The sequence below is a fragment of the Eleutherodactylus coqui genome, chromosome 1 (genome assembly GCF_035609145.1).
Source record: "Eleutherodactylus coqui strain aEleCoq1 chromosome 1, aEleCoq1.hap1, whole genome shotgun sequence".
Lineage (NCBI taxonomy): Eukaryota > Metazoa > Chordata > Amphibia > Anura > Eleutherodactylidae > Eleutherodactylus > Eleutherodactylus coqui.
Window position 1 is genome coordinate 119,224,698 of NC_089837.1, and position 134,837 is coordinate 119,359,534.

The window sequence follows — 134,837 nt, forward strand, 5'->3', positions numbered from 1 at the left end:
CATATTGCGCAAATTAAAGATGGCATGTTCTGTCTTGGCACGCGCCAACATCGTGTCTGGCATTGCTGTACGCACCATATACACAATGGCACTGCCTACTTGCTGTGCGCCGTGTATCACGCAGGCGCCACGCAGCGAATCACACGCGTGAAGCCGCTGTAAATCAATGGGGTTTTAGCATTACGCATTTAGCAGCGGTGTGAGTCTGAGAGAGAGAGAGGGGCTGGGAAAGCGCTGCACATCCCACACAGAGCCCGCACACCGCCCCCTGCAGGAGACCCGCCGCCTCTCCGCTCAGTTTCTATTCCTGGCCGCAGACTGAGTCACGTGGCCGTGTAGCCCAATCAGATTTCTGCTGTCATTTTCTGATGACGTAATAATAATGTGCCGTTACCGGCGCGCATATTACCAATTTCTTCAACAGCTCTGCCCTATTCCGCAATTCAATCAACCTGATTGGTTGTTTGGATTGGCTGATTCAACCTGATTGGTTGTTAAGGCAGCGCTGTAGCAGAAGTGGCGCCTCATAGCTCCGCCCACCGAAGTGTGACGTGCGGCAGAAGCGCCGGAAGTGACGCTTGTTTTTCGGCTGCTCTGTGTCTGGAGTGTAACCGCTCGGTAACGTACAGTATCAGGATGGGCGTCCCCAAGTTTTACCGCTGGATCTCGGAGCGCTACCCCTGCCTCAGCGAGGTGGTGAAGGAGCACCAGGTAACGGCGGGGGACGTGTCACGTGACGTCACCCTCCTTGTATGGGCAGCCCAGTCCTCCACGACATGTCCCGACTAGTCACTACATCCAGCCTCGCGATAAGCATCTCGTGTAGGCCAGTATCCTGCTCTGCTGTCATAAGCGTATAGCCATCAGGGGGCGCACTACCAGCCCTGCACACGTAGCTCTGTGTGAGCCTCCATGGTGGTAACACTGTGCAGCCGGGAGATATGTGCATGCACTAATCAAGTACAAGGCAGCCATCATTAGAGGGGGTTGTACCAAGATAACCAGTAATCCCTGAGACCCCCACTGATCCTGAGAATGGGGGTCCCTCTCTGTCAATACGAGTCGCTTCTCCCCCGCAGTGACATCAGGACAAACATGCAGCTGAGGGAAATGGCCATGCGGGTGCTGCTCGGGGGTCTCCAGAGGGCCATTCAGTCTCCCTAGGGGGGTGGGTCTGTACCAAGATACGTCTGATCGGGGGTCTCGCCTCCCTCCTATCCCAAGAACAAGAGCTCCATGTCCCCTTTTCTCATCACTACGGGGTCACTCCTCCGCAGCGGGGTCAGAATGAGTGCGTGGCCACCGCTCCATTCGTTTCTGTGGGGTGGACGGGAACAACCAAGCACTTGTACGCTTGCAGGGCCACCGCTTTAGTCTGCAGTGAGGGGGCCATGCTGGCGGGGGTGTCAGCGGTGAGGCTTCACCACCCATCCAGTCTGATCTCCTTCCACCCTCTCTATATAATGGAGTAGTACGGGTTACGTGTAAACATGGTGTCACCTGCTTGTATAGTACTGCATCCCATTATGTGGGGGGCTCCACACAATACCGCCGCCCCAAACTGTCCCAGCATCGCTCGGGTTGGCTGCTTTGCTTCCTACTGAAATAAACGAGCTGTTCGCTGACGATTCGCCCACAATGCACAAACTGCGACACGATTTTTCCCTTCACTCCCGTTGCTCAAAATGACTGCAAGGGAAGCCGTTGCCATATTTATGCTGGACTGTCTTAGGGCGGCATAAACCAGGGAGCGGTCCGTGGGAGCGGCGCGGTCAGTACTTTCTGTAATATCAGTCTCTGAGCTGCAGACTGTAGTCTGATGTTAGGATGCTGCAGACTTTCCTAGCTTCATAGCGGGATGACGCCTAAAGTGCCGCCCACACGCTATGTATTTGTATGGGCAGCGCGGCATACACTGTCTACAGAAATGTATAGCGCTGATGCTGCGTGGTACGCTGAGAAGTGGAGCACGCTGCAATCTATTTCTCGTGTGTATGGACAGTGGTGAAAGTCCATTGACTCCATTCACTGCATATTACACACGCGTAGTACACGGCTAACCGCTCGTGGATATCAGCCATTAAACACCCAAGGCTAAAGCACCCCCGCTGCCGATGGCTTGGATTCTGGCATGTCTTGCCGAATAGAGCAAAGGCACCTTTACACGGGATGACTATTGTCCAAATAATCACTTGACAGATCGAATGAAAGCAGTATTTGTTCAGTGTAAACATGGCCACCGGCGGGGCGAGTGATGAGGCGCTAGTTTCATTCCAGTGCACCAAAAAAATAGTTGCTGATTCATCAAAGGTTGTCTGCTGTAAAGTCAGTTGATTATATCATAGTATGGAAGGACGAAAAGACACATGTCCATCCAGTTCAGTCTTAACCCCTCCCAATGTTGATCCAGAGGAAGGCAAAAAATCCCAATGAGGTAGAAGACCATTTTCCCCATTTAAGGGGGGAAAAAAATCCTTCCCGACGCCAATCTGGTAATCAGAATAATCCTTGGCCTAACTTGGATCACCGACCCTTCTGAAGTGATCAGTGATTGACATGTAATATTGTAAGGCGGGCTGCACATGAACAGATCTGAATTGTGTAATCTGCGTTCATCTCCTGTGAGGACGATCTGCGCTATTCCGCACCTATTGAAAAAATAGAACAGTCACGAGTCCATTTAAAATCGCAGCATGATTCTATTTTTGTGCGGACTCCACATGGACAGCTTCCTTTGAAGTGCGTGAAAGCTATCCAACCCACAGCCTATTCACAACTAACATTGTAGATAGACTGCGGATACCCTCGTCATCGTCTAGCAACGCCACGGGAAGAACAGATATTTAAAACAAGCCAAAAAAAACCCCAAACCTCTACTGCGCATGACCGCCGGCGAGCGTCATCTGCAGTACAGGAATAGAAAGTACGCGGGATCGCTGACCGCGGTCAGAGCCGGATTCCACTGCAGGCTCCTGCATGCAGAATCCAACTTATTCATGTGCAGTCGGCCTTAGACTCAAGAAGGTGTCCAGGCCCCTCTGAAATTCTTTTAACAAGTGCTCTATCACCACTTCCTCAGGCAGAGAGTTCCATAGTCTCACTGCTTTTACAGTAAAGAACCCCCTTCTATGTCGGTGTAGAAACCTTATTTCCTCTAGATGTACAGGATGCACCCTCGTTAGCGTCACAGTCCTGGGTATAAACAGATGATGGAAGAGATCCTTGTATTGTCCCCTCATGTATTTATACATAGTTATTAGGTTTTTTCTAAACTAACCCCAGTTTCGCTAACACCTCTGGGTATTGTAGTCCGCCCATTCCATTTATTACTTTAGTTGCCCGTCTTTGAATCAGTTCAAGCTCTGATATTTCCTTCTCGAGTACTGGTGCCCAAAACTGTACACAATACTCCATGTGTGGTCTGACCAGTGACTTGTAAGGAGGAAGAGCAATGTTCTTGTCATGTGCCGCTACACCTGTTTTGATGCACCCCCTATCTGCCTTGGCAGCAGCTGCCTGACACTGGTTGCTCCAGTTAAGCTTACAGTTAACTAAAATCCCCAAGTCCTTTTCCATATCGATGTTACCCAGTGGTTTCCCATTTAGCATCTAATGGTGACATGTATTTCCCTGCCCATGTGCAGAACCTTAAATTTATCAGTGTTAATCTCATTTGCCACTCTTCTGCCCAAGCCCACCGCTTATCCAGATCCTCTTGCAACCACATTCTGTCCTCCTTTGTGTTAATTGCTTTACATAGTTTTGTGTCATTTGCAAACATTGATCTTTTACTGCACAATCCTTCTACCGGGTCATTATTAAATATATTAAAAAAGAATACGTCCCAAAACCGACTCTTGTGGCACCCCACTAGTAATGGTGACCCAATCAGAGTTGGTACCATTTATAACTACCCTCTGCTTCCAATCACTGACCAAATACCCACTTAGACCTCATGTCCACGAGCGGGTCGGATTCTATATGCGGGAGCCGGCAGTAAAATCCGACCCTCACCTGCGGCTGAGGACAGTGCTTACCTGTCTGGGTCTTCATTGTGGATGTATGTGGAAGCGCCACCGGACATGCACATTTTTTAAAAATCTCCTGCTTTTCCGCTGAATCCATGGCCCGGCCGCGGATCAGACGGCTTCCATTGACTTCAATGGAAGCCGTCCGTGTGGGAATCGCAGCAAAATAGAGCAGGATGAGATTTGTTTCCCAGCTTGAAATGTGGATTGTCTGCGCGAGTGACCCGTGCAGATTTTGCCTGTGGACATTGGGCCTTACACACATTCTCGCCCAGACCAAGCATTCTCATTTTATAGACCAACCTTTTATGCGGCGCAGTATCAAACACTTTGGAAAAGTCCAGATACACAAGATCCAGTGACTCTCCCCGCTCCAGTCTAGACACCACATTGGTTATGTGCCACTCCAATGGAACAGAACCCGTCACGATAGAGTCCTTAAATTTAAGAAACAAGGGGCTGTGCATTACATTACTTAATTCCCTTGAACCCATGGGTGTATGCCATTGGGACTCGGTGATTTGTCTATTTTAATCTTTTTAAGACGGCTCTGCACTTCTTCCTAGGTTAAGGCCCGTTTACACCGGCCGACAGTCGGGTAACCGACTGCATGAGCTCTGACATCACCACTAAGGTCATTCGCACTCGTACAGAGCATTTAGACAGGCAGAGTTTACCGCTGGATCGCTGGCCTCTCGCTCAGCACTTCACCTTCCATGTGAGATTCATCCACACATGCTATCCTACATTGACTAAAACCTATTCTGTAGTTGAAAAGTAGCATTTTTTGATATGGAGGAATAAAGTTTTGAAGATTTTCTCCACCAATATATGCCGCCACAAGCCTTCTTTGTATGATGATTCTTGCCTGGGAATAGCGTACCTCTTTTTGTGGCTGTTGCATTTTTAAGTCCCACCCTGGTTGGGTTGAATAGGTAACCCTGCTCATCACCTTCTATGTGCAGTGCTGAGCAGGGGACATTTACACTTGTCGAGAATCCCGTGATCTAGCAATAGGTTTTATTGCTGAAAGTCAGCGATAACAAAAACTGAACAAATGGTAAACTTTTTTTCTATTTACATTTGACGATTTCGCTGTGCAACACAGCCAGGTCATTCGCACTCGTGCAGATGTTTTCTGCACAGAGCGCACGGCTGTTATACAGCTGAGCGCTCCATGTGGAGTATGAAGAACACAGCTGGACCGCTCTGTTCTTCATACTCGGCCTGTTATCAGGGAGCGGGATACAGCTGAAACAATAGTATCAGCTGTATCCTGCTGTGAATTCCAGATAAGGCTCATTGTTGTCTTTCAGCACGTTAAAAGACGATGATGAGCGACGGCTTAACGAAAACTGCACGATGTCAGTGCAATTACGCACAACGATTATCGCTCAAAAGACGGCTTTTGAGCGATAATCGTTGTCTAAATGGGCCCTTAACCTGCTTAATAAAAAGAATAACAAAAGTGATTGTGCAACTATTTCACAATCGCTGTTACACACTGTGTGCTGACTGAACACTATAAGGGTAGGTTTATGTAACATATAGGGTATGTTTCCACATGGCGTAAACACTGCGGATCATCCACCAGTAAGTTGTAATTAATGAACTGGGTTTTTACAGGTCATTGGTTGGACTTAACAATGACAAAAATGCATGTTTGCTATCGCTCTGTCAGTAATAGTCTGTTCTATCAAAATAACACATTATTTACCCCGCATGGTGACCGTCGTCCGAAGAAAGAAAAAATTAAGAATGCCAGAACTGCGCTTTTTTAGGTCATTCTGTCTCCAAGAAAAAATGCAATAAAAAGTGATAAAAATGGTACTAACGCAGACTTCAGGACGTCCCGCAAGAAATTAGCCCTCATACAACTGTGTGGACGTAAAAATAAAAAAAATTGTGCGCAGAAGATGGTGGCAGAAAATAGTAATAAAAAATAAATAAAAGTAGTACAGCAAAAAAAAACAACTAAGTTTGGTATCGTAGTAATCGTAGAATAAAGTTATTATGTCATTTGTGTTGCGGTTTGTGGGCCATGCAAGATGGCGGCATTTTTTTTTTTAAATTTTACTCCACTTAAATGGTTTTAAAAGTTTTTCAGTACATTATATGGTACATTAAATAGCACCATTGAAAAATACAACTCGCCCTGCAAAAAACAAGCCCTCATACAGCGACGTCGATGGATAAATAAAGGAGTTACTATTTTTTTTAAAAAGGAAAAAAAAAGCTTGGTCACTAAAGGGTTGAATTTCCTGAAAACGAGACGTGCCGCTGCTATTCCGTTTTACCCGTGTAATCAGCAGGTTTTAATTTTATAGAAACACATCAATTACTTTCTGTTATGAAATGTCCATTAACCCTGTAGGTTCACCGCCCAGTCACAGCTTTTCATCCAACCAGGTCTCCGTTATTCCCACTATGTCGTAGTTTGCCTCAGACATTACTACTTCCAGTTAGTAAACCTTATCGCTCAGACCTCCAACATTAGCCACCATACGACTTTCCAATGAGTTTGCATGTAGGACTTTTTCGTCTGGTAAAATGCTGGGCAGCTGAATGGAAACCAAAGAGACCTTATTTGTCAGTGAGGGCTGTTTTATGATGGATTGCCCTTTCCTGCTCCAATAACTGAGGAAAGCGCCCCCCTCCCCCGCAGATGTGAAAGCAGCCTAACGATTGACCAGTGTGCACAGGACAGATCAGCACTAACACTAATCGTAATGCTTTATGCTGCATTTACTGCAGCCGGGAAATCTTCATTATCTGCTGGCCTGTGTACTTATACTTTATTTATTTTTTTTCCCCCATAGATTCCAGAATTTGACAATCTCTACTTGGACATGAACGGGATCATCCACCAGTGCTCGCACCCCAATGATGATGATGTGCACTTTCGAATCACAGAAGATAAGATTTTTGCCGATATATTCCATTACTTAGAGGTGCTGTTTCGTATCATCAAGCCGAGAAAAGTCTTTTTCATGGCCGTTGATGGTGTCGCTCCAAGGGCCAAAATGAACCAGCAGCGAGGCAGACGTTTCAGGTAATTACTAGTTTTCTCAAGCTGCGAGTTACTCTTGGAGCTGCCTGTAACTTACAACCACTTTCCCACATTTTATGATTCCCCAAACCCGTTTAACAAAGCTCCAGGAGTCATTGGGACAGTCCTGGAAGGGTCCAGGGATGCAGCACATCGGTTATCCTTGACTTTTCTTCTCCCATGCTGAGATCTAACTGTGAAGACTGGCACTGGAAGCAACCTGGTTGTTTGCTCGTATTTAAAGGGGTTTTACAGGAGGAGCCCCAAAACAGCAAGGGCAGCAGAGGGGGAACAGCGCTTGGGTGAGCACTGCAAACCACTCGTTCTAGCAATTAGCAGGGGTCTCGGCAGCAGGACACCCCCGTTGATCTAAACGTTTGACATGTCAAAAGTTTCTGAAAAGTGCAATTGCTATCAAAGGAGTAGTGGGCAGTGTGGCACATGTGTGTGGCACTGCTGTAGCAGCAACGACTCTCTGGGCACTGTTATGTAGTTATCATAAGATTAAAGGGCCTTTTACACTGACAGATCATTGTGAATGAACCTTCTTTTGCCTGATCGTCTGCCCGTGTGATAGTACTGCCAGTCAGCCGACACAGGCAAACACTAGTTTCTTGGGTGATGGCATCTTTTATGCGGCACCAAAAATCTGTTGCCAACAGCACGTCGCCCCATTTCAACCACGATGTTCTGTCAACGGCATCGGAACCGTGTGTGCCGGAACAAACGCAACAACTATCGTTTGGGCACATACAGTAGTGCTCAGCGCTCCATATAAGTGGCGCTGCTTAGTTACAGCCTGTCCCCGGCTGGGTTTACTATGTAAGTAATACTGTAGGCCCTTTTACACGGGGGAGTTATGACGACGATTTGTTCTTTCCCATATGACTGTAACAATAATTGCCCAGTGCAAATGTTCAAAAACATTAGTATCTGGGTTTAAGCACAATGTCTAACCTGACGGCATCTTTACATTGATGTCATTATTTGCAGAAATTGCATGAAAATGTCCAAAACTTTAACTCCGGACATTGACTTTGATGTCCTAGAGGTCCGTGATGTACGATTGTCAGTATGCCTTTCCATGATAGACTCTCTATAAAGCAGTCGGCCTTGTGAAATGTTTCAGGGCCGACCCTGCTGTAAACATTGATCAGTATGTACAGAGCTCATTCTTACAGCCACAAGATAATCAAACACCGCCACTCCCTCGCCCACGTCTCCGAGGACTGCTCTGGGGAATGTGTTCACAGGACTGGAGTACTCGGGTGTCCAGTGCTTCCTTAGAAGGATGTTCTAGGGTTGGAAGATGTGGCTGCTTTCTTCCCCAACCAGCGCCACGCCTGTCCAGAGGTTGTTCATGGTATTGCAGCTCAGACTCGTTCATTTAATTTAATGTGAGCTGAGCTGCAACCCATTGTAGCATGGGGATTTTGTTGAGTATTTTCACTGTGGAGTTGACACTTTGCAAGGCATAGGGGGAAATCTGTGACACAATCTGCATGTTGATTTGCACAGGGGAATTTAAAAAGGGCTGTCTGAGAACTCAGGAAGCCACTTCCTCATGCATTAAAATAACAAATGGGGATCCTCTCCTCTTCCCACTGTGTCCTGCGACAGTGCTCAGTCCTCATTCCGATCCATGTTGACAAATGCAGTCCCCGATGTATGGGACTTCTCAGAGGCTGCAGTCAATAATCAAGCTCAGTGATAGATCGAGCATGGTACATTTTTACATATATTCTGGTCCTGCTCCCATTTTGGGCTACAGTTTACTGTATCGTTGCTGGTATCACAGGCTGATATTTGCAGGTCAACGCTGGGCTCTTCCTTATCCATCACACCAGTAATACCCTTCGGAAATACAAGCGTTCTCTTCTGAGACCCTTCCTTAACACGTATTTTGGCCGCCATTTTATGTAGGGAATACAGAAGTGTGTTTCGGCAGCAGCCAAAATACAGCAGTTTGTCACCGTCCTAAGAGAAAACGATCCTGTAGATATGATATGTTTAATGACTAAGGCCACTCGCGCAGGCGATGGTAAAACTGCTGCTTCTGTAAATGCAGTGTTTTTACTAGAGCCGGGCTGCCTTATACAGCGTTCAGTGGGAGTGTTTGCCGGTGTTTTACTTTCAGGTAAAGCCAATGATGTCACCACTTTCACTTTCCTTCCCCGGTGGCATAGGACGCTGCGTTCAAAAGCGCGGTAAAACGTACCTGACAGCATTGAAAATGTCCCAATTGACTTCAGTGGGTGACGCATCGTGCTTAAAACCCTTAAAAATCCAAAAATGGAACACGTTACTTGTTAAACTAACACCGCGTTCCAGCGCTAGTCTGAGAAGCCTCATTGACTTCAATGGAGGGGTTTTACAGAGTTGAGAGCAGTGTTTCAAATGCCATGCTAAACACTGTAAAAGTGGGCTGTGTGAGAGCGGCCTAACATGATGATGATGCTAGTGCGAGCTCCCAAGACTACTTGAGCCTCTTCCTCAGGCACGGTAAGCCATTGTTCGAAAATAATCTTACAGATATGATATCTTTTTAAATTGACGTAACTGTTTCTCTTACAGAGAACAATAAATGTTTGCTTTACTGACTAAAGGCCTTTTTACACTCAACGATTATCCCTAAAACTTCCAAAAGACTGAACGACTTGACAACGTTTTTTCATAAAATTACAAGTGCAGGTGATGGCTTGAATCTTCTCTATTTCCCTCATTAGCTAAAGTAAACTCAGTACTTGCTCAGCTGGGTGTGTGTTTATGTGAGGATTATCCGGCCAGCAGGATTCCGTTGTCTTCTCCCAGCATGAGTTAACAATGTACTCATTGTGTATGCAGGGAAAACAAACACTCGTCCCCCCCCCCCCCCACACACACACACACCCTCCCCGCCCTCAAGTCAGCAAGCAGCTCAAGACTGGACGAGTTTCATTCGCATGGAACCAATTGTGAGCGGCTTGAGTATGGTTGTTTGTTTTTTTTTTGTTTTTTTTTAATGTGGGCTAAAAAAAAAAGGCGACCGAATAGTGCACGACTGCCCATGTTTACACATAATGATTATCGCTTACTTTCTGCCATTTGACCGAATTTTGAGCAGTAAATGTTTAGTGTAAAAGGGCCTTTACACGTACTAAACTCTTCTCCTCAACTATTGTAAGTGGTGGATCCAGGGATAACTACAAATAGGTGTTATATTTCAAGGTAATCCTTCCTGTCATGATAATGAGATGACTGCTGAAAAGTTTTCTTTTCTTCAGAATCGGAAATGTCAGACATGCATGAGGCTTAGTGGTCAGTGTGAAAACTACAGATTTCAGTTTTTGTTTTTTTTAATATAGTAACCTTGAAAAAAAAAAAGACAATAAATTCTTAAATATGTCTAACAATATAATTTATGCAATAAATTTTCTTATGACCCATTCCTGTTAGTGATTGTCTAGTCCTTGGACTAGAAAGGCGATCTGGTTACTAATAATATTGTTTCAACATAGGTGCTATGTCATGGGTGTAAGGCCTCATGCACATGGGGCAAACTGAGCAGCGGATTCCGTGCTTGTCAGCGGGTGCGGGCGATCCGCTTCTCAATGTGCCCATTGATGTGTGTGGCGATTTCCCTCCCCAGGCGCACAATCGGGTTTTATTTGCAGCCGCTACGTGTCAAAATAAAATCGCAGCATGCTCTATTTTCAGAGCGGATATGCAGGGACGGCTTCCGTTGAAGTTAGTGGAAGCCCTCCCTCCGGCATCACTTCTGCAAAGAGCATTGCAGAAATCGTCGTGGATCTGCTTCATCGCCTAGGTGTCTGGGATCTTCAGTGGAAAAGTCAGTAGACGAAGGCACTTCCTCAACATACACTTTTAGTAACATCCCGGCTAAATAATACCTTTTGGATGACTGCATAAGAACATTATGTGCAGCTTTGGGTATACAGAGGTTGGGTAATGCCAGGTGAATGTTACCGCCCATGGAAGGTTTAGTATAAGAACTCTTCTGAAGCCACATCATAATGTGAAGGAGTAGTTGTAAGGTGCCTTTACCCTTGACTTTTTTAGGATTGGTTTTTGTTACTTCCGTTGTGAGCTCTTACATGACGAGGTATCTGCACAAATCCCCCTAATTTTCCTGTTTAGGGCTGCAACTCCAACCTCTGCTTGGCTTGTCTTTGGGTCGTATCGTCCCATGTGTTGGTGTAATATTACATTGTGTTCCTTTCTTGGAATCGGCCTTCTTATCTAGGGACGATAAAGACGTGAGTTCTATTATGTGGATGGCAGTGATGGAGAAACTACTACAGGAAGGGCCAGTTGGGCGCAGGGGCTACCCAGCTGGCATGTATTAGGGATAGTGCCCATACGGCTGTGTGGCACCGTAGAAGAAGATACCAATATTTCCATTTATCTAATCTGTAAGACGGCTTCTTGGAGTTCTGCTAGTACTCTACTGGTGGGTCCTCCAATCCAAGGGGCTATTAGCCATCAGTAGACTATTACATAAGGCTAGCAACTGCCCTAATCATCTAGTTTAATCTTTCATAGGATTAGTTCCCAGTAGCCAGTTATCCTTGAATTCATGATGGCACCGCTAATACCCACTAGTGATGTTGAAGTGTAAAAGTGTTAAAGCAATACATAAAGCTTAGTTATAACATAAAATAGAAAGGGGCTTCAAGCAGTCCATGGATCTTGCTACAGGACCGAGGAGGTGAAGGGTGTTTCTGCTTTTAGAGAGATCTGTGAGGTTCGGTCCGGAGGGAGGCAGGCCCTCTTATAGGTGCAGTCATGGGCTCATAGAAAACAGCTTGGCACACGACCTCAGCACAGTCCGACGGTGGGTCTACCCAGCACAAGTATAGCTTTAGCAGTTTCTCTAAATCAGCGTTTCTCAACTCCAGTCCTCAGGACCCCAACAGGTCATGTTTTCAGGATTTCCTCAGTATTGCACAGGTGATGTAATCCTCATCAGTGCCTCAGGTGTTCTTACCTGAGGACTCGAGTTGAGAAACGGTGTACTAAATAGTCCCTACAGTGAGTGGTTAGTATATGAACTACTGTTATTTATATGCTTCTCCACAGTGCGATTGTCCATGATCGCAGTCACTAGAGCGCACATCCTTCCGACTATTTCTAGGTGATCTGAAACAGTCGTCAGTGAAGGAAGTATCCCCATCCTGTTAGCGGCCATGTTTTCATGGAACAATCATCACTTACATTCGCTCAAATGAATGACTGTTTGGCTGATGGTTGTTCTGTATAAAGCCATTTTTAAACCATCACCTACCCCCCACCCCAAGTTTTGATTGGAAAGGAGCAGTAGTCACAGTGAAATTGGGTAAGATCACAATTTTACAATCTCGGACAACAAGTTCTACATTTCGTCCCTGGCACTAAGTATATGACTCCTAGGGATCTGTAATGTAGCCATGTGCATAGAGCCTAAGCTATGATTGTACCTGCGTGTCGCTTTCCATCTGTAACATGACAGGACTGCCGAGAGGCTCCGAGCAGCGAGTGTGTCAACACAGCCATGTAATGACATTTGTGACTGAACCCAAGATCACCGCTGAATATTAACTACGCGAGATAACTAATGCAAGCCGCAATCTGATGGGCTGCTTTGAGTCGTGCGAAAAACCGTTTTATGCATAATGAGGATATATCGCCCACCCCAGGCTCGTGCCAAGTTCCTACTGAATTGTAATATTTTTCTTCTGCAGATGATGAAAATCTATTTTAATGTAGCGCTTTGCCTTGTGAACATCCAGAAAACATCCGTGCTGCAGTTAGAAGTCCCATACATAATGTATATCCCGCCAGCGCTGGGAGAGTTACCGGCATGTGAAGGCCCTTCCCTGCCCGCTGATCTGCCCTAGCCACAAAGCTGCAGCAATTTCTCATCTTCTGGCTTTACTTCTACATTCAGATGAGATTGCCATTTAGTTGCTCATAGTAGGGAGTAATATTTTTATTGCAACATTGTATCAAGTTTTAAATATGCTGGGGATAAATGAAATTCTTGGCATCCATCATCCCAAACCTATCCACACAGCTGTATATACCTGTATGAGGCCAAACGATGTCCTTTTTAGCCTCTTTGGGGCAGGTATACATCCCTAAACTATGTCTATGCAGAGACATCCCACAAAAAATAGGTTTCTACAATAAGAGCCTATCGATGATTTATCCCTTTGTATCCCTGTATAGTGTATACGTCGCAGGCTTCCTCCAGAGGTATATGCCAAGAGCTTTTCCAAATGTACATGTCAAATGGAGACTGCAAACCTGGCGTGAACAGCCCCGACCTTAAATGGTTTTCCTCCTCTCCACACTCTGATCTACTGTGTACTACTTCCTCCCCTCCCTGCTATCTCTTAAGCTGGTTTAACATGGCCGAGCGCGATATTGGGCGGTGAAAGTGCAAAGTACTCGCAGATGCAAAACTTCTCTGTGCTAAAACCACCTCCCATCACTTCAATACAGTTGCGATTCTCCAGCGCAGCTTTCAGCCAGATCGCCGAGTGTTTCCCATTGTTTGCAATGGGAAATCGCACGCCATGCAATGTTTTTTCCGGCCCCATTGAAAACAATGAAAATAAAAGTAAGGGGTTTATATTTGTGCGTCTCGCATGGTTTTCTCAGCTGTGTGAAAATGGCCATAGCTGTTGGTTAAACACTTGTCTGGCTGACGGCTATTCTCCCCACCATCACACATACAGATATACCTGGATGGATGCCTGCATACTGAATGTACAGAGGGGAGAAAACTGCTGCTAGGCTCTTCTGGCCGCAACCGGCTTCCCCAGTACAAAATCAGGATCAGGGAGTTAAAAATCACCTGTGCACTCCTTATGTCCTTTCACATTTTCCATCTGGGTCTCCAAAGACAACTCACACATGCACTTTTTACCGCGATTACAGTGGTGTTTTGAATGCTCCCATTGATTTCAATGGGACCTCGCAGATCTGCCACAATTTCTCTAGCGCTGTTTTATTTTGCTGCGTTTTCACGCTGCTTAACGCACCTCATCGCCCATCACAATAATGTGGTGTTAAAAACCGCTGTTGGACGCAGTAAGCTGCGCCTGAAAATGGTGGCAAAACGCTGCAATAAAAATTGCATCGTTTTGCCGACTCTGCGTGAGAGAGTTGGCCATACTCTCTTATTCCACCGTCTGTTTCTGCCAATGCACATCTAATGTGTAGAGCCAGCTTGGTACAGTGAGAAGTGAGCAGAGAGCCTACACAGCCAGTACTGCTTTGCCAGATATGTCATGATCAGCAGACCATGTATAAGGAAAATAGACTCCCAGCATCAAAATAGTAGGATATTTTTAAAGAGCGTCCAAGAAGTTGCTTAATTTTTCATTTAGGAAGCAGATGAGCAATAGAAAAAAGATTATGTAACAGTATCCATAGCATTTAACATTTTCCCTACCAAGTATGTCTCCACTATGAGCTATGTTCTTGCTAGTAATGGCTCGATCCTAAGCTGTATGGTAGCTTTTGATCTTTGTCTTATTTTCGGCTTTAAAACTAGGTCAGGATTAAGGCACTGGTGCAATAAAAATAAAGCCTGAGATGGAGCAGTTTGACGTGGGAGCTGCATATGCCTGCAGATCACACTGTTCATTGTGACTCTACAGGCTGCACTACATCTTGGCTTAAAAAAACTAAAACCTGGGATTAAACAAATTGAAGCTCCTCACGTTTCAGTTGTCACTCTCTTCAGCCAAAGTGTAGGAAGATCGGTTGGTGCAGCAGAGAACATGCTGACAGGTTGCAGTGAAAACAGCAGCATAGATCCTTCTCTTCTGTCCCTGTAGAATTACAGCTCACCCCAGGGGAGGGGTACATGGACTTTTATTCACCACACACGCTGTCCCTATCCTGTCCATACCTGATCTGTAGTGTAAAATATGCTGATCGCTTATCTAGCGATGCCTGTTACATGCTACAGGCCTAGCGATGGCAATTATCACTGCACAGAAATGTATTAGACTTTGCTAACAGATGATCAAAAATTACATATATAATCTCCGATTTACAGTGCAAGCAAAAATTGTTTGCTATATTCTGGCAGTCTTGGCATTTCTTTAACGCACAAACCTGTGCATGTAGAAGTGTAGATGGACACATCTCTTATCTTATAAGACACCATCACCCCCTCCCCCTGCTGTTTCATTCTGTGCTGTCAGTCCAAAAATGCATCAGTACAGCATCACATGACCAACTAGAGCCAGTACCATCTCTGCCTGCAAGGAGAACACTGTCATTACCATCTGTATTCTACATTCACCTAAGGGTGAATGCACACGGGCGGAGATTCCCCAGCAAGACTTCCTATGAATTTCCGCCGTTGCACTCTGCCATAGGACTGCATTGGTTTATGCAATCCTATGCAGACAGCTGCGATTTGACAGCGGTAAACTAATCATGGCATGTCCTATCTCTGTGCGAACCTCTTAGAGGCCTGCACAGAAGTGTCACCGCTGACACACCGGCTCGGCTCTGCGCATGTGCGGCTGTGCGCCAGCCAGCACGTTGTAGAGCAGAGAGATGATGCTGGAGGAGGTGAGCCGCGGGTCACTGCAGGGGCACAGGTCGCATCCTGCTGCCGGAAGTCTCGATGCAGAATCCAACCCGGCCATCTGCATTCACCCTTAATCAGCTACAAAACCATAAGAATGTAGTCAGGAGGAGGAGGAGCTGTCATCTCCTTCATTATAACTGTCAAAGGAGTTTCTAATCGTCCACCATACGAGCGGCTTCACACAAGCGTACGCAATTCTGTGAATTTTACTGATCTACTTTGCACCCTTATTTAAAAGGCTATTTAGACTAATGAGGTTCAGGTGTATTATTTCCCCTTTTTTTTTTGCGCATCCCACTGTATGTGAATTTGTGCGCCCCTCATAGACTTCCATGGGAATGCATGCAAAATAGAGCCGGTTCTCTATCTATCTATAAATTTTTATTTTTTTTTGGGTGTGAGAAATGCACCTGCAAAAAAAGAGAAATAAGAATGAACCCCTTGATGTCAATGGGTGCTATTCACTGCATATTCTTCATGCATATACGTCTGTATGAAGCCACCCTAACTGATAGGAGTGTGGGAGGGTCCATAACACAGGAGTTGTGCTAAAACTGACTAGTTTGAGAGGAACATAAACCCAAGTAGTCAGTGGTCATGTGATTTCATTCTGACAAATGGTGATTCCAGGAGTGTCCGAAAGGAACGAATAACCATAATTCTAGCTGAGGGAAAAAACATTAATTGTAGTGGCCCTTTAAGTGCCTTTCTAACACGAGCTGGTCACACTTCTTCCAGCTCATCATTTCAGTGTTTATTGAATCTTTGAATGGATACATACTGAATAAAGGTTGTTTTTATATCTAGATCTGCAAAGGAGGCCGAAGAAAAAATAAAGAAAGCCGTAGAAAAGGGGGAAGTCTTGCCAACAGAAGCCAGGTTCGACTCCAACTGTATCACTCCGGGTAAGTACCCCTTTCATAAGGGTCTATTGATAGACTTTCCCAGTGAAGCCTTTAACAGACTGAATATAGCTGCATGACCTGTCTCTAATCATCCCAAGAAAATGTTTGTACTGATTTAATCCGAAGTAATTAAATGAGTTTAATACCTCATTTTGACATACGTCGTTCTCAGAAGCTCCCCTACCTAACGGTGTATCCCCACCTAGTTTAGGACACGGGCCAACGGAGTAGACTTTGGTTTATGCTCTGTATCAGAGACAATATTGCGTGTCTTAAAGCAACCGGTCACCACCCATGTTTTATTTGTGCACACTGCTGTGGGTAGGAAGGGATCTTTTTACAGATCTAGATCATATACATACGGCCTTTGCAATAACTTGGGTATATTCATGTCTTACTGGATACTGGGACAGACCTCCTCCCCTTAATGCATTGTCAGCAAATGACCTGTTTAAATCAAGTTTTTTGTAAAATATTTTTCCTAAGCATGTAAGATGGAGAAAAAAAAAAGATATATGTCCATCTAGTTCAGCCTGTTACCCACCCCCCAATGTTGATCCAGAAAAAAGCAAAAGACCTTATGAGGTAGAAGCCAATTTTCCTTATTTTAGAGGGGGAAAAAATCCTTCCCAATTTCTGGCAATCATACAAAATCTGAGTGTCTTTTTTTCCTAAATGTAGTGTAGCTAGGGCTTATTTTTGGGGGGTAGGGCTTATTATTATTGGGTAGGTCTTATTTTCAGGGGAGGGCACGGTACTAGAAATGGGCTTCGTTTTACTGCAGACAGTGGACTGCAAATTAGAAGGAATGCAAACCACTAGTGACCAGCGCCAAGATGTCATTTAAGATAGTCACTTGCACTTTTGCTCATTACCACCCTGGCTATCATTAACACAGAGTCTTGGGCCGGGCTCACACAGGTGGAGGCCCGCAGCGAATTCCGTCTGAGCCTGGCCAGTGACCCTGCAACAGGATTTTGCTGTATTGCGCATGACCGTGGAGGCTCGCAGGCGGTCATGATCAGTACAGGGTTTTTTCTTTTGTATTTCCCGCACCTCCACTTAGCAATGATGTGGGTACCCGCCGCTCATACACAATTGCATATGGGCTGTGGGTTCGGACACCAACATTGACCACAATAACCCTTTGTTAAAGAATGTACCTGGAATCCAGAATGGTAGAAGCCTTGATGAGCGGTGAGCTGCACACACTGGCATTTAGCATGCCACCCTTACACCATTGCTTTCTGAACAGGCTGCATCTAGAGGAGGAAGTTGAGATGTCCAGCACATACAAAGTTGTAAATCCATGGTCTGCTGTGCAAAAGCAGGAAAACTTCACAATACAGGAATTTCTTCCCCCTACATTTGTCTTCATTTGTCAATGAACTGACAGCAACCTTCCCTGCAAAAAAGTGCAGATGTGTGCATAACCTTAGTAATAGTCGTCACCTCTGCGTTTGATAACTTTTGAGGAAAATCTATTTTGCTTGTCTTGAAAGATAGTTTTCAAAACCTCGATTGTCCAGTTTTGTCTTGTTTTTTTTAATATTTTCTTTCTTTTAAGGTACGGAATTCATGGCTCGCCTACATGAGCATCTGAAGTATTTTGTAAATATGAAGATATCCACAGACAAGTCCTGGCACGGAGTAGACATCTACTTGTCTGGTCATGAGGTCAGTATATGCTGCCCAAACTCCATTTGTTGTATGTATGTATGTATGTCATACTAAGCTTGCCATATCTCGTTCCTTCCCTGTTGTCAGTCAGTTCACTCACTTGGTCTCCGATTCCGACTGCAGTGAGCCAGCATTGAGGTCACCAACAACATACAGATGCAACCAATCACCAGGTCACTTCGACCAGTGATTAGCTGTAGCAGGCGCATGTCCCTTTCTTGGGTTTATGCAAATTGGATGGAAAAATACCTCTACACGCTATCTGTATGGCGTTGTAGTATTTTTCCATCTTTCTTATTTGCATAACTTTCCCAGAGGAGCTAACATCGCCTTATAAGTTTCTCTACTTTTAGGTGTCCCCATACCCCTTCTGGGTGCTCTCCTTGAGGAGAGACTATACCATCCCCTGACCCACTCACCCCCTAGGTGTCTCCACACTCTTTTTGGGTGCTCTCCTTAAGGAGACACGACACCACTTCTGACCCTTTCTTGGGCTGTCGCTGCTGCGTGCCGGTAGTAAAGAGCATCAGAGGACCAGCTGCTGTATGTACTGTTTCACAGCTACTGAAATCACATTTGCTCCTCTCTGTTACTGCTGTATATTGTCATCCATGATACTAGTAAGATGAAAAGAAAAGTTGCCCGCGCTCTCGGGACCCGAACCCCCGGATCAGGCTGCAAACATCACTCGCTTCAACGTTTTATTAATGCAATCTCTGCATACTCAGTGCTGTTGTAGTGCAACGCGTTTCGTCGTAACATACGACTTTATCAAGCACAGACAGCATAAAATTACATGTTATCACTTAAAACAACTCACATTTAAGTAGTGGTCATCCTATACGTCCCGGTGTGATGAGTAGGATCAGTCTCGGCGTCCCCACCGAGCGGAGCGCAGCGGGAGGGGCGGGCCGTCCGCCCGGCGTCTCCATGCGTGATGACGTCATGACGTCAGACGTCCTAGGGGTGGAGCTATGTCCTCCATTCCCTATTCGTTACATAGTCTGTCGATCATAGCGCATGTATCTCGGTAGTACTGGCTGTGCATTAGCGCTAGGCGCCGTATCTGGCTCCTCCTCATGTGACGTTGACATAGAAGTCACGTGTGGGGCTCCCATGTTTACGCCGTCTCCTGGGTGACTACAAGCGACCTGATGTCCCCTAGTTTAACAGGGTTTCCTGGTTATTTGTGCTGTAATTCTTGCACATTTGTTGCGCTATTATGGACATGCTGATCCAAACAGTTATTTCATACGGTGTTTGATGGATTACTATTACACATATTATGGTCCTTAATGGGCTGTAACCCTTTGCGAACCACATAGCGGGTTGTTTTTAACCCTTTCTCTACCAATAAAGGATATATAGTTATAGAAAAAGGTGAAAGTGTGTTCCTTTCTTTGGGTGTTAGATTTAAATTGGAATGTTAAGATTGGAACCGGAATATGGATGCCACCACTTAGTACAGTATATGCGTGTATATAAAATACATATCCATAAAATACATATCGCATGCGTTTAAAACTTACACTTTTATATACGGGTATATCTATAATACTATTTCCTATTATGTTTTTATACTAACAGTCTATGTTACTCACATCTCGTTTTATATAATCGCAGCTGCTGTATTTACTGTTTCACAGCTACTGAAATCACATTTGCTCCTCTCTGTTACTGCTGTATATTGTCATCCATGATACTAGCACTTCTGAGTGTGTGCTACAGAGATGCAGAAGAAGACATGGTGTCCCATATGCTGCACACACAGGAGAGCAGAATAATAGCTAGTCTGCACCGACCAGCTCAGGGAAGATTGAGCGTTAGAGCCTGTGAAGAGTAAACTAGTAATAAATGCAGGATACAAGTCCTACAATGGCAGGAAAGTGTTTTTCTCATCCATGTCATTGGGGGACACAGCAGGACCTTGGGGGTAGCTACTGCCACTAGGAGGCAGATACTAAGAAAAAAAAGTGTTAGCTTCTCCCACCAGCCTTTCTCTTTCCTGCTGGTGCTGAACGTAATGTGTTTTAGCTTGGTGTCTGTAGGAGGCAGACTGCCTTCTCTGCAGGTCTTCCATCTTTTCTTACTTTAGTATATTTAGTTTATTTGCTTGCTTCTCCTCTAGCAGGGAATTGGGGCTGATCTAGCTTCCCTGATTATCCCCAAGTGGGGAGGGTAAACAGTGCTGCATAGACAATTACTCCATCCTCCAAGCAGACAAAGTGGACCAGAGTAGCACTAACTAATCTGCTTCCTACCATTTACCTGAGATTGTTACCTGCTCTCACTCCTCCACAACCCCGCACCACTTTTCAATGATTTTTCATCATTAAGTGACCCTGCTGGTGCTCTGGGGGCACCAAAGTGAAGAGGATCAAGACGAGATGAATAAACGGGACTAGGTAAGTATGGCACCACTCCCCCTGACCCACATTCTGTCAATGCCTGAACCTTATCACCTCGACTGTCTGTCACCGTCCCCCCATTTCAGGTGTCTCTAGGGATCAACTCTTTCCCTGCTGCCAGGGGCCATGTGCCTCTACCATTCTCCACTTCTCCAGGGCCTTCTCCATTACTCTATGCGGCGGTTGGTGGTGAGGACCCAGGCTTGGTGCTAGGCCATATTCTACTATAGGGGCTGGTAACTGGCTCTCTTCAGTCACTTTCTGTCCTTTCCCTAGGCCCCAATATCTCTTCTATACTTTTGGGCCTTAGCCATAGTTTCGGTGGACCCACCTCTCCTTCCTCCTCCCAGAGGCATTCTCGTCCATAAGCACTAGCCACTAGTGGCAGGGCTCAAATTAGCCACCTGCGCCTTTCTGGGAGCCAGCCAGTATCCCCTTGCTCTACCCCTGGCATGTATCCACAACTACAAGAGTCCTGGTACCTGCGTTTCCTCCTCTGGGCGACGGTGAAAATCTAGCCCCCCCCCCCCCCACCCCCTCTACCTGAAAATCGACAATAAGGCCATAGAATTCATGCTAGACTTCTCCTTCCTTAGCTCAAAAATTGACCAGGCTGCAGAATCTATGCCAGAGATAAAACGTAGGATAGCATTGGGGCGAAGCGCGATGCTAAACATGGACAACCTCTGGAAAAGTAGGGATATCAGTATAGCATCTTACGGCAGGATAGTGCAAGCCACCGTTATCCTCATAGCCATGTATGGATGTGAAAGCTGGATTGTGAGAGAAAGCTGATAGGAGGATTGATGCGTTGGAGCTGTGGTGCTGGCGAAAACTGCTATGTATGCCCTGGATGGTAAGAGTAACAAACAGAGAAGTCCTGAATCGTATAAGACCTTATATATCACTGAAGGGGAAGATGAATGGACCCAGACTCACGTATTTTGGCCATGTAATGCGAGCAGAGTCACTAGAAAAATCTATAATGCTTGGACAGATCAGTGGCAAAAGAAGACCCAGACGCAAAAGGACACGATAGCTGATACTGTCAGAGCGGATACTGGTATGGATATCACACAACTGAAAGAAGCAGTGCAAAACCAAAAAACATGGTGGGAGGGGAGGGTCGCTGAGGATTGTTAAAGACTAAACTGCTAACCAAAAATTGGGGTGGGGGTCAAATGACGGGGTTCAGAGCAGCATACCTTAAACTATCAGTTGGTATTGATGACTTCTTAAAACCCCTGATGTGGTAAAGGAAGTAGAAAAAAAATCTATATATCTAAACAAATGTAGCTTCTGCTTGACGTTATTTAAATGGAAATCATCGAAACTTTATTTTTTTTTAATCTTTTATATTTATCAATGAAAAAATGTCCTTTTTTTTCTGTTTCCAGACTCCAGGTGAAGGAGAACATAAAATAATGGAGTTTATACGATCTGAGAAAGCAAAACCAGATCATGATCCAAATACACGGCACTGCCTTTATGGGTTAGATGCTGATTTGGTAAGTACTTGTGAATTAAGGGTTAGTTATTCAGAACATTATTCTTTTAAATGGGGTCTCACATCAGCGATTGTTACTTGCATGGCGATGCTATGAGAGAAACAAATCGTGGCATGTTCTAACTTGTGCGTGCTCTCGCATCGCAGCGCCCATGCAATTTGACTGGCAGCAGCGTCCTGAGTTCCATTCAAAGCAAAGGGAGTACTCTGTGATCCTCCTGCCATGGCTGAAGGTTTGCTTTTTGTCTTAACGTGAAGACCCCTCGCATCCTGGGGGATTTCGCATGGTGGGGAGTACTCTGAGGTACTGTGTAAATCCACCCCAGAATCTGTTACCAAGATTTTACTATTTCCATTGCAATGAATGAAACCGGCAATGAAAATACATGGTGTTCCCAACATAGTTACAGTAGGGAATTCTGCAAATTTGAAAATCCCCAGCATGCCTCCTATACAACTTTTTTATTTATTTTCTCCTGCTGGGAGTTTAATGGGGTTGCTTAAAACACCATTCGCTTAGTGTTCTCGACGTTCTGTCTATATTTTGGTGCAGATTCCTCAGCAAATGAACATAGCCTAATGACCTTGCCCATTACAACCAGTTGGACCACGTGTCACATTTTCCTGGGTCCATGTTACAAAAGGTGTGCAAGCTCTAAAGCTACAAATGACAAACTTTCTTACCTTCCTTTTTTCCCCCACTAATTGTTTATTTTACATTTACAAATAATTTTCCTAAGGCCTCATGTCCACGGGCAAAAGAAGAATTAAAATCCGCAGCGGATTTTAACTCTTCTCCCGCGCGCGGATCCGCGTCCCATAGGGATGCATTGACCACCCGCGGGTAGATAAATACCCGCGGATGGTCAATAAAAGTGATTTAAAAAAAAAAAAGGGGGGCATGGGGCGGCTCAGAGCTGGGCCCTGCCGCCTTAAACAGTGTTCAAATTGACGCCAAAGATTCATGGGTCATAACGCCCCCAACCCTACCCTCTCTCCTACCCCCCCCCCCCCGAATCCCCTTGTCTGTCAGTTATGTTTGTGTTGTAGTACAAGTTTAGTTAGATATAGACAGTATATATCTGCCCCAAAAAAGGAAAAAGGCGCATAGCAGAATTCTCAAAAGTGAAAATTTATTTACATATGGCACTATGGAAGCCGCGGGAGACCTAAAATAGGAATTTAAAAGAATTTACCCATCCGGAGCGGACCGGGAAGGTCTTCTCTTCCTCACGGCCGCATCTTTCTTGCTTCGGCTCGGCGGATGTGCCCGGCACATGCGCGCGGCACGTCGGCGACGTGCCGCAGCCGTGACGAGTTCATCCGCCGGCCGAAAAAGAAGATCCGGCCGTGAGGAAGAGAAGACTTTTCCGAACCGCTCCGGATGGGTAAATTCTTTTAAATTCCTATTTTCAGCGCTCATGTCCGCGGGGCAGGAGGGACCCGCTGCAGATTCTCCATGTAGAATCCGTAGCGGGCCTGATTTTCCCCGTGGACATGAGGCCTAATACATGTGTTATCTTGTTTTCTGAACCTGACATACTGTTCAGTGTATATAGAGGCAAGGTAATGTATCAGGACGTACTGAAAGACGGACTTCACCAGATAAGTCCAGTTCCATATGTCTTAGGGCCCTTTTTACATGAGACAATCTGTCGGGCACACAGGTCAACCTAGCGATGATTGTTCCTGTACTTTTACGCGTGAATGATCATCGCCACTGAATGGAGGCGGAGCCACCGAGGATAGTTTCAGCCCGCCTCCATTCACAGTGAACAGTCGTTCATGGATGAACTGCCTGATTACATGGGCCAACCTGTTCAGTTTTATACACGTAGAAACAGAACGACGAACAAATCCTCATTCATCATTCAGTCGGGGCATGCACTTACTCTGAAAGAGCCCTTAAATGTAAGGCAGAAACACATATACTCCTCACCATGAGTCCAGCTACTGATTATACAGCAGCCACATAAACTACACACAGCACACATTTCACTGATACGTCTTTCATAGGTTGCTTCTGTATTATGCCATTTAATACGGTACGTCCAAAAAATATACAAGCACTTTTTAGTGAAAGCCTTTAGATAGATGTGGTAGTTGGTAAGTTCTGAAGAATGTATCGCTAACCTTTAATTTGATGACTCTTTGTACAGATTATGCTTGGTTTAACAAGCCATGAAGTTCACTTCTCTCTTTTAAGAGAAGAGGTTCGCTTTGGTGGGAAGAAGAATCAAAAAAGGTAGGTGATTGTTCCAATCATTACATCTACATGCCTGCTTCACTGCTTTCTGAACTTGGTGAAGGTGAGACGCTTTGTAATCTTGTTACAGAAAGTTCTTCCTTCTCCACTTATTGGATACCTCTCTTACCCCTGCCTCCTGTATTAATCGCCCAGTTCACTGATAAAATCCATACATAAGAGGTGGTGATCAAAGTAGATTACTAGCTCTGATGGATTAGACTACAGCTTCTACCAGCAGACGTTTATGGAGAAGTAAGGAGGAGGAGGAAGCATTTGAATAATAGAGATGCACAGAAGAAAAGGGGCTGCTTATCTCACCACAGTGTTGATTTACATCTACACTGCTCAGTACTGCTGTAGCTGCATCTGGGGGTTACTACAGAGAGATAAAGGAGCAGGACCTATGGGGAGCTCTAAGATGAGCCCTCAGTGAAACTAAATCTGTACAGCACAGGATTTTCAATAGGTGAATTCAGAGTCCTTGAGTGCAGGGGACAGGGATGAAAGAAGAGGAGTCCGATAATCAGAGGAAGGGGCATGTTTTGTAATAAGATACTACAAAGTTTCTTAACTTTTGCTTTATAGAAGCTGTGTATTAGAGGTTCGTTTTAAATGCTTTATATTCTGTGTTTAAAATGTGAAGCATCGTGTAGGATAGGACTTTTGTTACGTTTTTTGCACTTGTTAGTAAGCGCTCTATTTAGAGTGGTTATGTGCATTACAAGGAATTTACTAGTAATTATTAGGAAATTATAGTACCAATGTTTCTGGTGGTGCAGTGTGCCACACAGCTCTGCTACATGGTACATGCATTATGATCCCCACACATCACACACACAGCAGCTTGATTCTCACACAAGACAAACACAGGCTCCTCCCACAGCACTGACACCACAAGTCCTTCAGCCCACCGGATCTCTGTGGTGGAGGTAGGTCAGTGTCTTCTGTCAGGACTGCTGAGTTGTGTCTGACATATTAGCGGTTTAGTTGTATTCTCATTTTGTTATTTTTGTCCTCCCCTTTTCAAGAGCCCTAACTGTGTTGCTCTTCTGTCAGCCTGACTCTGTTTTATATATGTTGTTGGACCTTCAATGATGTCACCAGGGGGTGGAGCGGTGACATCACCAGGGGTGGCGCATAAGAAACACATACATACATACTCAGACAAGTGGTCGTTAGTAGTTTGAATGTATTTAACTCTCAATGGATTCTTTTATAAAAAAAAAAATTGTAGGTTGAGATTGGCCTCAAAGGAGCCATCTCATTAGGACAACCATTATTCATATGGATGTCATAGAGAAGAATTGCAGCTTGAGATCCCCTCTGTGAGCCAGAATTGAGAGCTACACTATATGAGGCTCTTGTTCTGGTGGACTTGAGCCATTCTTGCATGACATGAATAGACATCCATTTGAATAACCACCATGTAATTCTGCATTCCCATTGCAGTGGCTTGTCTTGGCAAAACCAGTTTGTTGAGGGTGATAGGAATGGAGCCGCTTTAAGGTTTTAGATTTGACTGGAATGGTGCTAAGATGAAGATACTACTCCCCTAAAAGTTATATTGTACTAACAGGTACAGGAGTTGGAGGGTTGTGCTGCTGTATGCAACGTCTATGAGAAGACTACTACTGAAAGACTACTTCTGAATTTCTTCATCGGTCTAAGTAAATGCTCTAAGAATGCAGCAGAGAGAGTAGGGACTCTGAAGAGTCCCTACTTGGCTGGGCATGGATACTCATTGCCACTACTTGCTGCTCAGTATAGGTTCTACATCTTGCATTGTGTAGTATGCCCGGTTGGAGGAGTTGTTTCTGGTTGCTCAGGCCTAAAATCACAGGTGGAGGGAGGCTGGTTTTAATGTCCCACTTTCTCCTAATAGGTGCTACAACATCCGTATTTTTAGTTTATGCATGGATTTGTGTCTCTGATAACCCTCCTGTGTCCCTCTAAGGTTGGATTGGCTGATCATGTCATTATAAAATACTATAGTTTCAGTTGGAAGAACTAAGATGCCTCTTCAGGAGAAAAAAAAAACACGTATTCTTTTTCATCTGTTTTCAGAGTTTCTGCACCAGAAGAAACCACATTTCATCTGCTGCACTTGTCATTAATGAGAGAATATATTGACTATGAATTTTCATCTTTAAGAGTAAGTTTCATCTATTAAATGTGCTTCACTTTTAATGCCCTTTAAAAAAAAAGAATGAAATTCATGGAAATGTTCTTCCTTCCAGGACAAGATCTCATTTGAATATGATATAGACAGAATAATTGATGACTGGATTTTAATGGGATTTCTTGTGGGCAATGATTTTATTCCTCATCTACCTCATTTGCACATTAACCATGATGCACTGCCTCTGTTGTATAGAACGTACATGAGTGTCTTACCAGAACTTGGAGGTACGTACTCTTAACTATATTGGGGGATGCATTGTTTAAAGGGGTTTTACGAAAAAAGGGGTAAAAAAAAAGGGGTGGGTGGGGTTCTGAGACTATATACCATTAATTACCTATCCTCAGGCTAGGTGATCAGTGTGTGAACTCTGTTTACAGGAGTGCTGTGAATCGGGCTGAGCTAATGTACAGGGCTGTCCATGCTATGTACTGAGCAATGGCAGCAGTACACATGCGAGCCCCGTTCTTGAACACCCACTTTTTTTTTTTTTTTTTTATTGCTGCCATGGTGTTCCAGTACAATTTTTACACTTCTGACATGTACAAATAAAAGCTGTATAATGATAATAATCACACACTCCCACCACCCATATATTTTCTGAAACTATGTATCTGGCATACTGAGAACATACCACCCAACACTTTCAACGCACAAATGCCTCCATGCAATGTACTGCACAAGATCAAGCTGGAATTTTTAGTGTTGATTCAACCATGATCAGAGTTTCCATTTTTTTTTGGCAATAGCACACCGGGCAATACACAGTAACTTCCTCTCGGGACTGTCTCGCCTGTTCTTCGCTCTTTTGAGTATCGAGTCCGTTTCTTCCCTCAACTCCTACAAACATCAAATGTACTCGCCAAGCAGGAGTTTGATTGTACATACCACCAATTAGTCTGTCCAAATCTGCTTTCAGAACAGCTTAACTGCTAAAGTACAAAGGCATCAGCCTCCCTACTTGATACCACCCTAATAAGTTTGCATGCGCCTTTTGCGGATTGGCAACGTAAGGCCCATTTACGTGCAAAGACAATCTTTCAAATGATTGAAAAATTGATAGTTCTAGCGATCATTTTGTATAAAGTACTAATGGGCACTAATGCACATTAGCACTTTATCAGCTTCATTTGCATGTAAATAAGCCTCCAGCAGCTATTTGCAAATCCTGGCATGTGGTCTGAACTTTGCATGGGCTGCCAGCTGAATACCATATAATCAGCTGCTCCCATGGAGAACACAGCTTGCGGTCCCTGCTATCTCTCTCCAGGCTGAACAATGGATTTTATGCTCACCTAAAAATCATCATTCAGCTGAAGAATAAAAGATGGAAGCATTTGCATGCAACAATGATCGCTCAAGAACCATTGTTTAAACTAACTTTGAGCGAAAATGGTTGCATGTAAATGGGGCTTTATTTAGCCTCCCTCCTGATGGGAACACTTTCCAGTCTTCATTGTCTTTGCGTTGCTATGGAGAGCGCCGCCCCCCCCCCCCCCCCTGTCTACCAGCAGAAAATCATAGCAATTATCCGCTCACGGGCGGCAAATCGCAGCATAGGCTGACCGTGGAGAGCCATCTGCAGTCTCCTGCTTCCACGGTGGAGATCCGCCGCGGGATATCGCAACGCCCGGGGACAGGGAGCCTAACTGTGTTCCCAATGAACATTTGACGAATAATGAATTTTACCATAAGTAACAAACCTGTTCTATTGCTCCCCCTGTGGTTAATGAAGGCTGCACAGTAGGAGAGATGACAGTAAAAGATAGTGATCTTTCTGTTGTGACTTGCAGCTTTTCCTCTTCCACCCCTCCAACACACAACCAGGAAGTAAAACTTTTTATCTTGCTCTCCAACCTCACATGAGAGCTGCACCTCAAATATGCAAGTAGCTTTTATCCTGGTATCATTTTAGCAGCTAAGATTTGAGCTTAAATATGATACCAAGATCTCACTTGAAGCCCTTACATGTGTCGCAGCAGTGTTATTAAAGTTATGACTTACTACATATCTCATAGGAAGTGAAAGGGTTGACCATTAATTTTAAAGGGCTTTTTCTATTACTACTTTTTCTTCATTCATTATGTAACAATGCACTAATATATTAGTTAGTGTGTATGTATGTGTGTGTATATGTATATGTGTGTATGTATATAGTGTGTGTATGTATAAAGTGTGTGTGTGTGTGTATGTATGTATGTATGTATGTATGTATGTATGTATGCTTGTATGTATTACCTTGGTTAGGTATTCCTTTCTATCTGAGTCATGGGATCTCCATTCTGAGCAGCGCAGATTGACTAGCCTTAGAGCATAAATCAAAGTTAGTTTTTCAATCTGGATAATTCCTGTGTGATAGGAGTTTCTGTGGTAAGGTCTATCAGTTACTGCTGATGATCAGAGGCTCCCGTCACACAGTTATAATGAAGGAGATCACCGCTCCTCCTCCTGACTGTATACTTATGGTCTGTCGTTCAGCTCTAGGAGCACAGAATATAATGGTCATATTTTCCCCCTAAGCAGAGATGGTGCAGTCTCTAACTGCTCATGTAATACTGCGCTGGTACAGCATGGGGTTGACCGCACAAAATAGTGAAAGCAGAAATCTCAGCATCGAGATGGCATCTGATCCCCCTCAGACAGGAGGTTGCACTGCTTTGAAGTGACAGCAGTACACAGAGGAGACCTCCAGAGTGTGACAGAGGGGGGAGAGGGATGGAAAAACCTGTTTTCACTAGAGTGGCCCTTTAATATCATTACACTTTATTTATAGACGGCCGTGTCCATGCAGTTTTCTTTGCTTTGTATACAGGGTAAAAACTGTTGCACTCTTGATGGAAGAGCAGTATCCTCAGAATTTACTGTCTTGCTGAAGGGATGGGGTTCTATATAAAAAGTAGAGATAGTAACAGGTAGCACGTTCTGGCGGGTCCCTTAAATCGTCATGAGTAACATCTCAAAAATCATTATGGATTTAAAAGTAGAATAAAATGAATATAAATTCACAAATGTCATTTTAAGTGCTGTTTATTAGTGGCTGTGACATGTTTAATGCTTTTATTTTCTATCTTTTAGGCTACATAAACAAGAATGGCTATTTGAACTTGGTTCACTTTGAAAAGTATCTTGCTAAACTTTCAGCTGTAAGTTGTGTTTTGTTTTTTTTTGGGGGGGGGGGGACTTTGGGAAAATAAAATAACAATGAGTTCGAAATTCTGGTGACTCTTTTAGAAACCTGTTCAGTTCTTTCAGACCATCCATGAAAATTAACCATTTAATAATCTGTTGGACCAATCATAATGGTACCAGAAGAGGTAGTGAAAATTGTAGGTGTTTTAATAACTTTTGGCTCAGATAATAATTTCACATGGGTGTAAATGCAGTCTTGTAATTAACTTTTGCCAATGCATTGAGTAGATTGCTGATTACTCTTCATTATCAATGAAACTGCTGAAAACATTACTGTGAAATATGTGCACAACACTGACTATGGGGAAGTTACTGTAATCCTATGTTGATACATTATTGTAGCTTAACCCCCTTGTCCAAATGGTCTGCCCATGCAATATATAATAGAGCTATTCTGGCTGTCAGAAAGCACAGGAAATCATATGAAAAAATAATGCAAACCTTTTAATACAGAAGCAAAGCTTGATAAAAAACATTGGGTAGATTATGAGATATAAAAAAAAATACTTTTTGGTCTTCTTGAAGTTCAAATTGGCTTCAAATTTAAGGAGGTTTTCCAGGACTTTAATGCCTATACTTCAGATAAGCCAACAATATCAGATTGGTAGTGGTTCAACTCCCGTGCCCCCACTGATCAGCTGATTCACGATGCCATAGCACTCCAGCAAGCATTGCAGTCTCTTCATGGTTTACCAGCCTCCATTGTACATTTTGTAGCCACTGTGTCTAGTCCTGCTCACTTGAATTAGACTGAACTGCAGTACCAGGTACAGCCACTATGAAGTGCTTACAAGCTATGCTTGGTGAGCAATGAAGAGGCCACTGGTCTCTGTGGGCTGACACGACTGCTTCAGTCAGCTAATTGGTGGAGGTCCCAAGAGTCAGGCCACAACAGATCGGAAATTGATTAAACTACTTTAAGGATATTACTGTCCCAGATAATGCCTCTTCACATTTTAAAACCTTCTAAAGATTGTCTCTTCAACAACCTCTTGCCATTTGACCTGTTGGAACATGGAGTGACAGATGCCCATCACCCACTTGGGTTTCATCTCTAAGTGGAGAGCTGGAAATACCTGCGGGACACCGCAATACCTTTCCCCTGTAACAGCTAATGTAGGGAAAATGTAGCACCTCACATATATTAAAAGGTGTTTTCTAGGATTTTGTTCTTTTTTTGGAGTTTGAAGACAAACTCCTTCAAACTCCAAGAAGAAAACTTCCACTCGTAAGCACAATGTTAATTGCCTGAAGTTATTTATTATGCAGGCTTATTAAATGCATTGCCTTATCTTCAGACAGTTGTTCAGTCGTTCCTTTCACGTCTTGTGTTCGCAGTTTGACCGAGAGCATTTCAATGAAATCTTTGTTGACCTAAAATGGTTTGAAAGTAAAGTTGGCAATAAATACCTCAATGAAGCTGCGGGCCAAGCTGCCGAGGAAGCTGAAAATTGTAAGAAAAACAAGAACAAGGTGAGTGGCTTGTCCCTAAATTGGGATACAGCGGCTGCCAGTGGCCATTATTGTCCTGCTATGCAGATTAGACTATTAAAGGGGTTTTCTGACATTGGTGACAGTAGGGTGTAGGCAGGAGAGGAGATGTATATGTGTAATAAAAAAACACACACCTCCTGCTGCGTGTTGCTCCCGTCTATTTGCATCGGCTGCAGTGGTGACTTGGGTAGTTTACCCACGGGACTGCTGCAGCCAGTGGAAGGCCAGCAAGGAGGGGGGGCGCCTAAAACTATATACAAGAGCTAACTTGGAAAACCTCTTAACCCCTTGAGTGGCAGGTTTCCTACCACCCTGCCGTGCCCACCAGGGCAGGTTTTTTAAAATGGTCTAATCATTGAATTTCAACTAGTTTTGCAGTTGCGTCTCAAGAGCCATAACTTTTTCATTTTTCCATTGACATGGCCATATGAGGGCTTGTTTTTTGCGGGACAAGTTGTGATTTTTTAAACAGGGGGGAGGAAAAAAAGAAATGGGGAAAAAAGAAAAAAGGGGCCATGTCATTAAGGGGTTAAATAATGTATTAACTTCCTTCTCTGGGTCATTACGACGCACACGGATACCACATGTGTGATTGTATTTTTGATTTTTTACAAAGTAAAGGGAGACAAGTGTTTTTTTTTATTTTTTTTAAATAATTTTTTTACTTTTTTTTTTTTTAATTAAAAAAAATTTATTTTTTTTTGTCCCTTTAGGGGACTTCCATAGGGACCCATCAGGACCCCTGATCACATTCCGGGGGTCCGATGGTGACAGCCCTTTACATGCTGCAGTGACAGCCCTTTACATGCTGCAGTCACATAGACTGCAGCATGTAAAGGGTTAACACAGCAGAGATCGGAGGTTTTCTCTGATCTCTGCTGTAAGAGCTAGTACCTAGCTGTCCTCTGACAGCTAACAACCAGCTCTCCCTGCCACAGAGACCATCGGCTTGCTTCTGACAAGCCGATGGTCTCTATGGCAACCTGTAAACAAAGCAGGACATTGCCGACATGTCGGCAATATCTTCTGCTGGTTTTTCAAAGCCCTTGCACTGCTCTGTGTGGGTCTGTGCAGGCAGAGCACACTGTCACAGCTTGTGGCATTGTGCTCTGCAGCTCCCAGAGTAATACATAGCCTGGAAATCTTCCGGGCTATGTTGCTATGAGCAGTGGAGCTCGTCACGGAACTTTTCCGGGCGTGCCACTCAAGGGGTTAAATGGTCAATTTTGGGTTAGAATGTTAATCGCACTGCTAATGCACTTAAATGACTCTTGTGATCGGACTTGGTGTCTGCAAAAAGCAGTGGATTATTTCCTGTATATGACAGTGAACATCACCTCTGGGTAACTTTGCACCATTCATGAGGCTGCCTTCACGTCTGGTTCCGATTTCTGGTCTGTTCTGGAAGCAGTAAAGGGGAATCCCCTGGCTGAACGGCTCCGTCTTATGACTGAACCGAACTGTGACACATGGGGTCTGTCCGATTTGCATTTGGCTGTCCGGTATTTGTCCAGAAGAAAAGGTGCTTTACGCAGTGCTTTTTCTTCCGGTATTTTGTGTTGGCGCTGCGAGGGACCCTCCGACTGAAGGTGTGACGCCCGCCTAATATACGTTGAACTGGAATTGATTTTGTTTTGTTTTCGTGTTTTCTCAGGTGTCAGATGATGCACTTTGTTTAGGTGCGTTAGAAAAAGATGGCGAGGAAGATGCTAAATGTAAGTAAACATATTTCCTTTTTTGTTGGGATTTAAAGGTTGTCTCATGACAACTGTTGGGCATGTGTAACAACATTACACTTCTGTCTGGGATCTGGCTGGCCACAGCTCTCCCTGGCAAAATCAGTGGTTTGTCAGGCATGCTGGGAGCAAGAAGCGCAGTGATCGGCTACATTCTCAGGGGTTGTCTCTGATGAAACCTCTCCTTTTAAATGGCATGTATGTTAGTGGTGTGGAGACTGAAACTACCCTGCTGTAATGAAGTAGGAGAGGTGGCAAAGTGGAAGATGAGTTGCTATACCATGTAACATTTGGCTATTTATGTAGCTGACCATGATGATTTTTTCCAGTGTGCTTTGATAAGTTGCAGATTTTTTTTTTCTTTTACCGCAACTGACCTATGTACTGTAACTTTAATTGTGTTCATTCCTCTGGTTTAGCTGAAGATCCTGAAGAAGATGATCTTTTTGAGACAGAGTTTAGACAATATAAGAGATCATACTACATGACAAAAATGGGAGTGGAGGTTGTGTCCGAGTGAGTATCAAGGATAATTAGGTTTACCAGTGTTGCTAAAAAAAAAAAAACAGTCGGCACATCCTAACAAAGGGGAATAAATGTGCAAACGCAGATCTGCTATGACTGCATTGTAAAAGCAAACAGACACTGTGTGGGTGCTAAGAAATATGCAAGCATGTAGCATTGCTGTTATATGTACCATAGCAGGAAGTTCGCTTCTTAGTGCACATTTTGATCAGATTGTATGAACTTTGATGGGAAAAAAAAAAAAAGCTAAAAACCTCAAATTTATAGACCTTAATAGAAGTAAAGCAATAAAAAAAAAACCAACATATTACCTGTTCACATAAAACTTGGCACCTGCACGGTGCGGCTGCTTCTTCATGTGTTGGCTTTAGGGTGATTTGATTCAACTTTTTTTTTTTTTCCCTTCAGCTGACATGTTAATTATTAATTGGTAAACATTGTGGGAATCAAGAGTTTCTATTTTGTATCCTTGTATATACACTGCTCAAAGAAATTAAGAGAACACTTCAGCATCACAGTATAACCCCAAGTCACTTACATTTCTTGGGGGTGAGTTAGAAGGCTTTCTCTGGGCTTCCCCGAAAACAGAGGTTGGGTTAGAGGGTATGGGGCTAGAGAATAGATTCCTCTAGCCCCACGCCCTCTTGATTAGAGGAGAATTACTATGAGAACCTCTCTAGCCCTCGCCCCCACTCTCTGGAAAGCCCTCTAGCCCCGCCCCTTATCCAAATGTAGTGAGATGGGTAAGAAATCCCCTGTAGCTCCGCCTCCCCCCTCTCTCCTCACTATGGGGGATGCCAAAGCTCTTTTGCGATCTTCTCCTATTAATTTGCAGCAGTGCTGGCCCCTTTGAAAATAATGAGCGATATTGTAGATTTTTTTTTCTTTATTGCAACATAGAGTGAAAACGTCGCAAATGAAAATGAATCCATTGAGAATCGTTGGTTTCAGAATCATGCGTTTTTCACTCACGCTTGCATCACAGGAAAATCTATTGCCAGTGTAGAAGAGCCCTTACTGATAGCATGAGGCATTACCTGCAACCCAGTCAGGTTGCACAGCTAGTCCTGCTTCTCTAGGAATGGCACGTTCATATGTGCGGTGACAAGAAGGTGTACAGTGTCTCTCAGTACAGTCTCGAGCATGGATCATGGACATTACACTAGAAGAGTTGGGCAGGGCTATAGAAGGGTATCAACCCACCATTAGGCCAGGTATTTACTGCTTTATGAGGAAGAACAGGAGGAGAACTGCCAGAGCTCTACAAAATGACCTCCAGCGGGCTACTGGTTTGCATGTTTCTGGCCAAATAGTCAGAAACCAATTCCATGAGGGTGGCATCAGGGTCTGCCCACCTGTAGGGGAACCTGTTCTCACAGCCCAGCACTGTGCCCTTGATTGGAATTTACCAGGGAACACCAGAGTTGTCAGGTCTGACATTGACACCGCGGTCTCTTCACAGATGAGAGCGGGTTCACACTGAGCATGATTCATTCATTGAGATCCCATGTGTTATTTAAATGTTCCCTTAATGTTTTTGAACAGTCATTTCTGAATGTGTATGACTACTTCTTAACCATTTATTTCATTATTCATCTTTTTTGTTTCTATTTCCCTCTTTTGCACCTTATTCTTCAAAGTGAGTTTCTGGCTGACCAAGCTGAGTGTTATGTTCAGGCTATACAATGGATTTTGCACTATTACTATCATGGAGTCCAGTCGTGGAGTTGGTGGGTAATTTTTTTGAATTCCTTAGTTTTTTTCCCTCTCCCCAGTGATCTTTTTAATGGAAGTCTCTGAATGCATTCATATGTCTTGTGTAATGAAGATAAAGTATTGCAGTCTCTAGGGATTTCCAGGCTGCTCCAAAGTAGGCCAATCTGCTCTCCAGACGACTATCCTTTCCATGCCGATGTTATCTTTCAACATTTCACTTTGCGGTCATTGAGAGATTACATTTCCTTATTTCTAGCTTGCATTTAGGTCTTGGAAGGCGTTCTTCTCTTTTCTCTCACAATACACCATGCAGAATAACTTGCTTTGAAGTAAAAACCGATTATGTTAAGTACTTTATAGAAGTGCAGTTGAGCTTGCTTGTCAGGAATGATTTAATTCGTGGAAGAACCGTCCAGTGGGTTCAGACTTGACTCACTTTAAAAGTGGTTCCAGATTTGGCCATCCCAGGTGAACCTTTATGGTGAGATAGTGATGCTGTAACCAATCTGACAAATCTGACTCTTAGAGTAAACAATCTTTATCTATCTATATATATGCATTAGATTAACTTGCTTATGTGATTAATGTACATATCTTTCAAGTGGCTCAGAAAAACACATTGATCTGCCTGCTAAACTACTTCAGTTCCTTCAGCACGCTGATCTGAAGTCCCTGAGCGCTCACTACTTGGTTCACATGTCACACTTGTTTCACCATCCCTAAATTCACTTTGCTATTTCCTTAAATGTTGCAGTGCCATAAGCTCTGCACCACCTATGTTATAGTCAAACATGGCAGATTGGTTTCAATATCAGGAACTTGGATATTAATCCCTTCACGTCATATGACGTAAGGTTACGTCATGGCAGCGGGCTACTTAACGCGACATTGCGTAACCTTACATTATGTGGATAGCACAACATCAGAAGAGATCCAGCGGCCGGCCTCCTGCTGGATGGTGGTTCCAGATTTGAACACACTTTTTATCCTGCACGGAAAAAAGCATTAAAAAAACCCCAAAAATCTGAGACAAAATGCTTATTTTGTTTGTTTTACCTCCTAAAAGTGCTACAAAAAGAAGAAAAAAAGGCCTTTCTGTCCATGGAAAAATAGTTATAGGACTTTGAATGCAGCGATTTAGAAAAAAAAAATTCCAAAAGTTTTTATTGGGGAAATCGTACAGACCCACAGAAAAAAAATGTATTGTCATTTATGCTGCATGATTAGTGCTGTGAAAAAAAAACATTAAAAAATTAATGTTTTACAATATAGTCTCTATGTACCCAAAAATGGCACCAGTAAAAACGACTGTTCGCCACGCAAGAAACAAGCCCTTCTACGGCCGCGTCAACAGAAAAAAAAGTTATGGCTTTTGAAAAGTGGAGATGAAAATCCCCCAAAAATCGTTGCACCCTTATCCCCAAAATAGGCCATGTCCTTAAGGGATTGAAGACTTCTTAAATACAAAACTTAATTTGTTTCTATGCTGCTTACTGGGGCTGTCCAACACTCTGGTAAATTATGTAAGACTTTGCATACTTCTCAATAGTCAATTTGTTCTTATAAGCTCTCTGATCTGAATTTTAGGTATTACCCCTACCATTATGCACCTTATCTGAGTGATATTTGTAATATCAGCCAGTTGAAGCTGAAGTTTGACTTGGGGAAACCCTTCATGCCGTTTGAGCAGCTCCTTGCTGTGCTTCCTGCTGCTAGTAAAGACTTGTTGCCTCAGTCGTATCAGGTAACCATTACTGCTTACAACTCATGGCTCACTGTTGTGTTTTGTTGTATCAGGGAAACATTGCCTTTCTCTTTCCATAGAGTTTAATGACCAGCGAAGACTCTCTAATCATTGATTACTACCCGCAAGATTTTAAAACTGACCTTAATGGAAAGCAACAAGAGTGGGAAGCGGTGGTACTGATTCCCTTCATTGATGAGGCAAGTTATGATTGTATCTCAGAACGCAGGCAGATATTTGTATATACTGCAGATGGACATTGGGTTAGAATTCTACATTCCTGTTAAGATTGACAGGATTCCCTGAAGCATGTTGTCTACAGAGGAGTTGGGTCGTCCCCCTTTATTGGACATGGTTTCCAAAAAATATATTTTCACTAGAATGGAGGGGTGGTCGGGGTGCCATTGTACAGGGAAAAACTGGCAAACGGCCTGTTGAATTTCAAGATTGTTGGCTACCAAGCAAGTAGACCATATGGATCAGAAACTGATGGCAAAACCTAGCAATATTTCATCAGTTTCTGTGATGGCAATAACCATTTCATACAAACTTTCTGCAAACTTTTATACAGCGAATGTGAAAGACCTCAATGAGCCAATGATGCATCTGCCTGTGTAAACGGGCTGCCCAAGTCAACTCTGCCACCGTTCGCTCATTCAAACCATATATCATTTGGTGTAAACTTGACCCTAAGGCAACTTTCTCCCATATAACTAAGAAATGAAGCTGAATGAGTACGGGGCAGTAAATCTGTTTTATGTATCTGCAGATTCGATTGCTGGAAGCCATGGAGCCGTGCAACAAACGCTTGACAGAGGATGAACAAAATAGGAACCAGCATAGTGAGTGCTTGAAGTACTGGTATGACAAAGAGACCAACTTCAAATACAACTCCCCATGGCCAGAAAAGTTTCAAAGCATCGAGTGTTGCCATGCAAGGTAAGGTCATTTGCAAAGTTGGCTGCATTGTCTTGGAGAAACAGCCAGAGCGGAGTCTGTCATCTATCTGTGTATATAAACATCAGATTACTTGTTCTGGAAATGATTTAGACGTTTTAATGTAGTATTAGTTTTGTAGCATAATGGTTTTACTGTTGACCTGGGTTCACACGATGTTAAGCTTTGCATTGAGCTGTTCATCATGGAGTTCCATTCGAATACCAGAAAACTGTATTCACATGGAACCGTAGTCGAACCACTGACTTTAATGAGCCAAACAAAGGAGTGAACTTGAGTCTTTGTGTGATCTAGTTTCTGCTCCTCTGTCTTTTTTGGAGGACACATTGGCATATATGACTTCACCTTTGTGTTTTTCCCTAAAAAGATGGAAACAAGTGAAAACCATGTCATACAAAAACTAAAGTTTGCACCTCGGCAGTTTGGTCTCTTACTAGTCACTAGATTTCGGGCTCTGTGCCCCTGTATAATTAGAGCAATGGTCGAGCATGAATGCTACCACTGTTTCTTTGGCAGTCCAATAGGGATAAACAGAGTAAGACACTCGGAAATGTCTGTACCATCCATATGGGGCAACACATGGGTTCTGTTCATGAAATCGGTGGGGTCCCAGCCTTCAAGCCTCAACTGATTGCACTTGTCTCTTATACTGTCAATCTGGAAAAAGTTTAAAACTTAACACCGCTTCTTTAAAGGGAAACTGTTACTGCCCTAAAGCACCATAAACTAACTTATGGTGCTGTTAGTGCAGGTGACAGGGAGGCGGGTGCTGTAATTTTTCATACTCACCCGCTTCCTGGTTTCTGTGGTGCCCGCCTGCACTGTTAGATTGTGTTTGTTCTCCAAGCTACATTTTGTTAGTAATCCATTCAGAAATCCAAGTAATTCCAAAGGGTTCACTGACTTTCTTGGAAGTATAGTACAGAATGTTATAGATCTAATCTGTTCATTTTTCTCTACGGTAGGAGTAAGATTATTTCACTGGATGCATGGCATGTTTCTATGGGCGATAACAAGATTACTAATGTGAACAAGAGTGCATTATATTTCTGTGGCTTCCCAACTCTGAAGCATATTAAACACACGGTAAGTTCTACTAGTCACAGCCACTTATTGTGGAATTGTATATGGAACTCCAAGGGATTCCAAACTGCACTAGTCTTCTCAATTTAAAGGACATCAAATAGATGAACCTCTAATATGCATATAGTCATGAGAAATATTGCAAGTACTTTGCTAGTTGCGCTTGTCTAGAGTCACAGTATATCTTGTAGTTCATTCTACCCGGGGGGTATTTTTTGGCTCTAACTTCACAAGTCCAAGCAACCCCTGTTCAGTGTTTGTACAGATTTGCATAGCGGGGAATTCAGTGATCTGTGCGAATTCCCTACAGAATCCCCTTATTTTTAGGGAGATCACCTAGGTGTGAGGAGAGTTATAAGGTCATGCATGAATCTAGATCTTGATGAGAATAGATTATGAAACTTGATGTGACCCAAGATCAGTACATGCTAAGTATATCATTTTTGTATCTATTTCTTACTTGTCATACTGCAATATATTTCTCTCTATAGTTTTCTTTGAAGAAAGCAGGGATTCAGGTTTTCCAACAAAGCAGCCGAGGAGAGAATATGATTTTAGAGATTGTTGTAGATGAGGACTCTGAAGATAATGTAAGTTACTTCATCAGACGTTTAGTACCTAGATACTGATTGTATTATAGCACTATTGTAAAGATGATATGCTGCTATTCATGCTTTGGTTCTTCTGTCCACAGGAAGTGGAAATTGTGGCTTCTGCTGTGCTGGGGAAATCCGTGTTTGTGAATTGGCCTCACCTTGAAGAAGCTCGAGTGGTTGCAGTGTCAGATGGAGAAATGAAGTATGTTCAATATCTTAAAGGGGGGAGGGGGGAGGTCCAAGTTTAGAAAAACATGGCCTCTTTCTGCCATGGAAGAGGGCCATACCTGTGCACAGGTTGTGCAGCTCAGAAGCATTCTAAAGTAAATTGGAGCTGCAATACTAGCCGTAACCTGTGGAAATGGGTGGTGCTGTTTCTAGAAGAAGGCAGTCATGTTTTTCTAATCCTAGACAAGCCCCTTCAAGTCACTTTTCTACAAAACTTGTAATATATATTGATTGAAGTTGATTACTTGTGGAATTATACAGGAGGTGTTGGAGGTTCCTTACTTTTTTTTTTTTGCTTGCATATTTTAGATTTTTCTTGGAAGAATCTCAAGGAACCCAGAAGCTGTACATTGGTGGGGTGATTCCGCCGACAAAAATAATTCATGTTGGCAACAAAGAGCGAAACATCTGGGTGAAGGAAGTGCAAGGAATTCATGAATAGTGAGTTCATAATGAAAGGCTGATCTAGTAATTATTATAGTCATTAGTAGCATTTTGTAATTCTCCTTTCCCTTAATATGTTAAAATATTGAGCATTACTATAATATTATATTATAAAACTTTCTTTTTTTATTTCAAGCTACCAGAAAAGAAAAGGAGTAATCATAAACGACACGTCGGTAGTTATATACGCACAGCTACTTACTGGCCGTCGGTACCGGGTATCCCATAATGGAGATGTTGTCCTGGAGAAGCAGTGGTCTAAGCAGGTTCTCCCCTTTGTATACCAAGCTGTTGTGAAGGTGAGCGCTGCAGGGTTAATGGTAAAGCCTTTGGACACTAGATGGTTTGTAGAATGGATGCTTTAATTCGCTGCCTTATTTCAGGATATTACAGCTTTTGAATCGGCCTCATCTCAATTTAAGAAACTTGGTGAACTGTTTTCAACTGGAAGTGTGGTCTTCATGCTTGGCATTCCATACTACGGCTGCATGGGAGAGGTATATTTTCTAATCCGCTACGTGCTAGCCATATAATTTGCTTTGTTAGACTTTGCATGTGTGTTTGAAAGACTAATAAACAGCTTTTCTTTTCTCCAACCCTCAGGTGCAAGATTCATCTGATGTTCTCAGTGAGAACAGAGTTCGTGTTCTATTTAGCATTACCTGTGAACCAGAGCTAGATGCCTTAATACAAAACCAGCATGTAAGTTGACAGTGCTCATTATACAGTTTACGACTCATGACAATCTTTTCTCACACCTTTTTAAGTCTAAAGGTGCTTTTACACGCAGTGATTGTTTGGATTCCCACGGTCCAGCGAGAATCTGAATGATTACACTGTGCAACACAATTCTTGTAACCGATAAGCAGATAGGCGGCCTACAGTAACTTAAGTGCGCTGCATTCAAATATGATATCCGTTTTTTTCTGCCACGTAAGCTTTTCCAGTTATGAAGAATAATGTAATCCGATTGCCGTTGTATTGTATTGTATTTTTTGGAAATCTGCCCATACAATTAATCCAGTCGGCTCACCATTAACCTTGCTTAATAAAAAGAATAACCAAAAGTGATTGCACAACTATTTCACAATCACTGTTACACACCGCGTGCTGACTGAAGACTGTAAGGGTAGGTTTCTGTAACGTATAGGGTATGTTTCTACGTGGAGGATCCTCCAGCAGTACGCTGTAATTAATGAACGGGGTTTTACAGGTCATTGAGTAGACTAAATAAAAGAATTAGTCATTAAAATGAAATCACATGTTTAGTATCACTGCGTCCGTCAAAGTCTGATCTAGCAAAGTAATGCATTATTTACCCCGCACGGTGAACATCGTCTGGAAAAAAAAATTTATGACAGAAATGCGCTTTCTTGGTCATTCTGTCTGCAAGAAAAAAATGCAATAAAAAGCAATCCAAAATGACGCAAACTGTAGGACGTCTTGCAAGAAATGAGCCCTTGCACAAGTATGTGGAAAAATAAAGTTATTGCTCACAGAAAATGGTGGCAGAAAATAATCAAAAAAAAAAAAATGTAAATGTCTTCTTAAAAAATAAAAAAAAGGACCGTATATACCAGAGTATAAACCGACTTTTTTTTTTTTAAATGCTGAAAAAGCCTTCCTCTGCTTATACTTGAGTGAGGGTCCCGTACTCAAGCCTCATTCACATGAACCATAAAAAAAGAATGTATACTTGCCCCTATCCCCGGTCCGCTTTGCCCCCATTCAGTCAGTGATGTTCATTCATGTGTATAAGTGCAGGAACACCCAACAGATCGTCACGTGTAAAAGCACCCTTAGACCGGCTGTCCACGGGCGTTGCAATATACCGCCGCGGGGAAGCCCTAATGTCACCACAGTTTTCCGTGATGAACCTATCTTAATGATGGGTTAAGCGTGGCATGCCGTGATTTTTAGATGCAAGTAATTTTCTGCTTGTGTACTTTGGGCTGCGCTTTCCATAGTTATCTTATGGAAAGCGTGTCTTGTGTGCGATTTTATCGCCGTAGATCATGCTATGGCAAATCGCCTGTGGGCAGCCAGCCTTATAGCAACCACTTAGATCCCTGTGGAACTGGCTTCTTGTTGCTAATAGCCAGAGATGTTTGGCTGTGTTTCTAGAATAGACCAGTGCTAATCAGCCCTAGATATCTGAATACAATTTGTCATTTGTCCTCGGTGTTTTAGCATCTAACGAGTTCCTATTTGTTTTTGTAGAAATATTCAGTAAAATATAATCCTGGCTATGTCCTGGCTAGCCGCCTGGGAATTAATGGTTACCTTGTTTCAAGGTTCACAGGAAGTATTTTCATTGGTAGGGGGTCCAAACGAAAGTAAGTATAAATGTAAATAAAAATATTCCCCTGAATGATTTTATTTTTAAAGTTGGTAGTTTTTTTTTTTTTCTTTTTAATTTGTCATTTCACAAGCAACTGTTTTATCTTGGCCAATTCATTGACTTGGGTTAGATGGTTATTCAGTAGAGATGAGCGAGCATACTCGCTAAGACAAACTACTCGAGTGAGTAGTGCCTTATTCGAGTACCTGCCCGCTCGTCTCTAAAGATTCGGGTGCCGGCGGGGGTGAAAGGTGAATTGCGGCAGTGAGCAGGGGAGCGGGGGGGAGAGAGGGATCTCCCTTGCGTTCCTCCCCGTTCTCCCCCGCCGCTCCCCGCCCCCCACGGCACCCGAATCTTTAGAGACGAGCGGGTAGGTGCTCAAGTAGTTTGCCGTAGCGAATACGCTCGCTCATCTCTATTATTCAGTAAATCACTTGAAATGGCTTTACTACGGATTGCTATTTAACAAATCACTTCATTCATTCTCAGCATATGGCTGTATTTGTGTGCAATTTTTACCACAATTCTAAAACTGACAGTAAAAAAAATAAAATGCTTTTTTTCGTAATTTTAAAGGAATATTTCCATATCAGCCATAGATTTCCTATCTCAACCATGAAACGCAGTTTCATCATCACTCTGCTGGGTAGTACAGGAACAGCCAAGATAGCAGCCTTTCAGTGTTTCCGTAACTCCTGTGTCAAGGAAACTGCGTAGCTCACTTTAATGGTGGTTACAGAAATGGCGTAAGGCTGCCACCTTGGGTGTTCCTGTAACACTTGGCGAGGTAGTCAGGAAATCGCCTGCAGGTTTCACATCTAGGCCATAAAATGCTAAGACTAGCCCTCTAAAAAGGAATGGAGGAAGCAGTAAAAATATAGCCTATGTCCCGAATGGATTGCTCAGGCTTCATCAAAAGCCTAACTGGTAAAATGTGTAGGTTTTCTGTCTGGTTTTTGAGCACGTGGTGCACGACTCGCCTGTGTGATACACCCTTGACATCATAGTGTACTCCAATTATAAGCAAGTTTCCATAAATCAGTAGTACAAGAGAAGATGGGGAAACTGTAGTCTTACTACTTACAGGAAGAATGCGTTTTTCCCCTTCGTTGGTCTCCTCTCCTGTTCTTCCTCTCCCTGCATTAATTAATCACTTTAAATTCATCCTTAACCCTTTAGTGACCACGCATGCGTGTTTTCAGGTACTGGGTATCTGGGCTCTATTCTACAGGGCTGTAAAAACACGCTAGCCCTGTAGAGTAAAGCCCTGGGGTTGGAGAGTGCGACAGCTCCATGCCACCTGCTACCAGAGAGCCTGGAGGAGATGTCCTGGGTGGCCGCGGTGTGCGGTCCCCGATCATGCTATTACAGTTATCCATTGGATAACAGCAATCACATACGTTTTGTTTTTTTTAAAGTTAGTTTCATCTCCTCTCTCAGATCTAGTATGTGAGAGGAGATGAAAATGCTCACCTCCGCAACGTCCCGCAACAATCTGGTCCTGCATGGCCTGGTCACTGGCTTCTGCATATGCACGCGCCATTGGCAAAATGTCCAGAAGAAGCCAGGAGAGTCTAGGAAATTTAAAAGCTCCCGGCTAGAGCCTGGTGGATAACGGCAATCATGTAAAGGTTTTAAAAAAAAAAGAAAAAAAGTTAGCTTCATCTCCGCTCGCAGTTCGGATTCCTCAGGGGAGATGAAATTACTTAAGACCCCTGGATTTGTTTCCCGATGGGGTTTTTATCCACTGACCTTTCCCTGGCTTCTGGGCATGTGGCCATCGGCAAAATGGCAAGCAAAAGTTGGGGAGGGCCCGGGAAATTTAAAAATCTCCTGGCTACCCAAGGTTGCCTAGAGCCTAGATCAGTGACTGTAAAAGTTAAAAAAATAAATAAAAATGTCATTTTCCTCACCAATGTGACCGGTCAGAGGAGATGAACCTTCTCATGGAGGCCTCCGTATTTGTTCCCCGACGAGATTCCCCATCGGATGATCCCTGGCTTTTGTGCATGCGCTTGCTGGCAAAGTGGCGGATGCATGTGCAGAAGCCGGGGGGGCCCAGGAAGTTTTAAAAAATCTCCTTGCTCCTGGAGCAGTGACCAGAGGCCTGGTTGAGTGGTCTCCAGTCACGTGATCGCTGTTATCTAATGGTGTAAAAAGGTAGCGATCTACCTGAGGCCGGTCTCGCACGACCTGATAGGAATTGCGTATTGAGCAAGCCTTTGATCTCAGGTAATACACGGATCAATCGAATGCATTAAAACAGACAAAAAAGGTGTACTGTGCATAACCACCTGTGTGAGTACGCAGATATGCGTAGTACATTTTACAGCCGTACTCAGGGCCACAGACGGGCTCACAGATGGGATCCGCTGCGTGCTTACGCAAGCAGATTCCACATATGTCTGTGTGAGCCCGTTGTTTTTCAGATTGCTACCTGTAATACATAATTTACAAGAAGCCCCTGGAACGTTCGCCTTCCTGCAGTTCCAGGAGCAGCTTGTTGAGCGCCTTCTGTGTCAAACTGCCACACCTCGGCAAGATTACTAGTCTGAGGGAGTGCAAAAGCTCAGAGCGCCACTTTTTATACCACATCTCCCTTGATTCAAACATGGGGAAACTTTCATGAAAGTGACATTTATGAAAGAAATGTAATCTTTTCCTTCTGCTATGCTTAGATTAATTCAGAAACTGTGGAATCAAAATACGCAGTACACCCTTAGATGAATTTGTTAAAGGGTCTAGTTTTGTGGGGGTTCTCTGGTTTTGGCCGCTCAAGGGCTCTACAAGTGTGCTATGGGGCCTAAATCGCCTTCATGCAAAATGACTGTTCTGAAAGCCACTGGCTGCTCCTTTTGTTTTGGGCCCCCTTGTGCATGCAGACATAAGATTAGGGCCACAATCAGTATGTTTCTGAACACAGGACAAATGGGGGGGATCCATTTTTGGGTGCAAATCGTCACTTTCATGTGCACTATAGAAAAAAGAAAAAAAACCTGCCAAAATATCAAATTTTAGTTTTTCTCCTCTAAATTACATTAACTCCTGACACCCCTCTGTGAATACATTAAAGGGTGTTTTTTTTAAACAGGGTAATTTGTGGGGGTATGTATCATTCTGACATCTATAAGCCTTTGCAGTCTTGGCTTGGTGTAGGAAAACCCACTGTTCCTCAAAAGTTTAATCAATGTTAAACTTGTATCTCTCCTAAATGGTTAAATGTGATTCCAGAATAAAGTAAACAGATAAAAATATTTATCAAAAATGTGTACAGTATGTTTGTTCACATTTTCAACTAAGATGTCAAATTTGTGCAAACGACAGTTTTTGTTTTTTTTTCAATATTTTTCTAATTTTGGAGCTTGTAATAAATCTACACAAATTCTATCGGTCTATTTTTACCACCTAAAAAGTACAATATGTGGCGAAAAAACAATGTCAGAATTACTTGGATATGCAAAACCTTTATGGAGCTATTATATGTAAAGTGACACATGTCAGATTTCCAAAATTTGGCCTGGTCATTAAGGCGCAAACAGACTTGGTCAGTAAGGGGTTAAAATCTCTTCAAAAGGGCAACACTGAAGACAAATCATCTACCAAGATCATCAGGTTCTAGCTGCTGGCCATAGAAAGAGAAAGAAGCAGCTGTAGAGAGAGGCAGACATGCAAAAAGCCACCTTGGTGTAAGGGCGCCATCACACTTGCGATTGCCATATCACTGCGTTTCCGTGTTTGTTTGTTTTTTTTGGGTTTTTTTTTAACACTAAAATCAATAGGACTTTCTAATCTTAAAAACACTGCACAAAAACTGCAAGTCTGTGCTTTGTGATTTTTGTGCGATGTGTTTTTAACATTGCAATATCGCAAGTGTGAAGGCACCCCAAGTGTTCTAACTGCCTTACCCCAGTGCTGGATGCACACAGCTCCGCTGCTTACTACTGCGGTCTTATGGCCTCCATTCTGCTGCTGGGTATGTGCGGCAGAGGAAGATGAGTGGGATCTCCTTTTGGCACTACACTTGCTTACTTCTCATTCCGCCATCATTTTCTTACTGATGTCCTATAGGAACACGTCATTTACATGTTATAAGTTGCTTCAATTTACAATAAGTCAGTCACTAATGGATCCGGAGTCGTGTAGCTGACATCAACATCCGTTATTGTGCCGCTTGGTTTATAGATTGATAGTATAGTTGCAAACACATTTTTCTGAAAGTTATAGCAATTACTGTAAATGTACTGAAAATCTGTGTGACATGTAACCCCCTGTCTTGTCTTGTAGTCCGCATGGGGAACAGAAAGCAAATGTGGGCTTGAATTTGAAATTCAATAAGAAAAATGAAGAGGTTCCCGGTTATACGAAGAGAGTGGGGACTGAATGGATGTATTCCTCTGCGGTAGAGCAGCTCCTGGCTGAATATATTGAGAGGTAACTCATTTTACATTTCACTGTAGATTTTAGAAGAACATCTGCTGGCAGTGTTTTGGGCCAAAAAAAGCTTCCTCAAAAATACCATTAAATGACAAGAAAATGTCTGTCTTCAGCAAAATGCTGCAGGAAACCGGCCTAGAGAACCAATCACAGCATTTCAGCTTTTGTTTTTTTTTCTTTTGCTTAAACTATTGACAGACTTGGGATGTATCTGTTAGTTGGATGCCATACAGTTGCATCTGTCACTGTTGGTCAAACAGGACTTCGTGGAATGGCGTAGTCTACTACTACATTCTGTATATTTTGCTTTTTCCCAGTACTGGTCAGAAACAGGCAAAAAGAAATCAGTTTTTGCATCAGTCTGACTAAAGGCCCTTTTGTACATGGATTTATCATTGAAAAAAGATCAGGCGAGCAGAAGTGAACGATCATCTTTAATGTAAACGCAGCTAGCAATCAAACGATAAACCCTCTGCTTTTCGTTTATTTCATGCGCGCATAAAAATCACCGCTGGCTCATTCACTAATCATTCGCTTTAAATACCAATTGTTCAGTTGTTCTCATTCACTAATCTAGTGAATGTAAACAATTTCTAGTTTGAATGAGCAACTATGTATCGTCCTGTATAAACTAGCTGCCCGAGTCAACTGACGATGTTCGCTTGTTCAAACGTGAAGTATTTTGGTGTAAACGGACCGTAATGAAGCCCTATGGACATACAGATGGGATTTTCTTTGACTCTTTGACTCTCACGTTTAACAATATAACCCCATTATATCCCACCAGGTAAGTTTTATTGTATCTGTACTTGGCATGTACATCAGGAGCTCTCCTGGCATACAAGCTAAGCAATACAAAACGTGACATGAAGAGGCTCTTGGGGTGCATTCACATTCCATTTAAACTCCAAAACTTGCAGTGGATTCAAAGAGGAGAATGTAAAGCACCTTCTTATATCCAGCAATTCCCCTCTTTATAATCCATTCCGAACATTGGCTTAAAAACTGCAAGTGTAACAACACGCTTAGGGTGATTTCTTCCATTTTTTTTACTTATGTTGTTAGTCTCTGAAGTATGTTGGGACTTTGTATTGGGCTGTGTACAGGAGATGTGTACTTCCTTTTTATATGTTCACCAATTTTGGAATGGATCCCAACACAGTGAAAAATTTATAGACCGTTGAACAGCGCCTTGTGAAGTAAAATGGCAACTCATTCAACGCATATATGATAGCGGGCTCACCTAGTGCCTGGCAGGGTTCCTATAGCAAGCACAATCAGCCAGCACTCCAGAGTCCAGGTTCGCTGGGTATTGATGGTGGCGGTCTTTTATCTCGTCTGTATCCAGAGAGCCGCCGAGCAGACTATGCCCACTGGTCCTCACTGAACATAAGTAAAATCCAAAAAAGGCCCAGGGAATATTTTCTGGGCCCCTCTTGAACACAAGGAAGAAGGGAATCTTATGAACACCTCCATTCACACCAGCCAGTTGTTATGATTCGCATTAACCCTTTGCAATCCAATTTTGGATTTAGGGTTACCTAGGGGGCTTTCTCTTTCTGTCATTTCACAATGGCGCCATCTGCTGGCTAGAGCTAGTACTGCGAAATGGGACATGCTGGAGAGGCCCCCAACAACAGAGCGGCCAGTAATATACAGGAAGAATAGCCTGCCGGACATCTTCCGACATCGGAGCTGTACAGCCTTCAATAAGAATGTCTTCAGACGTCAGACAGTGGATTGGAAAGGGTTAAAGTGCAACTAAATAGCAAAGAAAAATTTCTGCCATGTCAAAGTGACATGTTAGACCTTTTGATCAGTGGAGGTCTGAGTGCTGAGATCCCCATCGACCGCTAAAACGGGCAGAAGCACTTATCTGAGCGCTGTGCTCGTTCGGCAGTTTCTAGCTTTGCTCGGCGCACAGTACACCTCCTAGCCAATGACCAATAAATGGGCACAGCACGCAGATGAGTGCCTCTGCCCATTGGTTTTAGCAATTAGTGGAGGTCAGAGCACATGGACTGCCACTAATCAAAACTTTAGAAACATCACTACGGCATGTCAGAAGCTGAATAAAATAAAGCTTGGTTGCACTTTAGCATAACTGCCCAATATAAGTGAAGAAAGACCTCATTATTAAACCCCAAACCTATTGATCTTGACCAATGTAAACTCTTCTCGTGGTGATGTTTGCATTTAATATTGGCATTACTGCTGAGCACATGGCTGTTGTAAGTTAATGTGGGAAATTGCCATTTGATCCTTGCTGTACAATTCTTCATACCACTTATTGGTGATAAATAGCAATTATTTCAGCATTTTTTCCTGCTATTTATACTTTATACGATTTATCTTATTTACAAAGTGTAATCGATTAAGAGGTTATTGGATAATTGATTTTGAATACTGAGACATATATGTGACTTATATACAGATATCCTGAGCTATTCGCATACATTTCCAAGAACAGCCAAGACGACGTGTTCTATGAAGATGACATCTGGCCAGGGGAAGATGAGAATGGGTAAGACCATCCTAGCCCCGTAGAACTACTGTGACACCGGCTTGTGCTCTGCTGTTGTGATCTATATTATATTCTACTTGTGTGTAGTGCGGAGAAGGTTCAAGAGGTTGTGTCGTGGCTGAGAGCTCATCCTGTTAGCTTGTTGTCTCGCTCGTCATGTGATTTGCAGATCTTGGATTCTGCTATTGTGGAAAAAATTGAAGAGGAGGTTGCAAACTGTAAGGTTAGGATCTTACAAATGAAGGATTATGTCTTACAAATCCCTTCAGCTTATGATACCTGTTATCTTTCTCTTTATACTGCTTTACTGAGCTTCCTAGCTTTTATCATATCCTTACAAATTCAGTCACAAATTCTTTTTCTTTTTTTTCTTCTTTCTTTTCTTTTGCTGCCTGTCAAAAATCGCTTATAGAGTCATTCAATGTCTTGGAGGTAATGTTTGTGTTTTCCACAGACCAAGAAAAGCAATAAGAAGGTGCGCGTGACTGTGAAACCACACCTACTCTTCCGCGTAAGTTGGTGTTTTTTTTTTTTTGCTTTTATAATAAAAGTATACATTTCCAAGCTAAACTGTTATAAATGGATAAAGTAGATTTCGACCTGATGAGCTACAGATTATACTCACCTGGTCCGCAGTGTTTCAATGCCTCGCGATGGTCTCCGGCGCTGCGGCAAACTGCAGTGTCCTCCACATTGACATATTTGTGTCTTTCTGGTAAACGGGGCTTTGAATACCCCGCCGCCAGCAGAGCGAGCACTGTTATTGAATCAAGCACCAGCCAGTCACAGTGGGCGCTCTATGAGCCAATCACCGCCATTAAGTGATGTCATTCACGGGCTGTGAATGATCGAGCGCCCGCTGTGATTGGCTGGTGCTCGATTCAATCATAGCACTCGCTCTGCTGGAGGCGGGGTATTCAAAGCCCTATTACCAGAAAAAAACTGAAATGTCAGCGCAGAGGACACTACAGCTTGCCGCCGAAGATCATTGCGAGGCATCGGGACGCCGCGGACCAGGTGAGGATTGTGTTTTGTTTGTTTTTTTTTTTGTTTTTTTGTTTGTTTATAATGTAGGTTAGCTGGAGCTTATTCTCGGTGGATGGCTTATATTTCAAGCCTCCCTCGAAAAAGGGGGAGGTCTTATTATCGAGAAATTGGTACTATTACTAATAGTATCCCCTATATCAGCCCCAGTAGTAATAGTGCCCCCCTGAGGCCCATACATTTACCCCCCTCCTCATTCAAGTGCCACTGCTCCTCTGGTCGGTGCTGATCCCAGGTGCACACTGTGACAGCAGTGTGCTGCCAGACTCCTCCTCCCCCTGCTCTCGCAGAACCAAGTAGGGGACATCAATGGAGGAGGATCCCTGCTGCACACTAACGTCACACTGTGCGCCAGGATCACCTCTGCTAGTAGTGCTGCTGAGTGAATACCAGCAGGGGAGCCGCAGCCCCTGCTGGTATACACTAACGTGGTGAGCGGGCGGCGTGTGCCAGCAGGGAGGGCTCTGCGTGCTACCTCTTGCACGTGTGCCACAGGTTCACCACCACTGCTCTAGACTATACATATGGTGTAATAAAACCAACAAATAAAAATGGCAACGCATTTGAATGCTACTTTTTAGTGGGAATTTGCACATTTAGAGACTAAAGAACTAGAATCATTAAAACAAGTATGAGTGTTTTTACAAAATGAGTCGCGTCACAAGGATTTAGAGCAAATCTAAAAAAAATATATAATTTTGATAAACTATTCTAGGATTGAACGTTAGGCGTGAAGGTGGCAGTTAGCTTTATCTTGAATCCAGTAGGCTTCATGGAAGATTCACACAGCTCATTACAGCTGTACACTTCCCAATCATTGAGAGATCCTAGAACAACATTACATTTGGGAAATAACTTGGTACAAGTATCTACTTGTAGACACATGAACAGAAACAAAGGGATTCTTACCGTATCGTAAGGCGCAAAATCATTGCTGGACTTGTCTTATTTTGTAAAAACTCTCCTTATAAACAGGGTGTGGTCTAAAAGGCTCATCCAGTACTAAATCTCAATATTAATGTCATATCTTGAAATAACAAGAGTGTACTTGACTAGAAAGGCATAAATGTGTTACATGTTGGCATGGTGCACAGGCACCTGTGGGCCCCAGAACATGGATTTCAATTTGGTGTTGTGGCCCCTGTAAGAGAGTGGCAAAGTTGAAGAGTAGCATGTGAGAAGCAGGAAGCCACTATCCGTATCTAAATGCTATGGGATCGCAAGAAACACAAGTTCTGGTAGTATGTTCTATGTCTTTCCAAGGATCCTGAATGGCAAATCTTACCTAGTTATGTAGTGATTCATTCCCCACACATGCAGAGGCCTGTAATTAATGCTCTACAATATGTTATATATAACTATTTGTTATTTTCTCTTCAGCCCCTCGAACAGCAGTTTGGAGTTGTTCCAGACAGAGATGCCGAGTTCCGACTTTTTGACCGTGTTGTCAACGTGCGGGAGAGCTTTTCTGTGCCATTGGGGCTTAGAGGCACAGTTATTGGGATTAAAGGAGGTAATAAAATCTTTTCGGACCTGAAGATAACATTTCCTCTTTAGAGCTTCAGTTTTTTCCCCCCGTTTTCTAGTTTGCTGTGAATTCTAAAGCACAAATTCAATCTGACAAACTTGAATCCATTGAGTGAGAACAGCTTGTTTTGGAGACCGCACATTGATTTTGGCACTTTTCATGTACTTGCAGCGGAGAGAGATGCTGATGTCTTGCTTGAAGTATTATTTGATGAGGAGTTCCCTGGTGGCCTAAATATAAGGTACTGACATGAAAACGCTTAATCTGCTCATTCTTTTAGAAAATTACTACAAAGGCAGAATGTGTCTTTTTGTTCTTCTAGATGTTCCCAGTCAAGAGGCTACCGTGTGCCGACAAGTGCCTTAATTAACCTTTCTCATGGTATTCGTACAGAAAATGGTATGCAAAAGTTGACAGCTGTAGTTAAACCGCAACCAGCCATCAATCACCATGGCTCTCACCCCTCTGAATTATCTGCAGGAGGATCTCAAAAAGGACACTTGGGTGCCCTCAACCATTCCCCCCGCTCTCTCTTCATCCCTATGAAGGTTAGACTTTTTCCCACTACCACCCAACAAATGGATGGGTCTTTTATTGGTGATTACACACTATCTATTTTCTTAATATGTATTCATAGTTGGACTTATTAGTAATACTGGCATTAATTGAGGAAGTCATGGACAAGATTGAGGTTTCACATGCTGCATAGACTTTAGGGTTGTCCCATCATTCAATATTACATAGATGAGGCAAAACAGAACAATTTTACAATCTGAATAATTTAATGAAAATGTTCTTGTTTGTAGATATCGCTGTTACTTCTTATGTCCCCACCCCTGGGTTTTCTTATTTTCTCTGAACCTGACCTATTGTGTCCAGTGCGAGTGGTCACATGCATAGTATCACTCCCACCACCCTGATCCTCTTAGCATTCTTGCTATTGTGCACACCAGCCAATAGGAATAATCAGTGGTCTTATGCCCTTCTAAGTGCATGACCACTCCGAACACTCACCGGCCTCGGCGATACCACACACTTGAGACCCACTTTTACACGAAAGGTGGAGCAATGTTAAAGACCCTATATACTTGAGTCAAAAGTTGTCAAACCCATCAATTTTGGTAAACCTGATGAGACTTGTGTGAGAGGGGCCTTAGAACTTTCACCGATCATCTGTTGGAAGAAGAGAAGGATCGGTCATGTAGAACCTGAACACCCTATAATTTGTCTTCCCTTGAGATAAACTACCACCAGAACTGTCTGACTGTGGCTTTCTCCACTCTCCCTATTGAAAACACATGAACGCTCAACTGAACTGAGCATTCATGTGTATGGGGTTTGTCGGGAGAAATAGCTATCAACTGAGCAAGCATTGTGTCAACAGCTGATGGACGTATATGGGCATCTTGAAGCGACCCTCTAGTACTGGACAAACCAAGATAGTCATTGGTAGTCTGACACTACATGCTGATCTGACTGGCCAGTGCTTCTTACATGGGCAACACTGGTCTGTCAAAGCAGTGTGTAGTATCTTAGACTAATGTATACTAATACACAGTGTGCCTTAGGTTCGGCCATCTTTTGTTTGTCCAGACCTGGCAGGTATGTAGGTAGTTTACTTAATAAATCTCGGATACGTGAAATAATTGTCCTCTCCCATACTCCTATATACCAGCTGCTATGTCTGGTATTACTGCTTGGTTGCATTAAAATGGCGCCCACCAAGTAACATTCTTGAGCTCACCTAAGAATAGGCCATCTATATTTTACTTCCTGTAAACCCCGTTGAGAAGACTTGTTAGATGGTTAGTCTTATTGTCCATTTCTATTCTGTTGTGTTTAAAGCAACCAAATGAAAAGCAGGAGTTTCAGGGAAATGCAAACTCTCCACAGAAAGGTGTTGTCTGCCCTGGAAACCAGAAACTGAAGGCAAGTTCATGTTTGGTTGTTTCAGGTCCACTTTTACTAGATATCTCCCAATTTGAATGCACACACTGATCTACAATTGCCTTATTAAGTTTAGGCCAACCATTTATAGTTACCACTTGATGACATGTGACCGATGTGTGCAGGAATGCTTATGTGCTACAACTGCCTCTATTGCCTCGTGATGCTCGGGTTAGGGGCTCTCGTTCAGTGTTGGTGCCCAGTTTATATGCTGTGATGAGGTAGGGAGAGATCTGCCCAGAGCACATATGAACTGCGTATAGTGTAAGGGCACCATTAATGCCCCTAAGGACAGCAGTACCAGGCAATGGTTAATATTATCTAAAGCCACCCTCTGGTTTCAGGACAAATTTCTGTCCTGGGACAAGAGGGGACAGGGGATATTACCAGTAATTGTTCTCTGCTATCCTTCTGATCAACCGGTTCCAGGTCCTATTTTTTGCTGTTCAAGATGGGCGACGCAGTCTTCAGACTTTTTAATCCACATAGTACATAGGTAGGGTTGGTCTACTAATGCACTATACTTGCACACTTTATCTGCCGCTCTGGACAATTAGAAAGCATTATGTAGCCAGAAAATTGCTCTTTGAATGACAAAAAACCGGAGGGTAGTCCTAAATGGAGCCCAAATAAATGCTGCTGCTGCAGAGACTTCTACCGTAGCCATGTAGAAGACTTACATTAATATTAGAGGCGTCGTAATGTAACAAGCAGCTCTACTAGATCTCCTGCAGTCATCAGCGTACAGGCTCTTATTGAGACCATAGCATCCTAACATACACCAAGCCTTGAAGATCCTGCTTCAGTAGACCTTCGTGTGACTAGATACTAAAGTGACATTATGATGACTTCAGTTCCCTCCCTTTGTTGGATACAACTCGTATCCAAATAAGTGGCCGGTTATGATGGCAAGACAGGGAAAAGTTTTACCAAAGATCTTCTAATCTTGTATGGCATCCTGTGGCATTGGCTTGCTCCCTGTATTAGGCGGTACACTTTACTGGTCAGAAAAGGTTGTGTTTTCCCACTTTTTAGCAATATATAGCAAAATAGCCCCTCGGATGTAAAAATGGTTATGTACAGTACTGCTGCATGCAAAGTATCAACACGTTTTGTTACCTTTTCTTCCACCGCAGAAACAAGATGATGAATTCAGCAATGTGTGGCATTCCTTACAAGGCGCTGCAAAGTTACCGTACGCACCACACAAAATGAATGACAAGGTCCGTTAGTAGGAATTAAGTATGGTTGTGGAGGGCGTCCATCAGGTCATCTTTCCTGTTGACTAATTAATACATGTCTTATAGAGTCTACCTCAGGAAAAGAAGCCTGGCCAAAATCTACAGCAGTACAACAAAGCAAACCAGTACCACATTGAGAACACCTCACAGTGCCAGCGAAAGAAACCAGAACCAATGAAAATAGGTAAATGAACAGAGACGCTGCTTCACTACCGCCTACCACCAGCAGGGGAAAATTTAAAGGGGTTGTCTCGAAAGCAAGTGGGGTTATACACTTCTGTATGGCCATATTAATGCACTTTGTAATATACATCGTGCATTAAATATGAGCCATACAGAAGTTATTCACTTACCCACTCCGTTGCTGGCGTCCCTGTCTCCATGGCTCCGTCTAATTTCAGCGTCTAATCGCCCGATTAGACGCGCTTGCGCAGAAGGGTCTTCTCCCTTCTGGTCAGTCCGGGCACAAGCGGCGTTCTGGCTCCGCCCCTTCTACACGTCATCGCGTAGCTCCGCCCCGTCACGTGTGCCGATTCCAGCAATGGACCGCACAGAGCCCACGGTGCACCATGGGAGAAGACCCGCGGTGCACCATGGGAGAAAACCGCAATGCATCATTGGGAAAGGACCGGCGGCCATCTTTAAAAGAAGAAAAGAAGATGCGCGAACTGGGAAGGAGGTAAGCGATTTTCGTTTTTTAAAATTACAAACGGTATTGATTTTAACGGGACAGAATGCGGGGGAAGGTTGGAAAAAAAATTTTGCATTTCGCCGCGGGACAACCCCTTTAAGGATAAAGCCAAAATCATTTTAGTTTTCTCTTATGGATTTTTTTTATCTGACACATTTTGCAACTAGGCATTTGTAGTGTAGCTAAGAAATGTGGTTTTATAGTACTTATTTCATTTAATATGTCGTTAAATTACCCTAAGGGTCAAATTACTGTTTATCTCCATATGGCTATACGGTGCTACCAGCTGTACAGTTGTTTGGCAAGTTGTTTACCATTTCTTGAGCATTTAGAGGCATTCTGTCATCAAGGAAATCTGGAATGTAATGTCTTTTTAACCCCTTTAGGACCAGAGGTTTTCTATGCTATAGATGTGGGCGGTGGGCCATCTTCTGTGATTTTAACTTTTGTAACCATTTCTCTCTTGTGTATCACTGGGGGACACCGCAAAGATCACTGTATGCTAACCGTCTAACACCAAGACAAACTGACAGCAAACCGCCTGCTGGTTCTATTCCTGTCTAACCTCCAGCAGCGACTGAACTTGGTGCATGCACGCTCTTTTGTTGGCATTGTTGGATCCCACTAAGGCATCCAGATCAATCTTGGATATGTTAGGCCAAGCCTCCCATCAGTCGCCTCCTAACGTATCTGACGGAGAGAATCCTCCTTGGATGAGCTGTCATGTGGCAGACCCCGTAAAAAGGGTAGATCTACACAGTCTCGACATTTATTTATTTATTTATTTTTTCTCGGATGAGTCCGTTAAAACATGGTCATCCTCGCCAGCAATGGACCCTTCAGTGCAGTGTCCTGCTTGGTGAAAAACACCACTCCTCCTATGTCTGATGCCTTGTTATTCCAGGACTTGCAGGATAGGAAAATCTAATTGCTGGCTAAGTCCTCCTTTGAGGCAGTAAGTTTTGCTCGGTCTTGTTTCTCCGTTTACTTGGCTCAGTAGTTTAGTTATCTCGCTTGGACGACGAGGGTTTGTAGCTCCGATCTAGAATGACCATGACTGAGAGCATTGTTCCATTCAGTGTTGATGTCGGAGGGGGTACTACTGTTGCCTATCTGTTGCACCCATGAGTGCCGCGGACGACCAGGAGGGCTCCGCCATCGGGTCGTCTCTCGATTTTCTTAGCAATTGCCGCGGTTAGAGCACCGTGGGCCGGGACAGCTTCTGACAAGCGTGCAACATGACCAAAAAGTGCAAGTCGTTTCCTTGTTGTTCTTGTGATTGACTCAAGACCCGTGCAAGCCTGTATCTCGCTGTTTCTGATTAAGTCAATCAACGGATACAGAGAATCTGGCGTTGGCATCGCATGTGAAACCACTCCAGACGGTCAGTAGGGCGACCACTGAATGGGCCAAACAGTTACACCGTAGCATTATCTCTGGTGCCTCCCTAAAAGAATTAACTGACATTGCACAACAGATCTCCTACACATACCCTGCCAATGGCAGGGGGCCTCCATTTTAGATCACGGCACATTACATCCAGGCAGTGTATGCCTCTTGGGCGGTTCAGCATGGCACATCGGCTCTCCCAGTGCACAAGCCTGCAACATGGACCTTTTCTCTACACTTTTTCAAAACTCTATAAAGTTTACTCTTTTGCATCACCACTCTCGGTCAGAGTATTACAGATGGCCGTAATCAAATCGCACTTATTCATATAATTTTCCCCCCACCCAAGGGACTGCTCTAGTACGTCCCAAGATAAAAAAAAATTAAGATTTTTGTACTTGCTGTAAAATCTCACTGATTGGGGGACACAGCACCCACCCAAAAGTTAGTCCTTTGGCTTGTAGGTCAGTTTCTTGCCCATTTGGCGTATTCTCTCAGGCCTTACACATGGTTTTATGGTTCTCTATTAGTTTGGTGCGTACAGTTTGTTTTATTTGCTTATCCTACTTCTTGCGTACAAACTGGTTAGCTTGGTGTCTGTAGGAGGAGTTAACGCTTTTTACTTCGTGTCCACCTCCTATTGGCAGCAGCTTTACCCCTTTGCTGTGTCCCACAATGAACGTGACGAGAAACAGATTTTACTGTAAGTACAAAAATCTTTTTTTTTTTTTAACCTCTATATCCCCATGACACATCAGACCTCTGAGGGACATTCACACTGTCATTTAGTTTTAATTTCACGCTTTTCCAGTGTAACTGGGGCATCCATAGGAGCCAGAATTACAGGAGAAAACCTCCCCCGCTCTGCCATGCCAGAGGGCACCCAGTGATCCCATGATAGCTGGGTTGAGTAGCAGAAATGGCATTTTTTGATTCTTCCATTCTCTACATAGAGCTCATTAAGTACTATGTAGCCAAAACAGAAAGCAGAAGCTGTTAAAAACTGCCCTCTGCCTTCACTCCTGGGCCCTTGGCTGTCACTGACAGCCGATCACCTACCCTGCTAGGTTACAGGAGCTTTAATCCAATGCTGTATGTCTACTACCTGCTGGGATTAAAGCCCAGTACCAAGCGCCGTACGCTTACAGCACTTGATCTTTATGGCCTTAAATCAAAGCGCCAGATGCCTTGCGCTCAGTAGCTTGTCAGCAGAGGTCCAGGTACTGAAGTCCAAATGACTAATACAACGCAGGGGCACCTGTTCAAACCATTGACATGTCTCTTTGAAGTTTATCTGACAGCTGATAAACATGCGGGAATATGTGGTGAAGACGACCGGCTGAATAGCGCAAAGAAATATATTCATTTCACTAATTATCAAAATGCGCTTAGATAGAAGTGATAATTACTATATATGACTGAATTGTATATTTTTGCCTGCTATTGGCATGTATTTTTACTTTTGTTAATTTGTCCAGTACTCAAAGCCACATCAGAGTCCTGTAGGGGTAGGCTGCGACTTTACAAATACAAGCCAAATAATTTTTGCTACGGCTTTCTCTTTCGTGTAGTGTAGCTCTAGGTGCAATAGGGCAGATTTCAAAATGCTGTCTAAATAGTAAGACCGTGTATGCTTAGACAGTCTTAAAATGCCCCACAGCTATGGCAGTGACTCGGCTGGATGATAAATCTGCTTCCCCTTTTTGACTGTCCAGTCTAACTTTATACCACATAATAGTTGGCTTAGTTTACATTGGATGTGCACCAAAACTGTAGCACAAATTTTCCATAAAGCTATGACCCTTCCCACAAAGGCATGCTTTTTCAGACACCTGCGGAAAAAGCACCTGTTGGTGTCTAAAATGCAATGTAAATGTGCAGAGCATTTTGGACAGTTTCCTGTTGCACTCTGTGGCAGAAAATTGCCATATTTTCAATAGCAAATTTGCCTTGTGTTATAGATCTCCACTACTGCTGTTGATTAGTAAAGCAGATGGGGCATTTGCTATAAAGCAAAAAATGGATTCATAGCCAGTGCTATGCAACAATGTCCTTAACCTTCCTTAACCAAATACGTTGAAGCAAATCCTGGTTAACATGGCACAACATATTTCCCCTCAGCGGCAATTTTGTTTTTTGCACATCAGCACCTAGATGACGATTGTATATATGAATATGGTGTTTATCAGCAAAATACCCTGTACGTTTTTTACATTTTGATGAAATTGGTGCCATCGCTGATATGTCAGTGGTGTGATGGGAAACGCCATTTTTTGATACAAGAGCATTTATTTGCTCATGTTTTATCACATCTATCTATTTCCCATCATATATATACAAATACGTTCTCATACGTGTGTATGTGCGGGTGGTTAAATAAGGACTTCCAGAATGATCTCTTATAACGTGTATTGCAGGAAAACAAGGCTTTGAGTTTCACAAACAGGAGAACCAGCAGCTGGCTTTGACTACACAGGTAAGTGATGGATCTTAGGCCGCCCATACACAGGTACACTATAAATGTGAGGGAAGGTTTGATGTAGTCAGAGAGCCCTTTACACACGGATATTGAGTTAACCACTGAAAGGAGTCTAAACCGCTCATGAAATAAGTTTGGATCTCATGTATTTGCAGAATGTCTGTGAGCCTGAAACACACATTAGGCTTTTGAAGAGAAGTGATCCGACAGAAGCTATGCGTGGCACCGCAGAAGGAAAGGTACTGCTGGCTTTTCAACCAAATCCTGAATTGCCTGCTGTAAACTGCCGCATTGTTCTTCAGGTGTAGCTGCCACTACAAATGTAACATGATGGGATTTTATTCACAGCAAATTAGTGAGTTTGAGAACCTATTTGCATCTGTGAAGATTGCTGGAGGGGAACAAGGACCGTCTGTACCCATCATGGAGGCACAGTCTACTACTGAAGAACATTTGTCTCCACAGTCCTTTGCTATGGTAAGTTTAGGAGGAGAAAACGGTCATACGTTACCAAGAGAGTAAAGAGTCTTTGGGCCCATACTTTGATGCTGGGGACAGTCGTTCATCTGTTCTGTGAATGGCACTGTAGCAAAGTCAATTCGTTTGACATTTAGGCAAGTTCCTATGGGTATGTAACCAATGAAGAGGATACAGCACCCTTGTGTTTACTGCCTAAGAATAAGTCGTCAGTGTTTAAAGGGATTGTCAAGTTGTAAAACTATTGATGACCTTTTCTTGGGATAAGCCACCAATAGTGGATGAGTGAATGTCTGTCACCCAAGATTCCCTCTGATTAGCTCTTCTCTGGGTCAGTGTGCTCTTGCACTGATCTGATTTCTGAAGAAAAATGTACAGCTTTATTCTCATTGCCGTGGCCAGACTTGGTATTACAGGCAAATTTCCGATTCAATGGTAGCTGTGGCTGCAATACCAAGCATGGCCACTGCAGCGAGAACGGAGCTGTTGGCTTCTTGCAGAAATCGGATCACTTCACATACACACTGACCTTCAAACAGATGATCAGTGGGGGTCTTGGGTGATATATTCCCACTGATCTACGATTTGATATCCTATCCTGCAGATAGGCCATCAGTAGTTTACAACTGGACAATCCCTTTTTAAGAAAAAGTTCTTTGAAAACTGAAAGACACTGCTCCAGTTGGAACTTGTATTAGATATCTTTTCTTTTCTCCTCGTTCTTAGAAAGGGACCCAAATGTTAAAAGAGATCTTGAAGATTGATAGTTCTGATGCTGCAGACAAGCCGAAAGATGTCAAAAAGGATCCTACTGCCCAGCGGAAACAAACCAAGCAGATGGGTATGTCCTCATCCCTTCATAATGACACACTGTTGTACGTTACAGCGTACCTGTGGGGGGCAGTAATGGAGCTTTAGAAGACCGTTTTATATTTTATGTTGTGTTGTTGATCTTGTATAGCTGCTCATATGAACAGACCACATGGCACCGGACCACCATTCCATGCTCCAAATCCAGAATTGTTGCGCCCGCCTCTTCTTACTCAACCATTGACCACACCTTTGGTCCCTGCTGTATCTGAACTTTTCCGCATCTGTTCTCTTGTCGGAATGCATCCGCCAGAGTTTTCACTCCTGCGAACACCACAGGTAGTTTATGTTGTAGATGTTAACCCATTGTGATCGGTGTGATAAGCATTCATAGTATTGTGATACAAGTGCCAAAAAGATATCCCATGTTGAGGAATTATTACAAATTTCCACCAAACCATATTTTTGGAGGAGACTTAACCCCTTCCAAACCAATTTGTATCCTGGTTTTCCTAGGCAGCTTACTCTTTTACTGCCGTTATACAACGGCGCTATCTGCTGGCTAAAGCCAGTACTGCATGAGGTGACACATTGGATAGGCTCCGACAGCAGAGAGGCTGGCAATATATAGTAAGGGAACCCCGATGGACATCTTCCAACATCGGAGCTGTACAGCCTTAAATCATAATGTCTTCAGATGTCAGTGGATTGGAAAGGGTTAATATATAAATGTATTCAACCGAATGCATAATGTCGCTATTACACTCGTGCTTCTTAGTCCTCCTATTTGTAGTAGTATTCAGCTTTTTTTTTTTTTTTTTTTTTTTTTTTTTTTTTTTTTTTAGATTTTTGCCTTTCTTTTTAAAGGGAACCTGTCAGCCGGAACATGCGGTCCAAACTGCAGTCAGCATGTTGTGGAGCAGGAGGAGGCGAGCAGATTGATATATACTTTTAATGGGAAATATTCAGTATAACTTGTGCTTTATTCATTCACCCCCCTGCTGATTCTGGGCTTAGAGGTGCAGCCAGCGATCTGATTAGTGATTGACAGCTGTTTTTGTATGCAGACAGGAATAGCTGTCCCTTCATGTTAGGACCGCCTACTGGACCTCTAAGCCCAGAATCAGCAGAGATATAAGAGACAAGATATACTAAATCTTCTCCCATAAAACTATATATCCATCTGCTTGGCTGCTCCTGCTCTGTAACATCAGGCCTGCAGTTTGGACAGCGTGTTCCAGCTGACAGGTTCTCTTTCAACCCAGTAGATTTTCACCATTTTTTGATGTGACTGGAACACTGTTTATCCTGTGTACATTTTTTTTTCTTTCTTTCTTCAGGCATTGACAGTCTGTCAAGTGAAGCTGTCAAATGGTTTGGTCCTACATGGCCCCCAATGTCATGCTGAACATGAAGCAAAAGAAAAGGCTGCTTTTTATGCATTGCAGAGACTGGTAAGTAATATATACCTTTGTGTACGTGTAATAATCATAAATATACTTTATTGTTGTGAGCAGCACTTATATGTTCTTGTTTTAAAACTTGACGTGTGTTAATTAACTTTTCAGAAATCGGAGGTCCTAAATATATCACTACCCTAAATGCTTCAAAGCTCCCTCTCCCACATTTTAGTTTGTGGCCCCCATTATGCTATTAAGCACTTAGGTCCCAAGGCATAATTATCTTGCGCTTCTCCAGAACATCTGAGAAGATCTGGTTCTCTGGTCCAGGGATTTGTACACGTGTTTTGGGCCTGTGCCATTTTTAAAATTGCCTTTTTAAAAAAATAATTTTTTTTTACCCTGTATATTATATCTTTTCCAGACCCTCCCCATTATAATCCCAGGCCACCTCTTTAAATCCCTCTCTACAGCTTTGACCAAGTTCATTTGGGCCAACAAACCAATGCGGTTAACTCGCTCTATTTTTTCACTTGCCTAAATATCAAGCTGGCTTACTGGACTTACAGCATTATTATCAGACATCAGTACTGCGAGTCCTGGATTGGTGCAGACACGATTACCTGAAACAGTGGGTTTCCATAGAACACTCCTTCGCCTCAACCTTCTGCTCCCCTGAGTAACTTTCCCCCTTCCACCAACAGTAAGATCTCACCCCACAATTGGGTCTACACTTTACCTCTGCAGGAGCTTGTTCCCCAGGAAGCTGATATTGCGCCCCCCCTCCTGCATTTGGGAAATCAACAATTTCCTGCAGATCTCTTTCCAGTTTCAAGGCTGGCAAGTGCCATATATTTTTTTTATCGGATTCGGATTGGCTTTCTCTAACGGGTATGCTGTCTGCCTCGGACCCTGTCCCTCTTGGCTTCTGCAGGTCTATACAAGTAGCCTATTTTTTTGGCTCCCTCTTACTTGCGGGATGTTTTTACAGACAGCGGACTACATTTGAATGTGTCATTTTGGGATCGGACTCCACCCATCACTCCCTATCTGTATTTTATGCTCTCCTGATCTCACAACAACAGGGTTACATACCTCCATATTTGATCAAATGGAAACAGCAGCTTAATCTGTCTTTTCCCCGGTCAGGATACTCGAGTTCACACACAAATCCTCGATTGCTAGCAGATACCAGGAGGCTGGTTACAAATTGCTTTCACAGTGGCACTTGGTGCCCACCCCCCCAACTAAATAAAATATACCCCTCTTCTCCCCAATGTGTTGATGCTGTGGTACAGAGAGATGTGCGCCTTCTAGCCCCCCAGCAGTTTAGGGCGAGTTCTTTTTGTTCTGCAGGAAAAGGACAATACAGTTTTTGACGAACAGAGCTCGTTCTACTTCAAACTGCTATAGCTCCAGTTCTGTAAGGGCTATTAATGTGTGATATTAAAACCAAGATTCTTTGCTTTAAAATGACACTAAAAGCATGTTGGTAGCCCTTACAGAACTGGAGCTACAGCTATTTGAAGTGGGGTCGGTAATACTGAATGTACAGCTATTTATTTCAGTCAGTGTGTGTAAAGAAGACAAGGAGGGGGACAAGCCAGCAGCAGAGATCTCTGATTCCCCTGTATATCTCCCTGTCCCAAAAGAGGGGTTACATGGATTTTACTTCATGCCCCATCTCAATCAGAGAGCAGATTTGCTCTCTGATTGTCTCATATGGGGTTTTCCCAGAAAAAAATAAAATGATGAGGACTTGCACATCTAATCAGTATATGAAATGCTATTCTTAATAAATCTACATTGTGCCTCATTTATAGAAACTGTCTAGCAGCTTTCCTTCCTGTAGCAATCGCAGCTCTGCTTTCTGGAAGCTGCTCTCAGTTGCCATAGGCAAGAAGTCTGGTTTTCCTGCGCAACAGCTGTGATTAAATGGTATCCAAAATGTTTCTCATCAACGTTTAAATTACAGAAGGCACTCTATATGCGCCTCACTTTTTGCAGTGTTTCAACATTGACTCTAAATTTGTAAAATATTGCAAGCAACTCAATGTTTGCATTCACTTTTTCTATTCTTACTTACGTTTTTATCCTTCTTAATTAGGGCTCAATTGGAGCAAACTTTCCTTTGCCACCGCCACCACCTCTCTTTTCAAATTATCAGCCTCTTGGAGCGAATATATCTACAGGACCACTGCCAGCAGTGTTCCCCCAGCCAACACGTAAGTCGTGGCGTTCATATGGGTCTGCACTGTATAAATACATTTAATGGTAGCCTGTGTACTTGGGAGATGAGTAATACTGTACTGTATGTTACTGCTATTATGTTACTGCTATATGGAATATCACAGTGCTGACACAAATGCTTTTGCTTTGACAATTTGTCTTTATTGTCCTAGCACAATTATTAACCGCTCTGTAGTGAAGCTGCTTCACCATCTGACAGCAAATCCCATAATAGAAAACTTTCTTTCTTTGTAGCCAATATTATACCTTCAGCACCTCATATGTTTGGTGGCGTTTCCTGGAGACCGTCAGTACCACTGCATAATAAAACCTATTACCAAGGATCTTACCCTGGACATATGCCAAATGCTGGGAGCCACAACCAATTCATACCACTACAGGTAAGAGGTTTGTTTGTACTTAAAACAGCTTTATAGCTAGATCACGGGTCTTCTGGTTTGGGTCTATATACTGGAATACCCATACTGGTCTGGTTTTTAAGGGGTTAAATGTTTCATGGGGGAATAAGACGTCCAACCCCCTAGTGACCAGGCCTGTTTGGGCCTTAAGAATCCAGCATATTTGTGTTATTTTGTTTTCTTTCCTGCTGTTTTCATGACCACAATTAAAAAAGCCTTAACTTGAAAATGAATCCATCAACGTAGCCCTATAGAGGGTCATAAAGTGCTGCAGGGGTCACAAAGTGTTTTACAACTCTGGAGCCGGCGGTGATCCGGTGTACTGCTGTGTATGGTGGCGAACTTGTACTGCACATGGCAGCATATCTCGTGCTCGCTGTCATGTGTAGTCCACCTGCTTTTTGTTTTTATAGTCCCTGCGTCATCACGAAGAGATTTTGCGTATACACACTGCCCATACGCAATTGTATTGCACAGTGCGAACATACTCGCCCTTGGAGAATAATGGGCTCTACCTTGCATCTATGCAGCAAAAACAACACACAGCGTCTTTTGCGTACGCGTATTATGCAATTCCAACATGCTAATGTGATCGGTGCGAGTTATCGCGTATCACATGGGCGTACAGCGCCCACGTAATACATGGTAATCATATACGCTTGTGAGCCTAGCTTTTAACCTTTTTTATTTAACTTTAATTAGCTTTTTTACTTTTAGTCCAACTTGGGAACTTGATCACTGGTATAATATACCACAAAACATCTGTATTGCAGTCTGCTTTGGCCTTCTGTCTACCTTTTAAAGGGAACATGTCATGTACCCACAGCATCATAAACTAAGTTATTGTGCTGTTAGGGGAGGTGACAGGGAGACAGCTGAATTTTTTTTATTTATTTATTTCATACTTGCCAGTTTCTTGGTTTTTGTGGTGTCCCCCATTATAGATCATATCCTGCATGAAAATTTGACTTTTTCACATTGCTGTGCGTGTACTCTCCCATAGACTTCTATGGGAGAGCGTGTGCATGGCAATTTGGAGAGTCAGATTTTCATGCAATGCACATTCTTTGGCAGCCAACACCATGGGAACTGAGGAATTGGTGAGTATAAAGAATACATCACCTGGCTTTCTTGTCACCTTCCCAAACAGCACTATAACTTTTTATAGTTTTATGGTGCTGCAGGGAGGTGACAGGTTCCCTTCAAAGGGGTATTCCTAGTCGTCTTTTTTTTTTCTTCTTTTTTTCTTTTTTCTTTTCGATTGATGGACTGGCAGGTCATCAACAGATGATCGGCCGGGACATGCCACTCGGATCCCCGCCAATCAGCTGATTCCAGAAGCCGCTGTTCCCGCAGTCACCAGGAAGCAGAAAGTGCTGTTTAGGTTGGTATTGAAGACGCAGCTCCCATTGAATTTAAGGATCAGTCGTTAGTCTTTTACAACTGGACATACTGCTTCAACCCTTTTGCAATCCAAATTTGGATTCAGGTTTTCCTAGGGGACTTTCTCTTTCTGCCATTCTACTATGGCGTCGTCTGCCGGCTAGAGCCAGTACTGCGGTATGGGACATGCTGGAGAGGCCCCGACAACAGACCAGCCAGTAATGTACAGTAAGAATACCCTGCCGGACGTTTTCCGACATCAGAGCTGTACAGCCTTCAATCAGAATGTCTTAAGATGTAAGACAGTGGATTGGAAAGGGTTAATAAGTTAATATCAAAATGGCGCTGTACAAAGCAAGGCCTCATCCTGCTATGTCTGTTAGAACTGATAGAAGGCGGGATTTTTAAAATGCACAGAAGAGGCAATTTGAAGAATTTTTGCAGTACGTTTTATCAGCCTATTGTGTACATTTTTTTTTGTACAAAATGGCTCTTCGGCTATGCAGCTAAGAGAAGACTGGGCTGAGAAATCCATCTTGAGCTAGCTAGGTCTGCTTTCACACAGCCGAGAAAATCGCGTGAGATTTGTGCATTGCGAGACGTGAGACAAAACGAAAGTTGAGTCACTCTTTATAAAGCTGCATGGACACGAGTGAGAAGGAGATGCGCCCAAGATTCTTAGCTTAGAGACTCCGTCCGATGTGTGGGACACTGCGCATTACATGTCCTATCCTCTTACAAGACTCGTAAAAGAATAGAACATGCAGTGATTCTTTTCACTTGGAACGAGTTTTAAAAAAATCGCTCAGGTGCATGAACACCTTCAAATAGGTTCTTTACCAGTGCAAGTTCCATCCATATCGCAGGCAGACGCAACTTGCACAGGAACGTTGCCCGTGTGAATAAGCCCTAAGACTTGAAACCCTAATGGGTTATTTAGATCTCCTTATTCAGTTTCATACCAATGGGATGTTGGGTTTAAATTGGTTTATGCCTGTAGTTCATGATGATGTAAATCATTCATTGTTGCGTTACTCGGGGTTCTGCCCATTTTGGATGTTATGACAACAAGAAAAGTATACATTTGCCGACATCTAGTTTTCCCTACATCCACTGAATCCACTTTTTCCTAGGGCAAACAAAAAAACAATTCTTCACCTATTTATACATATTCTGTTTATTTGAAGGTAACGAAACAAAGAGCTGCTAGTAATAAAACTACGGAGAACTCGAGCGCCTCATCAAGTAGTGAACAGAGATTGGTTCCTGATGTTGCCAGCCATTTCCCCTCAGAAAGCTCCTCTTTCAGAATGACGTCTCCACAAGCCAGTCAGCGGTCTGCGGTGGACAAGTCTGCAACGCCGGCCTCTGGGACTCCACGATCTAAATCAAACACAGGCTCAGCCAGCAAGCGAAAACCACGGAAACTGGCAGTGAATTTTAATGTCCCTAAAGCTGCAGAATAAACTAGACTCTCCGATTTCCATCCTCTGTATTACCGCCTTAACATTGCTGTGTACAAACGGCATGAGCTGCTGTCTGCAATTTTAACCTTTTTTTTTTAATTATTTTTGTTCTTTTCCTCTCATCAGTGCTTATATTTGACTCTTCCTACACTGATGACCACTTACGTTTTATTGGATTTGGCCACATCTTAACGGCGGCTGAATTATGAAGCGCCCCTTGAGTGCACCTGTTTTATTGAGCCTTTTTCTTCAAGAAGCTGCACTGATGTATAATTTTTTTTCTACAATTCCTATTTTTGTGGTCTTGGAAATCCCTGCAAACATCCGGCATTTATGAATTGGTCTGAATTCCTTGAGAGTCGCCTACCATCGGTGCATTTGTTGAATAACCTACAGCAATCATGGTAGCGCTATGATTCTGTGCAGCTGGGTAATACCTCCAACAATCTGATCCATCTGCCATTTTTTTTAAAAAATATTCTGTAGTCAAAAGGTATTTGTGCAAGACCGGTCTCTTTCATGTGGCAGTAACAGTAGTACTTTCTACTGACCTGTTCTGAGGCGGTTTCCACCCGTGCTGATCCTGTATGTGCCTTCATTCTAGGCAGCTCATCTGCACAACACCACCTATTACTGTGCCTGCCTGAATATCACACAGTGTGGATGTAGCGCCCCCTTCATCCTCCTGTGCTCTGCGCCGGGTGCAGTACTATTATTTCTGCACTTTTGGTCTCTTATTTCTGATACTTTTTGACTGGAGAATGTATTTGAAGCATGTGTTGTTTTATTGTATATTTGTTCTTATCAGGCACTACTTTTATTTTGAAGTCCCCGCGTAATGCCGCTATACGGTGGATTACAGCAAAATGTTCTATGGAGGGTTTTCGAAGTATTCTTTCTGAGGTATTTCCAATAGATTGTTTCCAAAAACACTTTTTTTTATTTTTATTTTTTCTCACAGTTTTTCTTCTTTTTAAAGCCCTGGAATTTTTCACTGGGTCTTGTACAAAACAGTATTTTATTAAGAAGGGAAAACTTTTATGTGCTCATTTCTCTAGTTTCTAATTTTTTAAACTAGTTTTCAGTACGATACCACGTGTGGGTGTTCATAGTGGCATGTGTCTGTAACTTTGTGTAAATTATAAGGTGCAGTTCGGGATCCATGGCATGTCACGGTTCTGCACAATGGACAAAAATGTGTTTTAATTTTTTTTTTTAAAACAAAGTTGATTGCAGAATTGTACACAAATATATCTATATATATATATATATGCAATGTTACAACGTTTGTCTTGTATGTTTCTTTATTTTGACAACTTTCTACCATCTTTGTTTTAATGCGCCCTTCAGTTTTTAAAAAAATATTCCTAAGTAGCCCAGGTCTTCATTGGCTGCTGCTTTTTGCACCTAGTTTGAGCTATGAATTACTTTTGCAATCCACTTAGGCCTCCCTCACACAGGGCGTTTGCAGAAACGCAGCGTTTACTGCAGATTCTGCCCGGTTTCAGCAGCGCCAGCGTTTTGGCTGCGTTTTCAGCTCAGCGCCGGCAAGCTCTGATTGGCTGAGACAGTCAATGAAGGGCTGTGATTGAGCATCGAGCCAGCGCCGACCACCAATCACAGCACTCTATTGCAGGAGACGGGGGTTCTCAAACCTGGGCTACGGCAATAGACTTGTGAGTGCAGGGGAAGCCCGGATCAGCGGCAGAGACCAGCGGCCCCAACCCGGACCGCAGCGGCTAGGTGAGTATTAATTTCTTTTTTTTTTTTTCTCTCTCTAGCCTAGCTGGGGCTGATTTTCGGGGTAGGCGGGCTTCTATTGCAAGCCCTCCCCCCGAAAATCGGTGAGCGGTTAACGCTGCCAAAAACGCAGCACCAAGTGTTGCCGCGTTTTCAGCAGTGCTAAAACCGCTGCCCATTCATTTCAATGGGCGACGCAGGGCTGAAAACGCCCCAAAATAGAACATGCATCGCTGTCAAAGTGCAGCGTTGCAAGGCGCTGCGTTTTCAGCCCTGTGTGAGCAGCCCCATTTAAAATGAATGGGAGTGTTGTACAGCATATAGCGCTGGGCTGAAAAGGCAGCGCTAAACGCTGTACAAAACACCCCATGTGAGGGAGGCCTTAAAGGTACTGGCCAGGACTTCCTCTCTCACACTTCCCATGCTGCTTGGCATAGTCCTGCTCCAATCAGCTGTAAGGCAGCACTTGAATGCGCTCCTATCTGTAGCATATAGTGACAACCAATATCCTAACAGCCAGTGGGTTGCAAAACTGATGGATGGGAGACTTCTAGTGGTCGCCATTTGAGACTTGATTTTTAGTGGGAAAACTAAAAAATTAATGCAAGTATATTACAAGATTGATGATGGCCACGTAGACTGTTAGGTGAGCATAAGTGGTGTAAAAAAAGTAGTGTCAATTTAACTAAATGTAACTTGGGGTATGTCTTGGAACACAAACCACACATGCCATTGCCATACCTACTGTACAGTATATAAGCTGGATCTAAACGCTAGCATATTGATGGCAACTAGGAGTTCAGTAATGATCACTTTGGGCCACAATATTGACTGTTTAGGCAACAATTATTAAATCTCCATTAACACAACTTATAAGGGCATCTTTGAACATGGGTAATACTGTGCCATATCTTCCATTTAATAATATAGCATAATTGTAGTTTGGCCCGGCCACCAACTGACTCAAGTGTAAAGTCCCGTAACAAGATGAGAGAACAGTGTAGTACCCTGTTGGAGAGAAGTTTTGTTTTGTCATGGAGGAACAGTGACCAACACATTTGTAGAACCATGAATCTTTACTGAGTCCCAAGAGGAAAAATGGTATGTTGTACAGTCGGCATGGGATAATCCCATAAACATAGTGGTCTTTGGTATCTCTGAAATGGAAATCATTTTGCTCCACTGAACATTCTTTAACGAGGAAACACAAAACCAGACCTTTCCAGCTCATCTGCATTCAAATCGATTAGGTTTCTGTGCCCAAGATTCAACTATGTAACTTTGGATTAACCACCTAAATAAAATGCAAACTATGAAGCAAGCAACAGCACAACAAAAGTATAGAGTAGGAGGCGAGAGAAAAGCTTGGAAATGTCAGGTGACTCTGAAGTTCCTCAGGTGTTCCTATATGTGATGGGGTATAAATACTGGGCGTTTTAAATCCTCAGCAAGCAATATGCTTGCTGTGGGTTTCAACCTTTATGATGCATCCATTTGGTGTGGATTTTGTTACTTCAGATTTTGACCCATACTAGATCCAAATAATTCCAGGGCTTGGATTTATTGACAGTACTAGCTAGTCATTTCCCCTAATTTCTGCTAGAAGGACACAGTCATTGCCAAAACTTTTGACACTGACACATTTTGGTTTTCACAAAGTTTTCTGCTTCAGTTTTTATAGCAGCCACTTGCATTAACTCTAGATTGTTATGAAGAGGGATCAGATGAATTTGCAAGCCTTGTCATGAAAATTAACTTAATTACAAAAGCCCCATTTCCACAGAATTTCAGCCCCCACAAAATGACATGACAATGATCTTCTCGTTTTAGAAGAAAGTGTTAATGAGGAAAAGGCAGCTGATATCACTGTCATTAAACGCATGTTCATAACATTATGGTCAGCCATAATGTCAGCCATAAGTCTAAAGACAAAACCTCAGTCTCAATGTGAAAAGTCATAAGCCAAGTGGAAGCAGGCACAGATTTATTTTTCTGCCTCTGGGAGTGAAAAATGTATAAAATGTATTAAAAATTTGTCACCAGCTTTTTGCTGCACTATATCAGGGCTTATAAACTAATGACCGACCAATGATTCCATCAGTGACCCACTGCATTCTGTTTAGTAGTTTTTTGTTTTTTTTTAAATCTCTTGCAACCCCAAATTCTCATCTTTGAGTGGCGGGAACACTATCCTCTAACCAATGACTGACTACTTTTCTCCCTAAACTGTGCAAAGGAAATAAACCAATAGGTGGCGGGGCAGCCGCGGCCATGAGTATCAGTGGGTACAGGGTGTGCGCACATAATGGAGAGGATAACCACCTCTCTGGTGTAGACTACAACAGCTCATTTCAAGAAAACTATAGCATTAAAGGGATCTTGTCACTAATTATAAGCACCATATACTAAGTTATGGTGCCTATAGTTTAAATGATGGGGATTCCAGGGAGCTATGTCTTATACTTAGTCCCCTGTTCTCTAACTAACAAAAGATGGTGCACACACGACAGCCTGACTTTCTTCAGAAGGCTGTGCGTGTCTACAAATGGACATTGAAGTTTGCTGTGTGCAAAGTTATTACATGCCCAATGCTTGATATGCAGCCTCTGTTACATCTTTGGCCCTTAAAAATAATTTGGCTCCTTGTAAATGGGTGCAAAGAGTGAGGTGGAGTTACTCAAAGAAATTTTATTCAGAGACATAATGGTGTGTAAAATCAATATAGACTACCTGATATACCTGGCTTCACCTGAGTTAATTTGGTACAGGTGTTTACCTGTTGTTCGCATGGAAAAGTGGTGGTTACTTCAGAGGAACCGAGGAATAAAATATGTATACACATAGAGGAGTGTTAGATTCTCCTCAGACTGCATGTACCGATGTCTCTCTGCAGAATGTGCCACCCCTCCCACTCTTGGTTTTTACCTTTTGGAGGTAACACCCCTTTTTATTCAAATTTACCCCCGAACTAGGGGTTTCAGCCCCTTCTCAGCCCTAAAGGCATGCTCCATCCCTGCAGTCCATGGCCGCTTCCTTATGTACTTTTAATCCTTTCAGTATATGCACATATAGGTCAGTTAAATTCTCCGCAATAATATACACATAGGGAAGTGTTAGAGTCTCCTCGACATATACATGCAGAGGTGAGGTAGATTTTCCTTAGTATATGCCAGTGATGGCGAACCTTTTAGAGACAGAATGCCCAAACTGCAACCCAAAAACCACTATTTATCGCAAAGCGCCAACACATCAGGGCGCGGGGCTTATCACGACATGATTTTACCTCAGTCGTTATAAAAAGGTAAGGGTTGTTTCAAAATAGATGGTACATATTTTGACTGCTCTTTGGTTGTGGAAATGCTGAGGACATTCTGCAGCATTTCCACCACGTGTAAACATACCCCAGCAGTAATGGTGACGCCCACAGTGGCCTCAGCAGCAATATTGATCCCCTCAGTAGTAATAGTGACCTCCACAGTAGCCCCAGTAGTAATGGTGACCCCCACACAGCAGCCTCAGTTGTAATAGTGGCCCCAGTAGTAAACGCTGCTGCTGGCGTTGATCCCAGGTGCACACTGTGGGCTTCTGGACGCCTCCTCCGTTCTGCTCTTGCTGAATCAAGTAGGAGGCGTTAGGGGAGGGGAGAGGGAGGTCACAGTGTGTGCACCTGTGATCAGCGCTCCTAGCAGGGCCGGTGAGTGAATACCGGAAGGTGAGCCATGGCACTTCAGCCGGTATTCACTACTATGGTGAGAGGCTGCTGGCACGCGTGCCACAGGTTCCCCACCACTGGTATATGCGCACACGAGTCAATTAGATTCTCTTTAGTATATACACATAAAGGTGAGAGAGAGAGAGAGAGAGAGAGATTCTCCTCCGTATATGCATACAGAGGTGAGGTAGATTCTCCTCAGTATACAAATAATTTCCCTAGGCTTTATGGTTTCTGAGAAAAGAACTATCTCGTGTATTATGGATTTTCGCATAGTTTTTCACGCTTGGACTTTAATATTGAAGTTGTGACCCCTTTACTTTCCTATTTGCAACCTAAGCAATGGCTGTGGCAAATTTCACGTTTGTGCGGTGCAGCTGTGTGTTATTAGTTACATAACATAAGAGGTCACTTGCTTTTGCACTAAGAATTGAATAATTAAAGGAGATGTCCCGCGCCGAAACGGGTTTTTTTTTTTTTAAACCCCCCCCCCGTTCGGCGCGAGACAACCCCGATGCAGGGGTTAAAAAAACCACCCGCACAGCGCTTACCTGAATCCCGGCGGTCCGGTGACTTCAATACTTACCGCTGAAGATGGCCGCCGGGATCCTCCGTCTTCGTGGACCGCAGCTCTTCTGTGCGGTCCACTGCCGATTCCAGCCTCCTGATTGGCTGGAATCGGCACGTGACGGGGCGGAGCTACACGGAGCCGCTCTCTGGCACGAGCGGCTCCATAGAAGACTGCTGAAGACCCGGACTGCGCAAGCGCGGCTAATTTGGCCATCGGAGGCCAAAAATTAGTCGGCTCCATGGGAACGAGGACGCTAGCAACGGAGCAGGTAAGTAAAAAACTTTTTATAACTTCTGTATGGCTCATAATTAATGCACAATGTACATTACAAAGTGCATTATTATGGCCATACAGAAGTGTATAGACCCACTTGCTGCCTCGGGACAACCCCTTTAAGTTGCGTCCCCTTTACTTGTCCTATGTAGGACCTAAAGACTGCCCCTGCCAAATTTCACGTTGGTACGACTACACGAATTCCATTTGAATGGTTGTGAAGAGATGGAAGTAAGAGCAAGTTTTTGTTGCAAGTCAAGGTGATCTTGTGGTGCATCTTGGAATCAATGGTTTGTCTCAAAATAGTTTAGTATCTGCACAAAAAAAAAATTCGAAATACGGTATGTATATAATATATATATATAATTACACCAGCTCGTCCTACCCTGTTTAGCTATTCCTTTCAATCCGCAAAAAAATCTCTTCAGTTGGGTCATGTGACGGCCTGGGAATTGCTTGCCTTTCTGCGCTCCCAAGGGGTCACCAGAACTTCCTGTTTGATGAAATTACATGGACTTTAGCACACATGCTCTCAGTAACTCCTATCACGTTACTAGTGATGATTAGGCTCCTGTCACACAGTTATAAGGAAGGCGATGACCGTTCATCCTCTGGAACTGTATTTAAGATCTTTAGCTTATTTAGGTGAATGCAGAGGTTAATATTTGCACTGTCCTCTTAGCAGGCAAAGATGATACAGTCTGTAGCTGCTCATATAATGCTGTGCTGATGCATCATAGGATTGATAGTACAGAACACAATGAAAGTCAAGAAACATCAAGATGGTGCCTGATAAGCATCAAACAGGGGCCTGAGAGAGCGCGATATAAATACGAGATGAGATGCAATGTGTGACAGACAAGCAGGTGAGGAAAGCAGGGATGGAGAAATGTATTTTCCCTCCGACATCATGACAGCGTACACTTGGAGGTTGCTTCCCTGCTGACCTGAAGGGACAGGAAAAGGCAGAGCATAAAAGGCACCTACCCTCCACCAACACCAGTGCTTTTCCTGTCCCTCACAGGACAGCAGGGCAGAGCTCCAGCGATGCTGTCACATGCCGGAGGACTTACCAGGCACAGCGGCGGCATCTACTTCTGGCAGCCCCGGTTACTCCAGTGGGAAGGTCCTCATCTTGGTGTTGGCCGGGGTCCAAGGACGGACTGCTCGGTTCCACAGCGGCCGTCATCTCTGGGTCTCCCGACGGCGTAGTGACGGCAGACGCTCAGCGAGGGGGCGTGGCTTGGTGCCGAACTCAAAATTTTAAAGCTCCCTGCACGAGGGCAAGAAGCTGGTGCTTCTCTACACGCTGGAGATTGATCCTAAGGACAGGACTCCATCTCACACGTGCAGGATGTCGGCCAGAGAGGACCCAGAGAATCTTCCAACTGTAAGTGGTCCTGTGGGCCAACCTACAGACACCTGGACTTCATACACTTCCTTACTAACAGAGTTCTCCCTTGTCATTTCAGGACAGGGATACTCAAAAACCTAGGGAGGCTAGGAGGAGAACTAGGAAGTGTCCAGTATGCTTAGCAAAACTGCCCGACTCCTATACCAAAACTTTATGCACTTCTTGTTCAGCGAAAATGCTGCAGGAAGAAAAAACTTCCGTAATGTCTGAGATTCAGTCGGTCGTCCGGGAAGAAGTGCAGTCCTCCCTTTCAGACCTCCAAGCAGGACCCTCCTGACTCTGACATGGCGGATGAATTTCAGTTCGAAGATCTTGAGGAAGTGTCGCAGGGGAGAAAAAAAATACCTTTTTTCCACCACTAACATGGATCAGCTAATAAAAGCAGTGCGCAGAACCATGCAAGTGGAGGAAGAAGTTCAGCAACCCCGTGCAGCTCAGGACTACATGTTTGTGGGTTTGCTTCCACAACGGAAATCTACATTTCCTGTAAACGCCACACTAAACCAACTGATCCTGAATGAGTAGTGTTGTGTGGATCAGGCTCCGCTAATCTCCAAGGAGTTTAAGGAGCGCCTTTTATTTTCGGCCGATGAGGTGGCCATCTTTGAGGAGACGCCTAAAGTGGATACAGCTATCTCGATGGTGTTTAAGAAGTCTAGACTTCCATTTGAGGATACGTCCCATTTAAAGGACTCTATGGATAACAAAGTGGATACGACCATGCGCAAGACTTGGTCCACATCCAGCCTCATCATAAAGTCTAACATTGCGGCCACTTCGGTGGCTTGCTCCATGGCGGTCTGGCTGGATCAGCTTGCGTCCTTGATCGACCAGAAAGCTTCCAGAGAAGGGATTGCGGGTGGCATCTATCTGCAACAGAGGGCAATGGGATTTTTGGCAGATGCTTCTATTGAGACTGTCCGCTTTGGAGCCCGCATGGCAGCCCTATCCAATACTGCGAGAAGAGCATTTTGGGTAAAGGAGTGGTCCCACAGCCTGCATTTTTATGTGCGGTAGGCAGAAGATTAGCTCATTTTTCTGCTAGCTGGCGAAACATAACCACTAATGAATGGGCTTTACACCTGGTAGCGGAGTACGGAGTACAAGATTGAACTAGAATCTAGCCCCCCTGATAGATTTACTTAAACCTCAACACAATCTTTAACCCTGGAACAGGCTCTACTGAAGGCGATTGACTTTAAGGATGCTTATTTTCACATCCCCATTCACGTCAACTCGCAAAGATTCCTGAGATTTGCCCTGAGAGTGGAAGGGGAAATCCGTTACTTCCAGTTTATCTGCCTACCATTTGGAATCTCCTCAGCCCCTCGGATGTTTTCCAAAGTGGTGATTGAGATGGTAGCCTTTTTACGCAATTACGGGATCATTATCGTCCCTTATCTGGATGACTTCCCCAACTATTCTGAGATCACACTTGGGTTCCACGCTTCAGCTTTTTAAGGACCTGGGTTGGATCATTAATGATCCGAAATCCAACATGGAACCAGAAACCCGGAAGAAAGTCCTGGGAATCATTTTGGATTCCCATATACAAAGTTCGTCCCTTCCTCCTCTAAGGAAACAGCTCATTTTAGACGAATGTTCCACTCTATATAAAAAATCTAGAGTAACAATAATAAAGGCAATGCTGATCCTGGGGCTAATGACTTAGTGTATTGGTATAGTTCCCTGGGCCCAATTCGACAGCCGTGATCTCCAGGCACTTCAAAATTGGGATAAGTTATAGTCCTCCCTAGACCAGACAATCCCTATTTCCGCTAGGGCCAGATCCTCACTCCGCTGGTGGTTGTCCTCAGATAACCTTTCGAGGGCATCTGAATGGAACCTGGAACCTGCAATAATAATAACGGATGCCAGCGCCAAAGGGTGGGGGGCCCACTTTGAATGCGGTCATACACAGGATACATGGGACCCTCATGAGAGATCCAGTTCCTCTAACTTTAGAGAGCTTAACGCGGTATGAAAATCCCTACGTAGCCTGCAATCGCTTTTAGAGATGAAGCATGTGAGGCTCTTTTCCGATAACATGACGGCAGTGTCACTCATTCGCTACCAGGGTACCACCAGGAATCCTCCTCTTCAGCACCTGGCAGGAAGGATCCTTCCGTGGGCGGAACTCACAACCAGGTCACTGTCGGCCTTCCACATAAAAGGAGCCAAAAATTCAGCCGCAGACTTTCTAAGCAGTAAGAAAGTGGACCCAGGAGAGTGGGAACTCCATCCCGAGGTGTTCAACCTTCTTGTGACAAAATGGGGGGCACCCGAAATCAACCTGTTTGCATCAAGCACAAACACCAAGTGCCATCTTTTCTTTTCCCGAGGCTCGGAGAAACAAGCCTTAGGCACAGACGCCCTCTTTCACCCCTAGGGCTGGGACTTAGCGTACGCTTTTCCCCCTTTACGCTGATCCCGCTCGTTCTAAGGAAATTGCTACGGTCAGACCTGTTAGTAATTTTAGTAGCGCCTTATTGGACCAAAAGACCTTGGTTTCCTCTCCTGAGATCTGTCAGTGGGAGAGCCCTTCCATCTTCTGCCAAGACCGGACCTCCTGCTGCAGGGTCCTTTCCTCTACCCGGAGGTTCACAAGTTCAGGCTTACGGCCTGGATCTTGAACGGGTAAAATTCTTAGGAAAGGGTCTATCGTCCAATGTGATTGCTACTATTTGCGAGAGCCTTAAGCCCTCAACAAAAAAGATTTATTCCAAAGTCTGGAGAAAATTTTCAGAATGGATAGGTCAGGACATCCAGCAGTTAGACCAGCCAGACATCCCTAAAATTTTAGATTTCCTCCAGGCGGGCCTGGATAAAGGGTTGAGTCCGAATACCCTCGAAGTCCAAGTGGCGGCTTTGGGGGCATTTTTTGATCTCGTGCTTGCCGAGCATAGGTAAATTAGAAGGTTTCTTAGAGGGGCGACTAGATTGCATCCATTTACAAGGCGTACAGCGCCCCCCTGGGATCTGACCATAGTCCTTCAGGCCTTCTGCGATTCCCCCGTTCGAACCAATTAGTGACCTATCCATCGCCTTGCTGACATATAAGGTAGCCCTCCTTGTGGCGGTCACATCAGCTAGGCGCGTGGGTGAAATCCAGGCTCTTTCACAGAGACCCCCATACATGACTATTCACCCCGACAAGATTGTATTCTCTTTAGACCCTTCCTTCCAACCTAAAGTCTAATAGTCATTCCAGTCTTCTGCAAAATTTTAAAAACGAAAAGGAGCAGGGGCTCCATAATCTCGACGTTAAAAGAGCTGTACTACCATACCTTGAGGCGATGGAAAGTTTCTGGAAAACTGATAAGCTTTTCGTTCAATTTCAGGGGCAGGCCAAAGGAAGGGCCGCTTCTAGAGATGCGATCACCCGGTGGCTCAGGAGAGCCGTTCAGGAGGCATCCCTCCCCCAGCAGGATTGAAGGCCCACTCTATGCGAGCGGTGGCATCTTCCTGGGCAGAAAAAGCACACACCTCGATCGAACAAATCTGTAATGCGGCCACGTGGACTTCTAGTTATACGTTTATTAGACACTACAGGCTGGACTTTAAATCTAGTCAGGATGCAACCTTTGGGAGAAAGGTGCTTCAATCAGTAATCCCTCCCTAAAAAAGCCCATGCCAGTTATTTGGTATTCCTCCAAGTGTATGCTGTCATGATGTCGGAGTGAAAACGGGAATTTTTCTTACCGATAATTCCCTTTCTTGAAGGCATCATGACAGCATACGGGCTCCCCCCCCCCCCCCCCTACCACCATGGTTATCCTTGGTTTGATGTAACACATGAGGTAATGTGTATGCTTATGATTTCCTTATCTGAGGTGTGTGATGCTAATAAAACACACCTTCTGGTTAAGTATTCTGTCACTGTGGTTATTTGGAACGCACTGGTGTTGGTGGAGGGGAGGTGCCTTTTATGCTCTGACTTTTCCTGTCCCTTCAAGTCAGCAGGTGAGCAACCTCCAGCGTATGCTGTCATGATGCCTTCAAGAAAGGGAATTATCGGTAAGAAAAATTCCCGCTTTTATGGGAGTACTATAATGCGTGGCCGCTATAGTGGTGTAAAATTGAAGGTTTTGTATTTGCTAGTCCTCATGTTGGTGGGTGGATTAAAGTTGTTCAAAGGGGATGGTTTGCATCCTTCATATAAAGGTAGAGAAATGCCTGGTGATTCAGATTTTTTTTTCTTTTAATTTTCATTTAATTTTAATTCAGATTTTTTTTATTTTTTTTCTCAACACAATGAAACTAGATTAAGGGGACAGAAATTTAATTAGTGCCTAAATTTACTCCAAAATGCCTGTAGTGTATGACAAACACCAACTGATGGCTATTGTCCATGACTGACCAATTCTGTGGGACCCCAACACTGAGAAATACCATATTATTATGTGTATAGCACTGCGGAATAAGTTGGCGCTATACAAATAAAGATTATTATTATTAGAACCCAGCAAGGCAGCATGGGAGCAAGTAGCAATCTCTTTTTGCAGAGTGCTTAGATTTGGCATGACAGTGCAAAGATAAGAATGTGCAAGTACCCTGTACTGCTGTTGTATGGTGAGGCCAAAAGAAATGGTGCAGTTTGCAGGACCAATTTCAAGAAGAAATGGCTTGTGTGACTGCTATTGGATTTGATGCCAGTAGCTGGAGGCAATATTATCTGACCCAACAGATTATGTTTTTGAGGTCAGTGACTGATACTAGAGCGTAAGTACAGAAAAATATTTCACCCCTATGTACACTTACCCTAGCCTTACACTAAGGGCTCTTACCCACTGACGCTACAACTTCCCTGTGATGCGAAAATGAGTGAAAAGGCATGATAATGAAACCAATGATATGCAATGGTTTCATTCTCATTAGCAATGTTTTCACTCTAACCTCGCGTCGCAAAGAATGTGCGATATCACCTATTGCTCCCAATGGGATCGGCAGCAGCGCTGGCCCCATTGAAATCAATAGAAGATCGCAAAGCAGGCTAGGAATCCCCCCGGAGAGAGGGGGTGGGGGGAAGGGGAGCTACAGGGGATCTCTGATATATCTCCCCATATTTGGAGAGACAGGGGGGTTGGTTTCCCCGAGAACGAGGGGAGGGGGCAGGGCTAGAGAGATTATAGTGATCCTGCTCTAGCCAAGTAAGGGGGCAGGGCTAGCTGGTTCTGCCTGCTAGCCCCACCCCAATTGACTAGAGAGAGATTACTATATTAACCCCTCAAGCCCCACCCCCTCTCAAGCCCTGCTCTCGGGGAAACCCACTAGCCCCGCTGCACAGGATATCCCAAAACTGTCCAACTGTACAAATTTATTCTGCATATATGACTCCATCTTGAAGCTATCAACAGCAGTACAGTTTCTCCTTAATCTCAGGAATTTTTTATATTTTCCTACTGGAGAATTACATCTGTTGGAAACTGACTACAGTAAATCTGGATTTTATTTAAGCATTTAGGAATCATACACATGGACATATGGCAGCTCCATACAGTAATTATGGACTACTATGGGGTTTGACTATGTTCGTATGCTTTTGATTCCATACTGCAGTATACAGGTTTTACATATGGAATCCAACATATGGCGGCACATGTACTGCCTATCACTGTTGTTAAAAAAAAACAAAAAACAACTATCCAGGGCTGTCATCCGTGCAGCATGGTAGGTACCTTCATCAGGGTCAAGGCTTAAAGGAGATGTCTCGAGGAAGCAGTGATTTTTTTTTTTTGCCCAATCCCCCTAATTAAACATACATTACTAAGCCCCCCTGTAAATGACTTTCCTAGCTGGTTTGTACTTACCGTTCCAGCGTTTCAGCAACTTATAAAAGTTTCCCCAAGATGGCCGCCGGCTCTTTCCCCGTCGCTCGCTGCAGCCCGACGTGCGCGCTCCCGAGACGCTGCCAGCTGTGTCTCCATGGCAACCGGACGCCCCGCAGCCGCCGCCGCCGACCAGACGCCCCGCAGCCGCCGACCAGTCACCCACCGCCAGGCAGCCGCCAGCGCTAGACCCTCAGCCCAGGTGAAGGCCCCGGAGCCCAGCGCTGGGCTCCGGGGCCTTCACCTGTCAGTGAACATCACCCCCGACCCATCACTTACCCCCCTGGCCCAGCGCTAGTTCCCCCCGGCCTAGCGACAGCCCCCCCATCGCAGCGACAGCCCCCCCCGGCCTAGCGACAGCCCCCCCCATCGCAGCGACAGCCCCCCCCCGGCCTAGCGACAGCCCCCCCATCGCAGCGACAGCCCCCCCCGCCTAGCGACAGCCCCCCCATCGCAGCGACAGCCCCCCCCGGCCTAGCGACAGCCCCCCCATCGCAGCGACAGCCCCCCCCGGCCTAGCGACAGCCCCCCCGGCCTAGCGACAGACCCCCCCATCGCAGCGACAGCCCCCCCCGGCCTAGCGACAGACCCCCCATCGCAGCGACAGCCCCCCCCGGCCTAGCGACAGACCCCCCATCGCAGCGACAGACCCCCCCGGCCTAGCGACAGACCCCCCATCACAGCGACAGCCGCCCCCCCCCCCCCCCCCCGGCGCATCACAGCGACAGCGACGGCAGCCCCCCCCGGCCCATCACTTACCTGGACGGCTTCTCCGGACGGCAGCTCCAGTTTCTGCACCTTCCTCTAACAGAGGAAGGTACAGAATGGCCGCTCCAGCGCGCTCCCGAGCAGTGACAGCTCATCTGCGCATGCGCAGAAGAGCTGTAGCGGGGAGCACACTGAAGCGGCTCGTGCTGAAAGGAGAAGACCGGACTGCGCATGCGCGTCTAAAAAAGCAAGCTGCCAGCGAATTTAGACGGAACCATGGAGACGAGGACGCTAGCAACGGAGCAGGTAAGTGGAATAACTTCTGTATGGCTCATATTTAATGCACGATGTATATTACAAAGTGCATTAATATGGCCATACGGAAGTGTATACCCCCACTTGGTTTCGCGAGACCACCCCTTTAAATATTAAAAAAAGGGGCTCACTGACACTTAAGAGCATTGTAAATGATGAGGCTCCACAGAGAGACCATCTCCTCTTCTGTTTTCTACTGTGGAATCCCCACTGAACCTCCAAAGAGCCCCTACTGTGTCTCCTCACTGGCATCCTACAAATCTCCTACCTAGTGTGTTCTTGCTTTCAACACCACAGGACATACAGCTACATCCTGGGAATGCAGGGTTTATATGGAGTAGGATTGTGAATCAATCTCGCTCCATAGAACATGGGGTCGGGCTGTTTATAATAGCCAACACCCACACGCAACAGCCACGATCAGCGCTAATAACTGCACAGCGAACAGTGCTGACAGCGGCATTAAACTCATTCCAAGCCAATGTTGGACCTCGTCCGACATTGAGAGTTCCCTGCATAGCTTCCATGTTGGGCGAGGTCCGACACATTTCTAACACTATGCAGAAGACAGGTCCGTCATCGAACTTCTCTCCTGCATATTGTAATATACATATGTAATACTAGCTGATATACCCGGCTTCTCCTCGTTAATTTGCTACAGGTGTTTATATGTTATTCTCACGGGAAGTGTTGGTTACTTCAGAGGAACCGAGGAATAAAATATGTATACACACGATGTCCCTCTGCAGAATGTGCCACCCCTCCCATTCTCCTCATTTAGGACCTAAAGAATACTCGCATGAAATTTCATGCTTGTACGACACCAGGAAGTTACATTACATAGGGGTATGCATGCTTTTGCAATATGCATTGAACAATCGAGTTATGACTTCTTGACTTTTTTTATGTAGGACCTAAAGAATGCTCCTGCCAAATTTCATGTTTGTATGACGTCAGAAAGTTAGAGAATTTAGTGACGAGTCAGTCAGTGAGTGCTTTCACCTTTATATAGATATATAATATGTAATATACTATGGAAAACTATGAACTGACATGTTGTTTGGGTTTATTTGATATATTATGTATGGTGTGGTTAATGTATGGGGTTTGATCTATTTATTGAGTATATATGATTCCGTCCAGAAAGCCACCTGTGCAGGGTGGGGTGTGGGCAGGATGTTTCTGATCAGCATCAGTGTGCCTTGTATGACATCTCGGTTTGCCTAGGACATGACTATGGGCGTGACTACTGCTTCTGGATCCTTGGCACTCTGCGATTGAGCCCATGCCCTGCTTCTTCCACGTGATCCACACCGGCACATGCTCAGTATTTTTCTGGTGTTGGATGCTAACATAAGCACTTCTCTGTTGGAGTGTGGGCGTGTCCCAACCGACCAATCAGCGCTTGTTTGTGCATTTATTCTGGCTCTTTCTTATGGACGAAACTGGTTCTACTTGTAGTCTGAATGTGTTTCTGGTCTACTCAGCGGCTCCTATCCTGTACCACTGTCCGATAGGTCTATTCAATGTTAAGAGTATTTGGGGTGTTGTAATATCTATTGCTCGTATAGCATTGGTATTACATCTGGGACATTTTCGTTTAACATCTGTACAGTATATATTATTTATTGTAGTTACATTATTCCTGTTTTCCAACTAGGGAGAGTCAGTGTTATTTCAGGTTCCTGATGTGGGGTTGCCCTCATCAGGGTGAGGGCTGCACTGCTAGGTAGGGTTTCCCATTAACCCACCTATTGGTTTTGTTAGAAATTATGTCCAATCGAGGTGTTATGTCCAGCTTGGATGCAACTTTCATGTTTCACATCAATTGCTGCATCAGTTGTGGACTATGTGTTTAAAGGGGTTGTCCCGCGCCGAAACGGGTTGTTTTTTTTTTTAACCCCCCCCCCATTCGGCGCGAGACAACCCCGATGCAGGGAGGTAAAGAAAGCTCACCGGAGCGCTTACCTGAATCCCCGCGCTCCGGTGACTTCTCTACTCACCGCTGAAGATGGCCTCTTCCTCCGTGGACCGCAGCTCTTCTGTGCGGTCCATTGCCGATTCCAGCCTCCTGATTGGCTGGAATCGGCACGTGACGGGGCGGAGCTACACGGAGCTACACGGAGCCCCATAGAAGACTGCAGAAGACCCGGACTGCGCAAGCGCGGCTAATTTGGCCATCGGAGGGCGAAAATTAGTCGGCACCATGGAGACGAGGACGCCAGCAACGGAACAGGTAAGTATAAAACTTTTTATAACTTCTGCATGGCTCATAATTAATGCACAATGTACATTACAAAGTGCATTATTATGGCCATGCAGAAGTGTACAGACCCACTTGCTGCCTCGGGACAACCCCTTTAAGCTAGTTTTTTTCCTTGGATAAATTGATACTACTTACGGCACATTTACACGGGTGTATTTGCAGTCCGTATTATTGCGTGTAATACCGACACATGAACCCTATTGATTTGCATTGGGGTAATCAGACATCCATTTTCCATGGTCCTGTTTTACCTGCATTAAAAATATCACAGCATATCCTATTTTGGTCTTTATTACAGATCATAATTGGCCATTTAGGTATATGTAATTGTGTAAAATGCAGTGAATATGCATGATGTATTTACTCATAAAGGCAGGAGAAATCAATGGACCTTCATTTTTTTGCAAGCGTAAAAAAACAAGATTTTTGTACTTACCATAAAATGTCTCTTGTCTTCTTCATTGGGGGACACATCTTTGACCATGGATATAGCTACTGCCACTAGGATGTAGACACTGAGCAGAAAAAAGTGTTAGCCCCTCCTACTAGCTATATCACTAGTTTGTATGCCAGCAGTGGCAGCAGCCAAGTAGGATACAAAAACCAGTTAATATAACAACATAAATACTGTAACTCAGAGTAGTGCCATATGCACTGTAAGGCCTCTTTTACATGGGCGACAGTGATATCACCGTGACAATATCGCCGTGATATCGCGGTGACGTGCATGCTACTTTCTTGCAGTGAGCACGCAATTTTCTATGGGAAAAATGTTGTGTTGCATCGCAGTCACATGCGATTTTGTGGCATGACAGACTTGATCAAGGGTCAGGTATGGATTTTGTAATTAATGAACCAGCTCCCTTGAAATCGCCTTCAAAGCTGCACACCTGTGCCTGGGTGCTTTCCCACTTTTTGTAGGACAGCAGTGTGTTGAGACGTTTTTGTTGAACAGCGAGTCATGCATACAACACGGTGATTGCATTCTTGTGACTGGGCTAATATGGCGCTGTTTTGAGCTGCAGCATAGGCAGCTGAGCGATGTGCCATAGGTCTCCAGACGAATGTGAGTTCACCCCATATTGGAACTGGCAACACCGCATGGGCATTTATGAGCCGTAGTTGCCGACGTGCGCCGGTAACCCAGATAAGTTTGTCGCCTTTGTCCGTCTGACCCCTGCTTCGTTTGACCGCCTGCTTGACCTGGTTTGACTGGACCTCACCCTAGAGAGTACCAACATGCGGAGGTGCATTCTTGCAGAGGAAAGGCTCTTGCTAACATAAAGATATCTTGGGTATTGCATTTTCTAAATAGGTTTCTTTTACAAAAAGGGGATGGGGATTGGGCGTTGCTTTAAATACAATATTTGCAGCTTGTCTTTTACCACACGTAAGGCAAGTTCTAAGGTTTTTCAGTTCTGCGTCTATCGTGTTCTAAGTTGTTAAATTCGCGCTGCTATTGATACGTTGGTTGCAGCCTATGTTTTTGGGGACCGATAACTGTTCTAAGGCGTTTGCCCCAGTGGTTACTTTGTAACTTTACGTTGTTGGATATAGTGCTTCAGTGCATGTGGTAAAGTTGTGGGTTTTTTTGGCAGGGTGGAGGAAAGGAATACCTTTCTTGCACATCACAGTCCAAAGCTCCCTATACACAATGTTATTGAATGCCAATTGGGGCTCCCCATTTTCACTTAATAAAGTGCAGTATGATGTTCAGCTTCAGCACTGATTAGACTTGTGACACTTGCAGTTGTGTGCGTTTTGGCCGTGCACATGCATACATATAGTGTGATTTAGCTATGCAAGTTTGTTCTAACTTAGACTTGAAATTTGGCGCACATAGAGGCACTTTTGTGCGCTACATGGCCTTTCCTTCGCAGTGATTTCATGACTGTACGTTTTGGCTGGGAGTGGGAATTTTATGGGTGGTCAGTCTGTAAGTTGGACTGCAGTGTAAGGAAATGGTGCCAACTGTGCCATTTTATATTTTTGATGTTTGCCACTCTTTTTTTCCACAGATTTCTGGCAATTGGGGAATCTTTTTTGTCTCTGCAATTTCAATCTCGCATAGGAATCAATATCAGAGATCGTCCTCCACACATGCGAGGTGTTATGGACTCGCCTGCTCCCGGACGTGTACTACGTGTGCCCACAACAGCGCAATGGCGGGCTATCGCAGACGGCTACTGGACAACTACGGGCTTCCCAAACTACATTAGTGCCCTAGGTGGGAAGCACGTGCACAAGCCATCACATTCTGGCTCTGGTTTTTTTAATTACAAAAATTTTTTTGAGTTGTCCTTTTGCCCATCATGGACAGTAAGTGAGTTTGTCCTCATCGACATAGGAGCGTAAGGGAGCATAGTGGATGCACATGGGGCACCGACTACAGGATGGTCAACCTGAAATCCCTCCACCGCAGCCTCTACCAGGGCCAGACAGCCCACCAGTGCCGTTTTGCCTTCTTGCCGATGAGGGCTTTGCTCTTGCCTGGCAGGTTATATTGCCCTTTCCCCGCAGGCAACTCTGAGGATCGAAGGGTCTTTAATTCCTGTCTTGTGCGAGCACACCGAATGGTAGAGCAGGTGGATGGTGAATTTTAGCAGGATCTATACAGTTGTCCCCAGACAGTGCAGTTGCGTTAATAAAATTGTGTATCATCCTACACAATTTTGTCAACATTTATGATGGGCAACAAGAACTGGAAGGCGAGCAGGCGGTAATGCGCTCTAGCCCGCCAGACACTGCTACTGTAAGGGGGCGCGCAAGACCCTCAGCCACACGGGTTAGAGAACAGTTTGCCAGCTTTTTTTCCTCCCTTGTAGCCTTTGCGTCCAGCTAGCAAGTTTATTTCCAGGACCATTTTCTATAATTATTTTCTTTGCAGCGTATTTAATTTGACGCTAGTAGGTCAAATATATTTGGTCTGAAACATATATATATATATATATATATAATATTTGGGAATTAAAATCACTAACTATTTAGAGCATCTCTATGACAATAACTTCGCTCCCCTGCTAAAAGAAATCATAGCACTGCTTCAAGAATATGATCTACCGGTGCTTTCTTGGTTTGGCCGTAAAAATCTTCTACAATCTTATATAGTTCCTAAAATCTTATACAAACTGCAAATGCTTCCAATATATCTCCCAGACTCATTCTTTAAACAAATTAGATTGCTTTTTTCACATTCTATCTGGAAACATAAAAGACCCCGCGTGGCTCAAAACATTCTGGTACAGAGGAGGGAGTGCGGAGGGATTAACCTACCAGATATACATCAATACTACAAGTCAATCCAATTAGTGAGATGGATAGAATTCATTGGTCCCTCGAAAAACAAGATCGTGAGATGTTTGGCCCAGGCTTCGTATGGCGAGTGTTTCCTCAGAGACCTCTGGATGCCTTTAAATAAACTCTATAAAAAGACTTCCTTTGATCCTCTCCTAAAAGGTGCCTGTGGGATCTGGGATGCTCTCAGAGGGAAGTTGGCCCACATCCTTCCCCTGCTGCCCCAATAAGCCTAATACCAGATTATCTAGGACTAAAACTAGATATCCACACAAAACAAATCTGGTCCCTCCTGGAAGACCTCACAATCGCGGACTTGTGGTGCGCCCGTACATCTAATAGCAGGCTCCTTATTGAGAATTTGGTACCTCAGACTTTTATTCCTTATCTCAACAATTTAGTAAGAATGCATTTAACTAAAACTCTTGAGGATTTCAATAAAAAATCTCCCTCCTCCCAGCCATTCTCAGAACTGGAGCTTACTATTTTAGCCCGCTCCAGCCTTGGTAAGAAAATTTCTGTACTTAAAGGGGTTGTCCCGCGGCAGCAAGTGGGTCTATACACTTCTGTATGGCCATATTAATGCACTTTGTAATGTACATTGTGCATTAATTATGAGCCATACAGAAGTTATAAAAAGTTTTATACTTACCTGCTCCGTTGCTGGCGTCCTCGTTCCCATGGAGCCGACTAATTTTCGCCCTCCGATGGCCAAATTAGCCGCGCTTGCGCAGTCCGGGTCTTCTGCAGTCTTCTATGGGGCCGCTCATGTAGAATGCCGGCTCCGTGTAGCTCCGCCCCGTCACGTGCCGATTCCAGCCAATCAGGAGGCTGGAATCGGCAATGGACCGCACAGAAGCCCTGCGGTCCACGGAGACAGAGGATCCCGGCGGCCATCTTCAGCAGGTAAGTATGAAGACGCCGGACCGCCGGGATTCAGGTAAGCGCTGTGCGGGTTGTTTTTTTAACCCCTGCATCGGGGTTGTCTCGCGCCGAACGGGGGGGGGGGGGGGGGTGTTAAAAAAAAAAAAAACGTTTCGGCGCGGGACAACCCCTTTAACCCTTTCCAATCCAATTTGTATCCTGGTTTTCCTAGGGGGCTTACTCTTTTTCTGCCATTATACAACAGCGCTATATGCTGGCTAAAGCCAGTACTGCATTAGGTGACACGTTTGGATAGGCTTCGACAGCAGAGAGGCTGGCAATATACAGTAAGAGAACCCCGACGAATGTCTTCCAACATCAGAGCTGTACAGCCTTAAATCATAATGTCTTTAGATGTCAGACAGTGGATTGGAAAGGGTTAAAAGGAAATTTATCTCTCCACAGATGGTTCTTAGGCCAACATTCATAACCTCATGGGAAAAAGAACTTTAAATTGTCTGATGAAGAGGTGAGGGGGATTCTGGGCAGCTCACATGGCCATTCTAAGTGCGTTAGACTTCAAGAAAACCACTATAAGCTCTTAACCAGATGGTACACATCTCCAGAACGGTTGTTCGCGTATAAACTTTCTGACTCAAACTTTTGTTGCCGTGGCTGTGGACAAGTGGGCTCCTTAATCCATATCTGGTGGAATTGTCAAGTTTTGAAACCATTTTAGGATCAAGTAGAACAGGCAATACAAAATATAACAGGAACCCCTTTCAGTATCTCCCCTGACTATGTGATCTTAACCAGGCCCTCAGCTGAGTATAAGTCTTCTAGTTCTAACCTAATCACACACATTATATTGGCAGCTAAATCCCTAATTCCTTTACATTGGCGGCAGTCCACTGTACCCACTTTGTTGCAGTGGACCGCTAAGGTCAATGAAATTTGCAAATTTGAAGAGTTAACAAGTTGGGCCTCAAGAACACATGATAATTTCAGAACTATGTGGAATCCCTGGCAGGTCTGGTCTAGAAATGTTATTGTTAACTAATATAAAAATGGTGTATCTGATGCTTAAAATACCCTATTACCCGTGTAGAGCAACAGAATTAATGCCCACTTAATCCGAATGTCTATTCAATATTTGCTTTTTAAAGTGGAATCTTACCCCTAAACCTGCCCCCTCCCTCTTCCCTTTCCCCCCATCTCCTCTCCCTTACCTAAACCTCACCTTATTCCTTATTGTCAAGGATAAAAATTTCATAAATACTTAAAACCTGCTTTGGGACTGTACATGCAATTTGATCTTATGTCATTGTCTCTGAAAATACCGTATTTTATTATATGACATTCTTTGACACAATAAAGAAAGTATTAATAAAAAAAAACGTTAGTGGGTAAAATACTTTTGTGTAGCATGTAACATCTTAACAGAAAGTATGGAAAGCACAGCTCTAATTAGCTATCTAAAATACCTTTACCCCAAAATTTACATGAAAAAAAGGACCACTACAGCCCTTGGCCATCAAGTGAATATCCAGCCAGGCTTCAATGAATTTCTCCACAACCTTAAGTGTCTGCTTTGACGGAAAGGGGCCTTTTAAATTGGACATGCAGTAAGCCCTTGCCCAGATTGGTTCCTAGTGTGGCAAAAGGTTTGGGATGTGACACGACCAACGAGGAACCCAAATGAGCAATTGTATTTTGGATGTAGACTTTACTCCCCCTCCCCATCCCTTTGTAGTGTGCACAACGGTGTGGGCATGGAGAACTGTACGGAAGTCATTCCTAAATGAGGCCATCTGTAATGGCGGGAACGACAGCCTACAGGTTAGGATTAAGCCCTCCTCCGCACCTAAGACCCATAGCCTAATTTCATTTATCACCTTTTTTCATTTACTGTGGCATTGGCTTTGGGGAAATAGATTATGTGTTACCCTACAAGTGTAATGTCTGTTCGCCAGCTTGACAAATTTTGATAGACTATACCTTTTGGGTACCAGGCTATGCCTTTAACTGTGTCCTTTAGCTTGGTAAACAAAAGGGGTGCACAAACAGGTAACATGTTAGTTTGTGCCCAAAATAAATCAGACAACACATTGTTTTAAACAAGAGTTTTTTAAAATTACAGTTTATAACTGTAGAACGTGAAAATTGCCGCCCATACGGTCTCTAAACCCTTCCAAATTTTGGGTACAAAGAACAGTAATTGCCAGGACTGAAGGGTCTTATACTGGATAATAAATGCGGCCTTCATCCTCAGGTGGGCGACTTTCAGGACCACTAACGTCTTGTCATTGAGATGGGCCATGGGCAAATTCGGCAGATGTCATGCCGTGCTGCGGCACAACTTGCTTAAGGGTCTGCCTCAGGCAACTGTCTAATGGACTCATGTTGCTCCGCTAGGTTTTGCAGATTAACATCTGGAACATACTGGCCCATTGGAGGGGGTGGCTGGGGAGTTCTTGGGGGCAGAGTGAATCACTGACTAATATGCCCATCCAGGGGTCAGCGTTTGCAGCCATCGTCATTCCCACACCCCAGACATTGCTATACTTACTGCTGCTGCTGCAAGATTGGATGCATAAATTACATTTCTGCCACCAAGTAGAATGGCTTTTTTTTGTCCTGACTTTGCACCTTCAATAACTCACACCTAATTTGGTCTCAACATGAGCGCCATTTTCTTTCCACATCTTGCACTAGAAAAGAAAGAAAAAGCATCATAAATCCGGGGGCCTTGCAAAAGTAGCAAAAACAGATAAAGAATGCAGCTAAAACACACAAAAAACATTGTCTCTCAAAGGTACTGAGGGTGATTGTATCGGGGTATAAAATAGAGTTTTTATCTCTTCCCCCCCCTAAAACTTTTTTGATCACTCCGGTGCAAAGTCCTCTCCTTCAAGAATGATTGGAGGAAGGGGTTCAAAAATAGGAGTCATTGTACCAGTCCCTGTAAAGGAACAGGGTTGGGGTTATTATTCTTCTTTATTTTTAGTCCCTAAACCAAATAGGTTGTTTACAACCATACTTAATTTAAAGACCCTTAATGAATATGTCAAAGTTTCCCAACTAAAAAAGGAAACAATCAGATCGACACTTTCCATTAAAAGGTCCATCCTATGTTATGTGTACGGTGGACTTGAAGGACGCCTATTATCATATACCCATTCACACAGTTTTTCAAACATATCTTAGATTTGCAGTTAGAATGAATGGTGGCATTTTTCACTTTTAGTTCATTTGTTTGCCTTTTGGTATTTTCTCCGACCCTAGGGTCTTTTCTAAAATTATGATTGAACCAATTGGGTTCCTTAGAGGAATGGGCATTAACATAGTTCCCTATCTGGACAATCTTTTAATTATCACAAAAGATATTGGATTCAAGGAGCGCCATCAGGAGCAGATGCTTAAATTCATTTCGCATTTAGGTTGGATTATTAATTATGAGAAATCTAGCCTAAATCCTGATACCAGGAAAGTCTTCTTGGGGGTTCTTTCAGACTCCACAAAAGGCTATCCCTTCCAACCAGAATCTAAAATAACGGATATTATCTATTCGATTGAGAAATTTTAAATGAAGAATCGAGAGTTCACAAGAGAGGCGATGGGGGGTTTTGGGCAAATGACAGCTTGTTTGCCCATGGTGCCATGGGCACAGTTCCATTATAGATGCCTGCAGCAAAAGATCTTATCTGTTTGGGATAGGAAGCAATCCTCCGTATATAGGAAATTAAAATTATCATACTCGGTGAAAAGGTCCCTGAATTGGTGGTTGTCACCTTATAGACTTGAAAAGGACTCCAGTGGTCTCTGTCCCCATGTATATTAGTTAATACTGATGCTAATAAGTCTGACTGGGGGGTGCAGGTATCGGGTAGAGTTCTACAGGGCTCCTGGTCAGAATACATCAGTTCTCAGTTCTCAGTCTTCCAACTATAGAGAGCTCAGGGCTGTCTGGGAGACTTTAATTCAGGCCGTAGATGTACTTCAAGGAAAGCATGTTAAGATACTATCAGATAATATGACAACCGTATCTTTCATTCGTCACCAGGGCGGTACCAGGAATCCTGATCTGCAGCGAGTGTCGCGAAAAATATTCTCTTGGGCAGAGGACAACATAACATCCTTATCCGAAATAGACCTAAAAGGGTCACTGAACTATGTGGTGGACTTTCTGTGCAGAAAACCCTAGAGCCTGGAGAATGGGCCTTGAATATAGAGGTGTTCCGTCTTATCACATCCCAGTGGGGTCAAGCCCAAATAGACAAATTTAAAATGCCAGAAATTATTTTCACTGAACCCCACAGACTATCCCATGGCTCTGGATGCATTATCCCAAGAGTGGCATATGGCGCTAGCATATGCCTTCCTCCCCCCCTCCCTTCCTTTGATCTCCGAATTTCTTCAGAAGATACAAAAAAGCTGAGCCACAGTGATCTTCGTTGCACCAGCTTGGCTGAAAAGGCTGTGGTTTCTGCTTCTAAACTCATTGGCACTACAGTCCCTAATAATGCTGCCTCTCGGAGAGGACCTTCTGTCACAAGGTCCCATGTTTTACCAAGAAATTTGCAGGTTAAAGTGAACAGTGTGCCTACTGAGATGCAAAGATTAAGGGATCAGGGACTATCACATAAGGTAATTTAACACACTCTTGAAGAGTCATAAGAGCATTACCTCCGGTATTTATTCTAGAATATGGAAGAAATTTTGGCATTGGTATAGACCTGGTAGTCCAGGTGTGAACAACCCTGACCATGCAAAGATCTTAGATTTCCTTCAGGAGGGTCTAGAGAAGGAGCTTAGCCCTAGAACCTTGCAAGTGCAGGTAGCATCTATCAGTTCTTTTTTTGATGTCCGCCTCATAGAGAATAGATGGGTGAAAAGGTTCTTGCAAGGTGCAGATAGACTTAAGCCTTTTGTGAGGAAATCAGCCCCCACTTGGGACCTCAACATGGTACTAGAAAGTTTATGTGAACCACCTTTTAGGCCAATTCACGTGGTCTCGCTTAAGAATTTATCCATTAAAGTAGCCTTTTTAGTAGCTACAACATCCACCAGAAGGATTAGTTAATAATAATGGGCACTATCATGTAGGGAGCCCTACTTGAAGGTGTTGGAGGATAATTTAAAGCCCTTCCCGGAAAATCATTGCACGCAGCCCATTGCTTTCAATGGGGCTGCTGGCAGCAGTGGCAGTCCCATTGAAAGAAATAGGGCACGGACCTGCACTCGATTATAAGCTGAGGCGGGCTTTTTCAGCATAAAAAATGTTACTCGAGTATGTACGGTATCTTGTTCTGCAGTTCAACTGGTTTTTAATAGTGTAATTCCTATTTTCATTGTCAATGTGAATTTCTTTCCTACTATGACAAATAATTTGGTAACCTTTACAATTTACATTTACAAATGTGTACGCGCCATGGGTGCGCCATTACCCTAAGAAAATATCCCAGGAGTGAGTTGCAATCTTCTGTCTGGTGGGGCAGGAGGGTGCTAGTATACTTTTTAGAGCCTTAGGCCTTCCTCACACGGGCATTTTTGTACAGCGTTTAGCCCTGCTAAAACGCTGTATAACGCTTCCATTCATTTCAATGGGGCTGCTCACACAAGCATCAAAACGCAGGCTTTCCAATGCTGCGTTTTGAAAGCGTTGCATGTTCTACTCTTGGCTGTTTTCAGCTGTTTGTCTCCCATTGAAATGGCTGTGTTTTCAGCACTGCAGCCAACTGCCAGCATTGCAGCTAAAAATGAGATGAGTTAGTACAGTTTCTATGTCTTTGATGTGTGTAGTGCATCAAATGCTTTTGGATAGTTTGTACCTGGAGATCTAGGGCTGAGCACCCCAATATGGTAGAGATACATATATGCACTTCTAGAGTGCTGAAGAGGGTTTTCCATAGTTGTGCAGTGATGCGAGGCAAGCCCCCTTAAGATGGTTGCATTTGCACTGGCATTAGAGCATGTGAAGGTGCATGTAAAACGCACTCAATTGCCTTATTTTGGCGAACGTGGTTATAATGTATGTAGTATTTGCACGATAAAAACTAGGACCTGCTCTATCTTTCACAACTGTACGGGCCATTAAAAACTTGTCCGTGACCTATCTTCTGCCACTTTACGTCTAAATACACTGCAATCTGCCAAAACGATTGCTAGTCACAAAAAAATTCTTGCCTGCGTTTAGGCAAACTTGTATATGCATATGCTTGTCTGTGTAAAAGCCCCAGTTTTAAGCAACAATTGCGCAAAAGAGCGAACAAATTAAAAACTTTTTTATTTTCCAATCTTAAAAGTTTTCACTAAAAAAAATGTACAGGCTTGAAATCCTAACTGTGATATTCCTGTAGTTTCACTCAGTAAAGCTAGTATAGGTTTGCTCAGGTGGGTGTGAATATCCAAAGTCGCTTTGTCTGCTAGTAAATCCATTGTCTCCTGCAACATGAGTCAGATAGACAAACAATCACCTCCCCTCTCAAGTCTGTAGGAAGAATAATCCACTAGTAATTAAATCTTTTGGACAATGCCATGTTTTTAATAATTGTTTGTTTTTTTGCATTGCATTTTCAGTTGAAGAATTGAATACACAATGGAGGAGCACCCGGGACAATTTCCGGAGAGAATATCTTGAAAAAAAAAGTGCATCTGGCACCATGTAAGAAAAAAATATGTCCACAATAACCAGTTTATGTATCTCAGCCGATGCATGGGATTGCGACCGTAATTAGATTACAAGTGTCTATTTTAGCAGTGCAAAACACCACATACATGTGCTCAAAATCTTTTTCCTGTTCCCAGTACCAGTGACGCGCTGCTACCTGCCACTGAGGTTGTCACTGAAGAGGTTGAGGAGGAAGCCCAGATGCTCAGCATGCCTGATGAGTCGCAGCCTCTAGAATGTCAGCGACCAGTACAATTGCAAGTGTCTCTGGAACTGACAACCCACAAACACAACCACCACAGCTGACTCGGAAAAGAAAAGCTATCTCTGCAATGGAAAAATATGTGGAAGCAGCCAGAACGGCCACAGAAGCCTCACAGAATGTTCAGAATAGAGTGCTGGACCTGCTGGAGGCGAGATCCTCGGAACACTGGTCCAATGTGTACAGCCACTCGCTCTCCAAAAATGTTTTAAAAAGTCGACGATAGCCACACACTAATAATACAGTCATACATTAATACAATTGGGGAATAGACCAATGGAGGATTCATCGCCACCAAATGGCAATGGAGAATGAGCGCCGCCATTTTCAGGGGCTAATGTTTTCTGGGCAGAGCCCTAATTTTGCTGTATAGCCTGGCCAAATTAGTTATTAGTCGCATGCGACAGAAATGCCAGCAGACAGATTTGGCCAACCATTTGCAAAGCCCAAGCTACGGGCCAGGGCCCATGCAAGGCCACCAACAATCGCCTACAACCAGCTACGTGCCAGGGCCTACTCAAGGCCACCATGGTGAGAAACATTTTCTTACCTCGTAAAAAAGTTTTTCCGAGTTGTTTTTTTGCCCGGGTTGTTCTGTGCTTTTTAGGGGGGCGTGGAGGGGTGGGTGAGAGTTTACATTGGGGTGTTCCTGAGGAGAGAGGGTCATGTATGTTGTTCTTATCATGTTATAAATAATATTTTAGTTATGACATTATTGTTTTTCCTTTTTTATTGTTTACTTCTTGGAACATATTTCCCTTGTTATCCCTTTTACATGGCAATAAATAGCTGTTGAGTAAAAATTGTCTGACAACACATAACAGCTATACGCAGTCCTGTGCTGTACAGGACTGCATGTAGCACCCATTGTGTAAGGGCTCCTGCCCATGGCTGGAAATTTACTGCCGAATCCATGGACAGACACTCACCGTGGATTCGTCAAAAAAAATATCCGTCTGCGTTTCCCCGAAAATAAGACCCTGTCTTATATTAATTTTTGCCCCAAAAGAAAGGGTCTTATACTCACCTAGCAGGTGCAATCCGGGTCCCTCCCTCTGCTCTCTGGCGTTCCTGAAAAGAAAAAAGAAAAGTAATACTCACCTAGCAGGATGAATTCAGCCACAACCCAGGCCAGCAGCATGTCATCCCCACAGAGAAAAAGACATGCTTGCAAGACCACAGCTAGCACTGAACTGAGCTCTGAGTGGTCATGTGACTGTTTTGGGGTGCTTCTTGTGAGTTGGCTCAGTGTCCAGCTTCCATGGCTACATTTTCAGCTGTCCTGAAAACGCAACCAAAACGCAGTAAACGCAGCGTTTTTGCAAACACCTGTGTGAGGCAGGCCTTATTCCTCTGAGATACTATCAGTGGACAGCTGGGGATTTTTCTTAGTTAAAAAGGGGTCACCTTGTAGGATCTGCCAATGTTTGAATAGAATCTTCTTTATTTGGGATTGCTCTTTGTTATAATGAGTAATAAATAAGGTTCTCTGGGTAGGTTCCTCTATACTGTCCTGTTTTACTGATTTCTGTTGGGGACACTCAAGATGGTTTTTTTGCTGTACCCTTATCATGACTGAATCTTTCAACCCATATGAGTATCCTTTTTCTTTGAAATGTTTTTTTAAAAAAATCATATATTGGCCTATTAAATCAGAATCTGTGGTACAGTTTCATCTGATTGCCCGGAATTGGCCATATGGTATATTGAGTTTCCACTGTTTTTGTGTGACAACTAGAGATGAGCGAACGTACTCGTTTCGAGTACTTACGCACCCGAGTACCGCCATTTTCGAGTACTTCAGTACTCGGGTGAAAAGATTCGGGGGGCGCCGGGGGGCGGGGAGAGGCGTGGCGGTGCGGGGGGTAGCAGCGGGGAACAGGGGGGAGCTCTCTCTCTCTCCCTCTCCCCCCCACTCCCCACTGCTACCCCCCGTGCCGCCACGGCGCCCCCCGAATTTTTTCGCCCGAGTACGGAAGTACTCGCAAATCGCGGTATTCGGGCGAAAAAGGGGCGTGGCCGAGCACGTTCGCTCATCTCTAGTGACAACCCTTAAAATCCAAGTAAGTATAGGCATCAACTGATTTCAAATGTGATTTAGTATGAATATGACTTCCCGATGTAAAAAGATCAGGATCTAAAAACACTGTTTTGTCAGGATTAATGTTTTCCAAAAACTCCTGGCCGCATACGTTATTAAGATTAAAAATAAATTTTTGCAGGTGTAGCTCCGGGCCATCCCATGTAAACAGGATATCATCAATAAAACGTTTATAAAAATTGGTGTGGATCCTGAATTTTTTCTTCCTTGAATGTGCCCATATAAAGATTAGCGTAACTAGGAACAAATTTTGTTCCCATTGCCGTTCTCTTGGTCTGTAAGTAAAAACTGCTGTGTGTAAAGTAATTATTGGTCAGTTTAACCCTTTAGTGACCAAGCCTGTTTGCACCTTAATGACCAAGCCAAATTTTGGAAATCTGACGTGTCGCTTTAATATGGATTAACACCATAAAAGTTTTGCATATCCAAGTGATTCTAGCATTGTTTTTTCGCCACACATTGTACATCATTTAGGCGGTAAAAATAGACCGATAGAATTTGTATATATTTATTAAAAGCTACAAAATTCCAAATATTTTGAAAAAAATATATAATTTTTTCACATTTTCAACTACAATATCTCAAATATGTGCAAACATAATATAGAAAGTTTTGATCACATATATATTTCCATCTCTTTATTCTGGAAGCACATTGGAAAAACTTTAGTTTTTTAAAAATTATTTAGGAGACTTATAAATTTAATATTATTCACATTTTGAGGAACATTTTGTTTTCCTGTACCAAGCCAAGATTGCAAAGACTCATAGGTGTCAGAATGATAGATACTCCCACACATGACCCCATTTTAAAAACTACACCCCTTAATGTATTCACTGAGGGGGGTCATGAGTATTTGTCCCCACTGTTTCTTTTCAGCAAATAATGCAATTTAGAGGAGAAAAAATAAAATATCATATTTTTGCAACTATGTCATTTTAAAAACAGGATTTTTTCCTATAGTGCACATGAAAATGAGGATTTGCACCCTAAAATGGATACCCTGTTTGTCCTGTGTTCAGAACCATACCCATTGTGGCCCTAATGTTATGTCCGTATGCACAACGGGGCCCAACCTGAAAGGAGCAGCCGGTGGTTTTCAGAACATTTTGCTTAAAGGCGTTCTAAGCCCCATAGCACACTTGTAGAGCCTTTAAGCGGCCAAAACGATGGAGAACCCCCACAAATGACCCCCTTTTGTAAACTAGACCCTTTAACAAATTTATTTAGGGCTGTACTGCCTATTTTCACCCCATAGTGTTTGAATGCATTGAAGCAAAGCAGAAGGAAAAAATTACAATTTTCGGTTTTTTTTTAGCAATCATGTCATTTTAAAAAGTTTTTTTTGTACAGCACAGATATGAATGAAGACTTTCACCCCAAAATGAATACTCCTGTTTGTCTTGTGTTCAGAAACATTCCATTGGGGCCCTAATCTTTGGTCTGGATGCACAACGGGACCCAAACCCAACGGAGCATTAAACTTTAACTGTCTTTTAACATTTACATGCTCACCACGGCTCTCAGTTACTGTTTCAAGCTCTCGGTTCTCTTTAGTAGCCAGGAGCAAAGAGATTTTAAATTTTCCGGGCCCTCCCCAGCCTCTGCGCTTGCATTCGCCATTTTAGCGAGGGGCGCATGGGCCGAAGCCGGAGTAAGGTCTGCGGATAAGGATCCCATTGGAGGACATTGCCGCAAGCCTTAGGTGAGTAATTTCACTTCCCCTCACTTTTCGGATCCATGACGGGAGGCGAAACTTTAGCTTTCTTTAAAACTTTTATGTGATTGTCATTATCCATTAGATAACAGTGATCACGTGACCCAGTACCGCTACGTTTAGTAGGCAGGAGCGTGAAGATTTTAAATTCCCCTTTCAATCTGCGGCTTTTGTGTATGCGTCTGCCATTTTGGCGACAGACGTGTGCAGAAGCCGGGGTAAGGTTCACGGATAGATCCGGGGGCCTTAGGTACATAATTTCATCTCCCCTCCATGAAGAGAGATGACACAAACTTTTTTCTTTCTTTTGTTTTTATACACTTTTTTTTTTAACTTTTACATGATCGCTGTTATCCATTGGATATAATGTAATATGTAAGAGTTTTTTGTGTGCCATTTTCTTATTCATGTTTTTTTTAAATGAGTTTTTTTATTCTTGTTTTCTTCATGTCCTATAGAGAAGCAAAGAGACAGCCTGCTTGGAATTGTCCTTATGTAAAAAGTACACAATATGAAAAATACATACTGAAAATCACACCCTAACCAATCTGTTCACTGATTGTAAGTTTTCTAGGATGTTCATAGCGTGTGTTACCTCTGTTGGGACAATAGTGAGTGTCTTCCCTGATAGATCCGATGATGACTTTCGGCAATGCAGCGTTAACATGAATAAACCTGGTCTGATGGTGTGAGGTGATCCAATTAAGATGTCTCCTTGGAAACCAATGTCACAAGCTGAGGAATCACAGGAATCACCTATACAATAGGAATAGGTACAGTGTATCAAACTAAAATGATAACCACTATAAAACCGTATATGAGAACTTACTATCTGAAGGAAGGATACAGGCTATTAGGTCGGCTACCCGTGTATGGCGGCTTCTTTCTATTCTGGGCAGACACGGGCATCCTCTTGTATGAATGGACTCTCAGCTTCTACTTTCCATCAGCACTGCAGGAATTAATCCTCGCCAGTGCTCACAGCCCAGCTGCAGTGTAATAGGCTATTACCCTTTTATTTAGTTGAGCTAGGGATCCTCCTTCTTTGCCTGAGTGTTGCTGTGTGTTTCCCTGAGCCACCCAGCATAGTTCTCCTGTTTGTGTTTGCTCGGATCCCTGGGCTTTTACCTGGATATGTTTGGTCTCTGCCTGCTCCGACTTCACATTCCATTTATAGTTCGGCTTTTTTCACCATGGTTTGCACCAGTGCCTCTGACCCCCGTGGGTCAGCTGCCAACCACACCGGGTCTACTCCAAGAGGTAGGATATCACCCTTAGGATTAGCCCAAAGTCAAACCAGTTGGTTGGCACAGTGGGTCCACACTCGCTGTCCATAACACAGGCATTAGCCATGATGGATGTTATGAGATATTGAAAGGATGGCTGGCAGATGTCAAACCCCCTTTTTTTACCTCATCAGGATGTTCCTCAGTCATGATTACTTTTTTCTTAGGTGAAGATGTGATGAACTGCAGGCAATGTAGAGTTGACCTGACTGACCCTGGTCTGATGGTGTGGGGTGATCCGATAAAGATTTGTCCCCTGCAAAAGCAATGTCATAAGCTAAGTACAACAGGAATCATCTACAACGATAACAATAGCTACAGTATATAAAACTAAAACGCTGACCACTGTAGAACCATAAATGAGAACTTACTATCTGAAGGAAGGATAGAATCATTAGTCGTAAGGAATATTATGACATGTTGAAAGGAAGGTTGGCAGATATCATAGCCGCCTTCTTTTTTGGCTTCTTCAGGATTTCCTCAACCTTGATGACTTTTTTCTTGGCTGAATATCCGATGATGCCTGCTGGCAATGCATAGATGAAGATTTTTATTTAAACCTTAATATATAAGATTTAATAAAAAGATGTAATATATAAGAGTAGTGGAAGACAAGGACTTGTTGGTAATCTGGATCACTTGATGGATCACTGAGGCTGAGGTCCACAAGAGGTGTACAAGGGTGGTTGGATGCTTCCACAAGGACTTTGCTGGATCACTGAAGCTGAGGTCCACACCAAGTGTAATATGGTAGTCAGATGCTTCCACAAGGACTTCATTGTATCACTAAAGTTGAGGTCCACATAATAGATGTCATACAGTTGTCTGATGATGTTTTCTATCTAATGGGAGAAATAAAATAAATTGATGAAGAAATTAATAAAAAGTTTAATTTAACATAAATATCTTAAAATAATACTGTAGTTATTACATGTATTTAAACTTACGAAAACTGGAGATGATCAAGCATTTGTGATATTCTATAGACAGTTGTAGCAATAACACTGTATATTGTTGGCATGGGTTGTGGGGTTGGACCATTGCCAAACAAACATTGATGCTCTATCCAAAAGATGTTCTACATTTTTGTCTCTTGACAATAAGCAAATCACAAGATTTCCCTATACTGTACCCCCAGAGATCAAGTGTTGCCTGTAAGAAAAGCAGATAACTAATGTTAAATTGCCCTATAACAACACCACAAGGGAAGCAAAGCATTACAAAGTGTCTATTCCAATCAGTAGGTTGTCAGCATAAAACAGGACTACTTTGGCTACGATATAAACAAGATCTCCACTATTAACCCAGAACGCAATAATAACATCTACGAAAATGGGTTTTCTAACTAGGCATTCGTTTTAAGGACATTCCATCAATATAATTATAATATGGAAGGAATTATAGGATGTTCATAGTGTGTTACCTCTGTAAGGATAATAGTAAGTGTCTTCAATGATAGATCCGATGATGACCGCTAGCAATGCAGTGTTAACATGAATGAACCTGATCTGATGCTGTGAGGTGATCTGATAAATATTTGTCACCTGTGAAACCAGGTGACAAAGTAATCAGGGATGCGTCTTGAAATGTCTGCAGCGTGTCCTGTTTGTCATAGGACTTGACAAATCTTCTTTAAATCATTCTCATTCATTCCATATATGGTATTTGTTGGTAACCCTATTATTACAGCTTGTTCATTTATGACATTTATAAAGAACTCTGACAACTTACCGTCAGAGTATGGAGCTGCGCCATCTTGGCTGATTTTGAAAGTATCCTCAGAGGTACTCAGGGAAGTGTTGGAGCCTTAGGCATGGCCTTGATTTTCTAAATTGCTGTTATTGTAATCTACAATATGAATATAGTGTACTACATTAGAAGTGATGGCCGTATATCAGTTCCTAGCAGTCTATACATTATTTGATACATTATATTTATCATCAGTATGGTCGTTTCTCTACCTTCTTTCTATAAAGGTCATTGTAAAGAAGATAAAATTGCAGGTTAGTGTTCTGTCACATAAGTTTTGCAGAATATAGTAAAACATCAGAGGCTGTTTATATAAAACAAGGGTCAATGTAACTCCTTGATTACAGGAAAGTCACCTGATTGACTGATTGAGGTCATCAGAGTTACTTTTGTCTAACTTCATATATATTAGCCTATAGATGTATTCTTTATTATCTTGACTTATTTCATGCATTTTGCCTCCCAAAAAAATGCTACTTAAAGGGGTTGTCTCGCGAAAGCAAGTGGGGTTAAGTACTTCTGTATGGCCATATTAATGCACTTTGTAATATACATCGTGCATTAAATATGAGCCATACAGAAGTTATTCACTTACCTGCTCCGTTGCTGGCGTCCCCGTCGCCATGGATCCGTCTAATTTCGGTGTCTTCTTGCTTTTTTAGACGCGCTTGCGCAGATGGGTCTTCTCCCTTCGGCTTGGCTCGGCAGCACCGGCGTTTTGGCTCCGCCCCTTGCACACGGCATCGCGTAGCTCCGCCCCCGTCACATGTGCCGATTCCAGCCTCCTGATTGGAGGTAGCTAGTTGTGTTCCTCACCAGTGGTTTGAGGACACCTTCCGCCCATCCTGAGATTTTTTCAGTGAGGGTTCCCACACCTGAGATAATTGGCCTCCCTGGGTTGCCAGCTTTGTGTAGTTTTGGAAGCATATAGAATACTCCAACCCTGTACTTGATGTAGACACTGATAGCACTGCCTCCTTGTCTATCCCCATAAGTGCTATAGACACAGATACTCCTCACCTCTCCCTCTAAATTATGTACATTCAGGTGATACTCTGGAAAAAATGTGTCCATTCCAACATATTAACCCTAAAAATGGCCATATATTAACTTATTAGTATGTCAGAAGTACATAAATAAGAGTGATATCTAGAGTACATTTTATATTGCTTAGAGACACAGTTACATTTTTCTATTTTTCGTCAGCCATTGTTGCAAGAGTAACAACAGGATTCACTGCCATATTGGTTATCATGTTTTAAATTAGCTGCTCTGTAACTGCTTAAAAACTCTCTGAAAGTAAATGGATAAGCTTAGGCTATATTAGTGTTTTGGGTCAGTATAGATAAGCCAAAACCAAGAAAGGATGCTAATGAGACAAAAAGTACTATAATAAAGTTCTGTACTTCTGTATTTTGGACATACTCCTAATTTTGCTTTAAAATATTGATGCGGAATACTGGCCAGAATATAAAAGTGTGAATAAGTCCTAATTGTGATTAATTACTCTATACATTCATTTAGATTTTTTTCCTTGACTCAACAAGTTTCCTGACACCGTTTTGTAATTTGAAATCTTTGGTACTCTGTAAGGCCTTAGTCAGACGGGCGTTTTTTCGCGCGATTTGCGCATGCGCATGCGATTCGCGCATATATAGAACCAATGGTTCGCTATGGTATCAGTCACATGTCCGCTTTTTATGTGGATATGCGATAAATTATAGGACACGACGATTCGCAGATCGCGCCTATCTGCGTTCGGCGTTTTATGTGCGCACCAAAATCATTTTTTTCGCCGGTCAGTCTAAGTTTCATGCGCATTTTGATGCGCACGACGACTTTTCTCCGGTCAGACGGGCGTTTTGCTGCGACGATTAACGCGGCTAGGTGCAGATTTTTCTTGCGATTTTTCGCCACTGGTCACGCGATTTGCGCATGCGACATGCGATGCGCAAATCGCGCGAAAAAACGCCCGTCTGACTAAGGCCTAAAGCATACAATAAGACCACATAAATCCATATATAGACTCTCTTTGGTTGTCAAATAAAACATATTTCATTTATAGCAGGTATAAAATTAACCTCAGAAAACAAAGAGCATGTACAAATATACAACGTAAAGTGGAAATTACAAATAATAGTTCTGATAAAATCTAACCATCTCCATGTACAATCTCTCTTCCATTTTCATTATAGTTTTTCAAAGGTGCAAAGCACGTCGACTTCTAAGAGACCATCTTTAATAGATGGCATGTTCGAGTCTTTCCTATATTTAAGCATAAGAGCTTTTGCAACTGTTAATTAAATGCAGTTTCACTGACATGACTGAGATAATCCTAGTTGAGTATGACCAGTGCTGGAGATAAGCATACATCCATTTGAAAGCAGTCTTTAATAATTCCATTAATCTTGTCCCAAGAGGGTTTATCTTTTTGCAATTAAAGATAATATTTAATACAGAGAGTTATATATAGCAGCAGTTAAGGGATGGGATATATTAGGTGGGCAAGTGAACAGTCCGTTCTTGGAGTTTGTGTTGAAAGCAGTAAAGATTATTAAGCATACAAATCTGAGCAAGTTTGACAAGGGCAAAATTGTGATGAACAGACAACTGGGTGAGAGCATCTCCAAAATACCAAATCTTGTGGGGTGTTCCTGATATGCAGTGGGGAGTACCTACAAAGGTGGCCCAAGAAAGGACAAACAGTGAGCTAGAAACAACGTCATAAGTGTCCAACGTTTATTAATGCACATGTGAAGCAAAAGCTAGCCAATCTAGTCTGATCCTATAGAAGAGCTACTGAAGCACAAATTGCTGAAAGTTACTGCTAACTATGATAGAAGGATATTGGAACCCAGAGTGCATTGCAAATTCCTGTATGTGGAGCATTGTAGCCACAGACTGCTCTTCCCTATCAACCACCGATAGCACCTACAGTGGGCACATAAGCACTGGCATAACTATACGGGTCACAATTGCAAGCTGTCTCCTAAGCTAGGGGGGGGCCTCAGAGCACCCCCTACCTCCCCCCGTAAGGCTAACCCATGCTAAGGCTGCCTGATTGCACTATTTAACCCCGGCTCAGTCTCCTCCCCTCCGATATTGTTTCCCCCATGTTGGAGGGGAGGAGACTGAGCTGGGGCCAGAGAGGAAGTTCTGACTACAGATAAAACTACATTGAAGAGGAAGACTGAGCGTGATGAGGAGGAGGGGGGGGGGGGGCAGAGAGAAAGTACTGACTATCGATCACTGTGCAATAAAAGCTACTCAGTATCCGTGCCATGTGGAGAACCTAGGAGTAGTGTTAAACAGTGCAATTAGGTAGGAAAGGTGTATCTTCTTATATTACAGGGGCAGAGGAAGAAACAAGGTGCATCATGTGTAAAAGTGGGGTAGAAGGAGATCATGTGTGACAGGAGCAGAGAGTAAACTACAAGGGGCATCGTGTGTGACAAAGAGGGAGAAATATAAGAGGCATCTTGAGTGATGGGAGGGACAGAAGTAGCATTTTGTGTGACAAGGCAGATGAAGAACCATGAAGGGACATCCTGTGTGATGAAGGAAGAACCATAAGGAGAATTCCGTGTAACGAGAAAGGTGGAAAGAACAATGAAAGGGCATCCTGTGTGATGATGGGGCAAGGGAGAGAATGTCTACAAGGAGGGGAACTACAAGAGGCATTCTGTGTGATGGGGAGGGGGCAGAACCTTAAAGGGGTTGTCCCGCGCCGAAACGGGTTTTTTTTTTTTTTCAACCCCCCCCCCGTTCGGCGCGAGACAACCCCGATGCAGGGACCTAAAGAAAGCTTACCGGAGCGCTTACCTTAATCCCCGCGCTCCGGTGACTTCTATACTTACCGGTGAAGATGGCCGCCAGGATCCTCTTCCTCCGTGGACCGCAGCTCTTCTGTGCGGTCCATTGCCGATTCCAGCCTCCTGATTGGCTGGAATCGGCACGTGACGGGGCAGAGCTACACGGAGCTACACGGAGCCCCATAGAGAACAGGAGAAGACCTGGACTGCGCAAGCGCGGCTAATTTGGCCATCGGAGGGCGAAAATTAGTCGGCTCCATGGGAACGAAGACGCTAGCAACGGAGCAGGTAAGTATAAAACTTTTTATAACTTCTGTATGGCTCATAATTAATGCACAATGTACATTACAAAGTGCATTATTATGGCCATACAGAAGTGTATAGACCCACTTGCTGCCGCGGGACAACCCCTTTAAGGGGTTTCAGCAGTCTATGTAAATAGAAGGGAATGATGGGGAAAAGTTTGTGTGAGAGGTGAGCAGTCTGTGAGAGAGGGCGGCTTGGGGAGCAGTCTGTGAGCTTACTTATTAGTAAGTTAAAGCTGGTTGGCATTATTAATGGGGGCAGCAGGATAAAGGTTTGTGAATATAGTGGGGATGTGATGCGTGGTGGGAAAGCATGGAGCCAAAGATATTTGTGTTCCAAATTTTGCAGAGATGAGAGGTGGCTGGAAAAAGTCGTCATGGCATTGTGGGCCAGGTACAGGTGAAAACCGAAAGTCAATGATACTATTCAGCTATAACGAACAATATATGCTAAGTTCACTATGAGATGTACACTACAGCCAAGTTAGTGTATCTGAGACTAACATGGTCTGAAAGTTATCTTATGCTGTCTTCAATTGTGTATGCACAGTATAATTTTTGTTTTTTTGTGGAAAAAAACAAACCATATATCTTGAGGCTTGTGCTGCATTGATGAATCACTTAAAAAGCCAGCCAGTGTTGCTGCTAAAACTGATGGGTAAGTCACGGCTATGAAGGGAAGTTGCTAGGGAGCTTCAAGCTGAACTTTTTTCCCAGACCAATGATCCTTTAGCTACACCCCTGCACATAAGCATCAAAACTGGACTATGGAGCAGTAGAAGGTGTCCTGGTCTGAGAATCACGTGGATAGGCAGGTGTATGTGCATCATTTACCTGCAAAAGAGATGGCATCAGGATGCACTATGGAAGGAGACGATGGTTCCAGAAATTTGATAAAGAGATACAGATACATTCATGGCAGTTGGGAGGAAGGTAAAGGATCAAATATATTTTTTTAAAAATAACACCTCTCCCCTGATCTGCTGCTACCCGGCTACTGCTCCAGTCCTTTGGTCGGTTTACTTTCTCTACAGCAGTCACATGGTGGTTTACTCACATGACGACTGCAGCCAATAGGAGGCCTAGCATGGGACGTAATCAGTAATTTTTTGTATACAGACTGGGACATTTCCTAAACACCATAGATTGCCATTTTGGATGGCACAATACTATACATAATAGTTTTTCCATCTGTGTGCTAGGTCTACATTGCGGCTTCCGTGTGATGTGTTGTGTGGTCAAAATCAAAAACGCTCTTGCATAAGCAATGGCTAGGAATTGGATCCCTTTGACATATAACTTTTATTGAATAACACAAAGACTGCACATAGAGACAAAAATATTTAAATGCCCAGTATATGCTACAGACATATATATATATATATATATATATATATATATATTATTGTAGTTCATTACTATCCACATTGTCAATGCTTCCCCATAGTCAGATAGCTGTCAGTCTATGGCTATAGTTATATTTGCATTTATTATTCAGTAGGTCAATACTGGAGAGGATCATCAGATGGTCAAAAAATAAACGGAGCGAGCGTTCCCCATAGAGACCAGTAGCACCAAATAAATTCTCCTAGCTGGAGGTACAGGGAAGCCTCCAGAGTGCTGCCTATAGCATCTGACTAAAGGATCGTCAGAACCTTCCACACCATCCTCCAGCATTTAACACAGAGGGGAGCTGCATGACTGACCCTCATAGCTCCTATATTCCCCTGAAGACGCCACTTAGGTGATGAAACATGTTGGGAGAGCCTTGTTCTATCTTTTAATGCCAGTATTAGACTGCAGGCATTGCTATCCCATGCTATTAACCCTTTAAGTCATTGCTATTACTCAGAATATATAGCTACCGTGTTTCCCCGAAAATAAGACACATTAAGAAATTTGCAGAAATCGCTAATATAAGGCCCCCCCCCCCCGATAATAAGGCATACAAAAGTGTGCAGGCAAGTCGAGAGGCCTGTCCCCTGCTGCCATCCCCGTTGTCTCCTACCTCCTCCTGTGCTGTACGAGTGTGCTGTTGTGAGCTCCCCTTGCAGGCTGGAAAACTCCATACTGTCGTTCTGTTGCTGCTGTACACGTCTGCTGTGATGAGCTCCCCCTGGTGGCCGGAAGCTGCAATACCATCCCTGCATACAAGAGGAACTTCTGTCTGCAGACAGGTACGTTACTTAAATTACAGCCCTTATTTTTTTTATGGCTCTGTGTGTGAGTCAGGCAACCATATTCTTAAGGCTGGGCTCTCACAGAGTGTATTTCCAGCCGTAGGCCGGCTGCGCACGAGCGTGACGGGCTCTGCCGCGGAATATTCCATGGCGAAGCCCGTCACGGCGCCCCCCAGAGACCCCATACTTACCAGCGGATCCGGCGTTTTCGCTCCCACATGACGCTTCCCCGCCCACCGCGTCACATGACATGCCCACCGCGTCACATGACACGGCCGGCCATGTCATGTGACGCGCCGGCTGCGTCATACGACGCGGCGGCGGTAGGCGGGAAAGCGTTTTCACGCTATCTTCCGCTGTGTTACAGAGGGAGATAGCGTGAAAGGACGGCTTCCATTGACTGCAATGGAAGCCGTCAGCGTGTACACCCGCAGCAAATAGAGCATGCCGCGGGTGAGGACGGGAGATTTCACGGTGCGGAATTCCGCGGTGGAATTCCACACTGTGTGCCCTGAGCTATTAGATTCAATAGAACCTAATAGCTGCGGACAACGCAGCGGATTTTCGACGCGAATTACGTGGCGGAAATCCGTTCGTGGGAAGGAGGCCTTAGGGGGTGAGCATTACAGTCTCCAGACAGTGTGTGGGAGCCAGGTACTTTACAGCCCTTATTTTTTGTGGCCCTGTATGTGAGTCAGGCAAATTTTCTGTGCCAGAAGATGATGACATGACTGTCATTGAGTAATTTTTGCTTTGTTTTCACAGTTTGTCTAGCTATATTGGTTTGTGGTGACAACTACGGTTCTGTGCAGTATACACGGTAATAAATGTTCATTTTTTTTGTTAAACAATAAATGGGAATTCTTCTTCATTGAAAAATAAGACACCCCCTGAAAATAAGACATAGCGCATATTTGGGAGCAAAAATTAATATGACGCGTCTTATTTTCGGGGGAAACAGGGTAGTCAGTCATGCAGCTCCACTCCACACAATATACCTCTATCTGGGGCCACCCCTTGGCTGCCAAAACTAAATAATTTAAAAGATTTTGATGTTTGGAGGAATGAGGGTATTAAGGGTATCTCCTGATATTATCAAGAAAAGGAATATTTGAACAATTACAAATTGATTAGAACCTCCGTACTCAATTTTATAAATACTTACAGTTGTGACATGCTTATCAGACAGACCTAATCTCTACAGAAATAAAGATATCCAATTATACTCTGTCCGACTTCATCTGCACACCTTCCTCTACATCATTGCTGTATGGTCATTTACTGAGATATCTAAATCTATGACATCTAGTCATAGTTAATAGTAAGTGGGTGGCAGATATAGGCCCTATTGAGGAATCAGTGGGACACAATACTGCAGATGACTCCTAAATAGAGATGAGCGAACGTACTCGTCCAAGCTTGATACTCGTTCGAGTATTAGGGTGTTTGAGATGCTCGTTACTAGAGGCGAGCACCACGCGATGTTCGAGTTATTTTCACTTTCATCTCTGAGACGTTAGCGCGCTTTTCTGGCCAATAGAAAGACAGGGAAGGCATTACAACTTCCCCCGGCGACGTTCAAGCCCTATACCACCCCCCTGCAGTGAGTGGCTGGCGAGATCAGCTGTCACCCGAGTATTTAAATCGGCTCCTCCCGCGGCTTGCCACAGATGCATTCTGACATAGATCAGGGAAAGTGCTGCTGATGCTGGAGCTGCTATAGGGAGAGTGTTAGGAGTTATTTTAGGCTTCAAGAACCCCAATGGTCCTTCTTAGGGCCACATCTGACCGTGTGCAGTACTGTGGAGGCTGCTTTTAGCAGTGTTGCACTTATTTTTTTTTTGTATATCGGCCGTGCAGAGCATTGCGTCCTCAGTCTGCAGTCATTGTACATAGTATAGGGCCAGTATTGGTGAGGCAGGGACTGTGGGAAAGGTGAAAGAGATATACTGTCTATATAGGCAGTGGGCTTTTTTAAACAAATTTGGGGAAAAAATATATATATTTGGGCTGCCTGTGACCGTCCTCCGTGTACTGCGTCTCTGCTGGGGGTAGTAATCCTAATTAATATGCAGCTAAGTGTTACAGCAGGCTTGCGCAAAAGTGTTTCCTGGCTCTGCGTTGCCCGTTACATCACCGCCGTCATCCCGTCCAGAAGGAAACAGTCTGCAGTAATTTTACATAGTATAGGGCCAGTAGTGGTAAGGCAGGGACAGTGGGAAAGGTGAAAGAGATATACTGTCTATATAGGCAGTGGGCTTTTTCAAACAAATTTGGGAAAAAAAAAAAAAAATTTGGGCTGCCTGTGACCATCCTCAGTGTACTGCGTCTCTGCTGGGGGTAGTAGTCCTAATTAATACGCAGCTAAGTGTTACAGCAGGCTTGCGCAAAAGTGTTTCCTGGCTCTGCGTTGCCCGTTACATCACCGCCGTCATCCCGTCCAGAGGGAAACAGTCTGCAGTAATTTTACATAGTATAGGGCCAGTAGTGGTGAGGCAGGGACAGTGGGAAAGGTGAAAGATATATACTGTCTATATAGGCAGTGGGCTTTTTCAAAAAAATTTGGGGAAAATACTATCTTTGGGCTGCCTGTGACCGTCTTGAGTGTACTGCGTCTCTGCTGGGGGTAGTAGTCCTAATTAATACGCAGCTAAGTGTTACAGCAGGCTTGCGCAAAATTCTTTCCTGGCTCTGCGTTGCCCGGTACATCACCGCCGTCATCCCGTCCAGAGGGAAACAGTATACATACATACGCTGCCTACAGTATCTGTCTGCTGTCTCAGCTCAGCCTTTAAAAAAATAGAAGCAAAACACTTAAGCCCTACTAGTGGCCTTTGGACACTTGACTGCTTCGGCGCTGTGAATTCCACTAGCTCAGTCATACGCACCTACGTCTCACTACAGGCTTGCGCAAAATTCTTTCCTGGCTCTGCTGTGCGTTCCGCAAGCGAAGTCAGCCTCCAACCACAGGCCAATAAGCGGCACATTTAATTACAGCGTTCTGTTTCTGCACTACTGGTAATACACCATGCTAAGGGGTAGGGGTAGGCCTAGAGGACGTGGACGCGGGCGAGGACGCGGAGGCCCAAGTCAGGGTGTGGGCACAGGCCGAGCTCCTGATCCAGGTGTATCGCAGCCGACTGCTGCGGGATTAGGAGAGAGGCACGTTTCTGGCGTCCCAAGATTAATCTCACATTTAATGGGTCTACGCGGTAGACCTTTATTAGAAAATGAGCAGTGTGAGCAGGTCCTGTCGTGGATGGCAGAAAGTGCATCCAGCAATCTATCGACCACCCAGAGTTCTGCGCCGTCCACTGCTGCAACTCTGAATCCTCTGGCTGCTGCTCCTCCTTCCTCCCAGCCCCCTCACTCCATTACAATGACACATTCTGAGGAGCAGGCAGACTCCCAGGAACTGTTCTCGGGCCCCTGCCCAGAATGGGCAACAATGGTTCCTATCCCACCGGAGGAGTTTGTTGTGACCGATGCCCAACCTTTGGAAAGTTCCTGGGGTCCGGGGGATGAGGCTGGGGACTTCCGGCAACTGTCTCAAGAGCTTTCAGTGGGTGAGGAGGAGGACGACGATGAGACACAGTTGTCTATCACTCAGGTAGTAGTAATTGCAGTAAGTCCGAGGGAGGAGCGCACAGAGGATTCGGAGGAAGAGCAGCAGGACGATGAGGTGACTGACCCCACCTGGTTTGCTAAGCCTACTGAGGACAGGTCTTCAGAGGGGGAGGCAAGTGCAGCAGCAGGGCAGGTTGGAAGAGGCAGTGCGGTGGCCAGGAGTAGAGGCAGGGCCAGACCAAATAATCCACCAACTGTTTCCCAAAGCGCCCCCTTGCGCCATGCCACCCTGCAGAGGCCGAGGTGCTCAAAGGTCTGGCAGTTTTTCACTGAGAGTGCAGACAACCGACGAACAGTGGTGTGCAACCTTTGTCGCGCCAAGATCAGCCGGGGAGCCATCACCACCAGCCTCACCACCACCAGCATGCGCAGACATATGATGGCCAAGCACCCCACAAGGTGGGACGAAGGCCGTTCACCGCCTCCGGTTTGCACCACTGCCTCTCCCCCTGTGCCCCAACCTGCCACTGAGATCCAACCCCCCTCTCAGGACACAGACACGACCGTCTCCCGGCCTGCACCCACACCCTCACCTCCGCTGTCCACGGCCCCATCCACCAATGTCTCTCAGCGCACCGTCCAGCCGTCGCTAGTGCAAGTGTTTGAACGCAAGCGCAAGTACGCTGCCACGCACCCGCACGCTCAAGCGTTAAATGTGCACATAGCCAAATTTATCAGCCTGGAGATGCTGCCGTATAGGCTTGTGGAAACGGAGGCTTTCAAAAACATGATGGCAGCGCGCGGCCCTGCGCTATTCGGTTCCCAGTCGCCACTACTTTTCCCGATGTGCCGTCCCAGCCCTGCACGACCATGTCTCCCGCAACATTGTACGCGACCTCACCAACGCGGTTACTGCCAAGGTCCACTTAACAACGGACACGTGGACAAGCAGAGGCGGGCAGGGCCACTATATCTCCCTGACGGCACATTGGGTGAATTTAGTGGAGGCTGGGACCGAGTCAGAGCCTGGGACCGCTCACGTCCTACCCACCCCCAGAATTGCGGGCCCCAGCTCGGTACTGGTATCTACGGCGGTGTATGCTTCCTCCACTAAACGACCCTCCTCCTCCTCCTACGCAACCTCTGTCTCGCAATCAAGGTGTGTCAGCAGCAGCACATCGCCAGCAGTCGGTGTCGCGCGGCGTGGCAGCACAGCGGTGGCCAAGCGTCAGCAGGCCGTGCTGAAACTACTCAGCTTAGGAGAGAAGAGGCACACGGCCCACGAACTGCAGCAGGGTCTGACAGAGCAGACCGACCGCTGGCTTTCGCCGCTGAGCCTCCAACCGGGCATGGTCGTGTGTGACAACGGCTGTAACCTGGTGGCGGCTCTGCAGCTCGGCAGCCTCACGCACGTGCCATGCCTGGCTCACGTCTTTAATTTGGTGGTTCAGCGCTTTCTGAAAAGCTACCCACGCTTGTCAGACCTGCTCAGAAAGGTGCGCCGGCTCAGCGCACATTTCCGCAAGTCCAACACGGACGCTGCCACCCTGCAACATCGGTTTAATCTGCCAGTGCACCAACTGCTGTGCGACGTGCCCACACGGTGGAACTCTACGCTCCACATGTTGGCCAGGCTCTATGAGCAGCGTAGAGCTATAGTGGAATGACAACTCCAACATGGGCAGCGTGGGAGTCAGCCTCCTCAATTCTTTACAGAAGAGTGGGCCTGGTTGGCAGACATCTGCCAGGTCCTTGGAAACTTTGAGGAGTCTACCCAGATGGTGAGCAGCGATGCTGCAATCATTAGCGTCACCATTCCTCTGCTATGCCTCTTGAGAAGTTCCCTGCAAAGCATAAAGGCAGACGCTTTGCGCTCGGAAACGGAGGCGGGGGAAGACGGGGGAGGCGCAGAGATCAGGCAGCATGTACAGCACAGGCAGGGGAACACTGTCCAAGGCCTTTGACAGCTTTATGGCTCCCCAGCAAGACTGTGTCACCGCTCCCCAGTCAAGGCTGAGTCGGCGGGAGCACTGTAAAAAGATGGTGAGGGAGTACGTAGCCGATCGCACGACCGTTTTCGGTGACGCCTCTGCCCCCTACAACTACTAGGTGTCGAAGCTGGACACGTGGCCTGAACTCGCGCTGTATGCCCTGGAGGTGCTTGCTTGTCCTGCGGCTAGCGTCTTGTCAGAGAGGGTGTTTAGTGCGGCTGGGGGAATCATCACGGATAAGCGTACCCGCCTGTCAACCGACAGTGCCGACAGGCTTACAATCATAAAGATGAACAAAGCCTGGATTTCCCCAGACTTCTCTTCTCCACCAGCGGACAGCAGCGGTACCTAAACAATACGTAGGCTGCACCCGCGGATGGAAGCACCGTTCTCTATCACCATAAAAAACGTGGACCTTTTAGCTTCATCAATCTATGTATTATATTCATCCTCCTCCTCCTGCTCCTCCTCCTGCTCCTCCTCCTGAAACCTCACGTAGTCACGCCGAACGGGCAATTTTTCTGAGGCCCACAAGGTTCAGTCATATAACTTTTGTAAACAATGTTTATACGTTTCAATTCTCAATTCAATAAAGCGTTGAAACTTGCACCTGAACCAATTTTTATTTTAACTGGGCCACCTACAGGCCTAGTTACAAATTAAGCCACATTAACCAAAGCGATTAATGGGTTTCACCTGCCCTCTTGGTTGGGCATGGGCAATTTTTCTGAAGTACATTTGTACTGTTGGTACACCAATTTTTTTGGGCCCTCGCCTACATTGTAATCCTAGTAATTTTTAGCCCACCTGCATTAAAGGGGTTGTCCCGTGAAACAAAGTGGGGGTATACACTTCTGTATGGCCATATTAATGCACTTTGTAATGTACATTGTGCATTAATTATGAGCCATACAGAAGTTATTCACTTACCTGTTCCGTTGCTGGCGTCCTCGTCTCCATGGTGCCGTCTAATTTTCAGCGTCTAATCGCCGGATTAGACGCGCTTGCGCAGTGCGGTCTTCTTCTTTTCTGAATGGGGCCGCTCGTGCCGGAGAGCGGCTCCTCATAGCTTCGCCCCGTCACGTGCCGATTCCAGCTAATCAGGAGGCTGGAATCGGCAATGGACCGCACAGAAGACCTGCGGTCCACCGAGGGTGAAGATCCCGGCAGCCATCTTCACAAGGTAAGTAAGAAGTCACCGGAGCGCGGGGATTCAGGTAAGCACTATCCGGTTTTCTTTTTTAACCCCTGCATCGGGTTTGTCTCGCGCCGAACGGGAGGGGCTATTGAAAAAAAAAAAAACCCGTTTCGGCGCGGGACAACCCCTTTAAAGCTGACGTTACCTCAGCTGTGCTGGACACTGCAATGGGATATATTTATGTACCGCCGGTGGGTTCCAGGGAGCCACCCATGCTGTCGGTCCACATGGAGTTGTAACTGCATGTGTCCACTTCTAAAGAACCCCAGTCTGACTAGGGCATGCAGTGTGGGCCGAAGACCACCTGCATTAAACCTGACGTTACCTCAGCTGTGATGGGCAATGCAATGGGATATATTTATGTACTGCCGGTGGCTTCCTGGGACCCACCCATGCTGTTGGTCCACACGGAGTTGTAACTGCATGTGTCCACTTCTAAAGAACCCCAGTCTGACTGGGGCATGCAGTGTGGGCCGAAGACCATCTGCCTTAAACCTGACGTTACCTCAGCTGTGATGGGCAATGCAATGGGATTTATTTATGTACCGCCGGTGGGGTCCAGGGAGCCACCCATGCTGTGGGTCCACAGGGACTTCACATTAGGGATTTGTACCTGCCAGTGTCTATGTATTAAAAACCCCGGTCAGACTGGGGCATGCACTGTGGGCCGAAGACCACCTGCATTAAACCTGACGTTACCTCAGCTGTGCTGGGCACTGCAATGGGATATATTTATGTACCGCCGGTGGCTTCCTGGGACCCACCCATGCTGTCGGTCCACACGGAGTTGTAACTGCATGTGTCCACTTCTAAAGAACCCCAGTCTGACTGGGGCATGCAGTGTGGGCCGAAGCCCACCTGCATTAAACCTGACGTTACCTCAGCTGTGATGGGCAATGCAATGGGATATATTTATGTACCGCCGGTGGCTTCCTGGGGCCCACCCATGCTGTCGGTCCACACGGAGTTGTAACTGCATGTGTCCACTTCTAAAGAACCCCAGTCTGACTGGGGCATGCAGTGTGGCCGAAGCCCACCTGCATTAAGCCTGACGTTACCTCAGCTGTGATGGGCAATGCAATGGGATTTATTTATGTACAGCCGGTGGGTTCCAGGGAGCCACCCATGCTGTGGGTGCACACAGAATTCCCATTGCGGAGTTGTACCTGCCTGTGACTATTTATAAAAAACCCCGGTCTGACTGGGGCATGCAGACACCTTGACAGAATGAATAGTGTGTGGCACATAGGTTCCCCATTGCTATGCCCACGTGTGCAGCTCCTGATGGAGGTGGCACAGGATTGGATTTCTCATTGCTTCTGTACAGCATTATGGGCTATCGCCCCACCCCTTTTAAAGAGGGTCGCTGCCTGGCCGTGCCAACCCTCTACAGTGTGTGCCTGCGGTTCCTCCTCATGGCAGACGCGCTTATAAATAGAGATGAGGGTGGTGTGGCATGAGGGCAGCTGAAGGCTGCGCAGGGACACTTTGGTGTGCGCTGTGGACACTGGGTCGTGCGGGGGGGGGGGGGGGGGGGTTGGGCAGCATGTAACCCAGGAGAAGTGGCAGCGGAGTGTCATGCAGGCAGTGATTGTGCTTTGTTGGAGGTAGTGTGGTGCTTAGTTAAGGTATGCATTGCTAATGAGGGCTTTTCAGAAGTAAAAGTTGTTGGGAGGGGGGGGGGGGCACTCTTGCCGCTATTGTGGCTTTAATAGTGGGACCTGGGAACTTCAGATGCAGCCCAACATGTAGCCCCTCGCCTGCCCTATCCGTTGCTGTGTCGTTCCCATCACTTTCTTGAATTGCCCAGATTTTCACAAATGGAAACCTTAGTGAGCATCGGCGATATACCAAAATGCTCGAGTCGCCCATTGACTTCAATGGGGTTCGTTACTCGAAACGAACCCTCGAGCATCGCGAAAATTGCGTCTCGAGTAACGAGCAACTGAGCATTTTGGTGCTCGCTCATCTCTACTCCTAAATTATCACTAAGTGAGTCACATATGTTATCACAACTCTACTTGATGCATAGAGTATATCACACACCTGCTTCTTAACATGATATAGGAATAAGAGATAGTCCTTTTTGTATACGCGGTAAGAGCCAACTGCAGGACTAATAGAAATGATGTGGCGATGCCCAAAGTTACATAGATACTGGATGGAAGTACACTACGTAATAAATGCTGTATATAAGGCTAACCTAGACCTTACTCCACTTGTATGTATACTTGGCTATGTAAGTGACCTACTAATAGAGGAACAGCACAAATAGCAGTAGCAAGGTTCCTATATATTGCATGGACGTTGATAGCTCAACACTGGTTAGACGAAGCGCCCCCTACACTAGGGGAATTTAAAAACAAGGTCAACTGCCTATTGCCCTAGGAGAAAGGGATGTATCTTAAGGCCTCATGTCCACGGGGAAAATCAGGCCCGCTCCGGATTCTCCATGGAGAATCTGCAGCGGGTCCCTCCTGCTCCGCGGACATGAGGGCTGAAAATAAGAATAAATGAGAATAAACTCACCTCCCATCCGCTCCATTTCTTCTCTTCGCCGCGGCGTCATCTTCTCTGCGTCGCGGCCGGATCTTCTTTCTTCGGCTCGGCGGATGCGCATGATGACGTCGGTGACGTGCCCCGCGCATGCGCCGTCCCGAAGAAAAAAGATCCGGCCGCAAAGGAGAGAAGATGGCGCCGCGGCGAAGAGAAGAAACAGAGCGTGTGAGTAAATTCCGAATTTTGTCTCCCGCGGATCCGGACGGCTTCCATAGGCTTCAATAGAAGCCCGCGGGAGCCGTCCCCGCGGGAGACCCGCATGAAAATGGAGCATGGTCCAGATTTTTTCATGCTCCATTTTTTTAAAAATCTCTTTTATTGACGATCCGCGGGTATTTATCTACCCCGCGGGTGGTCAATGCATCCCTATGGGGTGCGGATCCGCGGGCAGGAGAAGAGTTAAAATCCGCTGCGGATTTTAATTCTTATTTTGCCCGTGGACATGAGCCCTTAATGTAAAACTGTACATAAGTATGATAAGATATGGATGAAATGGTTAAATACCTTTTGGTTTGATACCTTCAAACCTCCTAGCTAAGGGTCAACTGAGTTACCTTTGATGTATTTAGCTGAGAATTGAAAGGGTCTAGAATAGATACAATGGATGCAGGTCAAAAATAGCTATATTTCAGGGGCAAACAAGATGGTAAAATCTGTGTTGGTAGCAGTATATACAATTCATTATACTTTGATATATATAGGTCATCTATAATTCTGTCGCAATGTTCTGTATAGCAAATAAATCGGAAACCTATTACGTGAATAAAGGTGATAAATGGGGGACAAGACACCTCTATGCCTCCCTGAAAATCCTAAAGAGTGTTATCACGCTTGGACGACGAGGGTCCGTAGCGCCGATCTAGAATGACCACGACCAGGAGCATTGTTCCATTCGGTGTGCCATAAAGAGTGCCTTCCAATGAAAAGGAAAATATACATTAGAAATGTATAGAATACATAGCTCTTCAACATTCACTTGCTTGGCAGTGGTGGAAACATTCATAGACTTTAATGTTAACTTTCATCTGATTTTGATTACACTGTTTTGTGAAAATGTGAGAGAATTGGAGGGGGGTGAAGGGGTTCATGATGTTTATGTTGTAAAAAATCACTTAACCCCCTAGCAAAAATCATTCAATCAAAAATTTGCATGAGTCCATCCACCACACCAAGGCAAACCTTAACAGAGGGTATCCAGCTGGACAGACACCTCTCTTTGGACTACAAAGCCTCCACAAGAATGTGACAGCTGGGTACCTGGCTATATACTATCACTGGGCCACCTGGGACAGGTGGGAAGATGGAGTGCCTGACAGAAGTGCGTACTACACAAGTGTAATGCATACCAACAAGTCTGCACATACACTTCAGTTATTTGCTGGATGTGATAATCATGACCGCATAACGGGAAAAAACTAAGCCACCGATTCCTGTGGTTTCATTTTCACTAGCTCTTTACTCGCCCGTGAATGGCCGGCGAGGAGGAAGACATTTCCCTCGTTTAGGCGCAACTATGCTCTATACCGTCGAGTATAACTGTGCCTGCGGCCATCTGAGTGGCTGCCTACACGTGTCAGGTACTCCATTAAGCCATCTGTCCCAAGTGGTTCAGTGATAGTATATAGCCAGGTACCCAGCTTTCCCATTCATATAGAGTCTTCTTAGCCCGGACACCTGTCTGCAGAGCTGGGTACCCATCCATTTAGGCTGCTCACACACGTGTTCAGAAAATGCCACATTAAAAAATCGCAATTTTGAGCGTTTTTGAACACGTCAAAGCAGTTTACAGCGTTTTTTAACGCACCGCATCATTGTGATGGGTGGTGAGGTGTCTAAAAAGTGCTTAAACATGCAAAAATACAGCAGACAGCATTTGAAAATTGAGCGCAGGTCTACAAAGCCCCATTAAAATCAATGGAAGCATTGTACCGTGATTAGCGCAGCGTTTGAAACTCTGCACTAATCGCAATGAAAAACGGGCTGTGTGAGAGCAGCCTACGGCCTTCCTCACACTTGAACGCGGCAAAGCACCGTGATTTCAATCATGGCGGCAGCTCCTTGTGGCCGACAGCATGTTTTAGCGCACTCCATCATTGTGATGGGTGATAAGCTGCACTAAACGGACAAAGCCAGAGCAGACAGCGCTCAAAAATCACGGCGCTGGCAAGTGCTGTCCAACGCCGTGATCGAACGCATGTCTGTGAGGCCCCATTGATTTCAATGGGAGCGTTATACTTGTGTGGAGGTCTATTTACACTGGCGTGAAAATCGTGCAAGATTTGTGCACTGCGAGATGCGCAAATCTCACACAAATATGAACCCCATTCTATTTTCATGCGTTTCTTGTTTTTAAAATGCGATGCTTTGCCCATTGAAATGAATGGGGTGCGTTTTTAGCGCTGCTGAATATTAGGTAGAATGTGGTTTCCGCGTTTTTGACTGCGTTTTCAGCAGTTTTTTTTCAGTTCTGGCGTTATCGGCTCGCTTGGCTGCGTTTTATAACTGTGCTGAAAATATAGCAGAAAATGCAAATACACATGATAACACAGCGTTAAAAATCACGTTTTTTCCAAGCACCTGTGTGGGAGCGGCGGATGGGCGCACACAGATTGGATCAACTTGTGCATTTGTATGTGGTTAAACAGTTGTGCGTGTTTCCTGCAGACATTGTGTGTGAGGGCTGACTCCTGTGTTACTGTGGTGGTGGCAGCCATTGCTTACTATGCCCCTTCACACAACGCATCTGCTGGCTATGACAGGCGCCATGTACATCTATGTAGTCATGTCCTACAGCATTATCAGCCTCTCAGGCACTGCAGCTGTCTCTCCTAAGAAATGGCAGCATATTTATAAATGGCCCCCAGGTCCCCCTCCTCGGTGTCTCTGGTAATAGTAGCTTGTAGATTCCTCCACATTACTGGCGGCTGCGGGGCTCCACAACACCACTAAACTGAAGCCAGTTGTTTGCAGCTGAGGCCATATAACCTAAGCAACAACTGCAGCAGTGCGGAGGACGTCCGAACAGAAGGGCAGGGAAATATTTGTTTTATTCTGAGGTGCCCTAACTGCGGCCGCCACCAGCTGCATGTCAGTCAGACGCCATCTATAGCGCTACACCCGCGCTGAGGAGAGGAGGCACTGCCTTCTTCTCCCGCCTCCTGTAGTGTCCAGAGCGCGCGGCGCTTGCAGTTCCTTATTGGTGTAGAGCTGCAGTCAATCTACAGCTCTTCACCAATCACAGCTGAGAGGGTGTTGTGACGTCACTGAGCCGCGAAAGTGTGGAGGACCGCTCCCGCGCAAAGTCCCAGTGCGGACTGCCGCCTCCTCACGGGCTGTAGCACGTGCTGAGCCAGTGCTGTGCGGAGTCAGTCAGACAACACTGCACAGTGTATTTTTATTTATTTTTTATACCACTTACCTGGCTTGAAATTGCAAATCTGTGCACCCCCAATGGTCTCCCTTGCCACTAACGTTCAGTATAAATGCCTGCAGGATCCGAGCCACAAATGAAAAGTCATTCAGACCGTGCAGGCATGAAAAAAAACCTGCCCATGTAAACATAGATGAACGACAGCCTGTTCATGTGAATGGAGGCTGAAGGGCTCAGACGTTCCCCAACCTGCGCTGCCTCCATTTATGTGGTCATTCCAGTGTGACAGCAGAAGAACTAGTATCACTAGGACGGCCTGACAGGCATCTGCGCCCAAAAGGCTGTCCTAGATTTACACGTATTTGCGTTGCGTATCAGGTGCGCAGTAGGCAGTAAATAGAACCCATTGGTTTCAATAGAATCATTCACATGTCTGTATTTTAGTCACACGGCATGTTTTATCTTGTGCGCATTTGAAATCAATGGGCTTGCAAAAATGCGCAGGAAACCTGTATATTCACAGCGAGTATACGCACAAAATCAATGCGGTTTTGTGTGCGCAAACCACACAGACATACCCATAGCCGTGGGTGAAACACGCAGGCATAAGCACATTTCGGCTGCGCAAATATGCGATTACGCCCTAGAGAATAAGCCGTTAGTAGCTGTGACACCGATGTCACCATAAATAGTCTAGGATAATTACCTCATGTTGTGTACCTGTGTCTGCAGGCAGCGCGTCCGCACGGATCTCTATTCTTCCGGGACATGCACAGTACAGATTTTTTTTCCAACTCCTGCTTTCCGCTGCTCATCCGCAATTGAATTTCGGATGGGACGCGGATTGGACGGCTTCCATTAACTGCAATGGAGGCCGTCCGTGCGGGACCCGCACTGAAATGGAGCATGCTGCGATTTGATTTCTGCATCCAAAGATCCGCAAATCAAAGCCGCATGCTTTAATTCATTCGCGGATGGCCATGTTTCTCTATGGGCAGCTTGATTTGCGGATCTTCTGCACAGATTCTGCAAAAATTAAACCCGCCCGTGGACATTGGGCCAAAATGTATACAGAAAACTGAACAATGTGTTGTTTCTTATAAACGGGCAGTCGTTTACTTGTGAACGACTGTCTGCTTACTGTGAATGGAGATGGGCTGGCTGGCGGGCTGTAAAAGCACCCTAAATTATGACCTTATTCACACAGGCTACAAATTGGCGCTACTTTGTAGTGCTACAAAAATGCATGTATGTGAAGCCCGTGGTTTCCCATGGGTTCTTTTTTTACATGAGATGTTTTGTAGCCTGAAAGAACCCATTGGAAACTATGGACTACACATACATGCGTTTTTGTAGCGCTACGAAGTAGCGCAATTTTATAGCCCGTGTGAATAAGTCCCATTTACACAGGAGCGAGTATCGTAGGATCGTTCACAGCACGGGCAGCATGGAGGTGGGGTGGCTAGGGAGCTTTCTTCCCTCTCCATTTACAGTAAAGGCCCTCTAATACACAGCAATTATCGCTCGAAGTTTCTGTCAAAAACCATGTTTTGAGCAATAATCATTGCGTGTAAATGTGTGCCCATCGTGCACTTACTGTGCACTTTTCATCCATCGCTGAGTTCAGCTCAGCTTAAAATCCGTCGTCCCTGATAAGAGGGACCGTATGCTGAGTTTTCCGCGGGCAGCGCTGATAACATTCAGCAATTGTCCCGCTGGAGAACAATAGCGGTGTGTTTAGAGAACAGATCACCTGCTGTTCTCTAAATACAGGCAAATAAAGCTAGTCAGCTACTAATGGGCTGAACAACCCATTAGGAGGTAATGCAAAATGATCGCTCAAAACTGTCAGTTTCTGACAAATTTTGAACGATCATCTGTGTGTGTAAACACACCTTAAGCAGGCAGTAGTTCAGAACTGAACGTCTGCTGTTTACACTGAACGATTCGTCAATCAGTGTGTGCTGAAACTGAGCATTTACATGGGACAGCTACCATTCAAAACAGCTACTAACGATAACCGTCCTGTGTAAACGGGCAATTAGTCTCTGCTGGGGTCGCCTGCCAGCTAATTTCCTTCTCCTTATTGAAAATCCATGCACACTCAGCTGAGCGTGCATGTGTGTGGGGAAGCTAGGTAGGAAAACTGTCAGCCTCTGAGTGTTTGGTGGATAGCTATCTATGGCTGCATTTCCACGTAAGAGGCACTGGGGTACCTTCAAGGGTCACAATTGCGAACTGGCCCCTTAACAAGGGGGGTCCATGAGTCCTCGCCATATACTGTATCACTGCTGTGGTCAGCAGGCTGGCTGTGGGCAGCACTCAGGGAGGGGAGAGCCGTTACCCTGGACAGCTGGCAGCTAATTACAGGCTGCAGACTCCCCCAGCGTGCGGCCCTCCCTTCTACTGAGAGACTGCAGTTGTGATTGGTCACAACTGCAGTCTCTCAGTGAACTGTCAGACTTGTGATTGGTCCAGCCAGCAGTGCAGTGACAGTGTCTGATAGCGAAGGAGGGGCGCGGACCATGTGGTGCAACCAGGTATATACTTGTCCAGGTTGCACCAGCATGATCCATATCAGTATATACAGGATGGATATCTCCAGGGCCAGGGTATACTGGCTTTGTCGATATCACTATATACAAGAGATGTATAACTTATGTGCTACATCATATTTTCTCCAGCAGGCTTCGGGGTATTTCTGTAGCTTCCAAATTGTATAGTGTGCACACATCATCGACCAGATCAGACACAAATGCTGGTCTAAACCGGGAGAGTCTCTACCTAAATGTGTAGAGTCTCAGGCTTTTATTATAACACATGATAACCACCCTTTAATGGGCGTGCAACAGATTACATCAGTAACATATAAGATTCTCATTTGTCGGATCATATAGAACCCCCGCCTCCCTCTCCCCACACCTCTCTCAAGTCCAATGTAGCTTGGACTTTGTCCTAGCTGAAGGAATTTCTGTGTTCGTGACAAGTCATTGTTTGAGAGGTCTCTGTGTTATTTAAGAAGTTTCTGTGTGGGGGCAGGGCTTCGGAAACATCCAAGATGAACACAAGCAATAACATATAACACTGTGATTTAACTCTTTCCTTATGCAGCAGAGTTCCACATTAGGCTGAAGTCATTACAATAGCATAATACATTTGGTTTATACAAAACAATAGACATTTTACACTGACTAATCATCATGTCTATCACAATCCCCCCTTAAAATGTCTATCCTCTAACTCTTCCCGTCAAATTTTCACAGTTCTCTGCGTGTGAGCTTATAATCGGAGCACGTTGAAGGTTCGTTTTAGAGTCTTCAAGGGGGTGTAGGACTTGTCCACTCCTTCTGGGGATGCATCCAGCGAACTCATTGTGGGAGTAGCTTTTCCAGCATCAGTTTCGCAGGTCTCTCTGACACAGGGGATAACACAGCAGACTAGAACAGAAAAGGTAATCATCAGTTCACATACAACAGCGACGCCCGTCTGTGCCAGGATCCTTTACCACCCGCTCATCCATGGCGAGTACTGGTCCCAAAGGTTAGCTCTTTTTAGTTAGTGCGGTCAGCTTCTTAATGGCAACTGCATCTTTACCTGCGGGTCACGTGTCATCTGGGATGTAGGTACAACAAGTCTCCCCTATCATCTTACAGACACTCCCCTTTTTAGCCAAAATCATATCTAAGGCCATTCTATTTTGAAAAGTCATAGTCGAGGTAGGTCCTATTGGTCGACTAGTCCCTATAAGGCATCTCTAGTATAATTTATAAACCGCTGCTAATTATAATAAACATAATTAGTCCAGTCAACGTTTTATTTACCATAATGATCAGGAAAATGGACTCGAATCTAGTTTTAACTTGGTCTCTAATTTTTAAAACTTGTCAGGTACCCCCCTTGGCTATCCTATGACGTCAATGTACACGTGTAGATCAAAACTACCACCAGGAGTCTCTCTTCTCGCTCTAGTATAATGTTACAATACTAGTAGTGTGCACAGGTACGCACGGCCTGGGATTCCCTAATCTTCACCCAAACCAATGTCCCTCCTGGAGATAGCCCAGATGGTGGACACGTCTAGGCCGCCTGCACTGACCCTACACTACCTAGTGACGAGACTGGAAGGAACCGCCGTACCTATGCGAAAAACAAGGATAGACCAACATGACAGGATAACCACAAAACACAGACTGAGTTGGATCGAAATAAATTAACTATTGGGGGTAACCTCATTATCCTCAATGCTGTCTGACAGGATGTGCAGGAGCATAAGGGCTTTACTAAGGCACACTCCCCTGTCCAATTACCCTCCAGGCGGGTCCTCTACCTCATGTCTCCACAAAGCCAGTAAACGTATCCTAAGGACTGGACCTGATTCTGCATCCATTCCTCTCCTATCGTACCGTAGGAGGAGCAATACCCGTTAGTGAGTTCCCCAAGAATCTCCCTCCACCCTGCCTATTTGCCTGGCAGGTGTAGTTTCCAGGGTAGTCAGTAATACTCTCTCCGGTGCAAAACACTTAAGTAGTTATAGAGTATTCCTTCTTCCACTTCTCACGGACAGTGTAATTAGCGGAAATGTTCGTGAAGAGACTAATAAACCACTCTTCAGCATCTACCGGGAGATTTAGGGGGACCATCCCCGAGTGTAGTCGGGCACTACCGCACACGCAACAGTTAGACTTGTTGCTCCTGTTAGCATTATACCTCATCAACTCCAACCAGAGATTCTGGTCAGAGTAGCCAGTCGCTACTGTCAAGGTGTCCACAAAGGTAGGGTCGGCTATGATCATCATGTTCGTCAAGGTCTTTATCTTACGGCGGAGGGGGTTAATTATGGGCACGGGACTAAGTGAACGCTTCCATTCGGGTGCATCTACCATATCCCTTGTTTTAAACTCTTCCCTAAGGGATCTGTCCTCCCGTATCAGTATGTCCCCAGACTGTAAGTCCCCCTGTCCCCCGGGCTTGGATCTCCCATGGTTAGTGTAAAAAACGCATTAAAACCAAGCAACATACTAAGTTCAGCCTTCCAATACCTGCTGTCCTTATTATTCTCAAGGAGGGTTATACGACTAATTAGGGATTTCCCGCTCTAATCTTTCTTATTTAAGGCACTTCGCAGTTTATATGACTAGTCTGTTCCTGCGTTCCATCCCACTAATCCCCAATAACGTCAGTCTTCTCTCCAGACATTATCAGTGGCGCAAACATATTGTATTCCCCAGGTATATAAGTCATATAACCAGCTGGACTGAGCTAAATCTGGCCTGCGTTGGGATCTTGCGCCTAGACACGGGACCACAGTACCATAGTCGAAGGGATATGCGGCTACTTGAGTATTGGACGAGTTATACCAGAAGGTAACCATACCCTCATATTCTTCCGACTAAGGATTCCAGTTGCCACCCTCCTCTCTCACTAGCCCTAACCAGAGTAATGTCCTTGGTACAACTAAGACTGGTCTCCCGGATCTGAAGCTTTCTTACAGTATGAAGCATGGATCCATGTAAATCTTTCGGCTAGTTTCACAGCTGTGGCAGTAGTCAGAAGCACCTGGTAGGGGCCATCAAATCGGGGCTCAAGAGGGTGCTTCCTGAGGAACTTCTTGACGCACACCCAATCCCCAGGCTGCAAGATATGTGTCCCAGTGTCTGCCTCTGAGTCTGGAAGAGAACACCTATGCATAGGCTTTGGTTAGTTCTTTAACAACGGAAATCACATACTTAGTCAACACATCAGATTGTAATTGTAACTACTGAGGATAGTAACGACCTAGCCTTGGGGCTAGCCCAAACAATCTCGTAGGGAGATAATGTATGATCCCCCCCTGGGTTCATATCTAACACTGTATAAGGCTATTGGATGACAGTCTTTCCAAAGTGGCGTCATTTTTAAGTATCTTACTTTTTAGCGTGCCACTAAGTCTCTCCACCTTTCCACTACTCTAAAGATGGTAGAGTATGTAAAAGGCCTGGGATACACCCAGAGCAGACATGACATGTTACATTCACCTGCGAAGTTTATACCTCTGTCTGACTCTGAATCACTTCTGGTACCCCATATTCCCAGTTTACCTCATTCATGAGCTTCTTTGCGGTTAACTACTTGTTTGCCTTGGTAACAGGGTCGGCCTCCAACCTGCAAAGACATCAACAACAAACACGTATTCATACTTCCCAACAAGTGGGAGCTGAACATAGTCAATTTGCAATCCCTGAAATGGGTAGAGTGGTCCCGGCAAGTGTGATGTGGCAAATTTACTTCTGCCCTGACTCACCTATGGCATAGATCATGCTAAACTGGACAAATGATGCAGCAGCTACAGAGAACCCAGAAGTCGCCCATCCTCTTTCAAGCGTCATCGTCATTGCTGCTTTACTAGGTGGGTCTTTCCGTCCATCAGCTGGGCCATCATGGGATACAGGAACTGTGGTGGGCAAGTGCTGTTGACTGTTCACCATACACGGTCCTGTTTCTGCTGCTCCCATATTAGTCCATTTATTCTTTCCTTCCACGTTTTTGTCAATGTCCAAAGTTTTTACCACTGACTCATGCTGTCAGTACCTTTCTTCTTTCTTTCACGGCTTGAGGGCCGCTGCCTTTGCTGCGCTGTTGGCGAGGGTGTCGTCTCTCGCTTCTCCAGTGTAGGAATCTGTGCGAACTCTCAGCTTTGTCAGGTAGAAGTAGGGCCTCCATGAGACTCTGCACCGCTGCACCATTCTCAATTGGTTGTCCTGCTAAGGTAAAAACTGTCTGGCCTTCCATATTGGGCCGTAATCATGAGCTATGCCAAATGCATACCAGGAGTCAGTGTAAAGGATTGCCGTCTTACCTCTCGCCACTCTACTTGCCTCAGTGAGGGCCTTCAGTTCCGCTTCTTGTGCTGAGACATGCGGAGGCAGAGCTTCTGCTTCTAGGACATCTTGTTGTGTGACCACTGCATATCCGATGTGGAGTCATCAATCCTCACCCTAGTACCATCTGCAAAAAGCTCAACATATGCATTATCAACAGAGGTTCCGGTAACTGTTTGCATACCTGCAGTTTCTTACTGTATTAGTACTAAATAATCGTGCTGATGTTCTATTTCACATGGCTCGGAATCTTGTAGCACAAAATCATTTATTTCCTTTTTTTTTAAACCCAATAGCTGATCTACAACACCTAGATCATCTATGACCCAGATCACCTATGCCCCCCCCCCTTTTGAACCGGAATACTCAATGGAAAAAAGAGTAATTGCGTTCAAACTAGTACAAGTTGAAAAAGGAAACCAAGAGGCACAAAAACAAGTACTTTGTAGGTCAAGGTGACATTGTATGCAGCGAAGTCTGAGTGAAAATATCCTTTAGATTTTTTTTTTTTCTTCAGGTCGCAGTTAGCATTTTTTAACACCCATTTGGCGCAACACAAGTAAAATTTTACGTCACCCAGTGTAATAGTATTTCAGGGAATGTCCAGCGTTTAACTTTCACTCTCCTGTCGGAATATAATTATAGCTTCAGTGTAGACTGACACTAGAATATACAAAAGACTTAAGAAAAACTAAAGAATACGGATGAATTAACATCCTACTCTGGGCAATTCAGTCCCTCTTTCTCACATAAAAAGTAAAATTACTTCATCAAATTGCGTGAAAAAGTTTGCTGGGTGACTATAGGGAAATTATTCCATCTGTAGGAGCCTTCCATAACATCATCTGTCTGAACATCCATTGGAGAAGCAGGCAGTGGAAAACAGAGCCCCTGGGAACACACCATGAGAAGGCGTCCCCTGTCATGGATCCCTGGCCTCTGTCCCCCATGCATCAACTCCAATCTTCCATACACTATAAACCAGCTTAGTCATCTACTATGTCCCAAGCTGCATCTTCACAAAGGTTTGTTTCCCTGAACTTATCACACATCCAAAGTGGCCACATCTTGGAGTGTAACAAAGTCCGGTCAAACAAAACCTTACTTCAGACAATCATGAGGTTAGCACTGGATACAGTGGCATTAGGGAATGTAGGCCTCCCAAGTGCAGCAAAATGGCCGCCAGAAGCAGAAAGGGGCGGGGATACAAGTTTCCCAGGTGAGGCAAGATGGCTGCTGGAGGAGGAAGGGGCGGGGCTTAGTCCTATCCCGGATTGGAATGGCCGGAAGTAACATCACACACTCTGAAAGTGAGCACATGGGGGGAAGTAACCTCAGGGTGGGGGCAGGGCTCACCACATTTGCTGCAAAGTCACACTATGTGGGGTTTTAAACATTGCAAGTGCGGCCGCCATTACAGGGAGGGGCTGTAGTCAACACAAAGGCATTACATTGTTCATAAGCAATACACATCCCCCACTACACGCTTTCCCCTCTTGAATCTCTTTCCTACATTATACCACCTCCTAGCAAAAACTAGCTAAAACACCTTTCTTTCTACTGGGCTTCCTGGTCATCTTCTGAAAACGTTCTACAGTCTATCTTACCATACTCATTTCTGCAACTTTTCCTGATCCTTTTCTTTGTAAAACGTTTCTACATGTTTTGCATATTCCAAAACATCCTGTACTGATCCCTCATTCTATTCTGCCTGCTTATTCTATCCTATTTGAACTTTCTAGACACAGTAAAACTCCTTTACTAAATTCCACCTCTTATATCCCTCATATATCACAATGCACATTAACACTACAAAACACAAGACAAAGGGAACAGAAGGGTTAATTGGGAAATGCTTTCAGTGGCTTAACTTCAGTCCACTCTCATCAGTAACCCTCCCCCAATATTAAACACTGCACATTAATTCTATAATACCAAACAGACAGGATTACTGGAGAATACCCACAACGGCTCAAGGTATGTATCTCACCTACCTTTGCAGCAACCCACCCTCTACTAGTAATCCCCAACAGCACTCCCTGCACACAATCTGGACAGGACATTTAGCTATACACAGAGACTGACGATTATTTTCAATGACCAAGACCTCAACAATATCCGGAGACTACTGCCGTCACACCACGGCTATAATTCCCGCGTATATACCTTTCCACATATGAGAACATAACACGCTCAATCATACATGTGCATACGCGTATCATAAATTTTCCTAACCTCACACTAGTTACCTAGGAGTAAGTGTCTCTCTCTGGCGTGTTCCCTCAGACTTAAACAACCAAGTCTGCCCTTCTGACACATTAACCCTCACAAAATTTATCTCTTGGTCTTGTATACACAATCTTTAACCGTCTCAGACATATCATACCCAGCATACTGAATACCCCTTAGGCAGGTTAAAACAGTGTTTTTTTCCGAGTAGAAAGAACTATATTACCTGCCTTTCATTGATTTATCACTCTGGATCAGAAACAGGCAGATTAGCAGTTAGAAATCAGCTCACATCGGTAGATTTACATAAAGCAATCTTACCGTGTTCTGTAGATTTTTGGGCCCCTGAGTTCTGCGTGCTATCTGCCAATCTCTGTATTTTTCCAGAATGAAAGAAATCAAATATCTCTACTCGGCTCACCAAGGAGACGCCAATTTGTGCTAGATCATATTTTCTCCAGCAGGCTTCGGGGGATTTCTGTAGCTTCCAAATTGTATAGTGTGCACACATCATCGACCAGATCAGACACAAATGCTGGTCTAAACCGGGAGAGTCTCTACCTAAATGTGTAGAGTCTCAGGCTTTTATTATAACACATGATAACCACCCTTTAATGGGCGTGCAACAGATTACATCAGTAACATATAAGATTCTCATTTGTCGGATCATATAGAACCCCCGCCTCCCTCTCCCCACACCTCTCTCAAGTCCAATGTAGCTTGGACTTTGTCCTAGCTGAAGGAATTTCTGTGTTCGTGACAAGTCATTGTTTGAGAGGTCTCTGTGTTATTTAAGAAGTTTCTGTGTGGGGGCAGGGCTGGGGAAACATCCAAGATGAACACAAGCAATAACATATAACACTGTGATTTAACTCTTTCCTTATGCAGCAGAGTTCCACATTAGGCTGAAGTCATTACAATAGCATAATACATTTGGTTTATACAAATCAATAGACATTTTACACTGACTAATCATCATGTCTATCACACTTATACCAGCTGTACATGTATAATTATATACAGGATATTCCCAGGATATACCAGCATGATCCGTATCACGATGTACAGGATGTATAACTTACACAGCTGTAAATATATAATCATACAGAGAGATATCCAATAATACAGGGAGATATCCAATCATACAGGGAAATATCCATCTTGTGTATAGTGATATGGAGCATGCTGGTATAACCTGGGTATTTCTTGCATATGATTGCACAATTTACACACAATTTTTAAAAATGCATCAAAAACCTGCATAGGGTTAAAAAACAGCATGTATTGTTTAAACCCACATGAAGTTTTTAATAGTGTGTACAATTTCTTAAAAACACATCTGGTTATTGGATACAGCATATAGTTTTTTATGTGATTTTTAATTGTAGTTCAAAAATACAACAAAAAACATGAACGAAGCCTAAGGCGGGGCTCACATGCATACCCGCAGCGGTAGACCTGCAAATGATCACAGAAACAAATTGTGTATGGTTGTGTATGCGTGCGGTTTTCTGTGCAGATGTACGCATATGGACGGCAAACAGGGAATGACATCAGAATGTAGTTCTAACCCCTGGAAACACCCTTATATTGCTCAGGCGACATTCCCTTGTGCTGTGGTGGTGAGATGCTCTGAGACCCATGCTTTTTTTGGATGTAGTACAGTAAAAAAAAACAAGACCCTTATTCTTGTGGAAGAGGAGCCCAGAATAAAAAGCAGAGGCTGCAGACAGCAGGCTGGATGGTTGTGTTGCTCCCCAGACTGTCCTGCATTGTCTGCCCACAATTTCCTGCTTTCTTTATTCCATTTGTATCTGGTCTCCTAGCAATAGCAATGTGCGTACGAATGAATCCGCACCCATGCGCAATGTTAATTGCGTATGGACTGCGGATCGAAAACATCCAGAGGTATCAATAGAGTCCATATGTGCGGAATCCTCTACAAAATTGAGCATGAATTTTTTTCCACTCTCGGAATCCTCAATACCTACCCACAAGTGTAAGCGACCCAGTGGAAGTCCATGCATTTTAATGCCCGCGAATTCGCAATTCAAATCCGCTCATGTGAGAACCCTAAAGCCCAATGTCCACAGGCAGATTTTAATTATAAAATCCGTGCGTGTCTCCTGTGCGGGAGATCCGTAGCTCTAGCTGCCCATAGGGATGCATGAGCATCAGCAGGGCAATTTATAAGATGTGGATGTGATTTTTTCCGGTGTACGAATAGCGGGAAAAAAATCGCAGCAAAAGAAAAAAGGGAAGCACGGCGCATGCGCGTGGTCATCCACCGGGCAGAAGAAAGAACATCTGGCTGCAACGGAGAAGAGCCCCGCAGCGTCCGTACAGGTGAGTAAAATGTAATTTTATGCCTCATGTCTGCGGGCACGGGTGAAAACACTCAAACTAGTTTTCACATAGTCCAGGAAATGAGTCATGTTTGGAAAGCTTATGCCAAGGGGCTAGATTATGCATAAACTTTTGTTTTGCAGCTGCAGGCAGCACAATTTAGGTATGGGAACGGGGACAGGTGTGGGGAAGGGGGGGGGGGGGGGCTGAGCTGAACTTCTGTACCCGGGTCTCTGAGGTTTCAGCTACGCTGCTGGTAACAGGCACTGCTTGCGGCTGAAACTCTGCCTAGTCGCAGCTGCCAGTGAAAGAGCGATCTTACCGATAAGGTTGGCAAGCTTGTGCAGTTATTAGCAACTGCAGCTGGGCAGTCTGAGCCGCAGACAGTACCTGTTATGTGGAAACACACCCATAAGCCCTTAGTGACTAGCCTATTTTTTGCTTTAAGGACCAAGCGATTTTCATCATCGCATTGCAAGACCGATAGCTTGTTGACATCACTGTGTGTGGGCTTGTTTTTTGGGGGGGACAAGTTATAATTTTTAATGGTACCACTGTGGGGTACATATATTGTATTGTATAGCTTTTTTGGGGGGAGAGGGAGATGGAAAAAAAACCCTCAGAAATTCCGCCACTGTTTTGGGGTCTTGTTTTTACGGCGTTCACCATTCAGTAAAAACAACATTGATAACTTTCTTATCTGGATCAGCAAGAATACTGCGGTAACAAAGTTATATAGATTTTTTTTACTACTTTTCCACAATAAAAACACATTTTTAAAGAAAAAAACAATTACCGTATTTTTCACTCTATGCACTTTTTTCCCCTCCAAAGCGAATTTAATGCGCGACTGCGATTTAGTGAGCACGATCGTGTGTTAAACTCGCGGTCGCACAAACAAATGTGTGATCAGTCAGAAGTTCTCTCCTCCCCACTGCCGCCCATACATACTGCTATTGGTGGTGAGCTGCTGCTGCTCCCCGTCTCCACCAAACGGCTTCTTCCCTTCCTCCTGCAATTGCCGCTGTGACATGGAGAGCTGTTTTTCTTGGCCTCTGCTGCTTCTTCTGCCCAGTCGCCCGGCACTAACCCTGCGCTGTCCCTGGGTGAGTTAGAAATATTTTGTACCTATTTTCCTGCTCTAAAACGGGGGTGCGTCCTATAGTCCGGTGCGTCTTATAGAACGCAAAATACGGTAGTGCTGCCTTGCCACATTCTAAGACCAATAGCATTGTTATTTTTCTGGCAACGGAGCTCTGGGAAGGCTTGTTTTATGTGGGAAGAGTTGTAGTTTTTATTGGTACCATACTGAGGTACATGTGACCTTTGGATTGCTCACTATTGTGTTTTTTGGAAGGCAAGCAAAAGAAATATTACAATTCTGCTGTTAGTTTGTTAAATTATTTTTACGGCGTTCATCACACAAGATAAATAACAAAATAGTATCCTTGTCTGAGTCGTTTAGCATGTAGTAATACATATTATGAGATACTTACTTAAAAATCACTGAATAGTGATCTCCCCAGACTTGAGGGATCGCTT

General features: G+C 44.3%; 1 protein-coding gene across 4 annotated transcripts; it reads left to right on the top strand.

Annotated features, from left to right (window-relative positions):
* The first annotated feature begins 566 nt into the window (after positions 1-566).
* Positions 567-69,399, top strand: XRN1 (5'-3' exoribonuclease 1). Of its 4 annotated transcripts, XM_066599510.1 has the most exons (44): positions 567-711; positions 6,848-7,080; positions 16,478-16,575; positions 18,143-18,252; positions 22,061-22,171; positions 24,330-24,415; positions 26,483-26,570; positions 26,656-26,824; positions 29,673-29,740; positions 31,125-31,259; positions 32,935-32,995; positions 33,436-33,532; positions 35,182-35,271; positions 36,845-37,001; positions 37,082-37,201; positions 37,771-37,940; positions 38,924-39,044; positions 39,533-39,631; positions 39,736-39,839; positions 40,175-40,306; positions 40,446-40,608; positions 40,693-40,806; positions 40,913-41,011; positions 42,530-42,645; positions 46,935-47,081; positions 49,519-49,608; positions 49,696-49,831; positions 50,063-50,119; positions 52,033-52,165; positions 52,352-52,421; positions 52,503-52,579; positions 52,661-52,728; positions 54,026-54,109; positions 55,264-55,350; positions 55,435-55,552; positions 59,866-59,924; positions 60,083-60,166; positions 60,276-60,404; positions 61,131-61,245; positions 61,366-61,553; positions 62,555-62,668; positions 64,722-64,839; positions 65,099-65,244; positions 67,833-69,399. In XM_066599510.1, the coding sequence occupies exons 1-44, from the start codon at positions 637-639 to the stop codon at positions 68,109-68,111; spliced, it is 5,115 nt and encodes a 1,704-aa protein (XP_066455607.1). In that variant the 5' UTR covers positions 567-636; the 3' UTR covers positions 68,112-69,399. The 4 variants fall into 4 exon arrangements, with proteins under 4 accessions (XP_066455607.1, XP_066455599.1, XP_066455626.1 ...); XM_066599502.1 differs by having other exon boundaries at positions 52,503-52,728; XM_066599529.1 differs by lacking the exon at positions 54,026-54,109.
* The last annotated feature ends 65,438 nt before the right edge of the window (positions 69,400-134,837 follow it).

Bases quoted from the DNA above. Each gene is read 5' to 3' on its own strand.
- XRN1 (XM_066599502.1), top strand. From the start codon at position 637: ATGGGCGTCCCCAAGTTTTACCGCTGGATCTCGGAGCGCTACCCCTGC. The intron at 37,202-37,770 runs GCAAGTTATGAT...ATGTATCTGCAG, and splicing joins TGATTCCCTTCATTGATGAG to ATTCGATTGCTGGAAGCCAT. The intron at 41,012-42,529 runs GTAAGTTGACAG...TTGTTTTTGTAG, and splicing joins CCTTAATACAAAACCAGCAT to AAATATTCAGTAAAATATAA.